The 143090-nt window shown below is 48.0% G+C and overlaps 1 protein-coding gene across 1 annotated transcript; it reads left to right on the top strand.

The window, feature by feature from the left end:
• The first annotated feature begins 26442 nt into the window (after nt 1–26442).
• CCDC6 (coiled-coil domain containing 6) lies at nt 26443–108070 on the top strand. Its single transcript, XM_043981652.1, has 9 exons — nt 26443–26817; nt 61825–61974; nt 74710–74838; nt 82571–82674; nt 84738–84898; nt 89975–90131; nt 92037–92137; nt 102494–102618; nt 103636–108070. The coding sequence occupies exons 1-9, from the start codon at nt 26458–26460 to the stop codon at nt 103825–103827; spliced, it is 1479 nt and encodes a 492-aa protein (XP_043837587.1). The 5' UTR covers nt 26443–26457; the 3' UTR covers nt 103828–108070.
• The last annotated feature ends 35020 nt before the right edge of the window (nt 108071–143090 follow it).

Here is a 143090-nt window from a genome sequence, read left to right as displayed (position 1 = left end):
TTAATCTATCCACAGCCAGAAATTGGTGGCTACAGTATAATTAGGCCCTCAACACAATAAAAATTCCATCCAGACTCCAGGCCCAAGGCAGGTAGCACAGGTTCTAAACAATTCATTTGGAAGCAGAGACTCATAATGTCCACTTGGGGCAGGGTTTTTAAGTGTCCTGGGCCCAAGACCAAAAGCACAGAAATTATAAGTAAATGGCTTTGTTGGGATTTTACTGCTCTGTTTTCTTGGGTTTTTAGTGTGTTTCCTGCCCCTCCCTCCCCTTCCTTCCTGCTCCAGAAATGTTAAGTGTCTCATGTCTAGTATTCCGGTGGGGTTGGAGAAGCCAAGCAGAAGGAGTCTGGGAAAAGTGAATTTGAATGGGGCTTCTCAGGTACTTTACTAGCCATGTGACCCTGCATAAGTCACTTGACCTCTGCCTGTCTCAGTTTCTCCTTATGTAAAATGGTGATCCTAATAACACCCACCATCCTGAGTCGTTGTGAGGATCAAATGAGATGAATTTATTATTTTTTTTTTTTGCGGGCAATTGGGGTTAAGTGACTTGCCCAGGGTCACACAGCCAGCAAGTGTCTGAGGCCGGATCTGAACTCAGGTACTCCTGAATCCAGGGCGGGTGCTCCATCCACTGCACCATCTAGCTGCCCCCGAGATGTATTTCTAAAGTGCTTTGCCAACGTAAAAGTATTATAGCAATGTCAATGAGGTCATTCTTCTGAGGAAATGACTTCCTGATATAACCTAAGGAAGGTGGGTTTTTCAAATGTATACTTGCTGCTAATGGAGAAATGACGACCTTTAACAGTATCCTTACAAGTTTGTGAGATTACAGAAACAAGGCCACCAGTGTTTCCATGCTGAGGGGTGACAACTTTTTCCCCCAGTTGTCATAGCTACGGGGAAGGCTTCCAACCTCAGGATCAGCAATGCCTGCTTCATATCTGGAAGAAGGTGTCACCGTCTGTGGGCAGGTGTTACAGGGAACCACGAAGCCAAGGAGATGTTTTCTGTGTGGGAAAGAAGTGTCCTTCCCCAGATGTCAGGGCAATGAGATATACTGACTAATGGGGACAGGAGGGGCAGAACTTTGGGGATGTGCAGATATCCTCCACTTTGTTTCAGTCAAAGGACCCTGTGGACACTTGCAGGGCATTTTCTGAGCATGATGACTCAGGGCTGGCTGCAGAGCCAGAAGACCTAATTGATGACTCAGGAGTTGCTGAGGTAAGCATAAGGGTGAATAGAAAAGATACAGCTAACATATCTCTCAGCCTATTTCCTTGAGAATTTCAAGGAAGAAAGACTACTTTGAGCCTCCAGGCAGTGAATTTATCCTACCTGGATGCCATGCGTCCATGAATACCCAATGCCTCCATTTCTTTTCTGACTCTCAGTGACTAAGTACTCCAAAATAGGACTTATCAGGCAGCCAGGTGAATGCCCTATGAGCAAAGGGAGATCCAGGGCCCATCAGAAATCCCTCCAGCAACTAGATTCCATAGTCCCACTGAAGCAAGTGGCCACAAGCATCAGAAGGTGACCGAGCAGCAAACTGGAGATGGATGTGCCCCTTGGGCACTGCAAGATTGGCAGAGATTGTAGGGAGGCATCCAAACAGCAGAGCAACTCACCTATCAACACCACCACATCCTGCATTAGGACTCCAGGAAGGGTGAAAAGGACTTCCTGGGCCAGGTCTCCAAAAATATTCCTTTGTCACAAGTGTCCTCTGTGCACATACCTCATTACCATCCTCCTTAGAATTGAACCCTACTCTCCACAGGGACTTTTTTGTGCAAAGGAAGAGTGTACCCCTTGAGTTGGGAAGGAATGTCTTGTGTCAACATTTTGTTGCAATGCCTTCTTAGTAAATCCCTTCTGTAAAAAGATAATAATGTGTTGGGGGCAGCTAGGTGGTGCAGTGGATAAAGTACCAGCCCTGGATTCAGGAGGACCTGAGTTCAAATCCAGCCTCAGACACTTGACACTTACTAGCTGTGTGACCCTGGGCAAGACACTTAACCCTCATTGCCCTGCAAAAAAAAAAGAAAATTAATGTCAACAGGTTGATTGTTAAAGGGACATTCTCCACTTGGGGACTCATGATTGATAGTTCTAGAAACTCTAGATCCTCATGGTTACTCCTAGAACTCTTCAGGAGTTCTCCAGCCCAGCAATATGTATAGGAGGTAGAGAATTAGCCCCAGAGGGGTGCTGTATCAGAACCTTTTTATCCCAAACTAGTAGCAGTTAAGGTTCCATGGTTTTCAGTAACTATAGAAAGATGTAGATAGTCACTGAATCAGCTTACAGCTAGAAGGGACCCTTGAAGTCATCTGGTTCAACCCTCTCATTAAATTTTAAATTAAAAAGAAATGAAACTCAACAAACTAAAAAACAAAAACAAAACCCTGAGCATTTCCATACACAAAATAGGACATAAAATAAATCTGCATATCAATTGTGAATCTTGATTATGTACAACTTAATTATTCTTTAAATATATAATAAATTCAACCTTCAATTTTCAAAGCTGTCTTTTGAAGTTAGTTGTCTGTACAATGTGACCATTGTATAAATTGTTTTCCTGGTTCTGCTTATTTCACTCTGTATCAGTTCATACAATTCTTCCTAGGTTTCCTTTTTAACTGTCCCTTTCACCATTTCTTTTTTTTTTTATTAATTTTTTGTGTGTGAGGCAATTGGGGTTAAGTGACTTGCCCAGGGTCACACAGCTAGTAAGTGTTAAGTGTCTGAGGCCGGATTTGAACTCAGGTACTCCTGAATTCAGGGCCAGTGCTCTATCCACTGCACCATCTAGCTGCCCCCTCACCATTTCTTATAGTGTAATATTCCCTCATATTCATACACCATAATTTGTTCAACCATTTTCCCCTTAGTTCCTAGTTCTTTACTATACAAAAAGAGCTGCTACAAGTATTTTTGTTCATATGGATTCTTTTCCTCTTTTTTTTTGGTCTCTTTGAAATATAGGACTAGTATTGATAGAGCTGCCAACTCCCCCATTTTCCTGATGAAGCCACTGAGGCCCAGGTAGAAGTGACTTACACAAGGTTATCCTGGTAGAATCATAGATTTTCTTTTTTTAATTTGGAAGAGAAGTCATCATGTAATCATAGGGTTATAGGTTTAGAAAGAGACCTTAGAAATCATCCAGTATCGGGGGGGGCGGCTAGGTGGCGCAGTGGATAAAGCACCGGCCCTGGATTCAGGAGTACCTGAGTTCAAATCCGGCCTCAGACACTTGACACTTAACTAGCTGTGTGACCCTGGGCAAGTCACTTAACCCCCATTGCCCCGCAAAAAAAAAAAAAAAAAAAAGAAATCATCCAGTATCCAGGTTCTTATCCTGGGCACTGTGATCTTGTTTTTAAAAAATATGCATTTTGATAAGTACATTTAAACATGAGAATTGGTTTCTTTGCAATCCTGTGTGTTTTGTGCATTTACTGCAGAGTTTGTAAGTTTCACTAGACTGCTACAGGGTATATGATACACACCAAAAAATATGTGAAGAAGCCCCACCTTTGTCCGATGCACCCCCTTTACAGATGTCTAGTGAGACTCATAAAAGTTGGTGACTTTATAGATCACAAAATCTGAGGATTGGAAGGTTCTTCTGTAGGCAGCTAGTCCAACCCATTAAAAGAAAAGAATCACCACTACAATATGCCTGGTGAGTGATTGTCTGCTCTTTCTCTCTCTCTCTCTCTCTCTCTTTTTTTTTTTGTTTGCCCAGGGTAATAGGGGTTAAGTGACTTGCCCAGGGTCACACAGCTAGTAAGTGTTAAGTGTCTGAGGTCAAATTTGAACTCAGGTCCTCCTGAATCCAGGGCTGATGCTTTATCCATTGGGCCACCTAGCTGCCCCCCTATCCTTATCTCTTTAAGTAACCCATTCCCATGTTGGCCATCTCTGATTGGAAGGAAAGGTTTAAATTGGCCTCTTGGTAACTTCTTAGGGCCAAACAGAATAAATCAGTCCCTCGTCTATGTGATGGCCCTTTCAATACTTGAAAATAGCTGTAATACTCCCAGTGAGTCCTTTCTATTTCAAGCTAAACAGGCTTAGTGCCTTCAATGCTTCTTCGTGTATCATAGATGCAGGCTTGTCTCCATTTTGGCTCCCTCCTCTGGATACTGCCCAGTTTATCAATGTCCTTCTTAAATCTTGGCACCAAGAACTGAATGCGGGCCTCAGGATGAGCTCTCACAAAGACGCCTCCTTTTTCCTGGAAGCCCTGCTCCTTTTAATGTTACCTCAAATCGTAATACCTTCTTCGGCTGCCTTACCCCCTGCCTGACTCATTGAGCTCACAGGCCGCTGGCTCTTTGTCAGATCGGCTCTTCCATCTTGTACTTGTGAAGTGGATTTTTTTGTACCTGGGTGTAAGACTTTACATTTCCCCCCAACTGAATTTCATTTCAGTAGTTGTGCATCCGGGCTTATCAAATGAGTTCTTAATCCATTTGGTTGTTTTGTTGTCTAGGCCACATCTCTTTATCTTCTCCACAAGAGTAGCATGAGATACTTTATCAAAAATTTTGAGGGGTAGCTAGGTGGCACAGTGGATAGAGTGCCAGCCCTGGAGTCAGGAGGACCTGAGTTCAAATCCAGCCTCAGATACTTGACATCTTACTAGCTGTGTGACCATGGGCAAGTCACTTAACCCCAATTGCCTCCCCCCCCAAATGTTTTTTTTTTTTTGCTGCAGTCTAGGTGAACTGGACCCACAGAATTTTATTCATTTGCTAGTTTAGTAATCCTGTCAAAAATGGGAATGGTTAAGTTAATGAGATCTGTTCTAGATAAAGCCATCTTGACTCTTTGTAATCACAGCTTCTTTCTTTTCTAGGGTGCTCATAACCATCTGTTTAATGATCTGCTCCAGAATTTCCCAGGGGTTGAAATCCATACCCACTGGCCTCTAGTCAGCAGATGCTGGTCTCTTCCCCTTTTTGACAATCGATGCCACGTTTGACCTTCTCCAGCATTGTGGCACCTCTCCCATTTCCCATGAACTTTTGTTTTGTTTTGTTTTTTTAGTGAGGCAATTGGGGTTAAGTGACTTGCCCAGGGTCACACAGCTAGTAAGTGTTAACTGTCAAGTGTCTGGGGCCGGATTTGAACTCAGGAACTCCTGAATCCAGGGCCAGTGCTTTATCCACTGCGCCACCTAGCTGCCCCCTCCCATGAACTTTTGAATATCCCTGAAAGTGGCTCATCATCACATCTGCCAGTTCTCTTAGCTTCAAGTTCATCTGGGCCAGGGTGCTTGATCTTATGAGAATCTTACTGTCTTCTGTCTTACCGTGGGCATCAACTCTGTTATTCTTTCCAGTTTTGTTCTCTCCAGTGTCAAGGTCATTCTTCTTTGCAGAGAAAACAGAAACTGAATGAAAATAAAACAGCTCTGCCTTCTTTTTCTTTTCTTTATGTTATCCCATGTATCCCCAAGAAAAGGTCCTATCCCTTCTTTGGTCTTGCTTTTTCTCCTCAAATAGCAAAAACCAAGCAAATAAACCAACCTTCTTTGTTATTTTTAGCTTTGCTCGCCAGCTCAGATTCAGCCTGCTCTTTAGCCGTTGTGACATGGTTTTTACAGTATGATGACACTCTTCTACTCATTCCCTGGCCTTGCTTTCATCTTTGGGGCATTTCTTTTTAAAAATCTAAGCTGGTTCTTGTGCTTCCTGTACATTCCCACCAGACTCGGTACACAATGTTTGTAGACCTGACCGAAGCCTTTGATACTGTCAATCGTAAGGGCTTATGGAAAATTATGTCAAAATGTGGTTGTCCAGAAAAGTTCATCAGTATTATACATCAATTTCATGAAGGCATGCTTACCTGGGTTCTGGATAATAGACAATGCTCTTGCACTTTCTCAGTCACCAATGGAGTGGAACAGGGCTATGTGCTTGCTCCCATGCTATCTATTTATTTGTTTATTCATTCATTCATTCATTTATTTATTTGACCGTCCATCCATTTATTAATTTGTTTGTTTCATTATTTAATTATTTGTTTTGTTTTGTTTTGGTTTTTTCCCAATTCCATGTAAAGATATTTTTTTGAGTTCCAAATTTTTCTCCTACCCTCCCTTCCCTCCAGCCTCCCAAGGCCAGCAAGCCATCTGATATAGGTTATACATTGCAATCATGTTAAACACATTTCCACATTAGTCATGTTGTAAGAGAAGGATCAGAACAAAAAGGAAAAAGTTAAAAAGAATAAACAAGAACAATAACAAAAAAGCAACAACAAAAGTGAAAATAGTATGCTTCAATCTGTATTCAGACTCCATAGTTCTTTTTCTGGATGTGGAGAGCACTTTCCACCATAAGTCTTTTAGCATTGTCTTGGATTACTGTATTGCTGAGAAGAGCCAAATCTATCACATTTGATCATCACACAAGGTTGTTGATACTGTGTACAATGTTTTTCTGTTTCTATTCATTTCACTCAGCAACAGTTCATGCAAGTCTTTCCACGTTTTTCTGAAATGTGCCTGCTTATCATTTCTTACAGCACAATAGTATTGCATTATATTCATATACTACAACTTGTTTAGTCATTCCCCAACTGATGGGCATTCCCTTGCTTTCCAATTCTTTGATGCCACAAAAAGTGCTGCTATAAATATTTTTGTGCATGTGGGTCCTTTTCCCTTTTTTATGATCTCTTTGGCATATAGATCTAGTAGGGGTATTGCTGGGTCAAAGGGTATTCCCATGCTATTTAGCATGATGTTTTCAGCCATGTTGTCAAATGCCTTCTTCAATGAGGACAAACACAGTATCAAGGTCAACTACCATGCTGGTGATAAATTCTTCAACTTGAAAAGGCTACAAGCTAAGACTAAAGTAGAGGGAGTGTTAGTGCATGATTTTTTATTTACATATGATTGTGCACTCAATGCAGCCTCTGAAGCTGAGATTTTACAAAATATGGATCAGTTCTATGTTGCTTGTGCTAATTTTGGCTTAATGATCTACACCAAGAAATCACAGGTGCTCCATTAGCCAGCACCACACCACCCATCCATGGAACCATTAGTTACAGCAAATGGAGAAGTTTTGAATACTGTGGATAAGTTTACTTACCTTGGCACTATTCTTTCCAGGGATGTACACATTGATAAGGAAGTTGATGCACACAATGCCAGAGCTAGCTCAGTGTTTGGGAGGCTCCAAAGGAAAGTGTGGGAGACAAGAAGTATTAGAATGACTACCAGAGGGGCAGCTAGGTGGCACAGTGGATAGAGCACTGGCCCTGGATTCAGGAGTACCTGAGTTCAAATCCAGCCTCAGACACTTGACACTTACTAGCTGTGTGACCCTGGGCAAGTCACTTAACCCCCATTGCCCTGAAAAACAAAAACAGAATGACTACCAGACTGAAGGTCTACAGAGCTGGGCTCTGAAGATCACCTGGCAGGATAAGATAACAGACACTGAGGTCCTCTCTCTAGCTAAACCATTCAAACTCTACGGCAGAGAGCACAACTCTGATGGGCTGGCCATGTTGTTTGAATGTCAAATGCACACTTGCCTAAAAGACTGTTCTATGGAGAACTCACAGAAGGCAAGTGTTCACTTGGTGGTCAGAAAAAGCTATATAAGGACACTCTCTAGGTCTCTCTTGAGGACACTCTCTAGGTCCCTCCCATGCATGACATGGGAGACACTGGCACGGGACTGTCCAGCATGGCGTGCCTTCATCAGAGAAGGCGCTGTGCTCTATGAGCAAAGTAGAACTGAAGTAGCTCAAAGGAAACATAAAATGCATAAATTTAGAGAATCCAACCCAAATGTTCACATGGGATTATTTGTGCCCGACCTGTGGTGGTAGAGCATTCTGAGCTCATATTGGTCTGGTCAGCCACAGTGGGACACACTGTAACTTGACTCTAACATAGTGATGTCATTTTGGTCTGCTTCAAGAACGAAGGACAACAGCCAATATCCCCACCAGACTCTTCAGACAAATACCCAGTTTTTCCCTCCCAGTGGAGTTGTTTCTTTTTGTATTTTCAGAATTTCACACATAAGCCTTTCCTATCCCTTCTGGGCTGACTTCCCCTGAAGCCTTTTAATCCTTGGGACCCTGCCTATCTTTCCTCTGAATAATTTGGAATCTGATTTCCTGAAATCTCAAGTGTATGACAGGCTACAGACACATTTCTTCTTCTCTGGCATAAGTTCCAGAAGAGGGTGGTCACTTCCCCCCAGGACTCCCATCATTTCTTTTTTTTTTTTTAATTAAATTAAATTAAATTTTTGGTGAGGCAATTGGGGTTAAGTGACTTGCCCAGGGTCACACAGCTAGTAAGTGTTAAATGTCTGAGGCCAGATTTGAATTCAGGTCCTCCTGACTCCAGGGTCAGTGCTCTATCCACTGTGCCACCTAGCTGCTCTGACTCCCATCATTTCTACCCCAGCAACCAGTTCTCCCTTATTAGTGACAATCAGATTCAGAATACAATTTGCTCTCCTTGGTGCCTCTATCCTCCTCCTCTTCCTCCGCTTTTGAAAGGTGAAATTATCACTAAGACAATTCCAGGAGTCGGTAATTGCTCTGCTTTTGATAGAACTACAGCAGGTGTTTGGATAAAATGCAGTTCCCCCCACCCCCTACCCTATCTATGCTAGGCTCATGATCTATTTCACAAACTCTCTTCCACTCTGGTGGCCTGGTATAATATTCCAATAGCCTTTCCTTTTTCTTTTCCCCTCCATTGACAATCAATGAAATACTCTCCATTGGGATTCCCTCCTCTGATTACTGGATTTCCTCCCATGACTCTATCTTAGTAGAGAGAGCTAATCCCATGCCTCCGTCCTCTCCCCTTTTTTTTTTTTTTTTTTAGTGAGGCAATTGGGGTTAAGTGACTTGCCCAGGGTCACACAGCTAGTAAGTGTTAAGTGTCTGAGGCCGGATTTGAACTCAGGTACTCCTGAATCTAGGGCCGGTGCTTTATCCACTGCGCCATCTAGCTGCCCCACCCTCTCCCCTTTTTAAAAAACAACCTGTCCTGTTTCTTGAAAATAAAATATACCCCTGCAACATTCTTGACCAATCAAGGGTTTGACCTCCTGAGGTCAAATCTGTCTTTTTATTAAGACACCTAGTTCTTCTTGTTTGTTGCCTAAACTTTGGGTATTTATAACCACGAGTTTTACTTCCATCTCATTTCTTGGATTTTTGTCTCCCATAAATTTCTGGGAACATCGGCTTCTTTCTTCTTTGCGGAAACTCTCTGTGGTATATAACTAGGAGGTTATAGTCAATCTTCCCCTTCCTCTGATCTTTTTCGTTTAAAGCTCTTTAGGTTCAATTGGCAAGGCATCAAGCAAATACATTCTTTTTAAACATTTATTTACTTCAATCCTTTATTTATTTTTGATAATAATAATAAACATTTTTATTTAAAGTTTTGAGTTCCAAATTCTATCCCTATTCCCCCTCTCCTTCCCCCCCCCCCCCGCCCCCTGCAAGGCAATAACCAATCAGATATAGGTTACATATGAAACAAATACATTCTTACTTAGCTAGTTTCTTAGTTGGATCAACTTCATCTATGGCCAGGAATTTGTCATCTCTATATTGTAAGACAGGGCCCAGGAACTCAGATCCCATTCTTTGTTGTTGTTGTTGTTGTTTTTGTGGGGGGCAATGAGGGTTAAGTGACTTGCCCAGGGCCACACAGCTAGTAAGTGTCAAGTGTCTGAGTTCAGATTTGAACTCGGGTCCTCCTGAATCCAGGCCCGGTGCTTTATCCACTGCACCACTTAGCTGCCCCTCAGATCCCATTCTTAGATGCCACAGTCCTAGTTGTTTACTTAAGATTGAATTTTCTCTTTTTCATCGTCTTCCTTCAATTAACAATAGTGAGGAAAACCCAACCTGCATCCCAATGGTCTTCAGTTTTTTGCCCAGGACTTCATAATGGTTGACAATTCTTTTTAAGCACCTTCTGGATGTGTCCTTAGTGCCCCCACATAAATCACCACAATGATTTCCCAAGGTTACATAAATGATAAATAACAGATGAGTGATTCCTATCCAGGGCCTGACTCCAAATTCAATTTTCTTTCTACCACACTCTGTTCTGTTTTCTGATTAAATAGATGAGGGTACTGAGGCCCCGAGGAATGAACTTGGATTTGGCCGGACCATTGGGTGGTCAGTGGTGGAGCCGGCACTCAAACTAAAGGTTTTGGCCTTCAATTCTAGTGGTCATTCCATTGTTGTCAGATGAATGAGAAAAGCATTTTTGAAATCCCAACAGTCTATGTAACCGAAACAAGAATCGAGGAGATGTCTAAGGTAAATCAAACCTCATAGTTGGTGGACTAGAGGGTAGGTCAGATGGAATCATTTAGACAAGGGTCTTTCCAATCACAAGGATCTCTTTTTAAAAAGTGTCTTGGGGCAGCTAGATGGCACAGTGGATAGAGCACCGGCCCTGGATTCAGGAGGACCTGAGTTCAAATCCGGCCTCAGACACTTAACACTTACTAGCTGTGTGACCCTGGGCAAGTCACTTAACCCCAATTGCCTCACCAAAAAAAATGTCTTGGAATCCCATATGATGTGTACCAATCAATCAACCAATTCATACATGTAGTGCCCTCTCCGGACTTGAATTCACACTCAGGAGCTGTGCATCCAGAGAGAACTGCTACCTCAAGGTTTGAGGAGGGGGAATGCTCCCCTATGGGCTTCCATGCATGCTCATGGCTTATGAACTCCTAGCAGTGTGTTTGCAGTAAACACAGTCACCTCTGAGCAAATGCATTTACTGAGATGGCAGAGTAAGCATATTAATTATAAAACATTGTCCCCATAAATCGGAGGCGTGCTTTCCCACAGATAGACAAAGCTCCATGGGTTCATTCACTGTTGCAAGGGCAACTGACAACACCTGATATCCACAGGTGTGAAGCCTCTTCTCTCTTCACAGAGTCCTCACACAGTTCCCCTTAGTTGTAGTCTCTCTGCTGGATAGATTGATACCCTAGGTTCCCGTAGTGGGATCTTCTCCATGGCTCAAATCTCTATTGCCAGGGCTGGCTCTCTCATAGGTCCATAGCTAGCTCTCTTCTGTGCCGTGGGGGATCCCATCCCTCCAAGCTGTTTCCTTCTGTAAGTGACTGCCTTTCTCATCTGCCCCGCTTTAGGAATCTGTCTCTGGTTCCTGGACTCTGGTTCCAACTCTCAATCACACCCTCAAACTGCTGGTAAAGGCATGTCCTTCTGGCTAAATTACTAAATGGTACAAGGTGGGGGGGGGATTGGGTGGAGGAGAGAAATCCCTCCTCTCTCCCCCACCCCCCAGGGGCCCCTTTCTCAAAACTCTCTGAGCCTGCACTCTCTCAAATCTGTTTTAAATGGGGGAGGGGGGAAGATGGCTAATTTGCTCATTCAATCCCATTGTTTCTTTCAGACTCAATCAGAGAGGTTTTTCTCTCTTTTCTTTCTCTCCTTTTCTCTTTCCTCCTGTTCCTTCTTTCTTTTTTAATGGATCGCAGGTGTGGCTGAAATTTTAGTTAGTTTAATACTTTGTTGTCACATTGAAACCTCATCATAAAATCACCAAACCTTGAGACTACATCAAGTGAGTCGCGAGGAATGAGAATCACATCTCCCTCTTTCTTTACAATATGTCAGGATAAAAGCCTCCCAAGGAATTCAATAATACCTGTAAATGAACACGCGTGAATACGAATCGTAATAGCTGGCATTCTATGTGCTTTGAAGCTTACAAAGCACTTTATAAATATTACCTTATTTAATCCTCAGAAAAACCCTGTGAGGTAGGTGTGATTAATACACATTTTATAGATGAGGAACCTGGGTCCCAGTGACTTGCCCAAGGACAAACAGCAGTAAGTGTCTGAAGGACTTCTGACTTCTAAGGCCAACACTTTATCCACCGTGTGATCTAGCTGCAAATACTAATTAGGGTTCACATAGTACTTTTTTTTTTTTTGGTGAGGCAATTGGGGTTAAGTGACTTGTCCAGGGTCACACAGCTAGCAAGTGTGTAAAGTGTCTGAGGGCACATTTGAACTCAGGTCCTCCTGAATCCAGGGGTGGTGCTCTATCCACTGTGCCACCTAGCTGCCCCCACATAGTACTTTAAGGCATATATACACATATGTTTATATGTGTGTGTGTATATATACATATGTTTATATGTGTATATATATATATATATGCATACTACTGTTTAGTAATTTCATTTGTGACTTTTTTTTTAGGCAATTGGGGTTAAGTGACTTGCCCAGGGTCACACAGCTAGTAAGTGTTAAGGGTCTGAGGCCGGATTTGAACTCAGGTCCTCCTGAATCCAGGACCCGTGCTCTATCCACTGTGCCACCTAGCTGCCCCCATGACTAACTCTTTTTGACCCATTTGGGATTTTCTTACCAGATATTAGAGTTGTCTACCATTTCCTTCTCCAGCTCATTTTACATGAAGATGAAGAAACTGAGCCAAACAGGGTTAAATGACTTGCCCAGGGTCACACTGCTAGTAAGTATCTGAGGCCAGATTTGATATCAGGAAGATGTCTTCCTGACCTCAGGCCTGGCACTCCATCTTCAGTGTGTATATATGTGTATATATGCATACATATATATGTGTACATATAAACATATATATGTGTATAGATCTCTCTCTCTCTCTATATATATATATAATAGAGATATAGTTAGAGATACAAACACATAAAAGTAAGTATTGGAAAGAGTGCTAAATTTAGAATTACAGAATTTGGATTCGAATCCTACCTTGGACAAGTCACTTAACTTATTTTGGCCTCAGTGTCTCCCTCCTTGGTTCCTCCCAGCTCTAATCACCACAGATCTATAGATGGATTATGGGTAGCCCCAAGGCATTATTTCTCCAGTCTAGAGAAGGCATGTTTACTTAATTACAAAGTCTCACCTCTGCCTTTAAGAATCCCTGGTTCCCTTCAAGGATTATCTTGAGTATCTCCTCCCAGGTGTAAAAAAAAATTAATTTAACTTAATCTGTAAATTTTATAACTGTGGGCTATATGAAAAATTATAAGTTTTAGAAAAATTATAATTGGGCCATAAGTCCCTTCGAGGTCGCCTTTCAAATGTAAGAATATTATTTTTACTAACTGGGCCTAATCTGTTGACTTTTGACTGGCTGGCTATCTGACTGCTATTAATTTCCTAAGCCAGTCTGCTAGGGCCTGTTCCTTCCCCCACTGCCTCTCAAACTGATAAGAAAAAAAGGAATAAAATGCCTCTTTTAATTAATTAAAGCAAATATGGGGTTTATTTAGGTGAATAAATTTAGAGTTCAATGTCGAAACAAGGATAACAAAAGTAAAATACGACCTGTCAGCTTTTTAAACTTTCTGCCACCTCTCGCCTATGGGTGTGCTGGCGGCTGCGCTGTGGACTGCAGCCGCCCCACGCCCGGACAGGTTTGCCTTCAGTCCTCTCCAACTTTCTCAGTCTTCTTGCACTTTCTCTTTCAGTCACTACCTTCCTTCCCTCTCAGTCTTCTAACTCTTTTCCTCCTTCACTCCAGCTCCCCTGAGCTCCTTTCACTGCTTTGCTCACCCTTCACTTTGTCGAGCCCCCTGAAAAACCTCTTAGCGTCCTCGCTCCTCTGGCGTCTCTCTGGCTTCTAGCTAGCTCTCTCTCCATCTCCTCTCTGTACCGTAGCAGCGAACCCTGAAAACCCCCAACTCTGTCTTGTAGCGAACTCCCAGCGTCTCTTTTTATTAACCTTCTCAGGTGAAACTGCCCTTCCCCCCCCCCCTGCCCCAGGGCCTGCCTTGTGCTGCCTGCGCTGAGAGCTGGGGCCCGGCATCCCTCCAGTTTTTTCGTGAGCCTCTTTGATGTGCACATGCCACGCCCAGGGCCTGGGGCTTTTCATTTAGCCTGGCTCAGAGGTCCCCCTGCCCCCCACCCCAGCAGCTCTGCTCAGGGAGCCTGAGGCTAATTTTGTTTTTTTTGTGGGGGGAGGGTTGGTGAGGCAATTGGGGTTAAGTGACTTGCCCAGGGTCACACAGCTAGTAAGTATCAAGTGTCTGAGTCGGGATTTGAACTCAGGTCCTCCTGAATCCAGGGCCAGTACTTTATCCACTGAGCCACCTAGCTGCCCCGCCTGAGGCTAAGGGGAAGCCTCTTGTGTTCTCCACTCTTTCCAAACTTGAAAACCCCTACCTCTACTGTTCTGTTTACCTGTTGTATCCCGTCTATCTGCTCCTTGAGGGCGCGGGCTATTTTTCCTCTTTTGCCCGTATATTCCTAGCTGTAGGAAAGTCTTTTGCGCATAGTAGGATCACAGATTAAGAGCTAGGAGGTTCCTCTGAAGTTCCACTCTTGCTCCTCTCTGAATTTTATTGTTTTTTGTTTGTTTTGCAGGGCAATGAGGGTTTGACTTGCCCAGGGTCACACAGCTAGTCAGGGTCAAGTGTCTGAGGGCAGATTTGAACTCGGGTCCTCCAGAATCCAGGGCCAGTGCTTTATTCACACCACCCAGCTGCCCCCCCCCATTTCTTCCCAAAATCCGATTCAGAGTCAGAAGGGATTTTAGAGGTCATTGTGTCAGGGCCTACAGGTTCCATCCTGTCTTACTCCCTTCTTTTCCCTCCGGCAGTTGAGGAAACTGAGGCCCAGAGAGGTTCTCTGAACCCAGATCCAATACTCTCCGCTGAGCAACACAGCCTCCCTTCATCATGACTTACTGGATGAGACTGGGTGGGATCGGATTGGACCCCTGTATAACCATGGGGGTCATAGGCTGGGTACCGCTGATCCCCAGAATTCTTAGTTCTCCCCTCGGGCTGTGTAAGCATGGCGGCACAATGAGGGGGTCAGGCTAGATCCTTAATAGAATGCTGCCCTCAGGAGCCCAGAGAGGACATCGATTGAACCCAAGCGCTTCTGACCAGGGCTTCAGGGCTTCAGGCCAGGGCTTCTCTCTAGGCTTCCTCATTTACTTCCAAATTGGGGGTTAGGGGAGGGAAAGAAACCCTTCACTCCAGAGGAAAACTTCAAAGAAATGTCTCCCAATCTTCTTGTGCGAATGACCGGGTGTAGAGGGGCAGACACAATCAGCACCAAACAGAAAAGAGCTTCGTTTCATTAACCAGATTTAAGGAGGTGGGAAGGTAGGCCCCGACACAATGCTGGAACGGAGAACAAGAGGTACGGCCACAGTTCCCCCTTTCACAAAAATGCTATCAAAGGGCCTAATGATGAAGGGGAAGCCTACACATGACACTCCAATTAGTCAATAAAGTGCTCATCTGAAAAGACGCCACGGAGGGGAAGGGGAGGGGGGGGGGACACGGAGCTGGGAGAGAAATGCTTGCTGAAAATTCAATTCTCCATTTGAGCCTAGAGTTTCTTAGAGGGGACAAAATCCCCGGTGATTGTCCTGATGTGATCCTTCCAGACAAGAGCAGTGACTCAAACTCTGGCCCTGTGGGAATAAGGAAATGGGCTGATCTCTGGATGAAAGTCACTCAGGGGTCCAGCCCCTACAGGGTGGGATAAATAGACTCTTAATAGGGATTTTGAGTCTCAGGGGCTGCCTTTATTCAGGGAACAGAAAGAGCTGTTAATCTCGATTTCTGAACATCATCTTTGCCATCCCTTGGCACTGGGAAAGCAAAATCAGTGCTCTTAGCTCCCTCCTCCTCCTTCTCCCCTTAAGCATTTAAGAATCAAGAAATACCCACCTGTTAGAAAGGTGGTCTCCTTTCTGAAATCAGACCACAGATTTAGAGTTAGAAGAGATTGTAAAGGTTACAAAGCCTAAAGGCCTCATTTTACAGATGAGGAAACAGAGAAGCTTTGCACCTAGGTTCACTCTGTCTCCAAACCCAGCCCTTTCGGAGGCAGGATGAGTGGATTACTCAAATACCAGAGGCTGCGTAGAGTAGAACCCAAATGCTTATTGGCCACAGCCTCTTAAATTCTGCCTGGAATATCTCTGCCCCAGCAGACAAAGTCATGCCCTTTACTTTGGGTGAAATGAGCTTCCAAAAAATCTCGAAATTTAAAAAACAACCACCACCCAAAAAAAAAAAAGATTTTCCAAATGGTCATAAATCTGTTTCACTGCTGCTGGGGTCATGGCGACATTGGCTAGAATTTGTTTTTCAGTGTTAGCCCCTATTTTCAGACCAAGTCATGCTTTAGTCAGCTTCTCCTCAACATATCTTGTGCCCAGCCTGATTTCCTTAAATCTGTGGTTTGTGGGCAAAGCTTGGACTTAAAGGTCTAGTCCTGAGGGCCCTTCAAAATCTGAGGGGAAAAGAAAGTTTATCAAGATTAGGGGAGGGGGGCAGCGAGGTGGCGCAGTGGATAGAGCACCGGCCCTGGAGTCAGGAGTACCTGAGTTCAAATCTGGCCTCAGACATTTAACACTTCCTAGCTGTGTGACCCTGGGCAAGTCACTTAACCCCAATTGCCTCACTAAAAAAAAAAAAAAAGATTAGAGGAGAAAAGATGACCCACCTTGACCATGTGATTAATTTTGCAGTTGTGATGTCTTGGCCCTATGGGGAAGAGGGAGAGAAGTGGGGGGAGAAGAGAGAAAAGGGAGAACAAAATGAGGAAAGAAAAACCGGAATTCACAGGCCTTTCCTGATCCCCCAGGTGCCATTGTCTCCCCCACCCCCCCATAACTTTTATTTACTTTATGCCTCTAGGGTTACATGTGATTTCATCTGAAAGAACTTTCTTGAGGACAGTCACTTAACAGCCATTTATTGAGCACCTACATTCCAGGCCCTGTGCTCCAAATGCTAGATTCTACATTCAACAGGAGGTTCTTTTTTTTTTTTTAGTGAGGCAATTGGGGTTAAGTGACTTGCCCAGGGTCACACAGCTAGGAAGTGTTAAGTGTCTGAGGCCAGATTTGAACTCAGGTCCTCCTGACTCCAGGGCTCTATCCACTGTGCCACCTAGCTGCCCCCAGTCAACAGGAGGTTCTTGAGAGATTATTTCTGTTTTTCGTCCTTGTATCCTAAACACCAAATCTAACGGTTGGCATAGAGTAGGTGATAGCTACAAGCCTATTGGTTGACTGAAAAAGGGAAAATTCAATTTAACTCAACAAGCATTCATCAAGTGACTACAATGTGTCAGGCCCAAGGGCAAAAAATGAAGAGTCCAGTTCTCAAGGACATCCCCCCCCCCCAGCAAGAAAAGAAGAAAGAGGAGAGGATAAGGAAGGAAGGGTGAAAAGCAATGGAGAAGGAAAGAAAGGAAGGAGAAAAGGAAAGGGAAAAGGGAAGAGTAGTAGGGAAAGGGGAGAAAGGATGGGATGAAATGTCTCCATTAATCATAGGAAAAAGCCAGAACAACTTGGTGTCTCCAGAGTTTTGGGGATGGGATTGTCTTTTGGTGTCTACTTAGGTGAAGGTAATTCTGAGGTGGTGAGATTGATGGGCGACTACTCTCCCATGGCTTAGCAGGGAAAGATTCCAAACTAGAAAAGTTTCCCCGGCCCCTGCCCATGCTAATTGGCATGAGTAAGCTTGCGGATTCAAAGAGGTCTCATTCAAGACGTGAGTGCCTAGAGAGAGGCCCTTTGAAAGAGCCCACCCTGCCTAAGGCTGCTGGAATTAGTTCCCTGGATCTGGTCTTTAGAGTGAGCTTAGAAATGGAAAGTGTGCTAAAGAGACAAATACCACAAACTATTGTGATAATATCACAATAACAAGGACCTGTAATGGCTCACATTTATGGGGTGATTAAGGGTTTGTAGCTGGGGTAATTTTAACAAAAGCCAGTTCTACTTGGTTTATTCCAATTTCCTTCTAAATAGCCTTGGTAGGCCCTGGGATTGCCCACTGTTTTAATGAAGCCACCCCAGAATGACTCGGATGTTAGCAATAGGTAGGCTTTATATAGTGGTTTATTTATAGCCATTAAAAAATTTTAGCCACAAAACTTCCCTGTTATTTACAATCTTTATTCTCCTTTTACTGATGAGACAGCCAAGGCCCCAGGGTCATGAAGTAAATGAGTAGCAGACCTGGCATTAGAAAGAAAAAGAGGTTTCGTGCCCCCTGACCGGGCCACAGCCATTCTTTCCCTGGGGCTCATAATATTCTTACAGTTGGAAATTGGGGCACAGCTGGATTGTCAGAGATTCTCCAATGGAATGAGGCTTCCTAAGGGTCACAGGGGCTGGGGGCTGCTTCTTATTCATTTCCCCAGCAAAGCCTAGAAGGGGGCTTTCTAATGAGATCGTTCCTTTTACGGCCTCTGTTTCCATTGTGCTTCTGTTACACCCCCAGTGTTGGGAGTCCGGGTCTGGGTTATAAGGGGGATTGCTTTTGTAGGGAACAGAAAACCCAGCAAGTCTTCCTTCTGCTATGCAACAATGATAGAAACCCCAGTGGGGGAAAGTATCCTAGGAGTCTATTCCCCTCAGTATCAGCAGAGAAACAAGAGACAGGCAGGAGGTTGTCTCCTCCCTCGGCTTCCTGCCCCCTCCAATTTCTCAGGAACTGTGATTACTCCAGGCTGGGAAAGCCAAACCAAGACATTGGGTTCTGAGCTAGGATTTCTTCTCTGAAACCTTTCCTGATGTGGTCCCTTTAAGAGAGCCAGGCCACAGAATCTCCTCCCCTCGGCTGACTCTCTTGCAGTCCAGCGCTTTGCTAGCGAGGGCTGCCAGGTCATCCAGCTGTAAGAGAGCTAGTTTGGTCCATGCTCTGTCAGGGGAGAGGGGAGACAGAAAAAAGAGATGGGGAGAGAGAGGGAGAGAGAGGAGGAGAGGGAGAAGGGGAGAGAGGGATGGGGGAGAAAGAGGACTAGGAAGGAAGAAAGGAAGGAAGGAAAGAAGCAAGGAAGGATCTCAGCATGTGGGAGCCCCCAGATGCCAGGGCTACGCTTGGAAACAACGAGGCTGGGCTGCTATGACCTGCTGGAATCTGGACCACTGGGGAGGAACAGGATGTCTGGGCTCCCCCAGGTGCCTTGCCCGAGGCCCTGATCTCTCCGCTCCTCGGCCAGGCCACGCTTCTCTCTGGCCTGATCAGCCAGCTGGGGTTTCTGAAGCCCGTCCCAAGTTAAAAAGCTGAGCTACCAGGTCCCAGAGAGGAATGCAATGAGGCTGGACAGGGGATCGATCTGTGTGTGTTTCCAAGGCACAGGGGACAGGGGCAAGCAAAGGGGGTGGGGGGGGGAGGAGGAGGGGGAGGAGGAGGCAGGCAGGCAGATCCGCCCACAGCACAGGTGCCGAGGAGCAGGCTGGCTGGGGCCCCTGAGAGCAGGACCCACCACGACCACGTGGGATCTCGTAAATTCACCAGCCCTGCACAGTAACCGGCTCTAGAGAAGGGCGGGGGCAGAGAGGGGGTGGGTGGGAGGAAGGCTTTAATTGCCATTGGCATTTGGAAGCTGTCTGCTGCAAGCAGCCATCTTGGTTAGAGGTGATGTCATTTACAACATTCTTCGGGCTTTCCAGCCCACTGTTAGTGATGGCTTGGTTTAATAGAGGAAATTTAGGGGAGATGAAAGCCACGTCTTTCCCCTGGTTAACATTGTGCACACCCTTTAAACATCTAAGTGGGGCTGGGAGACACACGCAGAGAGAGAGAGAGAGAGAGAGAGAGAGAGAGAGAGAGAGAGAGAGAGAGAGAGAGAGAGAGAGAGAGAGAGAGAGAGACCGAGACCGAGAAGACAGAGAGAGCCGGAGGGCAGGGGCTCCCCCGATTTCATCCGGCTTTCTGATAGAATGTTTGTTTTTTCAGTTGACTAAGCTCCGATAATGAAACAAGTCTGCTCAGTTTCACAGCCGGGTTTTGAAGCTAGAGGAAAATGTGGCTTTGTTTGCAGTTGACATGCCTATCACCTAGTGGCACGGATCCCTTGGCCCACTAGTCCTGGCTTCCTGCATTTTATAAAACTTTTGGGTTACCTGGGAATCTGTGACATCCAGGTCCTTAAAGATCGTCACCTCAATACTTCTTTAGTACCCGAAGGGATCACAGATACTGAGCTCCAAGAGACCTTCAATGTCATTTAGTCCGACACTCATTTTACAGATGAGAAAAGAAGCAGGATTGGAATCCAGGTCTTTTGAAGCCAAATCCAGGACTCTTCCCATCTGTGATCTGATTGAAAAAAATGTTAAGTGATTTTGCTCTTAAGCTCTTAAAAATTTGTGTTTAATTTCATGAGGAAAAATGAAGGGTCACGTCCCTTACTAGCAGGATCTCTTGTCCTTCCTGGGCCTCAGTTTCCTCAGCTGTAAGATAGGGAAATGCTTGCATTACCCAAATAGGATGAATAGATTGATAAGCCTACTGTGTAGGAGGGGCAGCTAGGTGGATAGAATTAGGAAGACCCTACTTCACATTAGATACTTACTAGCTGCATGACCCTGGGCAAGTCACTTAACTGTTTGCCTCATTTTCCTCACCTTTAAAATGAGCTGGAGAAAGAAATGGCAAACCGAGGTATCTACCAAGAAAACCCCAAATGTGGTCACCGAGTCAGACACTACTGAAATGACTGAACAACAACAACTGTGTTAGGCATCCGATTAGAGATTTAGACCCTGTAGGTAGTTAGTATGTCCTCTGTCCTACTCTGCCCTGGAAGAATATATGTTCCTTGAAGACAGGGACAGTCTTTTTTCTTTTTTAATCCTAATGTCTAGCATAATACCCTTCACATATATCCTAGAATCATAAATCTAGAGCTAGAAGGGACCTTAGAGACCAGAGTCCAACTCCCTCATTTTACAGATGAAGAAACTGAGACAGAGTGAGGTTAAGTGACTCGCTCAGGGTCACAAAACCAGAAAACATCAGTGGGGGAATTTGAACCCAAGTCCTCCTGACTCCAAGTGCAGCTTCCTCCACTATACTTCACGTTTACAGGCCAGGGACACAGTAGCAACTTGTTTGCTGAATTAGATATCAGTTACAAGTGCAATTTGGATTTCCATCTAAGCCTGAGGTACTCGGTGTGCTTCAGACTGGCAGAGAGAATGCTGAGTGTGCCAGGACTCATCGGGGGAAGAGTTACTAAAAGAGTTTTAAAGAAGAGAGACAGTTAGTTTGTTGTTGTTGTTGTTTTTCCTTAATAGTATTTAATATTTTTCCAGTTACATGTAAGGATAGTTTTCAACATTTGTTTTATAAGATTTTGAGTTCCAAATTTTTTTTCCCTCCCTCTCTTTCCTCCCCCCTCCCCAAGACAGCAAACAATCTGGATGTAGGGTACATATGTACTATCACATTAAACATATTTCCACATTAGTCATGTTGTGCAAGAAAAATTAGAACAAAAGAGAAAAACCTCAAGAAAGAAAAACAAAAGAAAGAGTAAAATTAGTATGGTTCAATCTGTATTTTGATTCTACAATTCTTTTTCTGGATGTGTCTTGGAAATGTCTTGGATCATTGTATTGCTGAGAAAAGCAATACAAAGCAAAGTCTATCACAGCTGATCATTACATAATGTTGCTGTTACTGTATATAATGTTCTCCTAGTTCTGCTCACTTCACTCAGCATCAGTCCACTTAAGTCTTTCTAGGTTTTTCTGAAATCTGCCTGCTCATCATTTCTTACAGCACAATAGTATTCCATTACATTCATATTACCACAACTTATTCAGCCATTCCCTGGTTTCCCCCCATAATTCCCAATTCTTTGCCACTACAAAAAGAGATGCTGTAAAAATTTTGTACATGTGGGTTCTTTTCCCTTTTTTATGATCTCGGGGATACAGACCTAGTAGTGGTATTGCTGGGTCAATGGGTATGCACAGCCCCATAGCCCTTTGGGCATAGTTCCAAATTACTCTCCAGAATGGTTGGATCAGTTCACAACTCCACCAACAATGCATTAGTGTTCCAATTTTTCCACAGCTTCTCCAACATTTATTATTTTCCTTTTTTTGTCATATTAGCCAATCTGATAGGTGTGAGGTGGTACCTCAGGGTTATTTTAATTTGTACTTCTCTAATCAATAGTGATTTAGAACATTTTTTCATATGGCAAGAGATAGCTTTGATTTCTTCATCAGAAAACTGCTTGTTCATATCCTTTGACCATTTCTTAATTGGGGAATGACTTGTATTCTTATAAATGTGATGCAGTTCTCTATATATTTTAGAAATGAGGCCTTTATCAGAAACATTGGCTAATTGTTTCCCAGATTTCTGCTTTCCTTCTAATCTTGGCTGCAATACCTCTGTTTATACAAAACCTTTTTAATTTAATGTAATCAAAATGATCCATTTTGCATTTAATAATATTCTGTCTCTTGTTTGGTCATAAATTCTCCTCTCCATAGATCTGGGAGGTAAACTATTCCTTCCTTTCCTAATTTGCCTATCGTATCACCCTTTATGTCTAAATCATGTACCCATTTTGACTCTATTTTGGTATATGGTGTAAATGTTGGTCTATGCCTAGTTTCTGCCATACTATCTTTTAGCATTCCCAACAGTTTTGTCAAATAGTGAGTTCTTATCCCAGAAGCTGGAGTCTTTGGGTTTATTAAACAGTAGATTACTATAATAATTTACTACTGTGGAGAGACATTGTCCTTCCTTCTTGAAAAGAACCATGACTTTGAGGTGATGTCATGACTTGCAGTGAATTAGATTTAAGGGAGGGAGGGCTGTGCGAGGTCACCAATGTCACTTTTTTCTCTGGAGTCATCTGGGTCCAGTGGCAGGATGACTGGATATGGCCCTGGATGTTTAAGGCAATTGGAGTTAAGTGACTTGCCCAGGGTCACACAGCTAGTAAGTGTCATATATCAGAGGCTGGATTTGAACTTAGGCCCTCCCAACTTCAGAGCCAGTGCTCTATCCACTTCGCCGCTCAGCTGCCCTGGAGCTGGCCGAGGAGGCAGCTAGGTGGTGCAGTGGATAAAGTACTGGCCCTGGATTCAGGAGGACCTGAGTTCAAATCCAGCCTCAGACACATGACACTTACTAGCTGTGTGACCCTGGGCAAGTCACTTAACCTTCATTTCCCTACCCCCCCCCCCAAAAAAAAAAGAAAAAGATATGGCCTTGATTTCCATCCTGAATGCTGGGGTCTCTATTGAGATCTCATCTCCTCTATCTGAAGAGCCCATTCACTGTGTATATGTATTGAGCCCATTCACTGTGTATATGTATTCTAATCTGTATTATTTCTCTAATTTCTGTTTGCAGTTTCGTTGAGATGAAAGGGTTTATTCATTCTCTGTAAAGACCTTTTGTGTAACCTGCACTTGGTGGGAAAGGGTATAAGGTAAGTGCATGTAATCTTGGGATAACATTCCCCCTTACGAATGACTGAGGGTGCTTTTTTGTTTGGAACCAGAGTGATACCCCTAAACCAGCAATATTGGTGGGGGTTTGGGAAGTGAGGAGGGTGGTGGGTTAGATATAATTCCAGTTTACTGCCTGTTTCAGAGACTAGAAAACGGACTATTCAGGCTTGTGGTCACCTTCCTTAAGGGCAGGAATTGCAATGTCTCTTGTAGAGAGGTGGGCAAGATTCCAGAAATAACTGCCCCCAGAGAGCCTCAGTTAGACAATCCATCCATGTAGACGAGCATTTCTGATATGGTAGCACACACCTTACATAGGTATAAATACATCCTATAATAGAATATGATCCCTCTCCAGGGAAGAAGTTTGGGTTTTATATCCCTAGTGTTTAACACAATGTCTAGTCCAAAGGTGCTTAAGAAATTTTTTTAAAATTAAATATGTAATATTTAGTTAGCATATTATAGTATAGTAATTAGTATTATATTAATTACTATATAGGCTACATATACACATATAGTATCATGTGATATCTAATATATACTATACATGTATATAGTATGTATTATACTGTGAGATTTAAAATTGGATATTAGTTCATAAATCTCCCCTACTTAACCTTTCCCTTAATTTATCTCCCAAACTAGTAAATGGAAGAAGCTTTTGGTTTTCTAGATAGACCTTTTATTTATTGTTATGGTAGTCACAAGGTGATGTTGATTAGAAGGATAGAAAAGTAGAAACACAATACAAATCGTCTTAAGTCTAAGCTTAGTCTATATTCCTTATAAAAAACTCACCAAACCGAAAAGGCCACCTTTGGAGAGAGAGAGTCTGTGCCGCACCGTCAGGAGTCCCGCCAAGCAGGCCAAAAAGGCCTCCTCTCGTTCTCTCCACCCCGGAAGTCGAGTCCCCGAAGGCAGTCTGACGTGTGCAGCGGGCGGACTGTTTGTCTCCTCCCCAAAAGGGTGGTCCTTCAAAAACTGGCGTCTTTCAGTTATCCTAACCAACTGGTAAAAACTATTTTATACACACACATACTATATATAGATAGATTATAATATAGGCTTTTTAATTAAATAAATATCCCCAGCACATAGCACATAATCCTACAAAAAGTAGTTACAATCTAGTAACAGATATATTTATTTATTTATTCGTTTTATTTATTGATTGATTCATTTTATTTATTTACTATTTAGTAACAAATATATTTATTTATATATTTTATTGATTGATTCATTTTATTTATTGATTTACTATTGAGTAACAAGTATATTTATATTTGTTCAATTAAATATATATACACATACATATATTTATATATGTTACATTGCACTCGAGTACTCTAGTACTTATTGCACGCCTTGTAAGTTTCCTGAGGACAGCATGAAGCCCAGGAATCAATCAACAAGCATTTTATTAAGTCCCTGCTGTGTGTCAGGTGCTACACGCTTCTCGCATCAAATGCATGTGCGGGTTTGTTATGTAATATATAGTCAGAGAAAAGTTCTTTGAGGTCATGGCTTGTTTCATATCTGTCTTTGTATTTTCAATGCTTAGCACATGCACAGTAGGCATGCGATACATAGAGTGCATTGCTATAAAAGGAAGTGTTGCCTAATGGAGAAAGAACTGGCTTCAGAATCTGGAAGACCTGGGTTTAAGTCCTACCCAGGCCACTTATTAGGTATAATAAAGGTCACTGAATGTTTTGGCATCCTTCCCCCCCCCTCCCCCCCGTAACTTTCTAAGCCTCAAAGGGCCAGAAAATACCATGAATCTACACTAGTGAGAAAGTTTCTTACCAATACTTCTGCACCCTGCTGAAGTTACCCGTCAAAAAACCCCAAATTAAACAATGACTGATGGTATGAGGAAAGCTCCTCAAGTTTGAGATCTTTCATGTGTGTCACCAGCACCCAGTAGGGAGCCCAGCACATAGTAGGTGCTTAGTCAATGATTAAGTAAATACAAAACATACCCATATGTGACTATATTATATATGTTAGAGTGCAGGCTTCTTGAAGACAGCAACTATTTCATTTCTTTGTCTCCATCACCTGTCATAGTGCCACCTAGCACATTATAATTGCTTAATAAGATGTGGGCTTGGGTACACATGTGCCTCTATAGATCCACACCCACATGTACAATAGGTATCCGCACAAATGTGTGTACATATACAGTAAGTATATATAATGCATACACACATATATGTATATTCATAGAAATATACACACTTCAATATGTATCTATCGCATATATGTGCCACGTATACAGATGACATGTATACACATAAGTGTACTATATGTCCATGCATACAACACGTACATATAAACATGTACAGCACACACACAGTGTCCCAAAAGTCTTAGTGCAGTTTAAAGGTATTAGTAGTTAAAAATCGCACTGTCTTCCTGCCCCCGCGATGGGCCCAACTCCTAGCACATGATAAGTACTTAATGAGCGCTCCTTGACTTCATTTTATTTGTATCTGTACACACGCAGACATATCTCTGTGTATGTCCATATGAATGCATGGATACCGAATTATGCTGATCACTGGGCAATACACAGGAGACTGGGAGGCGCTCTTGGCCTGGGTCCGCTCTCCTCCTCCTCCTCCTCCTCCTCCTCCTTTTCCTCCTTTCTCCTCCCCTCCTCCGATCCTCCGCTCCCCCTCCCCCTCCCCCTCCGCTCCCCCTCCCCCTCCCCCTCCGCTCCCCCCTCCTCTCTCCTCCTCCTCCCTCCCCCCCCTCCCCGCTGGCGCGCGAGCACGCTCGGCCCCGCCCCTCGGGCCCCGCTGCCGCGGGGGCGGGCCGGGCCCGGGAGGGGCGTGCCCGGGGGCGTGCCCCGCCCCTGGGGGCGTGCCCGCGGCCGCTGTAATTCTCCGCGAGCCCGGGCGAGGTCTCTGTTCGCAGGCCCCGCCGTCCCGGGCTCGCGCGCTCCGCTCCGCTCTTTCTCCTCGGCCGCCGCCGCCGCGCCGAGCGTGCGCCCGGCTCCGGCCCCGGCCCCAGCCCCGGCCCCGGCTCCCGCCGCGCTTCCTCGTCCCCGCCGCCCGGCCCGCCCGCCCGCCCGAGCCCGCGGTCCCCGGCCCCGCCGCGCCTCCGCCGCGGGCCATGGCCGACAGCGCCAGCGAGAGCGACACGGACGGCGCGGGCGGCCCGGGGGGCGGCGGCGGGCCCGGCGGGCCCGGGGGCGGCGGGGGCGCGGCCGCCATGCCGCCGTCGTGCTCCCCGGGCGGCCCGGGCGGCGGCGGCGGCGGCGGCGGCGCGGGCGGCGGCGGCCCCGGGCCCGGCGGCGGCGGGAAGCCGGGCGGCATTGTCATCTCGCCGTTCCGCCTGGAGGAGCTCACCAACCGGCTGGCGTCGCTGCAGCAGGAGAACAAGGTGCTCAAGATCGAGCTGGAGACGTACAAGCTCAAGTGCAAGGCGCTGCAGGAGGAGAACCGCGACCTGCGCAAGGCCAGCGTCACCATCGTGAGTGCCCGCGCCGCGGGGGGCCGCGCCGCGGGGGCCGCCCCTCCCCCGCCCCTTGTGCCCCGGGGGCCGCGGGGAGGGGGCGGGGGCGCTCCCGGCCTTTCCGGGAACTGGGATGGGCAGCGCCCGACCCCGGCGTCCTGGCCGGGACCCCCTCACCCCGCCGGGGAGCCTGCTTCGGGGCTTTCCCGGGCTGGGGGGCCGGCGGGGAGGGGGGCCGGGACCGCGTGCTCTCCTCCCCGGGGGCCAGGCTCCCTTTGGGGGCCGGGAGGCGGCGGGGTCCGGCCCGGCCAGGTCTGCGCCTCCGAGGGGGGCGGGCTTGGGGCGCCTTCTCCCCGCGTCCGCCGCCCCATAGTCCCGAGCTCTGCGTGGGGGGTGTGGACGGCTGACTTCCCGGGGAAGGGGCCGGGATTACCCCGGAGTGGGGGGCAGAGTGGCCGCTGACGGTGGGGTGCATTTTGCCCCTGGCGTGCGGGAAGGCTTCGCTCGGGAAGACTGGGGGGACCCCTTGGTCTGGCACAGCCTGGCAGCGCCGGGCGTGCGTGAGAGCGAGGAGAGGCTCGGGCTCCCCCGCCGCGGGGGCAGGAGGGCTGGGCGCTCGCTGGCAGGGACGAGGGAGCTGGCAGGCTTGCCCAGCCTGGGAGGCGGGGAGAGGAGCGGTGACTTTGGGAAGGCGGCTGCCTCCCGGGGGGAAGGGGGAGCCAGGCCCCAGATCGCCCTCCTCGGCCCGTCCCGGCTGACTCAGGCCCCGGGGAGGGGAGGGGAGGCGGGTGCGGTGCGTTGGCCTGTGTGGTCCAGGACTGGGCCAGCCCACTTTCTGCCGCCTCGCCAGCTCGCTGGGGATGGTGGATGGTGGGATGAGTGAGGGTGGGGAGGGGGCTGGGCACTGTGGACCATCTGTCCTCCCGCCACCCGGTTGTGGGAGCTCTCGGCAGGGGGATGTGCAGCTGGAAAAGTCACCGGATTCATGAGGAGGAGGCGGCACACGAGTGGGAAGGTGCTGTGTGTGCAGATCCCCGGGGCATTAGCACGCCAGCCAGCCCCCTGCACTTCCACGCGGCTTCTCAGCGTGTATGGGCCGTCTGGGGCTGCCACACTCTCCGGAGCAGCCGAATCCAGGGCACGAGTGGGCTATGATCGGTGAACCCAGGCTGGGAATAGTAACTGGAAAAACTGTCGGGGAGGACCCGCCCGTGCCAGGAAAAAACGAGTCGGAAAGGTTTCTTTGGTCCTATTTGATTTTGGGGTGTGTGTGTGTGTGTGTGTGTGTGTGTGTGTGTGTGTGTGTGTGTGTGTGTGTGTGAGAGAGAGAGAGAGAGAGAGAGAGAGAGAGAGACACAAGCGCATGAGCAAAGCAGACGGCCTTCCCAAGCTGTTGGAATCAGACTTTCTACCAAAATGTCATTGTGTATGGTGGCCGAATTAGAAACGGAGAGGAAGGAAGTGCTTTGCATGCTCGGAAGTATCTTCCCGGGAGGATCACGAACACTCTGGCACCTTCTGCCCAGCCCACTGCCCACCTGCATGGAACCTGGGAGGGTGTGCAGAGGCGGCCCCGCCCTCGGCCTTGGGCAGGGATTTAATCTGACCGGAGTTTATAATCTTATGTATGTGGTGCCAGGGACACAAGTGTGGAACACAACTGGGTCTGTCTCCTCAAGGAGTCGGGTGGGTGTGTGTGTGGGGGGGTGGGTGTGTGTGTGTATAAAATGTGCACCTCCTGGTGGGAAAAGTCCCCCCCCAGTGACTGCTGAGCAGCCGGGTCCCTGCAGCTGCCAAGCTTTGAGACTTGCATGGGGTCAGTGGGAGGTTAATTGGTTTGCCCATTGGTCACTACTGGTCAGCCAGAGGTAGCCGGGGTCTCCCCCACTCAGAGGCTGCCCTTCTTTGGAGCTGGAAGCCTGGCCTTGAGGGCTGCCTGACTAAAGGGGGGGGGGAAGCTGCCCTGCCCACCCCAGCCAAAGCCTTCCTGCCTCATAAGACCTCAGAGGTACAGCCTCTTCATTTCAAATGTGGTGAAACTTAAGCCCTTGGAGGCTGAATGTTACTCACCCAGGTTGGTTACAGAGCCAGGAACTCGCTGTCTTGAGCTGGGTTCCTGGGCACTTTGGTTGTGCTACCCAGTCTTCTGGTTCTTGGGAATTCCAGAACTGGAGAAAATAGAGAAAGCAGCTGGGAATTAGAGGGTTGGTTTTTGGACTAAAAACCTGAAGGGTTTTTTTTTGAACTTTCCCCACTTAGGAAAGTGTCAGAATCCAGAGAACTGTAGTATGTTGTGTAAGGCACAGTGACGCAGCCCCTCCAGCTGAGCAAGGTGGCACTGGGCACTGATTTGGAGGGGTTATCGTTTGCCACTCTGGGCTTGTTTGAAGTCAGCCTCCAGAGTGCGGGCAGGGAAGTGTTAGCTATGCCTGGGCAGCCGAAGAGGTGAGGTGTCCAGCAGGCATTGTGAAGACTTTGCTGTAGGAGCCCGAGGAGACTGATGGGGTGGAGAGCTCTGGGCTCTGTGCAGGGCCAGCGGCAGAGTGAAATCCAGTGGCGTCTGGCTGTATTGTGGCCTTAGGAAGCAGGGTCCCCAAAGAACTTCTTCAGCAGAAGTATCACAAGTCCTGTGAGGAGGGAAGCCGGGGGACTTAGATGTTCTTTTAGGGCTTTAGGGATGTTGGGGATCATGGGGGATGGGAAGCGAAAGCATCTGGTAACTCCGAGCCAGCTTTCTTTGGGGTTCTATAGACAGGACTTTGCGTGTCCAGCAGTGGAGGTTTTAGATACTTGAGTATGATTTGGTCTCAATTGTGCTCTGTGCTGGTGGAAGGGACCTTGGCAGATATCTGGTCTACCTCCTCATTTTATAGATGAGAACTCTGAGCCTGAGAGAAGGAAAGTGACTTGTCCAAGGCCTCACAGGTATGAAGCAGCAGCAGCAGCATCCAGCATCATTTGAACTCTAGTGCTCAGACCTTTAGTCCGTGGCTATATCCAGTAAGTGAAAAGGACTGTAAAGAAGTGTTTGAAACTTTTGGTCCCTTTATTGGAAGAGCTGGGGCCTGTGTGGAAGTGGTTTTTAGGTCTGGGAGGGCCCTTCAAGGTCTTTGAGGGTGGTTTTTTAATTTTACAGATGAAGAAACTGAGCCCCCCAGACAGGGGAAGTGACATCTGCCCCGGCCCATTGCTAGCAAGGGACATGTTGTCTCGCTCCAAATCCCCTTCTTTTCCCCCAGGGCTCATTAAATAGATGTCTCTGTAGTTTCTCGCCTTGCCTCACTTCTTGCCTGCTCCCTCCTCCCTCCCCCTCCCCACCCAAAAAGAGGAGGAGCAGTCAAAGTAATAGGATCAGAGGGGCCCTGGAAGATGTCTGGTTCAGCTCCCTCATTTTCCAGATTAGGCTCCCCAGCAGGGAGACTAAATCCTGCCCAAGGACACATTTCAGGCAATCCCTGGCAGATGTCCCACTGGAAACCACGCTGGATGTGAAGAGTTGTTGGACTTTCGTGGACTTTTTCATTAATTTGAAGGAAAGATGTTCTTTTCATTGTGTATTTGGGTCATGAATATTTTTGAAGGGAGCATCATAGAATCATAATATTTACGATGAACCAGGACCTCACACCTACATCATCTAGCCCCGCCCTGTCATGTAACAGATGAAAACCTGGGGCCCATCCAGGTTCCCTGGCCTGTTTTGGCCAAGGTCACCCAGGGATTAAGTACCAGAGGAAGCTCCAGATCTAGGTCCTCTGGCTCTTCCCATTGTACCACCCTGGCTTCCTCCTCCCTGAGCCCTTCAGGAAAGCCCACCATCAAGGAGTCCGCTTCCATTTGGCTGCTTAATTAAGCAAGTCAAGAGATGGCATCCCCATGTTTTCTAGGATGGTTCTGACGAGGTGACTGAAAACATGTGGTTGGTTAAAGAAGTCCGTGTTCTCGGAGTGCCCATAGGAGGGAGGCATGTACCCTCCTCAAACCAGAATCAAACTTTGTTTTGCCCATGATAGCTTGCTAGGGCTACGGTGGCCCCTGAGAGTTCAGGATGATACCAGCCAGTGGGCAGTCTGCTGCTGAGGCTGTGCTGCCTGACCCGGGAAGGTCACCTGGGCCACATGCAGCCAGCTACGGGGCCTCCCAGAGTGGGGAGCTTATTATTATTTTTGGCTGGGGGGAGTTGGGGAGGTGTCCACTTGCCAAGCTGTTCATCCAGGAAGACAAACATGGAACTGAGAGTGGATAGTAAAGGTCACGCCTTTTATTTTCTTGGGGGGGAAAAAAAATCCTCTGTGTTCTCAGCCCCTCCTTTGGGTCCAAGAAGGGGAATCACATCATGGGCAACTGGTAGAGAGTAGGTCAGAGTTTCCTCCTGTTAGAGGCTTGGTGCAAACTTGCCCTGTAGTATCAGTTCCTTAATTTAACAGACATTTATTAAGTCCTTGCTTGGTTCCCAGTTGGAATGTTAGAATGCCTGGGGGTGGGGGGGGGCAGGAGCTCAGTGTTCCCAAAGTCTAGGCTTCCTAGCCCAGGATCAGGGTCCCTGGGTACATTTCAGGAAGTCTCTGAACTTGAAGGGGGAAAAAATGACCTCTGATTTTCATTAACCTCCAAATGAAATTGAGCATTTCCTTCAATTATGAATTTAAAACCAACCAACCAACCAGATAACTGTTATTCTGAGAAGGGGCCCAAGGACTGCCTAAGGAATCCATGACCCAAAAGTGGAGACCCTTTGTCCTACAGTCTCAAATAAGCACTGGCTTCGTAAATGATTTATTTGTTTATTTGTTTTGTTTTTGTTTTTGTTTTGCTGGGCAATGAGGGTTAAGTGACTTGCCCAGGGTCACACAGCTAGTAAGTGTCAAGTGTCAGAGACCGGATTTGAACTTGGGTCCTCCTGAATACAGGGCCAGTGCTTATTCCACTGCAGCCACCTAGCTGCCCTATTTATTTTTTGTTGTTGTTTTTTATTTTTTATTTTTTTTTTTTTAGTGAGGCAATTGGGGTTAAGTGACTTGCCCAGGGTCACACAGCTGGTGAGTGTTAAGTGTCTGAGGTCGGATTTGAACTCAGGTACTCTTGACTCCAGGGCTGGTGCTCTATCCACTGCGCCACCTAGCTCTCCCCTATTTGTTTATTTTTTTAAATTGAAAGTCACTGGGTGACTGAGAGACAACAATAACCAAAAGATCTGGTCCCTTCAGAGATGATGAGGGGGAGGGGCAGGGGAAAGGGGGAAGGAGCTCCTGGTGAGTTCCAGGAAGAGGGGAGGAGGAGGGAGCAGGAAGGAAAGGATGCTTTCAGCAAGGGAAGGAGGGGTGCTCAGAAAGCCTGCTGGGGGTTGGGGGGCGTCCCTGGAGCAGAGCTCCAGGTGGAGATGAGGAAGAAGAAGGGTGTTTCAGGCCCAAGCCTGTGCAGGCAGAACCCGGAGATGACCTGCTGGGTTGGGCAGCCAGCTGCCCACTTTGGGTAGAATACAGGCTGTAAAGGGAAGTCTGTGAAATAAGCTGGGATTCTTGATGTGTAGGTGGTTCGTCAGCATTCTCTAAAGATCAGGGATCTGAGCTCCCTAGGGGCGAATCAGCTGACATAAGGACACTCAGGTTGTTGCTTCTCATTCCAGGACTGGGGCCCAAACTGGTGACCCCTTTGGTTTTCAGCCTTGCTTGCGTTAGAATTGGCCTTTCTTGGTAAGCATCGATGGGAGCCCCATTTCTCTTGTCTGGGATTGCAGGCCAGGTTCAGACACCTTTGTGGACTCCAGGCCATTCCCCCCAGACCAGTTCCTTGTTCAAGCCTTCTTCCTGTTCATCTCAGGAATTAAACACTGAATTTACAACCTCGGAGGTGCAGTTTGGGGCAGCTCTTCTCTCTCTGCCTGGCTGAACCAGTCTGTAGCCTAGCAGCTGGTCAGCCTGTGCTTACCCTGAGCTGCCGCCATAGCTGGTCCAGTGGCGTCCCTTTGAGGTTAGCCAGACTGGTCCTCTGGGCCTCCTTGGAGCCTCTCCAGCTCTGCTGACCTGGCGGGCAGGAATGGGGGGGGGTCTCCTCTTGTTTGCCCTCTCCATAGGAACCCTAGACCCTTCTAAATGGCCTTGTCCCTTTGGTCTGGGCTGCCTGCAGGTACTGGAGGGATCTGTCAGAATTTTCCACGGTGTGGGCAGCCCTTTCCTGTTCGCCTGTATGTGTGCCCAGGGAGGGTGGGTCTTTCCCAGATTCACTGCAGTCTGATTAAGGGAGAGCTGGGTATAGAGCTCGTCTGGGTGTGGATTTGAATGCTGTCGCTGCCTGTGTGACAAGCCAGTTGCTAAACTTGACTGTGCCTCAGTTTCCCCTTCTGTAGAATGAAGTCAGTAAGGTTCTTTCTAGCCCTTGCTTCAGGGGCTCTTTACCTGCTTTTGTGTTTTGGGGCAAGCCCTTGGACGCTCAGAATAACGTCTTTAAATGCACAAAATGAAACTGAGGAGTACAAGGGAAACGGAAGGTTAGTGAAAACGAATCCCTTGAGATCTCCTCCTGGACCCCAGGGTAGGAAACCTTCTTGAAGTATCTCCTGTGAAAGAGCTGCCCTGCCCTGCCCTTTTCAAATCTTTTATTTGACTCGGCATCAGATCCGTGGTTACATCTGTGTAGAGCACTCCCAGGGTAGAAAAGGCCCTTCACCAGTGCAGATCAACACCTGTTCAACAATTTAGTCTTCAGGAGTTACTCGGGACACTGAGAGGTTAAACAACTTGTTCATGGTCACCATGGGACTGGAACACAGGGCTTTGTGACTGTCCCCTAAGCCGCACCACATCACTGTTTTTCCCCCCCTGCCCTGCCATTTTTGTTTCCAGTTAGTTCCCAGAATTACAAGTTGTATCTGGAGAAATGGAGAAATTTAATAAAGGTGCCGTCCCCAAAGCGGACCCGTGAGCCGTCTTTGCACTTAATGGAGACTTGGTTCTGTGTTGGCTTCGTTAATGGCAGAAATGTCCATGTTGAGGCAGTTGGTTCCTCAGGAGTGCGCACGGATCTTGAATTTGAGGGCTGGCAGGGAGTTTATAGATGCTCTAAAAGCTGGAGTTTTGATCCCTTTCTCAGCCCCACTGGTGTTGAGGTAGCTACAGAGGGAAGGGGGCTGCCTGGCACAGAGGGCCACCAGCCCAGCATAGAGGGATGAGCCCTCCATGCCCACCTAGCCTGGCCAGTTCTCCAGAAGCAGATGGGGCTGTGGTTCCTCTGGCTGCCTGGTGTAGCCAGTGAGAGCCCTTAAGAGGACTTCACATCAAGGAGCACGTGCTGTGGGACAAAGGGAGAAGTGCCTTCTGGAATCTGGCCTCCAGGAGCTGGGCAGGGCAGAAGGGCACGTGTGATAGTTGTTCTGTGTTATGGAGCTCTTAAGGAGTGGCTGAAGCCCCAGCCGCAGCGTGTGTGGGGAGGGGGGTGCAAAGAAAGGCAAGAAGTGGACCCTGCCCTAAGCAGAGCAAGGACTAGTCAAGCCAACAGGCATTTATGAAGCGCTTACTGTATGTAATAACAAGTATACAAAGAGTAAAAAAGGGGATGCTGAGAGAAAGGGGAATATGCTCCATGTGCAGGGAGCCTCCACAGTGTGGCCAGAAGGAGCTTGGGAGAGAAGACCCCTGAGCGGTGAGGGACTCGCGAGGGGCTTAGACACCAGATCCAGGCTTCTCTCCTTGCCTGCGGAGGCTGTCCTGATGATCTTCCCACTTGGCTTAGGGGCCAGAGCTCGTGGGCTGCAGCACTGGGGAGCCTGTTTTCTGTTTCCAAGCAAGGGGGGCTTCGGGAGGTGCTGGGCTTCCTGAGACCAGAGGCTTTGGAAGGAGGCTAGGTGGCACCCGGTCGGGTAATGACTGCACTCCTTAGCCTCTGAGCCCCTTCCAGCCCTGCAGACTCCGTGGGTCCACATGGGGCGTGCTTCCCCTTGTTGGGAGCTAGCTGCCCTTGCCTTGCACTGAGAGGAGACTGTTCTGGTACAACTCTGTTGTTGGGGTTCATTTGTTTCAGTCGTGTCTGATGCTCTGTGACCCCACATGGGGTTTTCTTGGCAAAGATCCTGGAGTGGCTTGCCATTTCCTTTTCCTGTTCATTTTGCAGATGGGGAAACTGAGGCGAACAGGGTGAAGTGACTTACCCAGGGTCACCCAGCTAGGAAGTGTCTGAGACAGGATTTGTGGCTTCCCATGCTGGGTGGGTCCCGGCGGCATGGTTGGGATACACTGTATCCTTTTAGGAAGCCATGCCTCACCCATCGTTCGTCTTGGAGACTTATCTGCGGCACCTTCTAACCACAGAGAATACGCTGGTTACCTTGTAGCTGCGCCCGACATCCCGATACATTCCAGGAGGCCCTGGGACAATGGCCGCAGCTCCGTCTTGCTCTGGGACAAGTCCTGATCGGGCTCTTTTCTATATGTGACTGTTTGGGAGATTTTCACAGGCAGAAAAAGATGATTTTTGGGGTAACGGAATAGAAGCGTTGGGAGATAAGTCCTGCCCTCATCTGCCCTCCCCATGGCAGTTCTCTGAAACCCGGATTACTGTAGCTTTTGTTCCCGCTTTGGGTGGATGCAGATTTCATGGGCAAATGACACTTTTTTGACTGTTGTTTAACAACTTCTTTGACAAAAGCATCCTGATAGGTCACATGGGTGCCCATGCTCATGGCGAGGGGGAGCAGCCAGGAAGCGCCTCTCTGTTCACCACCTCCCCCCCCCCCCCATAGCCTCTTCCATAAGTGAGGATGCCAGCAGAGTCAGGGACCCCACACAACAAAATGAGCTCTCTGGTTCCATGGGTACTTAGCTATGTGGGTGCGGACACCCCTTGATAGGAATGTTTCCTTGTTGTCTCATGTAGTAGTGAGGGCTTCATAAAGGCTGTTGATTGATTGCAGCTGTTCCCAGAGGTGCTGTAGTGTAAGAGACAGTGCCGGACCTGGGTTCAAATCCTGTCTCAGGCCTGGTCAAGTCACTGAAACCTGTGTTTTATAGCTTTCTCATCTGTAAAACAAGAGGCTGGGCCCCCGAGGTCCTGGAGGCCCGTTCCAGCCCTGAGTTTGACCCTAACCCTAACCCTAATTTCTCGATCTCTCATTTGTGGCTCTCCAGATGTCAGATGGGAGATGTCAGCGCCTGTTGTTGTCAGGAACCTGTTGGCTCGTGGGAGGTGTTTTGGGCCGTGTTCTGCGAGAACATTTCTCTCAGGGCCACAGGGAGGTGGGCGGGCTCTGGCTGAGGCCTTTCCTGAATTGTCTGTAAGGGAGAGCGTGTGCGTGTGTGCTGGGGGGCGTCGAGCACATGCTTCTGTCCTCACAGCGTAGCGGTGACCTTTCCCCAGCAGAAAAGGGGATGTTCTGGAAAGCGGTTCTTAACGGGAGAGCTCTCTTGGACGCTGCCTCTGTTCCTCCTCCTGCTGGTGAGGCCTTTGTGCTCCCCCTGGCCAAGCCCCCGGGGGCACTTTCTGTCTGAGACGGTGGGAGTGCAGGCCCTAGAGAGCCTTAGTCCTTGTGGTTTTATAAGATTGCAGATTTATAGCTGGGGGGGATTTATAGACCCCTCAGCCTCTCCTTCCTGCCTCTCACCAAGAAACACTGTGAGCATTTCCAGCTCCTCTTGGCTGGCCCCCGCCGGGTTTTCCTTCTTGCAGTTCTACCAAGCTGACCTTTGGGCTCTTCTTCACATGACCCATCCATCTCCCACCTCTAGGCTTTTGCTCAGGCCGTATCCCCTGCCTCTCCCCTCCTCTGCTCTCTCCAGAGCTCAGCTCCTTGCTGCCCCCTCCCCTCTTCCCCACAGCTGTCACTGCCCTGCCCTGTCATTTTCTCATATTTAAATCCATATTTTTGGATATACTTTGTGCATTTCTTCTTCTTGAAGCCAGGCACTGTTGAAGTGCGTGCACATGCCTATGGTTGGGCTGCGCATCTCTGGAGCCCAGCACAGGGCAGGATGCATAGTAGGCGTTCTCAGTTAAATGCTTCATGATGGAGGCCTGTCTTCCCCGTTACACCCCACCTGAACCCCCAGACTGAAGCTTCCTCAGAACACAGAAAGCAGAAGAACCACAGAGGCATTTGAAGCAGAGCCCTTGCTGGGTGGTATAGACCAAGTTCTGTCCTAGTGCTTTCTGTTCACTTCTCTGCCAGGCCAGGCCTCAGACCCCAGTTCTCTGACTCCCAGGGGGCCTCTTTGCACTGTCCCAGATCTCTTGGAATCCCTGGTCTTGGTCCAGCCTCAGCTTCTGTGCCTGGCTCTGCCTGTGATCCTTTGCCGGTCTCCCCACTTTTAGAGCCTCCTCTTCGGGGCTCCTTTGTCCCTGGGCCCTTCTGGCTCCCTGTGTGCAGCCCTGGTGGCTCGTTGGAGTGTAAGGTGTACGTTCCCTGGGGACACAGAGGGTTTTATCTTCTCTGGGTCCCTGTGGCCTGGCCCAGCGTCAGGGCCACAGGAGGGACTTGAGAAATACTCAGTTGAGATGAGATGTCCTTTGCACCAGGCGCTCTCAGACCCAGGGCCTTTCCAGCCACTAGACTCCTGCTGTTGTTGATGAGGAGAATCCAGCATTTGTGTCACTGGACAGGAGAACAGCCTGTGTCCTCAGAAAAGACAGGGAGTGCCCCAAGGGACAGCTGTGGGAGCCGAGAACTCTGTGGGGATGTAGTCAATGACTTTGATTGTTGCTTCTCCCCTAAATCAGAGGCTTGTGGGGGCTGTCCCAGCTCATGATGTTGGCTTGGTGCAGGTGACGATGGGAGCCCCCAGTTTATTTTGCTGGTGATGTCTTAATTTCTTCACTAAAAAATGCAGAAGGTTGGTGCTTGCCCACATGGGGGTTTGCCATTCAGGCCTCTCTGGCTCCCTGCAGCTCCCTGTTTGTCCAGAGGTTTGGGGGATGGGTCAGATCTACTAAATATTAATCAGCTCCTGTGGGAAAGGCAGATGCTCTCCTCTGTTTCAAAGTGAATTAGAAATGGCCTCCCAGAGGGATTTTTTCCCCTTCCCTCAGTCTCATTCCTCTTCTAAAAGGAGAGGAGGTGATGATAGATGTCATGTTTCCATGCTGATCTATGGAGTCACAAATGCAGCCTCCTCCCAAGCCCCTGTCTGGGATGGCAGAAGTAATCCGGTTAATCACCATGAGGGCGTTTGAGGACACCCAAGATCACACACAGCGGTAGCGACACACACTCAGTGCCGGGCTCCTCAGCCAGGCGTTGGCCAGAATTGCTGACTTTCTATAGAAGCAAAGGTCAGGAAGAGAAGAGGATGCCAAGGGGTCAGCCCTGGTGGGTGGGTAGGCACCGAGGGAGGAGATGGGATTTTGTTCCTCACTTTGAGCCTTTTAGACATGGGAGGGGGCATTGGTTCCCTCACTTAAGGTTATAGGGGGTCAGGACTTGGGTCTTTCTAATTTATTCCTACAGAGAAGACTTGTTATAGTTGGAATTAGGGCAAGAATGCTGCCAACTTCCTAACAGAATCGTATACAAGTAGTTAAGTTATGATTTAAGAAAAAAAAATATTGCCACAATATCCCCAACCAAATTATAACTTTTATGCCATTGAGACTTTTTTTTTTGTCACACAGAAGACAGGCCTTAATTCCTACCCACAAAAGTGTTTGCTGAGAGTCACAACAAATTGTGTGTTTGCTTCACTCAGTCGCTTTTTATTTTTATTTTTTGTCTGGACTTATGATTCCATTCTGTTTAGGGGAGCTCCCCGGGTGGATGCGGATCAGCCACTCATCCATGGTTTAGAGTCCTAGAAAACTGCCCCGGCTGTGACCAGGTTCTGTCCCTTGACTTAGTGGGATACGGCGTCAGAGACCTGACTTGGCACCTGGAAGACCTCGGCCTGAGGCAGTCTCTGCTAGGCCATCTCTCTTAGGAACCCCAGGTTGCCTACAAACCCAAGTGGGACTTGGGAGATCTGCTGAGACAGTGCCTGGCCTGGTGTTTTTGACCAAGTCAGCCAGCCTGGGGGGCTGGAAGGCTTGGGGTCAGGCCCTGCCTCCAGCCCATGCTGGCTGCGTGAGCCTGTCCAAGGCAGCCTTTTGCCTTTCGTCAATGAAGGGCCTCTCTCAGCCGCTTCTTGGTGTCTCCGGTGCTTGGCACACAGCAAGTGTTAATAAATACGTGTTGATGGGCGTGCTAATCAATTAATATTTCTTGGTTGATTAAATTCTCCCACGGGTCTGGCCATGCTCCTTTTTTCTCTCCCCTTTCAAAGGAAAACCAAAAATGCTCCTTTGGAGCCATGCTTGACTGGGTACTCCCAGTGTGGATTGTTCTGCTCTCAGTCCGCATCTCAGTGCTGGGTTCTTGTCTCTTTGTTGTTTATATCTCTTGGCTCAGGCGGCTCCTGTGGGTCAGTCACTGCCAGGCGATAAGCTCTGGGGTACGCGAATCTCTCTTAGTTCTTTTGGGTCTCCTTGGTGCCCCCAAATTAATACACAGGGCTCCCCCCTGGAAGCGAGGACCTCAGGAACTAGAAAAGGAGAGGCGGGGGAAGCAGCTGGCCTTGGAGAAGAGCTGACCTTTCCAGAGCAGCAGTGGGGACCTGTTGACCAGACGCCGGTGCCATGATGTTAGAGCGTGTGGACATGCTTACTGAGAAGTGGCTCAACTTTAATTTCATTGCGCCTCTGGTCTACCTGATATCAGTGGCTCCTATCAGGTTGTTGGCGCCCCAGATGGGGCAGTGCTGAGTCAGCGGCGAACCATGATCGAGGGCGTGAGGAAAGAGAGAAAGGAACCTGTGCCCTTGTTCCTTGGGTGTTTACTTTCTTTGCCTGGGCTGGGTCATCTTCAGGTAGCTGCAGGTGGACGCCCCTTGAAATTCACTCTTTCCCCTCCCAAAGACTTGGATAATTGATGAACAAAGTGCCTGATCTGGATAAAAAGAGATAATTAAAAAAACCTTCCAATTTGTCTATTTAAATAATAAACATTTTTGTTTAAAGTTTTGAGTTCCAGTTTTTATCCCTCCTTCTCTCCCTTCCCTCTCCTCCCTCCTCCTTGAGGTGATAAACAATCAGCTGTGGGTTATACATGTGCAATTCTGTAAAACTTTACCATATTAGTCATTTTATATAAGAAAACTTGAATAAAAGGAAAAAAATGAGAAAAAGTGGAAAACAGCATGCTCCAGTCTGTATCGATATCAGTTCTTTCTTTGGAGGTGGATAGGGTGCTTCATCATTCATCCTTTGGGATTGTCTTGGATCACTGTATCATTGAGAACAGTTAAGTCATTCACAGTTCTTCATCAAACAATATTTTTGTCTCTGTGCACAGCGTTCTCCTGGTTCTGCTCACTTCACTATACATCAGTTCATACAAGTCTTTCCAGGCCTTTTGGAAATCATCCTGCTTGTCATTTCTTGTTTGTTTTGTTTTTACAGGGGAATGAGAGTTAAGTGACTTGCCCAGGGTCACACAGCTGGTACATGTCATGTGTCTGAGGTCGGATTTGAACTCAGGTCCTCCTGAATCCAGGGCCGGTGTTCTATCTGCTGTGCCACCTAGCTGCTCCTGCTGGTCATTTCTTAATAGCATCACCATCATATACCACAGCTTTTTTAGCCATTCCCCAGTTGATGGGCATTCCTTTGATTTCCAATTCTTAGCCACCACAAAAAGAGCTGCTAGAAATATTTTTGTACAAGTAGGTCTTTTTCTCTTTTGGGGGATATCAGCCTAGCAGTGCTATTTATTGCTGGATCAAAGGGTGTGCACATTTCTTTTTTTTGTTTGTTTGTTTGTTTGTTTGTTTGTGGGGGCAATGGGGGTTAAGTGACTTGCCTAGGGTCACACAGCTAGTAAGTGTCAAGTGTCTGAGGCCGGATTTGAACTCAGGTACTCCTGAATCCAGGGCCGGTGCTTTATCCACTGTGCCACCTAGCTGCCCCGGTGTGCACATTTCTATAGCCCTTAGGGCATCATTCCAAATTGTTCTCCAGAATGGTTGGATCAAAACAAGATCATTTTATAAACTGCTTCGTGCACCTCATGAGCAGTGCTGGAGAAATGCTAGCTCTTGATAGAGACAACGATGATGATCTCATGTAGGCCTCCCTTCCTTGGTACGATGGATCCTGGGCTACTTTGTTGTCCTCTCTCAATTCCTAAAGAGTACCTCCTTGGCACGCTTAGCCAGTCAGCAAGCATTTATTAAGTGCCTGTTCTGGATGAGTCACTCGACCAGCCACTGAGGATGCAGAGAAAGGCAGCAAGAGTCCCTGCGCCACAGGAGCTCACGGTCTAATGGGGCAGACAGCTGTGTGTGTACAAGGGGCATCCACACAGAGGAGATGGAAGACTCGCTGCCCCTGCCCCCTGCCCCTGCCCCTGCCTCCTGCCCCAGTTCTGGCTTGCAGGGCTCTAGGGAAGCCTGGTGATAGAGATGGTTTTCTTGTTAGGGGCATCTCTTGACACTGGGGACCAGTGGAGTGCTGGGATATGTATCCCTTAGCCCTCCCTCTGCCCATGTGAACAGCCCACCTTCCTCACCAGTCTTTTCTCTCTGATAACCTCCCATGCGGCCTCTTCCTGCCCACCATGCTTCTTTCTCTCTCTCTCCACCCTGCAGGGGACCATTGGCTTTAGTTCTTAGGAGAGCCTGGTGTTCTATGATTCTGAGCTGCACAGAATCAAGGGAAGGATATCAGTGTTAAAATGAGCCGGACCCTTGTTGTCAGGAGAGGGGACTGTGCCTTTGCCCGAAGTCAGTCCAGCCGCTCGGCGTTCTTTGTGGCTCGGGGCCTCTGTTACGTGGCTGTCCAAGGGAGCTGTCTTGTTGGGTTGGCTCTCTGGTCATCTGGACAAGGGCACCTCAGAAAGTCAGGATTTTCCACAGAATTAACGATGGCCAGCAAAGAAAGCCCTGGGGAAGAGCAGTGTGGAGGCTGCTACCTGTGCAGGGTCTTTGAGAAGCAGGAGGAAGTGCCAGGGCCTTCGTGTGGCGTCCTGCCCATTTCTTTGGACTTTGTGAGGGATGAGTGTGGAGGGGGGACCTTGGCTCAAATGCCGTTCCTCATGTTGCTGCTCGAGTGCCTCGGGGATGTCACTTTACTGTCTGGCTTTGGTTCACTCCCATGCAGAACGAGGGGGTCAGCTCCCTGGCAGTCCCCAGTCTCCGGCTGATCCCAGAAGGCGGACACGTTTCCTCTGAAGACTTAGCCCCTTTCGCTGTCGTCAGGTGCGAGGCTTCTAGTTTACTTTCTGGAAAAGCAGCCAAGCTGAGGCCTGTGGACTTTGAGCAGCTGGATTTGTGTGTTATGAAATGTTAGGAGCCCGACTTTTCGACATCTTACCCTTGGGCCTTTTTCATGGGGTCAGATCATTGTCATTATAGCAATAGCAGTTGTGAACACCTGGAGCAGGAGAACTCCTGGGGGGAGGGCTGTTTTGGGTTCAGGTCTTGGGCCCAGCTCAGTGTCTGTTCCCCACGGGCCCTCCTTTGGGCTTGTTGGACTGGCCAGAGAGAAGCGCTGGGTGTGCATTTGTGGAGGAAGGGGCAGAGCAGGGGCCCCTTTGCGACTCACCCAACGTTGCCCCTTGGCCTGCTGCCTCTTCTCAGATGACCGACAGACCAGTAAACCAGGCCTGGGAGGCAGGGCTCTTCTGGGGCATCAGATGTTAGAGCTGCCTCATTTTACACACAAGGAAACTGAGGTCGCAGAGTGAGACAGCGTGTCTGACCTGAGGTCACTGCCTGGGATTCAGACCCAGGGCCTGACTCTCCACGACATTTGAAAACAGGCCAAAATAACATCTTAACTTTTTTTTGTTCCTGTTTAATTATGCATTAATGATCCCCAGCAAGACACAAATAACATCTTAAAATGTTTTTCAAGTGATGCTTATTTTCCTCTCCTGACGTCCTTTTCTGGTCTGGCTTTGAGATGGGGCAGGAGGGAGAAGGAATCTATCAATGTGAACCAACGAAACCAGGATTGGCCCATTGGCAACTGATCTTTGGGCCCTCGTCCTCTGATGCCTCAGGGAAGTGGGCAGCTGGTGAGGAGAGCTAGTCTTGTCCTTCCTAAATCACTCCCTTTGGCTTGGAAGATCTGCTCCGGCCTAATGGCGACCGCACCAGTGCATCTCATTCCGTGCCCTGGAGATGCTGCTCACTTTACGCTCATTTTTTGTCTTTTTTGTTCCTTCCAATTAGAAAAAAAGACATTGGAATGCTACTGCTTTACTGTGACAATCTTCTTTCCCTCTGTGAACTTCATTTGGGTATTTCAATTTCCAGAGTGTTGGGTTGACATTCAGGGCCAGTTCTCCTAGCTGCGATGCTACCTGGCTGGGTGTCATCACACAAGTCACATTGTCCTCATCTGTCCATTGGGGATGGGGCTGCTCTCCACTGCCCCATCCCCATTTTGTGGTTTCTCTTCTTGTGTTTCTCTAATAATCCTTCCCCAGAGTCCTGTGGGCTGAGGCTCCAGCCTCCTACATTTGTACTCTATTTGTATTCCACATTGCTGCTTTGGTATGCTGTACACCATCTTCCTGTGGACTTAATTAGTACCTCCTAGGCTGCCTTTGAACTCCCTGTATTCCATTTGTCTCGGGCCCTCTGCTGGTCTTGCCTCTTCCTCCCCCTTCCAGTATTTGTCTTTTCCCAATAAGTCAACATCCCCCTGAGCATACACAGACACACACACACCCCCCACCCTGATTTTTCTCCTGATTTGTTCATGTTTCTGCTGCCCGGAAGGGGTGTGGAGAAGGCCCCCTCCACTGGGCATCAGGGTCCCATAGTCAGACGCACGCACAGAGGAGGTATCTCAGGCCTTTTCTTTAGGGCTATGTGGGGTTGGGCACTCCTGTTCTTACCCTTGTTATGGTGTTGCTGGGGGTGAGGGTCCTGTAACTCTTCTTTGTCTTCCTCACACTCCTCATCTCCCTTACTCCATTCAGGAGTCACACTCCCTTGCTTTTCACAACAGCCAGTTATGGGGATTTGTGTCCTAACCCTGTGATGCCTTCCCTCTGTCCTGTGCCCGGTGGGTCTTCTCACACTCACTGGTGGCTCACCTTTACAAAGCAGCCTGGTTAATCTTCCTTGGCTGCAGACATAACGACGACCCACCTTCATTCTGCACTCTTTGGTTGCCCCCTATTATTGCTACCATCTACTGAATGAGATCCAAGCTCTTTTCATGGTGTTCTAGGCCTTCCCCACTTTGGCGCCACCGGAACTTCCTCTCCCCACCATGTACCCAGCCAGGCTGGACCGTCAGCATCTCACACTTTCTAGCCTGAGTGCCTTTGCTCCCTCTCCTTACTCTGCCTGGGGACGTTTCTTTGAAAGCCCAGCTTCAGTGCTCCCCACTCTGTGAAGCTTTTTTCCCTCTCAGGAGCACCCCATCTTGGTACTTGTCCTAGAACCCACTGGATTATAAACTTCATGGAGGCTGAATAGACACTGTTCTGGCTTCACCAAGATCTGGGCACATCACTCCACTTGTGAGCCTTGGGAAGCCCACTTCCCGGCGTCCTGTGGTTGTGGTCAGCCCTCGTGGGGGCACTCAGGCGCCCTTCACCACAGCGTGGTCGATGTCCGCTTGCTCCCCTGGTTCTGCTTGCGCCAGTCTTGGGCTGTTCCTGAGAACCTCGCTCAGTCTCTGAGCCCACTCCATCCCTTCTCATGGCTCAGTGACGGCACATTCATACGCCAGACTTTTAGCCATTCTCCAGTGGACCGGCTCCCGCTTGTTTAGTTCTCTGCTGCTTTCACTAGCGAGCGACTCCCCTCCCTCCCCTGTGCTCCTGCCTCTGACCGAGAGCCCCCTTCAGCCCTGGCCCGTCTGCTGTCCTGCTCTTCCCAGCAGCGGCTCCAGACCTCATCTGTCCGCCATCCTTTCAGACCGAGGCCGCCTGCTGGGAGCTCCCTCCTTTCCCCCCTTTCCCCTCCCACATCCCTCTGACATCCCTGATGCTTCCTCCTCCGCTAACCAAGGACAACCTTGGTGCCTTCCCTCTCTCTCTCCATCGTCACCCACCTGTTGCACTCACCATTATCCCTGTCTCTCCCTGTTGCCGGCCATCACGGCCGCCTTCCAACAGGTCTCTGTCTTGGGGGCTCCAAATCCCCTCGTGTCCTCAACCTTTCCCTAGCTCCTCTTCTAAACTGCCCTTTTCTTTTACGAACAAGGCAATTTATTAGTGAATCTGGGGTGGTCTGTCCTAATGCTGCTTGTTGGCAGCGGCCCCGTGTCCGGGCGATTCTGTCCAGGTCCTCTCTGTCCCTGAGGTGTCAGCTTCCGGCCCCCATCCTGGTCCTTTTCCACCATCTTGAGGCCTTCCAGGGCCTGCAGGACCCTCCGGGCCACGCTCTTGGAGCCTTTGCTGAGGTGACTGGGCATGACCCTATTGCGCTGGTGCCCGCTGTAGATCTTGGTCATGGATCCCACCCCTGCCCCACCTCGGAGGCAGCCCGGGTGTAGAACCAGTTCTTGTCTCAGGGCGCCAGCTCTTGTGTTCGACCAGCTTGACCGTGTCCACCCATTCGGGGACTTTCAGCTTCCCCGACTTTTTCAGGAAGGCAGCCAGGGCCCGGACAAACTCCTGCTCGTTCACGTCCTTCCCCGTGACTCCGGGCATCGTGCGGGCTCCACGTGGCCAGTCAGGGGAAAGTGCCCCTGGCCTTTTCTCTTGAACTCCTCAGGGACAGTCTCTCTCATTCTCTTCTGTGCCCCCTGTAGTCTGGCTTCTGACCTCATCGTGCAACTGGCGTTGCTTCTACAGTGACCAGGCCCAGGGCCTCTTAGTCTGCATCCTTCGTGCCCTCTCTGCGGCTGCTGACGCTGCACATGCCTCTCTCCTGCTGGTCACACCCTCCTCTTTGGGTTTTCAGAACTCCCGTCTTTGCTGGTTGGCTCTTCCCCTCACTTCTGTTCTAGGCTCCCTTTTCATTTTCTCCATGCTGTGGGCCCCCCCCCCCAGTGGATCCTGTCGGCTCCCCTGGGGTTAGTTACTTGGTCTTTCCCTTCTACGTATAGAGCGTGTGTCTCTCCTTTGATCTCCAGGCCTGCATCTCAGATGTAAGGTCTCATTATCCTTTCTCCCTCAAACCCTCCACCATTCTGAACTTCCCCATCACTGCCAAGGGGACCCTTCCTCCCACTTTCCCAGATTCACAAACTCAGTGCTGTTCTCAACAAGAAAGAAGAAAGAGAAGAGTCAGTGCGTGTTCCCGTACCACTCAGTCCACTTGCCCAGGGCCTGTTTCAGGCCAAGCCCTCTTCTGGTTGGTCTCCCTGCCTTAGGCCTTGCTCCATCTTCCACTGGGGGATTGGACCAGAGCCTGGGTCTGACCTTCTCATGATCCTGCTCGGCAAACCGATGGCTCGGTTGCCTCCTGGATGAGCTAGTGAGGCCTCGGGCACATGAGGCTCTTCCCAGCCCCCCCTGCTGCCTCTCCAGTCTTCTCACACCTCCTTCTCTGTGTGGGACTCTCCAACTCCTGTGTGTGTGCCTCTGCCTTCCCTGGCTGTCCTGTGCTTGGAATTCTCTGCCCTCCTTCCACACCTCTGCTCAGGGAATCCCCAGCCTTCTGCAGGACTCAGCTCAGATGCTTTGGCACGAGGTCTTTCCCAAGCCCCCCAGATGCCCTTTACCATCTCACTACTCAGCATGCCATGTGCCTATTTAGTTATGTTGTGTGCCCCCTCCCCTTGCCTCGGCCCCTGCCTTTAGGGCTAGAGCTTGATTGCATCACCCGAGGCGCAGAGAGAAGTTCCTGAGGCTTCGCAGCCAGGACAGAACAGGGCTCGATGGAGGTCACTCCATTGGTTGGTTATCCCATGAGCATCCAGTGATTGCTTTGGCTTGGTTGGATTCCCCTCTGTGATGTTAGCTTCTCTGCACATGTTGTGTTTGTTCATAAATTCATTCATTCACCCCATAGTTGTTAAAGGCTTACTGTGTGCCAGGATGCCAGGCTTTGAGGATCAAAGAACAAGACCCCAACCCTGTCTCTGCCCTCAGGGGTTTCCAATTTATCTGCAACAGCAGGTACAAAGATCAGTCGTGTAACCTGCATACCCAGTAACTGCTCGTGGTGGGAACTAGTGACCGGGCCCTCTTCAGTGGGTGGCCTTGCTTCTCTCCCTTTCATGCTGGGTTTATGCAGTGGCTTGTGTTGCCGTGCAGTATTTTCCATTTCAAAGCCTTTGAAGTTTGCCCTCTTGCCACCCAGTCACTCAGCCCCCTCTGCTTGTTTTGCTTCGTTTTGGTGTCTGGTTGCTATTGGCTGCGCCATATTGGGAACAGGCTTTGCCGCCTGGGCAGGTGGCACTCGAGGTGAGCTGCATCTGAGCACGCAGCGTCCCTGAGAGGGGATCTAAGAGCCAGAAGACCCCTACCCCCTCCGCACGTGACAGGAAAGGTTTGCAAGGAGAAATCGGGCACCTGCGTTATGTCTGGTTGGAAGTTCTAGGTCAGCCTTCCAGACTTTGCTGAGATTCTTCTGTACGCAAAGCGCTGGCATGGCAGAGAAACAGCATTAAGGTCGAGCCCCGGGCCAAGACCCAGCCGTAGATCTTTGTGGAAGATCAGCGCCTGGGAGGGGGTGGTGGGCAGGGCCATACCAGCAGTAGGGGTGAGGTAGGGAGAGCTGGGAGTGCCGGCCTGGCATGGCACCCCCGTACTCGGGAAGCTCCGGGGCCGCCCAGTCCTCGTGCCTTCATAACCCAGCCCCTCCCACGTCTTACTCCCCATTGCCTCCGTCTCTGGCCGCGCCTCCTCACACCTGGAGTGCTGCTCCCTCCTTTGCTCGCACCTGCGACCTCCCCTGCTCCCTTCTACAGGAAGCCCCCCAATCCCTCTCCTGGTGCCTTTGGTCTCAGTCATTGCCCATTTAGTCCGTGTAGAGCTTGTTGTCTCCCCCATTGGACCGTGAGCTTCCTGAGGGCAGGCTACGTCTTTTCAGTCTCATCTGAGTCTCTGTGACCCCGTTGGGGGTTTGCTTGGCAAAGATGCTGGACTCATCTGTCATTTCCTTCTCCAGCTCATTTACAGAGGAGGACACCGAGGCAAACAGGGTGAAATGACTCACTCAGGGTCACACAGGTAGTAGGTGTCTGAGACCCATGCTCCCTAGCTCGGCACTCGATGTCCTCCACAATCTGTCACCACCCGGCCACACGGGCCGGCCTTCCCTCTTCATGACTCCCCCACGTGGGCTCTCCCTTCAGGGAGGGAAGTGACAATCCGGTCACTAGGAAATGGCAGCAGTGGAGTCCGAGGCCAGGCACCCGGACTCTTTCCATATCACGGCCGGGGACTTACCAGGCCCCAAATAGATCTCGTGATTTCCTACCTCTTGGGTCAGATTATTCTCACCGTTTGGGACAGCCTTGCATCCCTCCCCATCTCGACAGAGCCTTCTCACCTTGCTTGGGACAGTCCTACCTGTCCTTTGTTCAAATATCACCTCCTGTGTGAAAAGATGGCTGGTGACGCTGAGGTGACGGAGCTCTGGCTGTGGCTGCAGGAAGACCCAAAGCTGAATCTCACTGGAGACATTGACCAGCTGTGTGACCTTGGGTCAGTCATTTAACCTCTGAATGCCAGTTTCCTCAGTGGTAAAATGGGGATCATATTAGCACCTCCCTTGGAAGGTGGTTGTGAAAAGCAAATGAGAAAGTATTTGTAAAGTGCTGGCATACAGTAGGTGCTGTGTAAATGCCATCATCATCGTCGCTGTTTGTGTTGTTACCGGGATGCCTTTTCTCTGTCCCATGGCCAGAAGCGGATTCTCAGTCAAGGGAGGGTTGTGCTGTGCAGCCTCTGAGCATGAGCTTCAGTGGACCCCAAGGCATTTGGGGTTTGGGAGAAAAGAATCCGGATGGGAATACTTCAGCTCAGCTTGGGACATATTACCCAGAATAGCTTAGAGATTGTTGTTCTTGTTCAGTTGTTTCAACAGTGTCTGACTCTTCGAGACCCCATCTGGGGTTTTCTTCAAAAAATATGGGAGCGGCTTGTCATCTTCTCCAGCTCATTTTACAGATGAGGAAACTGAGACAGAGTCGAGTGACTTGCCCAGGGTCACACAGCCAGTAATTCTCTGAAGCCAGATTTGAATTCAGAGAGATGAGTCTTCCTGACTCTAGGCCTGGCGCTTAGAAATCAAGGACTGTTAAATACCTGGTGAAGCCCCTTGGCCACCCACACGTGCATGTATCTGGGCGCTGATAGCAGTTAAAGCTGCCCCTTCCCTTTTTCCTCTTTGGGAAGGTTTCCTGGGAACGTTTACTGATGCCCTCGGATGCTAGTTGTGGTCCTATGCTTGGGCCTGGGGGGGAGGGTCTTATGGCTGGAATCAGCACTGACTTATGGCTGGTTAAAGATGGGTTTCTTGGGCTTGTCATCATTCTGCCTACAAGCATTAGCCTATCGGCTTAGGTGGGCCTGTTGGAAGGAACATGCGGTGAGCTCCAAGCTGCCGATTCCTCTTCCTGCCTGGGTTGTACATGCAGGGTGATGGAGTTAGTGTCAGGGCCACGGGCTGGGGAGACAGCCCCTGTTATCAGGAATTGCATTGCTGCTCAGTTCACTTATCAGCTGAGAGGCTGCCTGGGGTCAGCAGTACTCCGGCTTGGGGCGCTGACATTTCCCAGCTTTTCTCGCTTCTTTGGGAGCTCCTGCCTCTGGCCTTCCCCAGGGCTCCCCAAAACATCTCCAGTGTGGCCTTGATGCCCATGTTTCTCATCCCTTGAACCTGCTCAGAGAGCAGTGGCAGGAGAGGGTGAATTCAGCACCTGCTGGTGCCAGGAAAGTCCTGGGCCGGGGCTGAAGGGGCCCAAGGGTATCCGAGGCCCCATGTTTCACGGGGAGGGATCCGTGGTAACAACACTCACTTAGAGCTGTGGGGGACTGAGGAAGCCGTAGCCCCCATGTCCTTTCAGGAGAAGAGGGGTGTTTGGTGACTTTGGATGAGTTCCTTTGTTATCCTGCGCCTTTATTGGTGGGTCTGAAAGCCTCGTTTGAGAGGACTCCCAGAGGAGCTGGGGGCCCAGACACGGTGGTTCTGGCCTTGAGGCTCACTCTGGTGACAATTGTCAGCCCTGGAGTAAAGGCGGCAGCCTCGGAAAGCTGGCCTGACCTCAGGGAGCTCACACTCCCCAAAGACAGGGCTTGGCCCGTTTTCCAGCTTTAATGGACTGCCCCCCCAGCCCCCCAGGAGGGCTGGCAGGGCCTGGCCCTGGAATTGCTGCTTGGTACAGATGGGCAGCGTTTTGTTTTCAAAGCCTCCTCGCCAGGCGGCCCCACCTCTCTCCCTACTCAGTGAGGGGAGGGCAGTTGGCTTCGTGCCCTAAGTTCTGCTCACATTTCTGCATTGCCGCTGAAGACCCCAGGCTTGGCTTCCTTAGAGTGGGCTTTGTGTTAAGGTTCCTGGGAGCGAGGGCAAGCCAAGCGTCCCCGGGCTATTCAGCTCAGTTCCTTCCATGGGTGTTAAGCAGCATCATGTGCAGACAACAGCAGAGGTCTTGCCCTCCCGGAGCAGCAGGGATCTAGGACAGATTCTGGGAGCAGAGGCCTGCACCAGGCTGTTTCACCTTGGGGGAGGAGGATCCTCCCTAGCTGGAGAGGCCCTGTGCCCTTCTCCACTCCCAGATTTCCCCCGGGCTGGCAACTTTCTCTTCTGGGTTCCAGATAACAGCGAAATCCTAGGCCCTTTAGTCACTTCATAAACATCTCCAGTCTCTGACCAGCCCCTGCCCCAGAACCTGGACTGACAGACACGTTCATCACATAGGGAACCACGCCCTGGAAGGCCCGGTGGGCTCCCCCTGCACTTTCCTCTTCTCATTGAGGAGAGGGACCTTGGGTACCCAGACTCCTCCTTTTTGAGGTGAGGAGGTGGAGGTGAGGCCTGTGTCCAGGGCCGCACTTGGGCGTTGGTGGCAGAGCCGGGATTCTTGGTTGAGCCCTTTCTCTGCCCAGGTCCTGTTTGCCAAGGGGTCAGCCTCCCCTTCTCATGGTTTCCCAGCCAGACTGTAAGCTGGACATCAGCTCGTCACTGTGGGGATAGTGGGTGGCCAGAAATACTTGTTGGGCAGAGCAGGGAGGGAGGGGCCCCACCTCGAAGGGAGCCTCTTCTGACCTCATTCGCCCCAAGGAGTGTGTCTGGGTTTTCCCTTCTGGAGTTTTCTTAGTCAATTCACAAACATTTAGGACAGGGTGTGGCAGAAGAACCAAAGGAAACAGCCTGGGCTTCAGGGGCTTCCATACTAACACTGTATATACCTAATGTTTGTGACCGAAGGTGCCCCAGGGGAAGGGAAGCTCTGGGTGTGTCTCATCCCGCCTGGGCTGGGGGTGGGCTGGGGGTCGGCAGCTCTAGAAAAAGGAAATGTTTTTGGCCCTGGAATTTCCATCCTCCTCTGATGGAGCCAAAGATTATTGAAAAAACTTGTCCTGTCCTTCTTTCCATCCATCCACCATCCTTCCATTCATCACTCCCTCTGTCCCACCTCCCCCCTCCCTCCCCTCCTTCTCTCCTTCCTTCTTTCTTTGTTCGTTCATTCATTCACACATCTCTTGTCATTTTTCTCCATGGAGGTGGCTGGGTTGGATGATGGCCAAGGTCCCTTAAAGTCCGATACAGCCGGGGCGCCCAGGGTAAGGCCGTGATTGATTCATCATTGAAGTGTGTGTTCATTTCAGGGGCGTCTGGCCTTCTGTGCTGCTGAGGTGAGAGTTCACCAGGCTTTCAGAAACTCATGTCTTTAAAAATGTTCGCTGGCTTCGTTATTTTGGAGTGCTAGGGTATGACAGCCACAGGGGAGAGGAGTTTTGACTCCCTGTTTGTCAAAAGGCAGGTATGTCTTTCGGATTTGGGGGGATGGCCTATTGATGTTCACGTTTCCAATAGGCTGGCCTGGTGCAGGACACCGCTGTGTAACATCTTAAGTTTCAGCCTTCACGGGCAACCTTCCCTGCCCCCTGCCCCGCCTTGCCCTGGTCCCCCGCCCCAGATGTTTCCTCCACCCCGAGGACCACAGGAAGGCCTAGGATGAAGCCCCCATTTACCCACAGAGCTTCTCCATTCCAGAGGCTGGCGGTGCAGTACGGTGGCAATGAAGTGATTGTGATGAGATATTTGTGTGACTATTGGTCCATTCAGTTGAAGGAGCCCCTCCCTCGGGGACCTTGCATGGGGGGGAGGGAGGGGAATTGAGGCGGAACTTCTCTACCAGCATGGAAACAAGCGGGCAGGAACTACAGAGTAGAGGCCCTGGCCTTTTGGGCATCAGGCAGGGTGTCAAGTTGAATCCTGGTCCCTTCTCTCTAGGCACTGGGGGGGGAGGGTCTGGTGTTCTTTCCACTCCAGGGGGTGGGGGAAGCTCCTTGGGAGCAGGAATGGGGCGTCGCCAGCAGGCAGCACAGTGCCCGACATGTAGTAGAGGGTGAGCCATCAATGCTGGCCTAAAATGGTCATGTTTCTTTACTCCTAAAGTGATCCCAGTTGGACTATAATTCCTCAGTCAGTCGGTGGTCAGCCCATCTCTCTGGGTCTCAGTTTCCTTATTTGTCAAATGAGGTAGATTGGAGTACATGACCACAAGGCCCCTTCCAGGCCCAGCTCTGTTGGCCTGTGAGGCTGCTCCAATCCAGATGCAAACAGGAGTCTGCTGTCCAGCATAGGGCCCAGCTGCGTCCAGCCTCCTCAGTGACAGGGAGGGGAGCCCCCAATGGGCACCCAAGATGCCTCTCCCTGAGATCTCCCTAGCTCTGGGCTGCACGGCCGGCCCCAGCAGTGGCCTTTCGCTGGCCTGTGTTATTTTTTTTTTTAATTATAAAGTATTTTATTTTTTTCCCCGTTACATGTAAAGATAGTTCTCAACTTTTGTTTATACAGGTTTTCCAATTTCAGATTTTTCTCTCTCCCTCCCCTCCCTCCCCCCTCCCCTAGACAGCAGGTAATCTGATATAGGTTATTTTTATATATATATAAATATAAAATAACATTAATAATATTTCTGCATTAGTCATGTTATAAGAGAAAAATCAGAGCACTGATGCAAAATCCTCAAATAGAAAAAAACAACAGCACCCAAAACAAAAGAAATAGTATGGTTTCAATCAGCATCTGTACTCCGCAGTTCCTTTTTTTTCTTGGATTTGGAGATCCTCTTCCATCACGAGTTCCCTGGAACTCTTCTGTACCATTGCATTGGTGAGAAGAATATAGTCCATCACAGTAGGTCAACACTCAGTGTTGATGAGACTGTGTACAATGTTCTTCTGGTTCTGCTCATCTCACTCATCATCAGCTCATGTAAGACCCTCCAGGTTTCTCTGAACTCCTCCTGCTCATCATTTCTTACAGCACAATAGTATTCCATTGTATTCATGTACCACAACTTGTCCAGCCATTCCCCAATTGATGGGCATCCCCTCAACTTCCTATTCCTTGCCACCACATAAAGAGCAGCTATAAATATTTTTGTACATGTGGGTCCCTTTCCCCTTTCCATGATTTATTTTGGGAAAAAGACCTAAAAGTGGAATTGCTGGGTCAAAGGGGTAAGCACAGCTTTATCGCCCTTGGGCATAATTCCAGATTGTTCTCCAGAATGGTTGGATCAGTTCTCAGTGTTATTTTTTAAAGGGGTTTACCGGCGCCCAGGGGCAAACCCAGAGGTGTGCAGCAGCAGGCGGTGTCCTCCCCTCACTCACTGCCCCTTGTCCCGGGATCACGTCAGACTCCTTTGGCTCCAGAGTCGTCATGTTGGCTGCTTACCAGCTGTTTGACCTGGGCTAAATCACTTAACCTGTCTGGGCCTCAGTTTGCTTATTGATGAAACAAGGGCTAAGGGTCACCAGGGGCCTAATGGGGCTAATCCAGATGAGAAATTGGGCAATGTGTGGATTTTCACATGAACACATTTTGCAAGGCCTGGAAGAGATCATCCTGAGAGTTTGAGCTGCTATTTCTATTTTATGGGAGCCCAGTGTTCTGAAGGGGTGAGCTGGTACTTTGGGGCTGTGTGTGAGGGTGGGGAGGGGGTGCTTATGACTTGGAAATAGGAAGTTAACAGGAAAATCCTGGGGGAGAAGGTAAAATCGCCAGAGTCCCCAAAGAAAGCCAAGGCAGGAATGTCCTGGCCATAGGCCAGGGCTGGAATGCCAATAGAGGCTCTGTCTGTGTCAAGACCCACAGAACCATGGCCTCCCCTTTCCGGGATACTTAAGGGCAGCTCCTTCTAGTCTGGCCAGACTTTGAGCCTGTCTGTGTCCACTGGCCCGCCCTCCCCATTCCCAGAATGATCTGTACCCCCCTGCCCCCTCCGCGGCTTCATGGGGTGGGGAGAAGAGTACGGGGTTTGGCATAAGGTGCCTCAGGTTCCTGTCCTGGCTTTGACACTGCGGCCCTGGGTTGGACTAGCTGCCTCTTCTAGCACCTCTTCAGGGTAGAGCTTGGGCCTCATGAGAAACTCTCCCCCCCCCCCCCCCCCCCCCCCATTCCTCCTTGTTTTCTTCCTTTCTCTTTGGTATTTATTTATTTATTATTGGTTTTTGTTTTTTACGAGGCGGTAAGTGCCAAGTGTATGAGGTTGGACTTGAACTCAGGTCCTAATGAATCCAGGGCCAGTGCTTTATCCACTGCACCACCTAGCTGCCCCTGGTCTCTTTTGTATTGACGATTTTGTGGGTAGGCTGTTTGCTCTCTTGAGGGCAGGGCTGTTCTTTTTCCTTTTTTGGGGGGGGGCATGGAGGGTTAAGTGGCTTGCCCAGGGTCATACAGCTAGTATGTGTCAAGTGTCTGAGGCTGGATTTGAACTCAGGTCTTCCTGAATCCAGGGCTGGTGCTCTATCCTCTGCTCTACCTAGCTGCCCCCGATGAAGTGGGTGATTGAAGAGCCTTGAGCTTTTGAGTCAGGAGCCGGGGTCACAGGCTCAGCATCCCAGAATCTCACATTTGGGCAGGACTGCTGCGTCATCTGTCCAGCCTCTGTTGGCTAGAATCTGCCTCCAAGGAAGAACACACACTTCGGATTAGCCTCTTGCTTCTTAATGGGGGCTCTCTGTGGATGAATTAGAAGGGGAAAGCTATAACCAAGCCACATCACACCCCGAATCTGTTCTCTTTGGATTCCAAAGTTTTTTCAAAATATAATTTAAAACATTTTCCACTTGCTTCCTAAAACAAGCCTTTCACACCAAATAGAAGATGGTCCTATATGAAATTCCACCAGGATCCCAGTCTGCCATCCCTTTCCTTTCTCTGACAAAACCTGGAACTTTAGGAAAACCCCTAAAAGACTTACTTTGAGAGCCGGGTGGTGGGGAGGGGCACTAAAGTTCCTAATTCTGGCTGTAACACTTCCGAGCTGCCCTGGGAATTCATGGGCAAGTTACTGAATGCCTCAGTTACCCCATCCACAAATTGGGATGATAGCAGTTGTACAACCTCCAAAGACTGGTCCTGCCTCAGGTAGCGTTTGGAAAGCCTAGAATTGAATTCAGTGAGTGCTCTGTAAGGGATGCTCATGGGCAAGTACCCCCCACTCCCAAGTACCCCAATTGGCTGTGTTCTGGCTGCTGTCTGTTCTGTCCTTCCCTTGTGATGAATTTAAATGATGGACTTGAGAGAGAGAGGAGCCAGGCCCAAGTCCCTGGGGTGGGGTTTGGGGGTCCCCCTTTGGGTTTTGCGTTTGGCTTTGTCTCCTGACCCCAGAGACACTGCCTGTGTCTGTGGGCCCAGAGCCAGTGCAGAGGCAGGAACCGTCCACAATGACTGCATCGAAGTTTGATCCTAGGCCCACTCAGATTGCTCACTTTCTTTTGGAGACCAAAGACTCCTTGCCCTTGGCCTTGTCTTGATTCATCTGTAAAACGAAGCTATCAGACCACGGCTCTTCTGGATTAGGGTCCCTGCACCTTCAGGAATTTTGGGGTGACCGTATTACCCCTGAAGAGCAGAATTTTGTGTTTCCTCTCCGTCAGCATCCATGAGCCTGAGCTGTAGAGGCAGGCCTTCCGATGAGCTGTTACTAAGCCCTGAGAACACAAACATGAGAAGCTGCTTCCAAGTGGCTACTGTGATCTTGGGAAAGACAGCATGGACACATGACTGTACCCTAATAGATGCTAGATTATGGGGGGGGGCGGCCACTGGCAGAATTCTTTTCAGTGTGGCACAGGGTGGCATGTTTCAGGGGAAGCCTTCTGCCCATGAGTGTCTGGGAAGATGGGGAAAGTGATATAGGCAGGGAGAAAGAGGCTATTTAAAAAAAGTTCTCCAAATGCTACCCCCCTACTCACAGGTGGGTCTTTCATTTTCTTCTGCCTTCTTCCTCTTCTCCACCATAGTCCCATTCCTGTTCCTTGGGTCCAGCTAGTATTCTTCTTCCTTCCTTCCTTTTTAAAATATATTTTATCCCCCCCCACCTCCAATTATATGTTAAAACAATTTTTACCCTTTTATTTTAAAGTTTTGAGTTCCATATTCTATTTCTCCCTCTCTGTCTTCCCTCTCCCTCCCTGAGATGGTAAGCAATCGGATGTAGGTCATACATGTGCAATCATGTAAAACATTTCCATGTTAGTCATTTTGTATAAGAAGACTCAAATACAATTAAAATAATGAGAGAAAGAAAGTGAAAAATAGCATGCTCCAGTCAGATAATATCAGTGTTTTTTGGAGGTGGATGGGATGCTTCATCATTTGTTCTTTGGGATTGTCTTGGATCATTGTATTGTTGAGAATAGCTAAGTCATTCACAGTTCTTCATCACACAATATTGCGTCACTGTGCACAATGTTCTCCTGGTTCTGCTCACTTCACTATACATCAGTTCATTGGGGCAGCTAGGTGGTGCAGTGGATAAAGCACCAGCCCTGGATTCAGGAGGACCTGAGTTCAAATCTGGCCTCAGACACCTGACACTTACTAGCTGTGTGACCCTGGGCAAGTCACTTAACCCTCATTGCCCCACAAAAAACCCCCAAAACAAACAAACAAACAAACAAAACCAAAACAAAACTATACTTCAGTTCATACAAGTCTTTCCAGGCCTTTCTGAAATCATCCTGCTTGTCATTTCTTAGAGCACAATAATATTCCATCGCCAACATATACCACAGCTTGTTTAGCCATTCCCCAATGGATGGGCATCCCTCTGATTTCCAGTTCTTAGCCACCAGAAAAAGAACTGCTAGAAATATTTTTGTACAGATAAGGCTTTTTGCCCTTTTTTGTAATCCAGCATTTCTTAACCGGGATGCTGTGCTTGAGCAGGCATGTGTATGTGTGTCTGTGTATCTTTTTGTGTGAGTGCATGTGTGCCTGAGTGTCAATTTGTGTATGTGAAATGAGTGTGTTAAGTGTATATGTGTATGCACATATGTGTCTATTTGCATGTCTGTGCATGTGCACATGGGTGAGTATGTGTGTGTAACTTAAGAGTCAGCAGAAAATGATGTGAATTTTCTTCTTTGTAAGTCCACTTTTTCTCATGGCCCCACATAGGTTGACGCTGCGTCATAGAGTGTCCCCCATCTCCTGGCTGGCAATTCCTTTGTCTCTTGGATTTTGGTGTGGTCACCGCTTTCTGGTGTCAGAGGACCTGACGTTCCAGCCCTGCCTCTTATAACCTGTGGGACCTCGGTCACGTCTGCTAACCTCTTTGGGCCTCAGTTTCTCCCTCTGTAAAATGATGGGGTTGGCCTGTCTGGCCTCCGAGGTCCCTAATCCTGACTTTCCTGCTCCCACACATAGGAAGTAGCTGAGCTGAGGACTGGACCCTAAACGTACCTGACTTTGGCCGTGTCACGTCCTGTACCAGACTTCTCTCCCGAGGTTCTTCACAACAGCCCAGTGAGGGAGGTCCTGGTAGGCCATTTCACAGATGAGGCAACTAAGGCCAAGAGAGATTAGGTAACTAGCCCAGAGCCACAGGGCTAAGGAGTGTCTAAGGTGGAATTTGAACTCGGGTCTTCCTGAGTCAAAGCTCCAGCCTGGTGCAGCGTCTGGTCACAGGGGGGGCTGCAAAATGTCGGCATTAGGTCAGTTTTGAGATTGGAAGATCCAAGGCAAAGGATGATTCCAGGGACTGCTTTGTTTTTGCCTTAAAAACGATGGAGGCCAAAAGAGGGCTTTGTTTTTCCCTCCCAAATATTCCTTTTCGAGGCTTCTCTTTTCTCTGTGACATTAATAAATGTTTGTTATTAGTGAGGCATGATGCTTGAGTAAACCCAAAGTGTGTTCTTCCCCACATGAGCTCTCCAGAGAGCCTGGGGGGGGGGGGGCGGAAAGGCCCACTGACCTCCCTCTGAAGCTTGCTGCTCTCCACTGTCCCCACCCGCCTCCAACTGACTGCTACCTGCCCATCAGCCCCGCCCTGAGGGAGGGATGGGGGCTGCGGCTCGCTGAGTTCTTCTGTTATCCAGCCTTAGAGAACTTCTGTCTTCTTTGGAGGCTCAGCTGGTCCCTCTTTTTACTTGGGTTTCTCACCTATCAGAGGGGGGCGGGCTTGAGCCTCATGGCCTCTGAGGCCCCCAGTCCAATTGTAAAGCTGGGATTGGGATAAGCCCGGCTTTAGGAGTTTGGGAAACATTGCCCTGTCTGTGCACTCTCTGGCTCCCTACTAATTATCACGTTATTGAAAAGTCACCCTGATTACAGGCTGGGTTCAGGCTTCTTACCACCTAGAGACAGCAGGGCATCGTAACCAGAGCCTTGGATGGGGAGGTGGAGGACCTGTGCTCAAACCCTCTTCCCATTCCTCCCGAGAAAGCGTTGGGGGGTCCGGGATGGAGGCTGGACGAAGCGGCCTCTGTGGTCCAAGGTCTGTCCCTGTGGCATGTCACTCACCCTCGGTTTGCTCAGCTCTAAAATGGGCACAATAACAGAAACCCTCTTGCAGAGTCCCTGGCGCCTAGTAGGCCCTTTAGAAATGCTTCCCCTCCCCTTTCCTTCGAGGCCCCAGGCCATGAGCAGGTCAGGCCCCATGGTGTCCAGTGTTCTTCTGCCTGTGATCCTGTGGGCGGGTGACCAACGAGGGTAAAGCTGTGGCGTCTCCTGTGACTCACCACCCCTCCCTGCCTCCCTTGGGGAGCAGGTCAGGGAGAGTCCTTCTGAAGCTCTCTCTCCTACGATCCCCATGGCCACGAGGTGAGGTGAGCGCTGCTCTGTGCCCATTCTGCTTCAGAAAGGCCGAGGTCGGAGTGAAGGGAGCCGAGCAGCGGGCTGGGGGCTCAGTCTGTTGGAGGAGGCAGCTCTGACCAGACAGGGTCTAGGCAGGAACCAGCTGGAGATGGTCTGAGGGCAGGACTTGGTGTGAAGCGGGGCAGGGGACAGCTTCTTGGGGACCCGGAGCCAGCTACAAGGAGGGAGAGGATCCCTGGCGGCCTGCTCGCTGAGGGGAGGGAGGCCCGTGTGACCGCACAGGAAGGTGAGTGAAGTGGGGTCAGAAGGTAGGGGCCGGGCCAAGGCAAACAGGATTCTGTGATTCTGAAGGCAGCCATCGGAAGCCACCAGAGGCCGGGAGGCTTCGGCAAGGTCACTCTGGCCACCTGGGATGATGGCTAGGAGTGAGCAGAGGCTGGAGGCGGCTGCCGAGGTGCCGGTCACTTGGCTACGGTGTTTGACCCTAGGCTCGTCTTAACTCTGTATAACCGTTCTCTGGGATAAGGCCATGCCGTACTCATTCTGCACCAGCTCTGGGCTTTGGTGGAGTGGAGAGCTGACGATCCAGAGATCAGAACCCAGGGCCTCAGACCTTCTTGCTAGCTTAGAACCCAGAGGACCTGGTGACTTTGGCCCCTGAGTGCTGGGTCATACTAGGGGCAACTAGCTGAGGCAGTGCATAGAGCACTGGCCCTGGAGTGCAAAGGACATGAGTTCAAATCTCACCTCAGACACTTACTAGCTGTGTGACCCTGGGCAGGTCACTTAGCCACAATTGCCTTAAACATCCAGGGCTATCTCCGGTCATCTTGATGACCAGATATGTTGCCACTGGAGGAGAGAGTGACCTTGACACAGCCCTCCCTCACTTAAATCCAAGCTGTGATATCACCTCCATGTCAGGGTCCTCTTTAAGAAGGAAGGACAAACCACAGCTGTGTCATGCTGATAGCCCAGTCACGGAGCTGACTCTGAAGAAGCCCGTGAAATGATTGTTAATCCTGTGGGTGCTCGCTCCTAGAGGACAGACCCAGGCCAGTGTCCCAGGAGGAGAGAAGCCTGGGGTGGGCCGAGGATAGAAACATTTATCAGGCACCTACTATGCGCCTGGGAAGGAGGGACGAACCTGGCTTGGGCTGCCCCGGGGAGCAGAGCCAGCAGCAGTGGGCGATGGACATTGTGTGAGGGCAGATGTAGCCCAGAGGTCGGGAAAAAGCTGTGCCCAGTTACAGCTGCTCAGGCAGAAGGGGCTGGGAGCCTGGGGATCTGGGGGTGGGTAAAGGGGACACCTGCTTACCTCTAAGGGAGCAAGGCCTTTCTTCCTTCTGCCTCCTTGAGAACAGCCTTGTTGGTGATGGGGACTGATGTGAAGAGGGTGGGAAGAGGGCTGTGACATGGAGGAGGGTTTTTATACTCCTTCTGTTTGGCTCCCGAGCAGGACCAGCAGCAGGGGGGCAGCTGTAGAGAGACCAGTTGAGGCTCAACGTCAGGAAGAACTTGCCCACAATTAGCCGTGTCCCTGAGCGCCGAGGGGTGGTCTCCAGATGGAGCGCCTTGCCTTATTCAGGCTGGGGCTGGTGTGTTGTAGGGAAGATTCCTCTCTGGTTCAGGTGGTGGGACTAGCTGGTTCCTGGGGCCCTTTGCACCCCAGATTCTTGGTTCTGATTCTCTGTAAACAGCCCACCATCTGTATTTTATCCACGGAGTCGTGGGTCACCTCCCCCACCCCGCCATATCCTCTATGTGGCCACTTTATTGTTCCTAAGTAATTATGTGAAGGTTTGGAAAAGCTGGGGGTGTGAGCCATCCGGTCTGGGAGGCCGAGTGCTTAACTCTGTGTGTGTGGACGGGAGGGGGAGCCCAACAGGCGCCGTCGGCCACATACACGAGCAGCGTCCACAGACATACTTTCCTGGGATTCCTGATGGCAGAAGCTGTGAGCTTGGCATTAACACTGCGTGTGGCAGAAGAAGGATGAATATTTCATCAGGGCTTAATGCATCAAAATACGCCATTATAGGGTTGGGCTGGTTGTCTTAAAGCCAGAGCTGTTCCAATCAAATCAGATGCTTCTGGAAGCTTCTTCAGTTTGCTTAAATGCTGCTATTTGGAGGGAGTGATTACAGAATTAAGTGGGGGAGGGGGTGTTTTAGGTAGAAGATGAACTCCAAATGAATAGTGAGGAAATCAAGGTCTTGCTCATTTATAATTCTTTTTTTTTCCTTTCCTGCGGGGCAGTGGGGGTTAAGTGACTTGCCCAGGGTCACACAGCCAGTCAGTGTCAAGTGTCTGAGGCCGGATTTGAACTCAGGTGCTCCTGACTCCAGGGCCAGTGCTCTATCCACTGCGCCACCTAGCTGCCCCTATGTATAGTTTTAAGAATACAATACATTTATACTTAACATGAATTTATTTTTAGAGAGGAAGGGGCTAACCCGAATCGGTAGAAGTTTTCTCATCTGGGAGTTTCTTACTCCCAATAAAATTGTAAACCCAAGCCATATCCTTGCATTCAGTTTAAGGGATAGTAACAATGCAGTGCGTTTTCCACGTGAATTTGCTTATAAATATTGGACTTGTAATGAGATGAAGAGAGGGCCTAAATTCCCGCTGAGGAGCACTTGCAGTGTTCTTAACTCTGCTTTATATATATACCAGTGAAATTATTTAGGGAATGACTCCCCTCTTTAAAAAAAAATCTTTAAGCCCAGGGATACGGGATAAGCTCACAGCCTTTTACAGTTTCCCAGCTTGGGATGTGACTTGCAGCAAATGAAACTGACATCTGTATGACATTGAGTGTGTGTCCCCCCCTCCCCTTTCCCTTTTGCGAATGTCTGTTTTTGTTTTCCAGCAAGCCCGGGCCGAGCAAGAGGAGGAGTTCATCAGTAACACCTTGTTCAAGAAGATTCAGGCCTTGCAGAAGGAGAAAGAGACACTGGCTGTGAATTACGAGAAGGAAGAAGAGTTCCTCACTAATGAGCTCTCCAGAAAACTGATGCAGGTAAATTATCCTTGAGCGCCCCCCTCCTTCCTCGCCAGGGCAGTCGAGCTGGCTCATCCAGTCCTTGGCTTGGAATGTTTGCTGAGGAGGAGAAGGAGGAGGGGGGGGTGCTCCTAAGAGGTCGGGGCTGACTCAGACGAAACTGACAGAAACCTATGGTGCTCCTGGTGTATTTCAGGGGCTTCTGTTGCCTGGGATCAGCCTTTGCTTTTGACAAACGTTTTCCTTAAAATTCCACGTTAGAATTGTGGAAGTGTGCAGACGAGTCAGTGAGTGCTTCCTATCTTTGGCCCGGCTACCCGAGGGATGCTGATGTCAGAGGGAAAGGTTGTTTGACAGAGAGTCACAAGTACCAGAGACAAATGGATGCCTGTGGATCTAGGGGATGGTTGTTACAGGAATCAGTGAGCTAGTAGAGGATCATAATGAAGGGGGATGATTCAGGACATTCCAGTGATTTTTTTTTTTAATTTTAGAACGATGACCATTTTTAGATAGGGCAGCCGGTGCAAGGAGGGGATAGATATGGTGTGAAGGACGTCAGAGAAGTATCAGAAGACTCATTAGGAGCTGATGCGGAGCAAAGCAAACAACCAGGAGAAGCCTATACACAGTGACTTAAATAACAGTGAGCAATGGTCCCCAAAAGGATTGAACTCCCATGACCTGTATTTTCCTCAGCAACTCTGTGTTTAGTTAGCACTGGGGACACTGAGACAAAAACAAAACCACCTCTGCCAAGATGAATCATCTTGGGGCCGGACACCTGGCCTGGAGACAGCCCTCTATGGTGTCAGTAGAAGTTGCTGGGTTGGGTGGCTTGGCATCAATATTTAGCAGATACAGGGTTTGCTCTCTGTATTTTGGGGTGAGGATAAGGGGAGATGGCTAGAAAGAAAGGCAGCACCCTTACTGCCCCAAGAGCAGGAGGGAACATTTCTTGTCTCTGAATTCTTTGATAAATGAAACTTCAAAAAAAAAAATTAAATCAGCTTTCCCTTGGTAGTAGGGGCAGCGCTTCTCTCTGGGAGTCTGTAAGGATGAGGGATTGTAGCAATATGGGGTTAACTCCAAATGTTAATAAAATTTTTCCTTTGTGCAAATGAAGACATTGCAAATCCTTTTGGCACTGAGTAAGCTGAATGTCAGAGCTAAAATGGGGGCAAAGAGAAGGAAATGTCGGGTTTTTTCCTTAAAAAGGAAAATCACAGCCCTGTCAGTTAAATGCCATGAAATGGATGATGCTGTGCAGATGACTGATTAATGCCCCACTCTCACCGTGTGACACCTACAAAAATTGAAGGGCTTTTTAGGTTACGCTTAGCACTCGTTCAGTCTTAGACATGGCCTCTCCTGATCGCATACCCCTGCTTTTCTGTCCGCCTCCCCTAGCCATGCTCAGGGAGTGTTCGCTTATCAGTGTGCACATTGTTTCCTGAACTAGAGTGGAATCTCCCAGAAAGCAGGCTGCTTTTGTTTGTCTTGTGTCTCCACAACCAGGCACAGTCCCTCTTGGCCTAGGATAGGTTCTTTCTTTCTTTCTTTCTTTCTTTTTTTTTTTTTTTTTTGGTGGAGCAATGAGGGTTAAGTGACTTGCTCAAGGTCACACAGCTAGTAAGTGTCAAGTGTCTGAGGCCGGATTTGAACTCAGATCCTCCGGAATCCAGGGTTGGTGCTTTATCCGCTGCGACATCTAGCTGCCCCAGGATAGGTTCTTAAATGCTTTGGAATGCTTGGTGGTGCCAGGGGCTTAGCCTAAATAAACAAAAGAAGAAGAGCCAAAAGTCTTGGAAGTAGAGGTGGATAGCACCTGCCTACCCTTCTTGTCCAGAATCCTTTTATAGACAAGGATCTGTAGCCTCAGACGGTGAAGTGATTCACCCCAGGCTGCAGGATTTGAACCCATGCCCTCAGCCCCTGTGCCATACCCACCATGCTTTTTACATGATTTCCTGAGAGTTTAAGGACATGATTAGCTTTTGCTGCTTTTGTTTTTAAAAATTTTTTTTGGTGAGGCAATTGGGATTAAGTGACTTGCCCAGGGCCACACAGCTAGTCAGTGTTAAGGGTCTGAGGCCAGATTTGAACTCAGGTCCTCCTGACTCCAGGGCTGGTGCTCTATCCACTGCGCCACCTAGCTGCCCCAGCTTTTGCTTCTTAAAATTTACCTGTTAAGTATAGGCTAGAAATATTATTGAAATATAGAGCTCTATAAATAATTTCACAATATTGGCATCAAGACTTGATACCCAAGTCAGCCATAATATTATTCAGTCAGTTGCCTCATCACCACATTGTGTCTTTGGAACCAGCTACCCCTGCTAACATTGTGTAAGCCAGCATCCTGTTTTTGTGAACCAGTGACATTCATTGGGTTAGCCCAGTGGTTCTCACACTTTATGTCCTGAAATCTTTTTACACCCTTAAAAATTATCAAGGACTTCACATTTTTAAAAAATTCTCTGCTTATGTGGGTTATTATGTCTATGGATATTTGCTGTATGAGGAATTAAAATATCATCATTATTAGGTATGAGATTTAAAATTGGATATTAGATCATAAATCTATCCTACTTAACCTTTCCCTAAATTTATCTCCCAGACTAGTAAATGGAAGAAGCTTCTGGTTTTCTAGTTAAAGCTTTTATTGTATGGTAGTCACAAGGTGATGTTGATTAGAAGGATAGGAAAGTAGAAATACAAAACAAATAGTCTTAAGTCTAAGCTTAGTCTATATTCCATATAAAACTCACCAAAAGCCCAAGGCCACCTTTGGGGAGAGAGAGAGAGAGACCGAGTCAAGCGCGTGCTGCTGCTAACTGCAAGCTGGGCCGAGTGGAACTCTAGTCAGCATCTGTCTGTGCAGCGCAGCCAGGGGACCATCAGAGCAGGAAAGAGATCCCACTTCCGTTCTCTCCTTACCTTTTAAGCTTGCACCCCGGAAGTCGAGTGCGTAGCAGGCGGACTGGCGTGCGTAGCTCATGCCGTTGGTCTCCTCCCCAAAAGGGTGGTCCTTAAAAAAAAACTGGCGTCTCTCCATTATCGCTAACCGACTGTTAAAACTTTTTACCACATAGGAAAATACTTTTACCTTCATGAACCCTCTGAAAGGGTCTTGGGGACCCTCAGGGACCCCCCCTGACCACTCTTTGAAAATTGCTGGAGGGGCAGCTAGGTGGCACAGTGGATAGAGCACTGGCCCTGGATTCAGGAGGACCTGAGTTCAAATCCGGCCTCAGACACTTAATACTTACTAGCTGTGTGACCCTGGGCAAGTCACTTAACCTCAATTGCCTCACCCCAAAAAAAAAAAAAAAGAGAGAAAACTGCTGGAGCAGGCTTTCATTTTACAAACTGCTTGAAACATCCCAAGGAGATGTCATGGCACTTAACTTGGATTGTCCAGAGGCTTGTGAGAGGTAGAAATGCCTCGTTGCTTTACATAATCCATAGGTGGACCTGGGCTTGAGTTCTTCCAGCCCACTGGATAGGACCTCCTCTCCACCCTGGGTGAGATTCCAGGAGGCAGGACATGGAGTGAGGGCAGTTGGGGTCTGCCTGTTGATTGAATCAGGTGTTTGTCAGCAGACTCTTCAGTGCTCTTTTTGGGGGACATACAAACCTAGAATAAAATTCCCTTCTAATGGGGGGATGTTCAGAGAACATCTCTGAAGTATATGCAACAGAGAGGGAAAAAACAGTGTCTGTATCACGGAGTTAGGAGAGGGCACACTCCCCAGAAGCGAGGGGTGTCAGGATGGGCTTCATGCAGAAGATCATAGTTGGTTTTTTTTGTTTGTTTGTTTTGCGGGGCAGTGAAGGTTAAATGACTTGCCCAAGGTCACACAGCTAGTAAGTGTCAAGTGTCTGAGGCTGGATTTGAACTCAGGTCCTCCTGAATCCAGGGCTGGTGCTTTATCCACTGCGCCACCTAGCTGCCCCGCTGATAGTTTCTAAGAAGACAGGGATGGAGTAGGACCATCAGTAGATATTGTTGTGGGGGGTATGTGTGTGTTTTTTGTGTGTGTGAGTGTGCGCACATGCTTGCTTTGTAGTGACCAAATTTGACATAGGACATTTTGGGAGGTGACGAGGCTCACCTTGAATTCTCCCTTAAGAACATGTGCGTGTGCTCTCAAACACAAACATACTATAAAGGGGGTGGAAAGCTTTGTAGGAGGTTAGCAGTGACACCTCCCTCTGTAGTGACTGATGTGGAGTGGTGCAGTGAGGAGAGCAGTGCGTGTGGAGGTGCGGGATCTCGATTTGAATCCTGGCCCTAGTATTGATTGCCTGTGTTCCTACTGTGTGTAAACCCCTCCTTGTCTGGGCCCAGCTTTCCCCATCTGTAAAATGAAGGGGTTGGACCCAGGGATGTCTGAGGTCCCTCTCACCTCTAAATCCCCACTTGTTTTCCCATTCTCGTGTGGTTTTCAGGGGACAGATTAGAGGTGTGTCCACACTCTTGAACAGAGTAAGCTGATTTTGTGTTAGGGACACGTTACCTGGTCATTCATGGGAGCTCTGAACAATGCCCGCTTTCTGCTAGAGCTTCTCAGTCCCTTTCACTACTGTTTTGTGTCACTCGACCTTCTGGATCTAGACCGATTGCCCCAGGATGCTTCTGTCTGCGCAGAGATTTCATTGTGGTGTTTTTAAGGTGGGACAGACAGTGACGGTAAATAACAAACACAAGCCAAGGTGAACATTTTAACTTTATAAAGAAGATAAAGTGTTTGAGGTCTGTATACTCAGCACTTTATGGCCTTCACCAAACTGGATTGTGATTCAGTTCATTGTTGTTGGAATCAGGTGGCAAAAGTTTGCTCTGTTTGCTGGAAGCATTGAGAGCCGGGGAGATGTTTCAGGACTGGGAAGGACCCTCAGAAGACATCGAGGTTCACCCCTGCATTGTGCAAATGGGGAAACTCCTTAAAATGCCTCATGGGAAGGGCCGCCCAACCCAGTGCAGGATGCAGGATTAGCTGGAGGCGGGACGATGAAGGAATTGGGGAAGGACTGCAGAGTGAAGAAGAGGGAGTTAACGGTCGGTGACAAGGACACAGCCACCTCAGCCCTCAGGCTCTCCCCAGGGCTTTGCTCCCCTGGGCTCAGGCCGCTGGGAGGGATCACAGACACGAGAGTGGAGGCAAAGGAGGTTTTTGGTTTTCTCAGTGGGGACCTCAAACACAGCATGGCTCCCACCTTCTCGCCTTCCTCTGCCAGACCTCTCCCTTCTCTCTCTTTCATTTGTCCTCCCAGTCCGTCGGACACAAAGCCCCCAAGTCTTCTTGGACTCCTCTCTCTGTCCCCCCTTGCCCCTCACATATGGCTGGTGACCAAATCCTGAAGTCTGACCCCACAGCCTCTGCCAAATCTGCCTCTTCTCTCAAGTCACATGCCCGCCAGCCTGCTTTTCTGGGCTCCTCTATCCTTTACATGCCTCTGCTTTGTGAATGGTATCTCCTCCTCACCCCAATTATAATAACAGCTGGCATTTATATTGCGCTTACTGTCTGCCAGCCACCAAGCTCACCGCTCTACAGGTATCATTTCATTGGATCCTCACAGCAACCCAGTGGAGGGAGGTGCTGTCATTGCCTCCATTTTGTGGTGAGGAACCTGAAGGCAGAGGCCCAATGACTTACCCAAGGTCACACAGTCAGTGTCTGAGGCTGGTGGTAGACTCCCTGAGGGCAGGAATTGTGGGTGGGTGGTTTTCTCTTCTGTCTGTGTCCCTAGTGGGAGTGTGTGTAGAAGCTTAGTGAAAGTCTAGCATCGAATACCTGCTTGAGGTCAGATTGTTTATGGAGAGCTGAGGGGGGAGATAGGAAGGAAGTTGTGGGCAGAAGCGCTGCTCCTGCCCCGGCCCCTGAGGTTGAGGCTGCTGTGGGGGGCCGCCCAGATGTCTCGCTGGAAACCAGGCCTGCTGTGTCCTCCCCCCGCCCTTCCAGGCATCTCTTCTTGGCCGGCAGGATGCCGGCTGTGGGGCCGTTTGGTCTTCTCATACGGCTCCACTTTAGACCCAAGAAGTGTGGTCTGGGCGGCTTCCGCTATTTTGCCAGTTGGGGAAACTGAGGCAGAGAGGAGCATTCAGCATTTATCAAACGTCTGCTCTGTGCCAGGCTCTGTGCCAAGTGCTGGGGATACAGAGAGGCAGAAAGCGGTCCCTGCCCTCAGGGAGCTCCCAGTCTAATGAGCTTAAGTGCCAGGCAGCTCTGGAACATTGATTTGGACTGAGGGCAGGGCCTGGAGACAGGAAGACACAGGCTTTCGGCCGATCCCTCAGCCGCAGAACCTCCCTGTGCCTCCCGCTCCTCATCAGTGGCCTCTGCAGTCCCTCCCGCCCCCAAGTCTGTGAACCCGTGGACGTGTCTTTAGTAAGCACCAATGGTATGCCGGACATCATGCAAACAAAGGAGGAAATGAAACAACTGCTGTTCCGTCCCGTCACCTCCCGCCCGTGTCCGTTCTCCTGTGGGTTGGTGTTCCGTTGTATCCGCAGAGAAAACATATAAGAAGTGGGGAGGCCCTTAAGCTGAGCTTTGAAGGAAGTGAGGCATGCTGGGAAGCAGAGCTGACCAGAGAGTGTTTTCCAGGGCCGTGGGATGCGCGCAGCCTCCGCCAGAGCCCAGAGTGTGAGATGAGACAGCGTGTGGTCAGCAGCCAGTAGCCCGTGTTGGCTCAGCACAGAGGGCAGGAAAGGCTGATCTCAGCCCAGCGGGAAGAGCCTTGAATGCCAAGCACAGGGGTGGTGTTTGACGCTAGAAACTGCAGGGAGCCTTTTGGGGTCCTTGAGCCAGGGAATATCAGGGTCAGGCCTGAGGGGCTTTTGGCCCCTGCGTGGAACCACTATGGGAAAAGAGGAAGGACTCGAAGGGGAGAGTGCTGAGGACCACCCGGGCACAGTGACCAGGCCAGAGCTTGGACCCAGGTTCTTGGCCCTTCCTTCCTGAGGGCCCACACTGCCCACCCCGTTCTCTCTTCTCAGGCAGTGGGCATTTATTAAGCCACTCAGACATCTGAGCCACGCCCACCTGACAAGACATGGAAGATGCCCCTTAGTCCCTGGAAAGAAGTGAAAGAAGCAGCCCTGATGTCCGGGCTCTTCTGCTGAGAGCTGACACCCATCGGGCCCCACCCACCCGCCTGTGGGGAGGGGGGGGGGTCGGTGTGTTCTTTGGGGCAGTCGTCCTTGCAAAATGCTCCTGGAGGCTTCACTTCATCATGTTGCCCGGATCCCTGGTCACCCCATAACGGCGTCACCATTTCAGTCACCATCTTCTCAACTTTTTCTGGGGTGCCCTTCTCCAAAGGTGGCACCCCTACATTCATCCAGTAAACAGTAGCAAGTGCCTACTGTGTGCACACGTTGTGCTAAGCACTGGGGCCAGTGCCGACCCAGAACTCTGCCCAACCCTCCGAGGTGTTTGGAGCAGGAGGAGGAGAACATGTCTTGGATCTCACTGTGTGTGAGGGCAGAGGCGCCCATGGCTCAGGTGGGATAACAATTTGGCATGGAAGGAGAGGCCTGGGAATTTCGGCTGCGCTGGGGCGGTTGGACCTTTCACCCAGCTGGCTTCTCTTCTTCAAGGCCACCATTACTCTAGGGAGGTAGAATTACTCTCACCTCTGAGTGCCACCACATAGACACAGGCAGAGTGGATCATCTTGTTTCCATGTTGTTTGGGCCTCGCATTGTGGCCTTCCCCACTCAGTTCACTAGACATCTGGAAGATGCTGCGGGATGTTTCTGATTCACTGGAAAAGCCCTTGCTTCAGGAGTTCCGCAAGAACCTCCCAGCTCATCGTCACCTGGGTGACCGTCCATCGGCCGACAGCTTTCCCATTTTCAGAAATTGTTGGGCTTTTGTTGGTGATGCTCTGCTCCAGTGAGCTGCAGCGCAGGCTCCCACATCCTCAGCCTCTCACGCCCTCTTGAAATGGTTCCCTGATCATTTCTGGATTTTAATGCCTTGGGCTGACTTCTTTGATGTCTCTCAATTTAGTCAGTGACGTTAAGGCATTACTTCCCCCGGGTGCTGGCCATGCCATTCTAATTGTTGTGTTAGATACTGTATATTCATTATATCTTTAAATTTTAACTGATTGGTCTTAGACTTAGGGTGAGCAAGCTTGCTTTGAGTTAGATAAACCACGGATTTAGAGGTCATTGAGTTCAAATCTGCTTCCTGTACAGGGGAGAAAACAGAGGCTTGTCCAAATCTACAAATGTGCTGTGGCTCTTACTCTTCTTTTGTTTGGTTGGGTTTTTGGGGCGGGGCAGTGAGGGTTAAGTGACTTGCCCAGGGTCACACAGCTAGTAAATGTTAAGTGTCTGAGGCTGGATTTGAACTCGGGCCCTCCTGAATCCAGGGCCGGGGCTTTATCCACTGCGCCACCTAGCTGCCCCTGTGGTTGCTACTCTTACAGATACCAACCGCCCCCATCTTTGAAACATCAGGGAATTCTGGAATTGTTCTGTGGAACTGGGTTCTAGACGTGATGTCAAGAATTTTAATGTCAGATCCTCCCCATCCACAAAATACAGGGTTTGGGCTGGGAGTTCTCTGAGCCCCCGTGTTCTCTAAGTACGTACTTCATTCACCCTTTATAGGTGTCACAATAAGGAAGTGCTGTCAGGACTCTCCAGTTCAGAAAGGAGCAGGTGCCTGTTAAGTTTAGAAGCCCCCCACCCACCCCTACCCCATACTCTGTAAAGTTGCTATCTAGCTATACTGTCCGAAATATCTAACGAGTGGTCGCCAGTAAATTAGAAGCTTTAGCGAGAGTTTTAGACTTTTAAGCATTTATTAAGGAGCATAAGAATCTAACGATCAGAGAGAAAGGTAAAAATCTAACTATTTCTAAGAGACCCCATCATCCGACCTGCCATGGCGAGGTCAGGAACAAAAAGGACCCAATGCTTCCTTCTTCCTCCCAGAAGCCTCCTCGAAAACCGAAACAAACCTCCCCCCCCCCCCAAGCTGATTGGATGGTAGCTTTGATAGACAGTACCCACAAGCAAACGTCAGGCGGCTTGCCTTCAGAGGCCTTCTCCTCATGGCGGAGCTTTCCTACAGTATCTCTCCAGCAGGGGGCGTCCCTCCACTTGTTACAACATCTTGCTAGTGTGGGATGCTCCGCACCCATGCTGAGCACACCTTGGCGGGAGCGTTCACCAGCTGTTGGGTGCCAGGCGTTGGGCGCAGAAAGGCAGGCCCTGCCCCGAGGAGCAAAGCCTTCTGGAAGCTGCGGCACACTCGCCTGAACCAAGAGTCATCCGGCGCGGTAAAGCAGGACCCTCGAAGGCTCGGTGCGGTCCCAGGCTGTCTCACGGCCTTGGAGCAGCTACTGGCAGCCTGCGCTTCCTGGCCGCCGCGTCCAGGCTCTCGACCTCTTCCGATCCCCTCCATTGATTGATGAGGAAATGGGGCCCCAGACGTGCTGACACCCTTACCAAGGTCACACGGCAAGTTGGCGTCAGGGCCCGCTCTCCTGGCTGGGTGGAGGTTGAACTCCCATCTCTGACTTGTGGATTAAGTCCTTAAGAAACCTCAGTTTTATCAGGTCTTCTTACAGAGCGAACGTTCTTGGGAGTGGTCTGTGTGGATACAGATTTTTCACAACTCGGGAGGAAGAGGCTGTGTTTCAGGGGACAGCTTCCAACACAAAACGGGGACCAGAATCCTCCCCTGGCCTCCCATTGCCTTGTATAGATTTGGGTTTATTTATTTCCCTTACTCTAGTTTTTGTGTGTTTGCTGTGTCCCACATTAGCTCATGACCTTTTTGCAAGGAGGGATTTTTTTCTTTCTTTGGCCTTGTGTGCCCAGCACCCAGTGAGGCCTGGCTCGTGGTAGGTGCTTCGTAAGCCTTTCTTGACCAATCCCAGAGGGATGTAGGCTGAAGTGGGCCCTCAGAAGCGTCCAGTCTGTGCAACATCTGTTAGCCTTGCCATTTGGCCCAGTCCTGCTGCCCATCACGTGGCTGGTCTCGGGCAGCCGTGACACGTGGGTTGTAATCCACCCCCGCTGGATGTTCTCTGAGCCTGGGAGGTTCTGTAGAATTGGGAACGGAACCCAAGAACAGTCGCAGTGACAGAACCCCGGGCTCTTGACTCACTCCTAAGACTCCTCTCTCCAGCCTGGGCTCCTGCCTCCTGCCTTTGGACATAACGTCCGGAAACACTTGGCTTTTCTTTGAGCTTGATCTCCGCCTGGTTCCCCTCCCATCCTCACCTCCCATTTTATTTTTGCCCCTTTGGTTTTCACATTTTGCCGGCTGCTACTTTCATACTGTGGTGGGTTTTTTAAATTCCAAGACAGCACTTTACGTTTTGTTTCCTGTTTTCTCGTTAAAAACCAAGACCACAGTTGTTACCGGCTCCCTAACTCTCCCGAGGCACAACAGAAGAGCTGGGCAGCAGGGCTGCTTGTTTCACTTCTTTCTGGGGGCCAAGGTGCATCCTCCATGTCTTGTCAGGTGGGCGTGGCTCTTCTGTGCCCAGGCCGGATCTGATCTTCCAGATGTTTGAGTGGCTTGGAGGTCACCTGACTGCAGATCTGACAGTGGTAGGTTTTGGATGGGAGGGGTAGTTTTTGAGGGGAACATTTCTCTTTGAAGTTTACATCTCATCCAAACATTATACAATCCCCGTGTCTGTGGTTTAAGAAACAAAACAACACAACACCAAACCTAATTAGATGTTGGCTGTGATAAAAAACATCTGCTTAAAGGCAAATGCCCTGGAAACAAATTGAAGCTGATTTCATTGGGGTCACAGTGCCTATGTGGATCCACAGCTGGTTGGTAGTGTGGCCTCTCAGAGAGCTGCGCAGGACTTGGCCGTGATCCCATAACCTGTGTGACTGGGGGCTTCATGCTCAAGTCCTCCTGACTGACTCTCACACCTTGGCTGCCTCTCAGAGGTACTTATCACTCCAAGAAATAAAGATATGGAAGAAAAAGCTACCCGCTTTTGTGATTTGATCATTTTAATGCAAGGAATCCTATTGTTTTTCCCATGTGTGTATCTTGTGTTAAATGAAGCTGATTTTATTTTTAGGAAATGATTTCGTGAGAGTCAGTTTGGCTTACCCAGGAAGGGATTCTTCACCCCTGAGCAGGGAAGCCTGAGGACCCCTTCTCAGAACGATGCTTTCGTGTACATAAAATCCCATACATGGGGTTATAAAGGAATCCAGTTATATTAACGTAAAATTATAAAAAACTCTAAAAACACATCTGTGCACATCAGGTTCAGAGCCACTGGAGAGGCATGGTGATGGGGTAGATAGAGTACAGGTCTTGAAGGTAGGAAGACCTGGGTGCAAGCCTTCCCTGTGACCCACAGTGGCTTCTAGGCTCTGGGCAAGTCGTTCCACTTGTCCACATTCTGGCCTTGCATTGGGAGGGCGACCCACCATGCCCACCAGTTCTCTCTTGAGTGCTGCCCGTGGTCCTTTCTCGTCAGATTTCCCTTCTTCATCCCGCTCTGCTGTATGCCACCACCAGGCATCCCTCCTCGTCCTTGGGATGAGCTGCTACCAGAATCCTGTCATCTGGGGGCTTCACTGGACAAATAATGGATGTTGAGGCAAGAGCAGCCCCCGTGGGCTCGATTCATGCTTATTTACTGAAATCATCGTTCTGGGCCTCCTCAGGTCCTGTGGTGCGCAGTTCTGATCCTCGTAGCGCTGTAGAAATGTGGTTTCTATTATTACGGTGAGAATTAACCAGAATGATTGGATTGGCTTTTTAGAAGGGATTTTGAGTTTAGCAATAATTTGTGTTGTGTTGAGGATTTACTTGCCTTAAGGTATGGATCTAAAGTGATTGATAGGTTGGTAAAATATATAGAGTACGTGGGGCAGCTAGGTGGCACAGTAGATAGAGCACTGGCCCTGTAGTCAGGAGGACCTGAGTTCAAATACGGCCTCAGATACTTAACACTTACTAGCTGTGTGACCCTGGGCAAAGTCACTTAACCCCAATTGCCTCACTAAAAAAAAAAAACAAACCAAGAATGACTTTGAAGGGTAGCTGGGTGGCGCAGTGGATAAAGCACCGGCCCTGGATTCAGGAAGACCCGAGTTCAAATCCGGCCTCAGACACTTGACACTAGCTGTGTGATCCTGGGCAAGTCACTTAACCCTCATTGCCCTACAAAAACCCCAAAAAAACAAAAAACAAAGAATGACTTTGAATGACTAAGTCATTTTGACTATTATAAATATCTGAATTAACTATAAAGGACATATGAAAAGAGACACTATCTGCATACGGAGAAAGAAATGATAAATAGATGTTTGTATAGAATAATTCTACATATATGTGTATGTATGTGTACACATTATATACACACAGACACACACCTGTTTGTGTCTAATGGTAGCCAGCTCTAGGGAGGCAGGGGGTGGGGAGGGAAAGAAAAAACAATAAATTTACATGATAACTTTATACATAAATATATTTGCAGTTTCAAGGGCCATCATTTTTATATGATGTTATAGAAATGGTGGTTTTATTCCATAAATTAAAAAATAAATAAAGTAGGAACTTTAAAAAGGGGGGGATAGGTTGGGGGCTGAGTTTGGAGACTGGCTGTGCAGCGCAGGAGTGGAGGCGAGTGGTTGCATTTGTGGAGGGGGTGGGGTGAGGGTGGGGGGTTGTTCTCAGGCTCCTGGGCCCCTTGGATTTCACACCTGCATCTGTTTGCTTCTCCCTTGTCCAGCTGCAGCACGAGAAGGCAGAACTGGAGCAGCACCTAGAACAGGAGCAGGAATTTCAAGTCAATAAACTGATGAAGAAGATCAAGAAACTGGAGAACGACACCATCTCAAAGCAGCTGACGCTGGAGCAGGTATGCCGTCCCCCGCTGGTGTCGCTGTCTGCTCTCGGGCCTCCCCCTGGCTCTGCAGGGCCCCCAGTCTCTGAGCAGTGACAGCGTGTCGGGGCCGTTGGACGATAGCACAGCTGTGGGAAGGAGGCTGGCATCACTCATGCCCACTTAGGCTGAGGAAGGCCAAAGCGGGTCCCATTTGAAACAGTAAGTGGAGGACCAGTTTTTGGTAGAGTAGCAAGTTTTATGTTCCCCACAAAATATCACCCCCTTAGAATGAGAACCTGCTCTTCACCAAGTGATGTAAAGCACTCGGGGCCAGCTCGTTACACTGTTTTATGTGAATTTAAAATTTGGAGCACGTCGTGGGCATCTGATGTGTATTGAGGGGTTTTTTTAGGTTTTGTGTGTGTGTGTGTGTGTGTGTGTGTGTGTGTGTGTGTGTGTGTGTGTTGAGTTTTAAAAACTCTGCTATGAATGGTCACTTTAGTTGTTATAATTAATCTTTTTTTGGTTTGTTTTTTGTTTTGCAGGGCAATGAGGGTTAAGTGACTTGCCCAGGGTCACCCAGCTAGGAAGTGTCAAGTGTCTGTGGCCGGAGTTATAATAAATCTTAATAGTGACTAATACCAATAAAAAAGAGTCTGTTTAGTGCAGGGATAGAGAGCAGGGTCAGGAAGATCCAGGATTCAAGTTCTACCTCTGACCTGGACTGGCTGTGTGACCCCTGAGCAAGTTGCTTGGCTTTCCTCTGCCTCAGTTTCCTCCTCAGTAAAATGGGCATAATGATAGCCCCTTCTTCCCAGAGTTGTTCAGGGGTCAAGTGAAGCCGCCTGTGTGAAGCTCAGAGCCCAGAGTCCCTGTGTCACACAGGCTCCTCATGGAGAGGAAGCTCCTGGGGGTCTGGACCACTGCGCTTGGGTTCCTCCCATGGCCACCAGGTGGGGATGGTGCCTCAGCTTTCCCCCAAGGCCAGACCACAGGTCTGCCAGACCACTGATCTGCCTGCCTATCTCCTAGCACACAGTTGGTGCTTAGGGCGCCCGAGGCCGCCCTGGCCAGGATTTGAACCCAGGTCTCTGGAGCCTTGGGCACCGTGCCCCACTGCCTTGTTGGGACCGTGTTGGGGCAGCATTACAGGTGTGCGTCTAGAGTAACAAGGGCTGAGCTTCTTCCAGTGGAGGCCTGCTCCTCTGGATCCTGATTGCAGATATGCTCGACCCCTTCAGTCCTTAGTTACAGCAGCTGGGAATCCACGGATTCTGCTGGGGACAAAACAGCAAAGTTGAGGATTTACTAACCAGCCTCTCCCAATTTGGGGCGGGGGGGGGGGGGGGGGGAGGTTGTTGCTGTCCTGGACCCTCCCAGGCTGTCCAGCTCCCGGTGTGTTCCGTACGCTCTGCCTCGTTTTTATGCAATGACTTGAGAATTCAGGGTTGAGGCAGCGTGGTCGGTGGTGTTGGGCAAAGGGAACTGGACCAAGAATTCAGAGGGGAATCCTCTCCTTTCACACTCTAAGAGGGGATGTGCCGGTGAGTGTCCACAACAGACCGCATCAAGTGGAGATAACTGGCGGGGGTTAAATGACTTGTCCAAGGTCACAGAGTCAGAGTGTGAGGCAGGCCCATGGTGCTCCTTCAGATCTGTATTGTCCTGAAAGCAGAGGGCTGAATGCCTTCCTTTTCTGCAAAGGAAGATAATGAAATGTTTCCGTTGCCTTGGTTTGTCTAGGGCCTACATGGGTGCTTATTGTGACCATTAAAAATAGTAGAGACATGACTGTGGGGTGATTTAATCATTTTATTAATATGGCCAACGGGTTATTAACAAAATGGGGCCTATGGCCATCTCCCTCAGACCAAAGACCCTTCCTCGTGGTCAGATCTGGCTCATATACCTTTCCTGCCGTGGAAGGTCTATCAAACAGCGGTCAAATCTAACTGGTTGGCATGATGAGGAGGTGGGTTATGTTCAAATGAAGTTGGGAGAATGTGTGACTCATGTAAAGATGCTATGGGGAGAAGTGTAGGGACCCACACCCAGGCTAATGGCAGCACGGTGGTTACCCCTAGAACTGGTTCTTGCAGGCCAAGTCTCCTTATCTTATCTAGACCAAGAATCTGTCTCCTTTGTTAGCTGGGGGTTGGGTTGGGCTTGACCCAGCCGAGATGAAACTTTGAGTGGAGGGAAGAGAGGACTAAGAAGGAAGGAGGGTTCTCTGGGTCCCCCAAGATACTGATGATTCATAACAACTTCTCACAGTACAGTGCGATGCCCATTCACGCACACGCATGCAGAGACACGTGGGTGAGTAGTTGTTTGCACGTCATCTCCCCGTGGGCCTCTGAGCTCCTTGAGCGGGGACTGTTTCTTGCTTTTCTTTGTATCCCCTGCGCATAGTAGGGGCTTAGAAAATGATGTTGGATTGGTTGAAGAAGATCCAAGCTTAATTCCATTCAAGGAGGTTTTGTCCCTTGGCATCTTTCCCAAATGATCACGGGCGCAGAGCAGATTGGCCATGGACTCTTAGCTTCTTGGGGGTCCTGAGAAGTTCAGTGACTTACCCAGGGTCTCGTCTAGGCAGGACTCAAATCTTCCTGCTTCCTGCTTCCGAGGCTGGCTCTCTGCTGACTCCACTGCAGATCAACTACATTTGTTGGATGCTATTTCTGGCAGTGCCTGCGATCTCTCTTTTACGTGAGGAACTGATGTCACAGCTCAGGGACAGTTTAGAGATGGAAAGTGTCTGTCGTGGGCATGACTTCCTTTTAGATTGCATCCTTGGCATTTTCAGTGGGGACGTCAGTGGATGCCTGAGTATTTGGGTCCATCATCCATGGAGCTGTGTCCACACTTGTTGTCACAGGGCGTGGCTGCCAGTCTGCCCAGCTCTGAACCCCAGGAGCACACCCTGGGGTGTGGGGGGGTGAGGGACAACAGCCTCTGTTCCCCCATGTCTTGTCTTAACAGACCTAGAGCATAATTGGAGTTTGATTTTTTTTTTTTCCCCCTTAAGCTCCCAGAGTCAGGGGTCAGATCCCTGCCCACGTAGGAGGAGAAATGCCCTGGGTCAGCTGAATTCCGCAGATTACCTGAACAGATGCCAGCAGAGGCTTGGAGCTGGCCCTGGTCAGGCAGCTGCCAGGGACCCAGGAGGATGCAGCTTCCTGCCGGCCCTTGCCACACCAGGAATAATAAGAGCCACGTGTGTGTCCACGGCACTTTATGAGATATCCTCTGATCCATGTAGAGAGGGGGGCTTCAGCAGGCCTTTCCTAAGGAGCCTCCATTGCTGGTACCTTCCCTCGGGGATTGTAGCTGTGGGTGAGAGGTCACCCACACTGGGGGTGACGGGCACATCCAGAGTAAGCACTTCATAAATGCTTGTTGACTGCTTGTGGTGGGCGTCTGAATACAGCAAAGAAAGGTACTTTTTCAGGTACTTGGAGGAGAAAAACTCCTTCCATCAAGGCAGATTGCAGTCAGCTGTCACATGAGCTGGGGGCACTGGAAAGAGCCCAGCTTAGGAGAAAGAGCACAGGGTTTGGGCCTGGGCGCTGACGCTGCTCCCTGTGTGGCCTTGGGCGGTCACTTCAGCTCCCTGGGTCTGACTCTGTCCCTTCCCCAAATAAGAGAATTGGACCAGAGATCACAAGATGTCTCCCGGGGCTTGCCAGGGGCTGCCCAGCTAGTCAGTGGCAACGGCAGGATTGGAGCTGGCATCCCCTAATGCCACATGGGCCCTGCTTCCTAGCAAGCCCGGGCAGCGAGTCTCCAGACCTTCATCTCAGAAATGAGATGATTTAGAGACAGAGAAGTTACATAATGTGCCTCAGGCTACCCTGCTGAGAATGAGAGGCACAAACATAAAGGGATAAAGAGAGAGAGTGTGAGTGTGTGTGACAGAGACAGAGACAGAGAGAGAAGGGGGAGAGTGAGTGAAAGGGGGAAGAAAGAGGACGGACTGTGTTGGATGCAGCTGTTTTCTCTCGTGTTTGTACTGTTCATTCAGTCACCTGACCTCCTTTGGTCCCCATCTCAAAAATCCGATCTGAATGGCCTGTGGGGAGGTCAGGGTGAGCCATGTGGGGGGTGTTATGGCTAATGGACTGCCCATTAACTAGAGACTACGAACTCTTTCATCCCGTGTGATTCTGTTTCTTTCTGAAACTTCTCAGACCCCCTTTTTGCTTTCAGAGTACAATATGGGACATTGCGCTGAAGAGAGCTGCCGTTTTCTTTGGGTTTCGTGGCTCCACAGGGTCAGCATGGTGATCACATGGCTCTCTGGTGTCCTCTGGCCTGGCCTCGGTGTTTCTCATGGGTGACCTGGAGTGCCTGGAGGAGGTGTTCAGGCAGAATAAGCTCCAGGGGTACCACCAGGACAGGCCCTGCCTGGCTACCCTCAGAGAGAATCATCAGTGGGTGGCCCAGGGAGGTGTATGCTTTTGTCTCCCCAGCATCTCACTACGGCAGGGTGTGAACGGCTGCTGTCTGCTCGGAGTAGGCACAGAAGACCAAGAGAGTCTTCACCTATTAGAAGAATCACTTAGAACAGGTGTTGAAAAGGGAAAGAGTCTTGGAAACCTTGAGGGGGCCCTGGAAGGGTCCTTGGTGTTCAGTCTTTGAGGTCTGCTCTTGGGAGGCCGAGTGACTTGTCTAGGCCTAGAGTCAGGAAGACTCAGACACTCACTAGCTCTGAGACCCTGGCCAAGTCACTTCACCGTGTTTACCTCGATTTCCTCATCTAGAAAATGAGCTGGAGAAGCCAAAGTCCTGCAGTGTTTCTTCCAAGAAAGCCCCCAATGGTGGGGTCAGACACGACTGAAATGACTGAACAACAGTGACCTGTCTAGGGTATTAAGCACCTACTATGTGCTAGGTATTATACTGGATTCTAGAGATGCACAGATGAAAGCAAAATAGCGAACTTAGGTTCTGATGGGATAGATGTAGATATATACACATGCACACACCCACAGCTTAGAGATACATGCGTAGAGATAGCACATACACACATTTATACATATCCTATATCCACACACACACACACACACACACATCACGGTGCACACATGCACATACATATACTCATAAATGTGGTTCTGTGTACATATGCATGCATACACACAAACCTATATATCCCATGTACTTATGTGTCATGTAACACCAAAACACAAACACATGTATGTACACACATGCAGCACACACGTATTCCTGCATCAAAGCAAACACGTGCATGTACATACACACGTGTTTACACAGTATACATGCAGAGGCATATGTGTAGACATCAGTATTTGCATTATAAACACATGCATGTCCATGTACACACTACATGCATCCATATGCATGCACTTACATACACACATGCTGATACATCATACATAAGTCTTTATATAACATACACAGTAAACAGAAGTCGTTTATTGGGGACACTAGAAGCTGAGGGGATCAGGGTGGACTTCACATAGAAGCATGTACCACACTTGGTTTTGTCTTTGTGTGCCCTTCATCTAGCGCTGTGCCTGACAGAGCAAGGGCTTTTGTAGCATTGAGATGGGCACTTGAACCCAGGTCCTGTGTCTGTTAATCCAGTATTCTTTCTGCTATACCTCTCTCCTCCTCAGCTCTCCCCTACCCCACCCCCAGACTGGTCCTGAGAAGGCCCAAGGTTCATCACCTGGGCACACTCACCCTGGAATTCCTCCCAACTGGCCCTAACTGACCCCGTAGTTAAGGCTTGTAGGGTGGGAGGGTGACCTTTCCCTTCTTGGCGGCTCTCCATGGCTACCTCACCTTTCTCTGGCTTCTTTCGTCCTTGATGCTGCCCTTGATGCCTTTTTTTTTTGATGAGGCAAGTGGGGTTAAGTGACTGAGGTCGGATTTGAACTCAGGTCCTCCTGACTCCAGGGCTGGTGCTCTATCCACTGCACCACCTAGCTGCCCCGATGCCTACTGTTTTAATGGGAATGATTCTAATTGCCCACAACCCCGTAAACCTTCATGGTTCAGTGATCTGTGATAGCAGTGGGGACACGGCCTCCTTCCTGGAGTCATAGCTGGAAGTGACCTTCACGGTCATGGCATCCTAGCTTCTTGTTTTGTAAATTAACAAACTGAGGCCTGGAGAAGGTCAGAGGCTGACCAGGGATTGGAGCTCAGCTCCCATGTCTCACAGTCATGCTGAGTCCCTTAGTCCAGCCTATCCATCCCAGGGACCCAGCATCCGGAGGTCTTCTAGTGCTTCCCATTTAATGAAGACCAGTCCAGTGTTCGGTCAGCCATCTGTTCACCTGCCTTGTTCAGTTGGTGTCTCCTATTATACCCTTGCTTGCATGCCAGTCATAGTGCACTGGTCCAGTGGGAGCCCAGCCCGGGTGCAGCCACCGAGCGTCTCCATGCTGTTCTTTGGGCATCCTGGGTTTTAGTTCTTCAGCTGGGGTTCTGTGGGCAGACTCCCCCTCCCCCAAAGACTGTGCATGGACCTAGTCGAAGGACACAACCTCAGGAATGGTGTGTGTGTGTGTGTGTGTGTGTGTGTGTGTGTGTGCGTGCGCGCGCGTGTGTGTGCGTGCATGCGTGCGTGCGTGTGTTGGGCTTACTCTTAATATGCTGCTTCTGCCCTTACCACTGCTGGGTTATGGAAGCCACGTTGGCGTGGTGTGGCTGGGCTGGGAGGGAGCTGGGAGAAGAGAAGTGTGAAGGAGCGAGATCGCCCCTCACCTGGCCTTGTCACCTTCAGCTGGAACCCGACTGTCGAGAACACTCGTCCATCTGCAGGGAGGTCTTCCTTGGCAACCACTGATAGCAGCTCAGAGGATGGGTCAGCTGGCCATGGAGAGCCTAAGGTGGAGGCACAAAGCCCTGAGTTCCAATCCTGCCCCTGATCCTCAGTAGCTGCGTGATGCTAGACGAGTCCTAGCCCCCTCTTGGCCTACAGTCCCCTCATCTGTAAAATGTAGAGAGCGGCCCCTGCTTCCTTTTGCAGACCTCAGGCCCTCTCACGGTGCCCGCTGGCATCATTGTGGTTATCAGCCTGAAATAGGCATCGCCTCGCTCTTCAGTGTCTCTCCCCCGTCTGTGTTTGTGATTTTCTCCTCGTAGGGGGCAGCTCCCAGGGCGGACATGCCCTCTGCAGGAGCATGTGCGCCACTCGCATGTCACTGACTGTGTCGCCGTTGCCTGGGGCCCCCAGCCGGCCTGTGTCAGAGCCAATGCTGCTGTTGACACTTTACAGATGAGGAAACTGATGCAGAGAGCTGGGAAGCCGAAGGATCCTTCATGGTCTTGTGGCGTGTCTGTGTCAGAGGCAGGCCTTGAACCCCCAGGTCTTTCTGCCCCTGGGCCCAGCCCTCCGTCCACTCACTGCGCCAGCCATAGCCCCAGCGAGGCTCTGACCGATGGGCCGGAGCAGGCCGAGTTCCGGCCTTTTTGGTGGGACACATGGTGAGAGTGAGAGGTGAGAGAGCCTAGACCTTGGCAGTGACCGCAGCCCAGCCAGCGGAACGCCAGTGTCCCTGAGTCCCTAAGGTGAGACCGGAACGGATGAGGGTGATTCCTATTTCGGGTGGTCAGTAGGTACCCGTCAGGAGTAAGTGAAGAGTAAGGAGCTCATCTGGTCAGAAAGCGGGCGGCCGGCCCTTTCCGGCCGCCTCCTCGCAGGCAAGGCAGCTGGGTGTGTTGGAGCCCGAGCCCAGTTAATACCCCCGGGTTCCACAGTCCTCATTCCTGCGTCTCCCTCTTCCTTCAGCTACGACGTGAGAAGATCGACCTTGAAAACACGTTGGAGCAAGAGCAGGAGGCACTGGTCAATCGTCTCTGGAAGAGGATGGACAAACTGGAGGCTGAAAAACGGTGGGTTTGGTCTTTCAGGGGATGCGGGTGGGCCGGCAGGTGGGCTCTGGGCAGACTAGGCTCTCCTGGCTGGAATGATCACGTCTATGGCAATCAGTCTCGTGTGGGCATGACCTTGGAGTCAGAGTGGCCTGGATTCAAGTCCTCCCACACTCCCAAATCTCTGCCTCTCCTTCCTGTCTCTTCTGGGCCCCATTTCTGTACCATCACTCTGCCTTTCCAGAAGAGCGCCCCTCTTCCATGCAGGGCTGGTCTTTTGAGGTGCTGGCATCTCTTGGGTTTCCCGGGTTCCCCGCCTCCACCCCCTTCAGCTCCTCCCTCTCCCATCAGCCCCTGAACTCGCCCCATACCAGCCATGGCCGGGTCTTGCCAGTGTGTCAGGGCAGCGCCTCCCTGCGGTCATACCTCATAGCCCACGGCCCCCCCTTGGCCTCTCTGCTTGAGGTGTCTCCCCCTAAAACCGTCTTCCACATAGTGAGTGAAGGATCTTTCTGAAGGATTTGCCTGGACTGTATCATTCCCCTGCCCAAGATTTTCAGTGCCTCCCAGGCAGAAATGTGCCCGCCCATACGGGCACAGGGAGCCAAGCCTCACCTTTGGTATAGTCTCCATTTCTCCTACTGTTTAGCTACCGGGAGGACAGGACTTACTGTACCCATTTTAAAGGTGAGACGACTGAGACTGGAACGACTCAGCCAAGCCCCCTAATGTGGGCAACGCTGGGACTGGGGTCACTGCCTCCCAGCCCTGAGCTGTCTTCTGCCACACACTGTTGTCCTCATGCCACCTGAGTGAAAGAGGTGGCATCAGGCGGATCTTGACTCTGACTCCAAGGTCATCCATGGTGGGCGCTGAGAGAAGGCAGGAGCAGTCAGTGAACACTGTGGAAGCACCTTCTGCACTAGGCCTTGGCAGGACAGAGGCGAGAACAGAATGACTCTGGCTCCCCCAGAACTTGGGTCTGTCGTGAGGAAATGGGCCAGTGCGAGGAGATGCAGAGAACATCCGGGGAGAAGACAGAGCCATGGGTGGGAATCGGGATGCCCCCTCCTCAGTCCGCCAGGCCACCAGCATGTATTCACAGTTGCTGTGTGCGAGGGGGCAGAGAGGCCTGCAGGGGGCCTGGGGCTGGGGTGAGATGGGAGGTGAGAAATGGCAAGTGGGCCACGTTGGCTGGACCCTGGAGTGTGGGGAGGAGGAAGAACGGACCCAGAGGAAGAGTCTGCAGGGCCAGGGCAGGGTTGGCGCCTGACGGCAGAGGTAGAAAGGCCGCGGGAGGGCCCTGGCTGGAGCTGCCCCAGCACAGCTTTGGCAGCAGGGGGAACAATGGATAGGGGTGAGAGGAGCCCTTAGAACTGAGCTGTGGAGAGGAGGCCAAGCACGTGCGCACAAGACAGATATGCACACACACAGACACACTCACACACAGACACAGACGCACGGACACACACAGAGATACAGATACACACACATACTCACGGTCTCACAAACAGATACACTAAGACACACACTCACACATGCACATACTGGGGTGCAAACCCAGGGACTGAGGATCATGGCACCGTTTGAGGGGGAGCGGGGTTTTGGTGAAGATGACAGGTTCCTTTGGGGTGTTTGGAGTTTGATGTGCTCATGTACCATCCACTGTAAAACGTCTGGTGGGGGTGGAGATGCCAGTTTGGAGCTCCGAGCTGGGCTGGTACTGGACACAGATCTGGGAGCCCACAGAGGGTTCACTGGGCTTGTGAGCTTGGATAAGTTTGCCACATGACCGAGTAGAGAAAGGAAGAGGAGGAAGCCCAGAGCAGAGTCGTAGGGGCCCCTGGCATTAGTGAGGGTTGAATCCAGCTCCTTGGTAAGGAAGGCCCCTTTCCAGGCCTGGAGGAGCTGACCGAGGGGTGCTCAGTCCTTTGTCTTGCTATAAGGTGGGACCTGGGGTGGCTGGGAGATGACCTAGGACGAGCTCTTTCCGCTCCCTGGACGAGCGGCTGCTGCAGGATTGCGGTGGTGCCCTCTCCTGGTGGCGTCTGCGCCTTCACACGTGGCTTTTCTTTCCCGTGAAGCATCTTGCAGGAGAAGCTGGACCAGCCCGTCTCTGCTCCACCGTCCCCTCGGGACATCTCCATGGAGATCGACTCTCCAGAAAACATGATGCGGCACATCCGGTTTTTAAAGAACGAAGTGGAGAGACTCAAGAAGCAGCTGCGAGCAGCACAGCTACAGCGTAAGCACCTTGACTCCCGCCTTTATGCGACCCCTCGGACCCATGACGGGCCCCTCCCATAGGGCAGCTCACCCCCCTCCCCCTCTGTGATTCCAGAGGTGTGGCCAGTCCCCGGCTGTGGGGAGGAGGGGTGGAGGGAAAGGCTGGACAGACCAAAGAGCGAGGGGAAGGCTGCTTGTTACAATTCTCTGTCAGTGCTGTGAATGCCGCCAACAGGCAGCCAGCATTTATTATGTGCTTCCTGTCTACCCCACACAGTCCTAAGGTGGGGGCGAAAACACGAGCCCTTGAGGAGCTGATGCTCCGGCGGGGGGGGTGGGGGGGCGGGGGGGCGGAGGACAACACGGAAGGGGGCATCGTCAGGTGATGAAGCCGGGAGGTCGGGGCAGAAGCAAGAGGGAGATAAAGGAGGATGGCTGGTGTGGGCCTGCTGCCCAGCAGATATTCCCTGGGGAGTGGGGGGGGGGGCATGCATCCTCTGCCCGCAAATAGGAGGAGAATCTGGTGAGGCCAAGGCAGGAGTTGCTTCCGTGGCTCTGGTGAAGAGCCAGGGCCTCAGGTAGGGGTTTGGGGGCTCCAGCTTCCTCCCCTCCTCCTGTGTGTGTGCTTTCTCCCCTTCTCCCTGTACTTGGGGCCTTTGGGACCCTGGGATTGTCACCTAGGTCCTCTTGGGGCAAATGTCCCATCCCTGAGGTCGCCCAGGCTCCTTCTGTCAGGTCAGAAGAAGGTGGCCCCACTTGCCTCTCATCTACGCAAAGAACCAGATGCCTCAGGTCCCCAGCCCTCCCCAACCAGGACCCCTATTGTGAAAATTCTTTTGTTTTTTTCTGAAAGCTTGTGACTTTCTGCTCCCCTTTACTCTGAGCAGGCCTCCCCCTTCCCCTTTTCCTTTGCCAGTGCTTCCTTTGTCACTCTGGGCCATTGCCCACCCCACCACACACACATTCTCACTCTTCCCCAAACATATTTCTTTTTAATGAGAGCTGTGTCTGGCCTGCTTACGTTCCTCTCAGCTTTCAAAAACAATGGCCACTTGCCAGCAGTTTCCTATAAACAGAGCCTGCCTTGTCCTTCCTGGGACAGATGCGGGAGCGATAAAGTCCCGGGAGCAGCCAGCTGTTTGCCCCACTCCCCTCCAGGCCCCTGAGTCTCCCGCCTGGGCTGTGGCAGGCGCCTCCTAGCAGGTCTCACCACCTCTTCTCATCCCTTGCTCCCACCAGCCCTTCATATTTTTTCCAGGATAACCATCCTCATGTAGAGAGCCGGTTGTATCGTGTGCCTCTTCTTCTCCAAAGTCTTTGGAGTCTCCCTGTTATCACCCCCTCCCCATGCTAGTATTGCCCTTCCTCCTCATCCTCAGGTAGGTCTGTGTTGTGTCCCTGTCCAGGGCTCATAGTAAGGAGTATTGTGCAAACTCACGGTGGTGCTGTGCTCTTGTTTGACCGTAAGCCCCTTGAGGGTAGGGACCTCACAGCCTGAAAGATGTTTTTGTATCCTGCCAGCGCCAAATAATACTCTGTCCACAGCAAGAGCTTCTTAAATGTTTGTGTTAGAGCACGGAATTGTGACTCCCTGGGTGGCTCTTCTGCCTCATTTTGGTCTCCCTAGGGAGAAGGGCTTTGAGTCCCTGCCAGCCCCCTGTACTTGACACTTGAAAGGTACCCCTACCCAGTAAATCACCACTCCAGTGACTCATGGCAGCCTTGTGAGGTTAGATACTTAGTGTAGGAATCATTACTCCCATTTTACAGGTGAAGAAACTATGGCTTAGGGAGAGGTTGGGCCACCTGCCCCCCACAGCCTCAGACCGTGCAAGGGCATGATTTTTCTGGGATATACATCACTGGTGCTATCAGATTTAGTTATTTACTTTTAATCTATCAATGTATTAACTAATTGCCCCCTTTATAGAAAATAGATAAGAAATACTCCACCAACTAAACTAATTTCTTTGCCTCTTGAGATTGTATCAGCAGATCTCCGCCTGAGTCTTTGTTTAAGTGTTTCATATATCAATTGACAAAACAACTTTGTTGAGTTTTTCGAAAACTGCACTTGCTGACTTCCTTTTAAGAAGACATGGGTGGTGGGGCAGCTAGGTGGCGCAGTGGATAGAGCACCAGCCCTGGAGTCAGGAGGACCTGAGTTCAAATCCAGCCTCAGACACTTAACACTTACTAGCTGTGTGACCCTGGGCAAGTCACTTAACCCCCATTGCCCTGCCAAAAAAGAAGAAGAAAACATGGTGCCAAAGGGTGGGGGGAACGAAAGCTTTTTCACAAGGAATATGATAAGTTTCTAGTAATGAGGTTTGGGGAAATGTTAATTTATCAGTACAGTAAGAGAGCGATTACATGAGCTTTTCTTTGTTTTCCAGTTTTCTTTTGCTTTCCGTTTTATTGATGGCTTTTTAAAACATTATTTATAATTACATATTACTCCCAGTTCATGAGAAGTGTCTTGGAACACCGTCAGGCAATTAAACCAGCACTGTGCTAACCCCATTTAAGTTCAGATAACATTTCCTATCTGCTTCACCCTTCCACCTATCTCCTTTTGAAAAATGACCAGAAATCCATTTTCTTTTTCTCCTAGCCCCACCCACTGAAAAAGCAGAAAAGAAAAAGAACATTTCTTATAAGAATGTGTCTCTAGACATTCATTAAGCACTTACTGTGTGCCACACATTGTGCTAAGCCCCGGCAGTCCAAAGAAAGATGAACACACACCCCTGCCCTCGAGGAGATCCCGGTTATGGGGTGCTGGAAGGGCCCAAGCCCCTTGTTTTACAGAGGATGAACAGGCTCAGGGAGGACAGGGGAGTTCCCCAAGGCTGCACAGGGGATAAGCACCCAGGCCACAGGGCTCCTGCCTGATTACCCCCCTCCCCCCGGCCCTTAGCGCCACAGCCGTGGCATTGGGACAGACTTTGAGAAGGCCCCTTCGGGACTCTGAGCCCTGTTTTGGCCCTGTCTTTCCCCTGCCCGTGAGTCTGGCCAGTGGTGGGGGGAACCAGGCTTGATTTCTTCCCCTTCTATAACAAGAAGCAGTCCATGGCGCTGTGGGCAGCCTCTCTTGGAGAGCCCCTTGGCTCCCTTAGAAGGGAGCATGCCTGAGTGCGGCCCCCGCCCTTCCCGGGCAGGAAAGTTAGCTGGAAAGTTCTGGATCTTCTCAGCAGAGGCCCACACTGTTGGCCCCCACTTCACAGATGAGGAAACTGAGACAAACAGGTTAAGTCGTTGGATCATCGAGTTAGACCTGGAAGAGACCTCGAAGGCCAGCTAATTATCTCCCCCCCCCCCCTTTCTAGAGGGCTCCAGAGGTTCATAGGAAGGGGACAGAGAGAGAGCTGGAAGGGCCTGTAAGGCCAGGAAGCTGCTTTCTCTCCCCCCCCCCCCCTTGGTAGATTGCAAATGGGCCCAGGGAGGTTCAGTTGTATGCAGGCTTCCCCAGGCCACCAGACCCTGCTCTGCGCTAATGGACCACAGTTGGAAGGATCAGATGAGATGAGACGTGACAGGCAGTGATGTACCAGGCACTGTCTTAAGCTAGGGGAGGCGGGATACAAAAAGGGACAAGCTCCTGCCCTCCTGGAGCTTACAGTCTCATGGGGGAGACAAGTAAACAAATAAGCCCCCTACAGGATAAGTAGGGCACCTCAGGGAGGCATTAGGAGGGGTTGGGGAAGGCTTCCTGTAGGGACTAAAGCCGGGGGAGGTCAGTCAGTAGCTGGAGTGGGGGAGGGAGAGCATGCCCATGGGGGTGTGGGGGGGAAGGGCAGCCAGGGAGAATGCCTGGAGCTGAGTGATGGAGGGTCTTGTGTGAGGAACAGCTGGGGCGGTGCCTCTGGATCAGTGTGCTGGGGAGTCAGGTGGGAGGAGGGGTGCCAAGCAGAGCATTCTGCATTTTCTCTTGGGGTTATAGGGAGACACTGCAGCTTTCTGAGGAGGAGTGTGACGTGACCAGACTCGAGCTTTTGGAAAATCACTAGTCACAGAATGGGGTGGGGAGAGCCTAGAGGGAGGCAGGCCCACCAGCAGGCTATTGCAATAGTCCAGGGGCAGGTGAGGGGACCCAGGAGGGGTGTCAGAGGAGAGAGGAGGGGGTGTGGCTAGAGATGCTGCAGAGGGGAAATCGACAAGAGATGCTGCACAGGTGAAATTGATGCAGAGGTGGTACCAAGGTGAAATCAACAAGAGATGCTCCACAGGTGAAATTGACAGGCCTTGGCAGCAGCTTAGAGCAGGTGGGGGTAGGAGCCCAGGATGACTCCAGGGTTGTGGGAGCCTCAGGGACTGGGGGCAGGGAGGTGCCCTCCACTGTGGTAGACCCATTTCGTGGGCTCTTTTTGGTGTAGGTTTGCAGCTCCCAGAGGGCGGCCGTGACAGAGATGCCCCCTTTTCTGGTCTCTAGTGAACGTTACTGTAAAGGCACCAAGGCAGGTGCCCCAGAGAGTGGCGGCTATTTCTGCCTGAGGCTGAAGGCCTGGCCTCTGCTCTGCCATTGGCTTCTTCTCATCACTTGGATTTTATGGGGGTATTGTATGGGGATGCTGCAGCATGCCCAGGGCACCTGGCTCAGTGAGGCAGCCAGCTGGGCCTGGGCATGCTGCTCTCGGAGCCCCTGGCCTCCCAGCATCTGGAGACACTGTGGTCACTTCAAGTGACTTTGTGATTCTCATTAGTCACCCCAAACATTTTGCCTCCTGACTTTTCTAAGTGCATATTTTCTGTTTTTCCTTTGCCTTTATTTCCTAATCTATCTTCCTCCTCTTCCCCCTCCCCCAGAGGGTTCTCCCTTCAAACCGGGCTCTTAACCTGGGGCTTGTAAACTTAAAAAGCAAGTCGATGACCACGTTCCAGCATAACTGGTTTCCTTTGCAACCCTGTGTGTAATACATTTAAAGCATCCGGCAGACAAAAGGTTAAGAAAACCTTGCCTTAAAACTAAGACAAGGAAAAGAAATCATTTAGCCCCCGTCCCCCTCCCCCAGTTATCACATCAAGTCTCACAGTGTATGTAGTGTTCCCTACCCACAGTCCCGCGCGGGCTTGATGGCAAACTCTGACATTCCAGACTCAGAGAAGATGGCCCAGTATTTGGAGGAGGAGCGTCACATGCGCGAAGAAAACCTGAGGCTTCAGAGAAAACTCCAGCGAGAAATGGAGCGGAGAGAGGCCCTTTGTCGGCAGCTCTCGGAGAGCGAGTCCAGCTTGGAAATGGACGACGAAAGGTAGGAGGTTTGTGTAGGAGCCCCAAGCTTCCCCTCCGCTCTGGGTGCCTTGGGGAGCTAGGGCAGACCAGAGCAGGGACTGGACTGGGGGCTGGGGGGCTCCCCTCCCCTCCCCTCCAGAGAAGAGCAGGTGAGGGAGGGTGCCAGAAATGGCTCTGTCTCCTTTGGGCCCTTCTCACCCCCCCCATCCCACCCCTGCCCCTGACACCCCCACAGCTGGATAAAAGCACCTTCCTCCAGGAGGCAACCCAGGGGACACTGTGTGTGTGTGTGTGTGTGTGTGTGTGTGTGTGTGTGTAGAAATGCAGGAGGTAAAGAGCAGGGTGAGGGTGCAGGGCCCTCTCCTGGCTCAGGGGTTCCTCCCAAGCCTGTCCATCCATGCCCGGTCTCCTCCGTGGATACTTTCATCTAGTAGCATCTGTGGCCAGATTTGAACCCAGGAGTCCTCCTGCTGCCAGTCCTGGTGCTCCAGGCACTGTGGCGCCACCTAGCTGCTGCGGAGGTGTGAGCTATTGTTAACTCCAAGTGGCCTTAAGTGGCCAGTGCTGGCCTGAGAGCTCAGACCCCAAGGGCACAGGGGCCGCAGGGGACCGTGTCTGATGCCTCCAGCAAAGGGCAGGCAGGCAGGCAGGACGTGTTCACCGAGTGCTGGTGCTGGGCACGGCAGACCCAGGCACAGCCTCCTCACAAGAACCTTTGTCCAATGGGGGACGGCCCCACTGTCTCTGAGGCGATGGAGGGAAAGCAGACTCATCAGATACAGGAGGGGATCAGGAAAAACAAACACGCCCCCTCCCCTGCCCCACCAGCACGGGGTGGCCGGTGCGGGCGAGACTCTCCAGTGAGACTTGGGCCACAGGCCGTCTGGAAACAGGAGACCAGAAGGACTGTTGGCCGGCCTCTGCCCTCCTTGTGGCATTGAAGCCAAGTGAGCAGGTTGCTGCTGACGCTGTCTTGAGACACACATGGCTTCCATGGGCCCATTGATCTGGCTTCTGCAAACAAGCTTTGCTGGCGGCTTAGACAAACCAGAGGGACTGCCTGATGCACCAGGGCCTTCCGAATCAGTGGCCTGGGCCTCCCTGAGCTGTGTTACCTGAAGGAGTCTAAAGCTGCCTTCAGTCTTGACGTGAACTTAGTGCTGGACTGAGCACAAGCATTTGCTATTCAGTGCCTGCTGTTTGCCAGACTCTGCCCCAGGCATTGGGGAGGACCGTCCCTTTCCTCAAGAAGTTTACATGGATCAGTGGTATGGAAATAGGCCAGGACCTGGCATCCCCAAGTGGCCCGAGCACCCCTGGCTTCCCCGAGTGAAGGTGAATCACCTTCCCCCAGATCCGGTGGTCTCAGATCCCATTGCCCCACAGCACCGAACAGCCCTGGCACAAACTCCCCAGTGTGCCCGAGGGCCACTTCAGGCGTCATCATACTGTTTCTCCTCTGTGTTCCTCATTCACTGATTTCCTCTCGCATAGATTTGATGCCGTAAATTTCCAGTGTTTTGTTGTTTTGTTTTGTTTTTTAATGATAACATGGTTGACATTGGGGCCACTGAAATCAGGTTCTCCTCTGCTGTCAGAGGGAAGGCAGGAAGTATACTAAGGTGTCATGGCAATTTAAAAATAAATTTTCCTATTGTCTGGTCTGAATTTTATAAGGCACCTTGGCTGGTGAGAACATCCTTTGGTTCTCCTGGAGCAAGCTCTGCTAGAAGAGTTGGGCAGGTGTGTGGCTGAGTGATCAGCGATGGGGATGTCCAGGTGTCTCTTATCCATGTGATCCGGTTCTCCAACAGTGGGATCTCATCTCCACATCTCTGGTTTCCTTGTGGGACTTCTTTTAAGGGATTGTGAGATACCAGGTAGGAGATGGCCCCTCTGACCACCTTCTTTGGTTTTCTTTCAGGTATTTTAACGAGATGTCTGCCCAAGGATTAAGACCTCGCACTGTGTCCAGCCCAATCCCTTACACGCCTTCTCCCAGTTCAAGCAGGCCCATCTCACCGGGTAAATGTCTCCCTTCTGCCACCACACCGTCTCACATCTGATAAGCCTGGTAGCCACCGCTGTTTTGGATCTCTTCTAAGAAAAAACAGGAGGTAGATAGACAGGAATAACCTGTCGAGGCAGCCCCTTGTGCTGCATTGTGAGCTAAGGAGGTTATGGGGGGAGGAGGAATAGAGAGAGTGGCAGGCTGGGACTTGGGACACCCTCGGTTTCAATTCCATGCCTGCTGCATTCGGGGACAGTTAGGGCACCTCTGTGAACCTTGGCTCCTCAGTTGTTAAGTGGGGATGGTAACAGCATCCACCTCACAGCATCATTTGGATTCCCCAGTGAACAATAGTCTCTACAGAGCTTGGAAAACCCTGCTGTTCTCAGTACCGTCAGCCTCCTTAGTACTAGGTGAGGATCTGCAGTGGTGGTGGTGCCTGGCACTGTGGACCAGGGTGTCCTCACCAGCCTCCCAAGTCTGAGTTTTCCCTTAGGGCACCCTGACTCACACTTCTCTTACGTGCTGACGTTTGCCAGTCGGGTCACATTTATTTTCTCCATTGAGCCTTCCAAGCGCTGTGTGACATCTGCAGGGATTGCCCTCCCCACTTTACAGATGATGAAACTGAGGTCCGAGATAGCGGGTGACTTGGCCAAGGTCACATGGCCAGTTGAGTGGCAGAGCTGGAATGCATACTTGAGGTCCTGACTCCAAGGCCAGGGACCTTCCCACCACAGTGTGCAGTGGCTCAGAATCCACCCATGGGGCTCTGGTCACTTGGAGTCCAGTCTTTGGGTTTTCCAGCTCTGCTGCAGGGAAGGATTGAAGTGGGGAAGTTCTGAGCTCACCGGCAGTAGAACAGCTAGGCACGGTCTGCTAATGCCGAGATGGCGGCCCCTGGTAAGAAAGCAGAGGGTGTGTCTGCTTCTCACCTGGAAAAATGGATCACAGCTGGACGGGGGCTGCCTGTCCTTGCTCTCAGTAAACTGGCCGGGGGACAGAAAGCCAACCTACCCGGACTCTTCAGGCCAAACCAGAAGGCTTCGAAGGTTGTGTCCGGTCCTAAAGATTTTGTGAATTGGTTTCTCTGAACATCTTCCAGAGTTCCCGGGTCTCCTAAGAAATCTTCTCCCTCCCCCACCCTCCTACAAACGAGTCCCCAAGGCTTTGGAAGGCAACGGAAAAGGTGGCTGTGAATCGAGAGCAGAGCTTTGTGTGGTCAAGCAGTCGGTCGGCGCTTTCTAAGCATTTACTCACTAGCTGCCAGGCAACTCTGAGATGGTGTCATTCAATAAAAACTATGTTCAAGTAGTTCCTCCTTTACGCTGTTTATCCAACCTTCTGGAGAGTGTGTGAAGCGGCCGATGCCACAGCAGCCGTGTGCCCACCTGTCCCCTGTGCCAGAGGAGGTGGGGTGGGCCCTTCAGACTGAGGCAGAGCCCACTGCCGGAGCAGAGTCTGCAGGGAGGCTGGCACGCAGGCTGCCCGCAATGTGTGGCTGCTTCCCTGGAAGCCTGGGGGACAGATAGCGGGCTGCTGCAGTGCGCTGGACTGCCACTCGTGGCCTTGCATGGGGGACTTCCCTTTACAGAGGGAGCCCTTCCAGCCGCTCCTGAATTGGGCTCCCCCTCATCCAGGCCCTCCCTGAAATGCCTCATGCCCATCCCCTCTGCTGCTTACAGAGACCGGCTTCTCCAAGGCCCAGCTCCTCTGCCAGGGCCTGGCCTTTTGACCTTGGGGGCTGTGACCTTGGTGGTGCTGTGTTCAGTGTTTGGATAACTGTACTTCATTATGATCGGTGTCCTTTGTCATCCTGTGTATTTTCTTTCATGCATTTAGAAATCCCCTTCTGAGAAGGGGTCCGTGACATCATCAAGGCTGAGCCCTGGCCTGGGGGGGCCTTTCCTGATGTGTCATGTTGTTATACCCATGGATCAGAAGCTCTTTGAGGGCAGAGACCTCTTGGGGCCGTGCATGGATGGTGCCTGGCACAGAGTCCGGCTTTGTTCGGGGCTTGTGGGGTCAGTTCGGCCCTGGCCACCTGCAGATTGCCTGCAGACTTCCTCGGGCGGATGGAGTGCCTGTGGGGGGGAGCGGGCACCGAGTTCCAAGGCTGCTGTCCTCCCAAGGTTCCCGCTGTTGCCTGACTTGGGCCCCTCCCTTTGGTCCCCTGAGGCCTGGCGTTTTCATCTCTTCTGTGAGTGGTGAAAGGCTTTTCTGAAGTCCTGCTTCACAGCCTGAAGGATGAGATTCCTGAGATTGGAGGCAGCCCGTTGGCGCTGTTATTTCCTTTTCATTCCTGAGCACTGCCTCAGGTGCCCTTCCTGTTACCATTCCTCTCTGTGGCTTGCTTAGGGGAGATTAGCATTCCCCATGGAGGACCGTTCATCCACATGGATCCAAACATAAAGAACTTGGGTGGTCTGGTCGGTTTGATCATTCCCTCCATCAGCACAGGGCCCATCCCTTCTAAGCGTCAGGAGAGCTAGCCGATGTGCCTGAAGAATTCACTCCTCTGTGACCAGGTCAGCAGTGAGCCCCCCTGCACATAGGCTCATCCTCGGGTCATCCATGTGTGACCGACATACGGTCCCTCCCTTGTCCTACATTCAAGGTCTTTCCAGCTTGGCTGGACTCGCCAGGTTTGCCCTTTTCCGGGGCAGCCTCTGAGAGTGCAGGGTCACCCCCCACCCCCACCCCCCCATGCCTGGATAAAGCATTGGAGCTGGGTGTTAACCAGGGAAAGTTAAAATACAAAGAAGTTATTTAATTAGTGAATCAGTAACTTAGTCACTAGGAATCTCTTGACCTTTGGTGACAGTGAAAGGAATTTGGGAGGTGATGTGAGACACTGGGAAAATGGCTGGGTTTTGAGACAGAAGGACCTGGGTTCGGATCCTGCCTCTGAATCCACTTAAATGTGTGCCTTGGGCAAGCCACGTGAGCTCAAGGGGTTTCTATGTAAAATCAGGGCGTTGGACCAGATGACATCCGAGGTCTGGCTTGTCCGGCTCTGGATCTGTAACATTTCACACGTTACCTAAAACAGCTTTTCACGTGAGTCATGATTTCTATTTCTTGGGGCAAAAGTTCCTTGATTTATTAACTCAGCAAACATTCATCATGCACGTGTGTGTATGTGCGTGCGTGTGTGTGTGTGTGTGTGTGTGTGTGTGCACCTGTGTGAGAGAGAGAACTGTCGGACCATTGTGGGATAGGGTTTGGATAAGGGTGGGATCTCTGTCCCCTATCCAGCAGGAGTATGAGGTTTAGAGATAATCCGTAAATGCAGTGGGATAATGTAAGGTCATTGCTGCCTGAGCTCTGAGGAGTTGTGTGATGTCCGAGGTATTAGCCAAGCCTAGGCTCTGCACGGTCGCCGCCACAGTCCTGAGACTGGCCGAGAGCCCTCTCTGCAGAACTCTTAACAATTGCTTTGTCTGGTAAGAGTTGAGCTAATTTCCACGTCTTCATAAAACTAATTTTGTTATGGATAGACTAGAAATCAGAGATGAGTGTGTTATGTGTGTCCTGTGTGCAGAGCACTGCTCAGCCCTGCAGGGAGCTGCAAAGAGAAGAAAGAGAAGACCATCCCTGCTCTCCAAGAGCTCCTATTCTAGCAGAGGGAGACCCTGCCTAGGGAAGAGTTCAGCTACAAGTCTGATGCAAAGGTCCCTGGGTCCTGTGGGTGCTACAGCCAAGCAGATGGAAATGCCCCTTCTTGGATGTCAAGTCCACTAATAAAATCATGTCCATTTCTGAGGCAGAGCCATTGGACAGGGCTGGGAGGATGGCTGAGGACACGGGGCTGGAAGCCTGGTAATTCCCAAGGCTCTTGGTTCAGGCTCCTGGGCTCTCCCCATCAGGGTCTATGGGGAGGTCTTGGTCAAGGTGGAGGTGGTGATGGTTGGAGCTGCCTCCTGTCTCTCTCCCTTGTGCCCTGGTAGTGGCAGTTGGTGGAGATAATTGTCCCTATCACCAGTCACCGAAGGAGCTTCCTCCCCAGATGAGGGCTGTCAGGGCTGGGCTGGACGCAGGTCTGTTGGGCTGGTAGGCCACTTCCACTAGGTTCTGAGGGAAGATGGGCGTCACTGCGGATAGTCTGACTTGCCCAGCCTGTGCTGCCACCTGTTTTTCTCTCTGGCTGCCTTGGTGTCTCCGCTAACTTATGGCTGTTTTTTTGTTTGTTTTTTGTTTGTTTTTTGTTTTTTTGCTGGACAATTGGGGTTAAGTGATTTGCCCAGGGTCACACAGCTAGTAAGTGTCAAGTGTCTGAGGCTGGTACTCCTGAATCCAGGGCTGGTGCTTTATCCACTGCGCCACCTAGCTGCCCCTGGCTGTTATAGTCATCTCAAGCATACAAATTATGCTTTGTTCTATTCCAGGGAGATTTTTATCTGAGTAATTATTAGGCAGATCCCGGGATGTCCTAGAAGATCTTTCTCAGAACATTAAAAATCTGAGGGAGTTAAAGACGTGGTTCTTTGAATTATTAGTTCACCTCTTGGTTGATCCTGAATCAGAGCTGAATCAGAGGGTTTCATATCCCAGTCCTGTTACCTGTGAGACCGTGGTCCATTCATTTCAGCTTCCAGGACCTCAACTTCCTCATCCGTTAATTAGGAAGTTCAACTGACTTAGATGACCTCCGAGATCCTGTTCCACTGTCAATCAAAGATCCTTCATTTATCTGTGTCTTTAATATGTGGCATAATGAGATTCGGCTCAAAAGTTCTATGTCGCTTTAAAAAAAAGTATTACTATCAACTTAAAAAACAATCCCACCAGTCACACTTGCTCTGCAATAAAAGGGTCATTTCCCCCAGATGCCTTCCTATTCCTTAGCGTACTTGTCATCTGAAATTGTGTTGTGCTATTCCTTTGCACAAACGTACTGCAATTTATTGAACCGTTCCCCTCTCCCCTTGGGTATTCAGTTAAGGCACAAGTCATTTGGCTTTGAAAATCTTTGAACTGGGGCAGCTAGATGGCGCAGTGGATAGAACACCCGCCCTGCATTCAGGAGGACCTGAGTTTAAATCCGGCCTCAGACACTTAACACTTACTAGCTGTGTGACCCTGGGCAAGTCACTTAACCCCCATTGCCTCACCAAAAAAAAAAAAAAGAAAAGAAAAGAAAAGAAAATCTTTGAACTGCCAGCTCTTGATTTGATAGCGTTCTCAGGAAACCTATTTGGCCACAAATTCAACAGTATCTAAATTTTTCTTCTCAACCTCATGTGTGAAGTGCTTCTTCCAAGTTGTTTCAGTTTGCTTATCTTTGGTTAATCATGAGCTTAAGCATCTTTTCAAATGATTATTATTTTATACTTCCTCTTGAAAACATTATCTGTTCATCGCCTTTAACTATCTTGGACTAAAAGTTGTCTTTCTTTGAATGGTATGGAAGCTTGTCAAGGCAGGAGTGACTTCATTTTTGTCTTTGGATCTCCGGGGCCTGGCACAGTGCTTGGCACATAGTGCTTAATCAATGTGCATTGATTGATTAGAAAAGAATATGAAAAGGCACAAAGATGGCCTAACACCACCAGACTTGAAAATATTCACAAAACTCTGAGCTAGGGCAAAGCAATAGAGAGAGTTATAATAGAGACGTGGCTAAGTAGAATAAAATAAGCATAATAGAAATCCAGACAAAGATGATAATAATGAGGATGAAGGTAGCACTTATAGTGGGTTGTTTTTTTTTTTTTTTAAGTGAGGCAGTTGGAATTAAGTGACTTGCCCAGGGTCACACAGCTAGTAAGTGTTAAGTGTCTGAGGTTGGATTTGAACTCAGGTCCTCCTGACTCCAGGGCTCTATCCACTGAGCCATCTAGCTGCCCCTTACATAGTGTTTTAAGGTTTGCAAAGCACTTTACAAATCTGTACAAAACATGGGTGTTTAGTAAATCTGGAGGAAAACAGACCTGGGAAAAGATTGACTTAACGAAAGTACTTGGAAAACTTAGCAATCTGATAAGAAATGGACTTAGTATTCCAACTAGAGGATAGACTCAAACCATGAAGAATCGTGGGAATAAAAATGAGAAAATATAGCTATTTCAGTAGCAGAGAGGACTGCTTCTATTCCCCAAATAGAAGGAATTGTTGAAGAATATGATAGACATTTGGTTTACATGAAGAAATAATTTCTCTACAAGAAGCGAATCCATTTGAAAGAAAAATAACACTGGTCAAAATACATATGGCAAATACTAGATTTTAAAAGTAAAAACTTGATATCCAAACCCAAGTATTATCTCACCAAGTTTGATAATATGGAGAAAGAAAAGAAGAGGGCCCCAGATGGAGCCTGAGGGGAATACTGATAATTAGTGCTCCTTCAGAAAAGTCTCCTGAACTGTAGCTAGACCGGAGGAGACCTGAGAGATGGCAATGTCACCAAACAAACAAACAAAGCCCCAGAGAATAGGAGAGGATTCAGGAAGAAATCATATCTTCACAGCAGCCCTGTGAGGTAGGGGCTGACCGTTGCAGGTCAGGGAATTAAATCTCAGGAAGGTCAGGTGACTTGCCCAAAGTCATGCAGCTAGTGTCTAAGACTGGATTAGAACCCAGGACTTTCTTAGTGCTCCAAGGCCAGTGCCCTATGCTCTGCGCCATCTTATTGGCTGGTGTGGACCAAAGGACTTCTCGGGGGTAGCCTTTGAAAAGCTAAATGAACTCCCCATCACAGACATCAGAGTAGGACTTCGTATTATTATGACTAATAATAATATGAGAGCCTTCTGGCTCTATGTCATTGTTCCATGCTAGGTCAACCAAGGCAGTGTGCAGTCCCAGTCCACAAGGGGCTTACCTTCTATCTGCAGAGTAACAGAAAATATATAGTAATATTTTTTTGGCGGGGGGCGGGGGGACTTGCTGCTGGTGGTGCTGTCAGGAGCTTTGGTGGAGTAGTCTAAGGATCCTCTAGATGTGGAGGTGAGGAGCACTGGGTTCTAGGCATTGGGTGTAAAGGTAGGAGATGGAATCTTGGTCACATGGGACAGTAAGTTCAGCTGGAGTATGAAGTGAAGGGATGACCATAGTAAGCCTGGAAAGGCAGACTCACCCAACCGTGGAGGGCTTAGAACGCTGATCAGTGGGGTTTGTGTGGGATCTAGAAGGACTGGGGAGCCAGCAGAACTTTTTGAGTGGGGCCTGTGCTTAGGAATTCCCCTTGGGTCATCTCTGTTTGAGGATGGGTTGGAATCTCGGGAGACTTGAAGCAGAGCATCCAGTAATGAGCCATTGCAGTGGGCCGGGCAAGAGGTGATGAGGCCCCAGACTCAGCTTGTCTGTGGCGGTTTGTGTAGAGAGACGGGGATGGGTGCTATGGGGATCAATTAGTAGGACCTGATATCTGAGGTAAGAGCAAAAAGTCAAGTCTGACTCAGAGCCTTGAAATCTGTGCCCTAAGAAGGCTGGGGGAGCCCTCGGCAGAAATAGAGAAATTGGGAGAAAAGATTAGTTCTGTTATGGTTTGAGGTGACCGTTGGCACATCCATTTGGGAAGTGTCCGGGAAGCTGTGCATGTGCGACTGGAGTTCTGTGGAAAATGGGGCTCAGCAGAGATCTGGGAGTTAGCAGCAAAGAGATGACACTGGTGCTGTGGGACCTGACCAGATGGCCAAGGGGGGCGGAAAGAGGCAAGAGGATGGAGGAGAGATAGAGATCCCAGGACAGAGTCTTGGGGAGCACCCAGGTCAGGTGGGAGGCAGGGACTGCTTGAGGATTGTCAAGTCCTGTCCAGTGATGGGATTCTTAAGTGCTACTTCATTTTCAGCTACGTGCTTATAGAGCACCCCGTTTTTGTTTTTTGTTTTTTAAATAACTTGGGTCCTTGCTGAAGTTTTAGTTATTGTACCATCGTGTGGCTATAACTCTATAGAGTCTCCCTCCGTCATGGCATGGAGGTGATGCTCTGGGTTTTCATGGTCCAAACCAACAGATGCCAGACTCGGGTGAATCCTGCCCGATTCAGAAGGGCCCAGGATAATGGACCGTGTGCCTGTTATTGTGAACCGAGGTCACCGAGTTGTCACTAGGATATTGACCACCAGGGGGTGGATTTTTCCTGAGGATGGCCTCCCCAGGAAACCAAAGTTTACATTCTGCTTTTCTCCAGAGGTTGTCTGCACCCAGAGCAAGTATAAATAATAGCCCCGTGTTCCAGATCGTGAGTGATTAGCCTGTCTTGTCTTAGAGACCTCTAGTGAGGAGAGATCCATTTCCCCGGCAATTCATTCCATTTGGTGATCAATCTAATTGTAAGGAAGTGGAAATCTGCTAGAATTTGCTGTTGAACTCTCTGCTTATTCCGTGCAGGTCACGATCACATAAGCACATAAGTCACTGCTACACCTTGCAGTGACAAGACAGATCAGTCTGATCCCTTGTTCATCTGTTCAGATAGTTGGAGAATGCTACCATGTCTCCCTTCAGAATTCTTCAGACCAAAGATCCTAGTTCCTTTTTCTGAACCTCGTGGCCTGATTCTGAAGCCCTTCACCATCCTGGCAGCTGTCTTCTGAACATTCTTTAACTTATTATTCTTATCTTTTCTAAACTGTGGTACATAAACTTGAACACAGTACTCGAGATAGGTTCTGACAAAGTCAGAACACATCAGGATTATCACCACCTTGCTCCTTTTCTCAGTGTCACCTAAAACCATTTTAGATTTTTTTTGGCTCCTACGTTGCTTTGCTGCCTCATTGAACTTTTTGTCCACTGAGACTACCAGATCTTCTATCTGGACATACAAATGCTCTTGTATTTGAGCACTGTCTTTTTTTTTTTTTTAATCTGAGTGTAACGTTTTACATTTCCTTATTAAATTTTACTTTACTCAGCTTGACCCAGTGTTCTAGGTGGCTATAATCTTTCTGGATCCCTGGCATTCGGGTTTATAATTGGCTAAGTACTCTCATTTCCAAAGGAGAACATTGTTTGGAGGCCAACAATGAGACTGAGGAACTTGAGAATCCAAAGTCATTGATGGATCCCAAGAAGAAGAAACCCTGCCATGTATTCACACCAGCTTTGATATTCATCAGCGTCATCATGACTCCGTGGTGCCCCTCTGGAGTTTGGTGTTCTCCCGTGGCAAGTGGAGCAGAGGACACGAAAGAAGGCGGCCCAATCTCTCCTGGCTCTTGTCCCGCACAGAACAGGGACTGCAGAAGCATCTACAAGGTCTTGATGTAGTATCCTCATCAAACAGCTCCACACATTCCAGAGATGCTTTGGTGACTTCAGTTCAGAGTCATGACCTGCCCTCCCAGCTCATCCGCTCTCTACCTGGAAGACTGTGCTTATGATAGATCAGATCAGTTCTCGGTCCTGGGTAGGATATCTTTTGTTCATATTCCTATCAGCCAATAAACACCAGGAAGGAAGATGCTTGCACAGATCTAGAGGGCCGTGGCCTGTGTGTGAATGACTGCCTTCACTACCATCATCCATGAAGGAGCTGACCAAACTGTCTTCAAAGATCAAGGGAGTTTGGGGTTTTAGGATCTGAACCTGGTCCTTAAGGAAAAAACAGAAAACTCTTCAGGAGATCGACCGACCATGTTTGAGCCTCAGTACTGCCCTGTGGTCAGTGGCTCCGTCTGGTCACCACAGGTTACGCCTCAGCCAGAGCCACGCGTCAGCCCGTGGACGCCTTTGGCTCGTGGTAAAATGGGTTTCCTTGCCTAGGAGCTCCCCAGGGTTCCACCACTCCAGCCCTGTCCCTCATGATGGCTCCTCTATGAGGTTTAAACTCTTATCCCAACAACTCTGTGACGTAGGTTCAAGTGCTGTCTTCCCTATTTTATCAATGAGGAGGCCGAGGGTCGTGGTGGCAGCTGTCCGGTGGTTTGGGTCTGTTTTGTTTTCTTTTGTGATCCCTTTCACCTCCTCCGTGATTCCTTTTAGAACTGGGGGGGTATGTTGGGTTCCTCCACTGGCCGCCGCCCAGCCCTAATTTTTGGTTCTCGAATCATTGTTTCCTTCCTGTTCCTTGCCAGTTGCCTCCTTCCCCATCCCTTTCCTGGGGACAGGTACTGGCTCTGTCTCCGTTGCTAACTTCTCCCTCCATCTTCTCTTCATTTTCCTTATCGCTTATCCTAACCTCAGCTTTGGGACCCATGGGGCTCGGCTCTCCCACAGTCTGTGACCTTTTCTCCTCTGCCATCTTCCCATCTTCCGTTTCCTCGGCTGTTATCGTTGAAGTTCGTGCTCTGAGGTTCCTTTTGTCCTTACAGCTCTTACTGGTGTCTGGGGGGGCTGCGGCTTGAGTGGTGGCCAAGTGGGGAGGACTGTCCTTGGAGTCAGGAACGATCCTCATGTCCTTTTTCTGTATTTCACCTCAGGTCTGTCATACACAAGTCACACGGTTGGCTTCACACCACCAACATCACTGACGCGAGCCGGAATGTCTTACTACAACTCCCCTGGACTCCACGTGCAGCACATGGGGGCTTCCCACGGTATTACAGTGAGTATCTGCCTGGAGAGTTGTCATTCAGCCCAGCCGCTCGTCCCTGGGCCGTACCATGGTTGGGCCATACCATGGTCTGGCCGAGAGCTTCTTCCCCTCCCTTGATGACCCATCGCAGATCATTTATTAATGAATTCATCTGAACTCACTTTAACCCTGTTGTCTTCAACATCAACTTGACACCAAGTTCGGAAATGCTAAAATTAGTTTTTTTCCTCAAAAAGTTATTCCGAGGGGCAGCTAGGTGGTGCAGTGGATAAAGCACCAGCCCTGGATTCAGGAGTTCCCAAGTTCAAATCTGGCCTCAGACACTTGACACTTACTAGCTGCGTGACCCTGGGCAAGTCACTTAACCCCTATTGCCCCGCCCCCCCCCCCAAAAAAAAGTTAATCCGAGGAAACGTTTTAGTAATCAGGGAAAAAGAGACTGTGCTTCCTTAACCATGTAGCCAGCCTCCTTAGAGGTGAAGGCACAGATGGGTAAGCAAAGGGTGTGTTCCCATTGGGCTCCCTTTACTTTTTGCTCCTGGGATTTTGAGCTCTGGCTTCCTCAGTTTAAGGACTGGGTGCTGGTTCCCCATGATTTCTTTTTTCTTTCTTTTTTTTCTTTTCTTTTTTTCTTTTTCTTCTTTTTTTTTTTTTTTTGGTGAGGCAGTGGGGGTTAGGTGACTTGCCCAGGGTCACACAGCTAGGCTGGATTTGAACTCAGGTCCTCCTGACTTCAGGGCCAGCGCTCTATCCTCTGTGCCACCTAGCTGCCCCTATTTACATTTGTTTTAAAAACAAGGTGCGGCCTTGCTTTATATTGTCCTGCGCAAGTTCAAGTTCTCTTGCATCCCCAGCCCCAGGTTCCTCATGAGTCCATCCCTAAGCGTTTACCAAGCGCCTGCTGTGAGCTGGGTGCTGTGCTGGACCCTCCTCTGCCAAAAGAAGGGGTTGGACCTAATGACCTCTGACCCTCACCCCCCACCCCGACCTCCCAGCTAACCCAGGTTTTTGCTCTCCATTCTGCAGAGGCCTTCACCGCGGAGAAGCAACAGTCCGGACAAATTTAAACGCCCCACACCTCCGCCATCTCCGAACACACAGACTCCCGTCCAGCCTGCACCGCCTCCGCCCCCACCACCCGTGCAGTCGCCCCTCCCGTCCGCCGCCTCGCCATCTGCCTCTTCGCCACATCCGGTGCACCCCCCCTCACAGCCCTAGTGCATGCGCTGCAGCAGGTGGGCTGTCTGGAAGGCGGGGACTCAGGAGACGGAGCCGTTTATGAAAAGCCGGAGGCTTCCCGGGCACTGGGGATCTGATTTACTGGCACTGTGGGTTTCTAGACTTCACTGTTAATGGTGTTGTAATTGTTGGTCCAGACGCAGCCAGCCTTGTGGGTCCACAACACTAACTCCTAGAACCACCACCTTTTGACATCAGTGTTTACTTGAATTTACGTGTAGGTCTATTTTCTGGCTGGAACATTTGCTCCTCGATATTTGGTAACTTGGCAGTGCACCATTTGCTCGGCTCTAGAGCGCTTTTTTTTTTTTCTCCTGGCTTTTAGGTTGGTAAAATAAAAGGGAGACCTATTTGTCTTCCCTCTCCCCCTGCCCCATGGCCATTAGCATAAAGATGGTGGGTTCTGTGGCCCACGTCTTAGTAATTTGTAAGAAATGGTGTCTCCTGAGCATCTGAAAGGACAAAATTGAATGTTGGCTTCATCAGTGCCCAGTACACACCCATTGATAGGCCTTTTTTCAAGTTCACTGTTTGATATCCATGCCTGCCCACCACGCTTACCTGTTGACGTTTGTCATAAGCCAGTGGGCACAATATGTTGTTGGGCGATTGTCACTTGTCCGGGTACACAGAATGTAAGGTCCCTGGAGATCAAGGTGGGGCTGTTTCATTGTCCACCTCCCTGTAGGCTGTAAGCTGACCAGGCTATTACTTCCAGCACAATTCTGTACAAGTCGTGTCTCCCAAATACCCCACCCCCATCCCCCGCTGCGTCTTGGGAGATCAAGTCAACGATGCTGCCAAGTATGCTTCCATGGGTGGCCGTGTTGTGAGACTGTGGAGAGGCACTAGATTTCCCTTGCTGTCCCCCACACCGTGTGCCCCCTTCCCCTGCCCGGCCACCGTCACCACCAGGTGATTTCTTAAAACACAGTTTCAAGAAGCAGATTCCTCTTAGAGACCATGATTGAGAACAGACATTATGGGAATATCGGCCTCGTCACCAAAAGATAGCGTGATGCTTGGTAGCAAGAGAAGAAGCAAGTGGGCAGCACCTGGAGAGCCTGAGGGAGGCTCACTGGACAAGCACAGGTGTGGGGTGTGTAAAGAAGGGATCCTGAGGACCGTCCTCTCAGACCACCTTTTAGCAGCACAAGTAAGTGATTCGGCTTCATGACTCCCTGACGCAGAAAGCGAGGCGCCCTTCCTTCGTCCTAACAAAACGCCCCTTTGGGTTCGGCAACAGTTTCTGTTTTTGTACTTTGATAGTGAAGTGATCTTCCCCACCTGTGTTTGCATATTTCGATATGCCGTGGACAAAAACCTTACTTACTAGAGAATGTATATTTTATGATGAGAATGTGTATCTATTCTGTTGGATAGAATCAGAGAACTGAAAAATAATTTATCAGTCATTTTTTTTAAGAATTCATGTTTTGTGACCGAACCATCTCGAATGCCCCCCTTTTATTGAACACATACCTAAAAAAAAGGAACATTGTAGATATTAAATATTGTGCAGTCATGTAAACTTTCATTTTTGCCTTTTAATACCTATTTAAAAGTTGACAGAAACTTACTGGAGTAGAGTCCTCAATGAGTAAACTCTAGACAGGTAAAAACCACCATAGGATTTTTCTCCCCATCCTGTTTCCATACCAAAACAAGGAAACATGGCTCTGGCTTCTAAGCATTTCAGAAAAAAGTGAGTGTGTGTGTGTGTGTGTGCGTGTGCGCGCACGCACTATATACATTTTGTATTTAATAATGTGGGTGTATTATACATTGTCATTGTGTTTTCTTAAAAACAACAATGCCCAGAAATGGATCAAGCAATCAAGTTTCCGTAAAAGTTCACGACAGTTCCAGGGCCGACAACTCCGCCTGTTGTTGTGACGTCGTCTCAAACTGCGTAACTTCCTTAACGGTTATGCCCCTCCCCCACCCCGTCCTCCCCCCTCCAGCTAATTGAGTCAGCAGGTGAAATCACTTCTGTACATGCACTAGGGATTCTCAGAGATGGCCTTAGGAAAACAGGCACTAGCGTTCAAAATCTCTCCTCCAGGAACATCACAAATGACAGCGTTGCTAGGGAGCATAGCTTGCTTTTAGGAAACCCTCATTGCCCTATTCTCCCCAGTGACAGCACAAAAGCCAAAGCTTTGCGAGAGAATGGATGGGATGAACAAATGGTGATTCTCTTGGGGGGTACAAAGAGACATTGCATAGACGTATGGGAGTTACAGGCAAAATTCTTCAAAAATTCCAATTTCTGCTCAAGCAAGCTGCCGCTTTGTTCCAAAACTGAAAACTAGAATGACCCCCCCCCCCCAAATGTAGCTGGCTCCCCCCCTCCCCTTCCCTACCCTGTGTGTACAGTATCTGTGGGACAAACACTGCTAATTGATGTGTGATATAATGGTCTCGAGAAGCACTCTCTGGCCCCCTTGTGTCATGTTATGGTATCAGCACTGTAGCTGCTTGGGGCTGACCATCCCAGGTGGCCTTCCTTCAGGCCCCTCCCCCCAATTCATAGGATCAGGCATGCTGAGCCAGAGAGGAGAAGAGAACTTGCCCGTGGGAAGCCTCTTGTCTTTCCTGCTCTTCGCCTCATTGCCTGCCTCCCTGGCATTTCTTTTGACAAAGGGTCTCAGCTGCTGCTGTTACTCGGGCGCTCCTGCGCTCATCACTTCTCAGCTAATGCTGTGACTTAACTGCTGTACCTATTGAAAGTCAGCAGTGGTACCGGTAGAGCTAGTTTTCCCGCAGGCAACCTTTGGCAAAGGCGAGCAGATCCTTGGTACTCGCCACACTGAGAGCGGAACCGTTGCCATTAGATCAATGTAGTCATCGCATTTTTACAGACAGCAGAGAAGGGCCTAGCAGGTGTCAGCGTTCTGCATTGCCTCCCTTTGCCGAATTCCAGTGGCTTGGCAGAAGGCAGACAGTCTTCTAAGTTCTCATGCCCCATGCCATCCTGTCGAGTTGGCGTTTAAAGTGTTGAGCCCAGAACATAATGACCAGCAACCATGGAATGTATGTGTGACTGGAATGTGACATTGACCCCAAGTGCTAGCCCTCCAAAAATAGTTGTGTCAATTATCGCTAAATGTTGGTACACGACTGTAAGAGATTAGAGGTTCTGTGTTGCACCTCCCCCCACCCCCCATAGATAGGAGATTTTTCCCACTGGAAGCCTTGCTAGGAAAAGAAGCCTCAGGCACCAGAAGAGAAGACTAATTTGTGCTTTGGGACATCTCACTGTTTTTGCTTAGCAGTACAGAAATCTCTGTGTGGCTTGATCTTCTGGCCAGTAGTTGTCTTGTAGGTAACCAACATTGAAAACGTCATACCGAGGACTACCAAAGAAGTACATAGCAAAATGATAGTTTATTTCCAAATGGTTAGTGAACCAGTCATTAAAGCTGCTATGTGAGTTCCATGCTCAAGAGCCATTATAAAACAAATTAAGGGAGTTATGGGTTTTTTGTTTTTTTGTTTTTGTTTTTTTACAACAAAACATGAAACACCACACACAGCTGTCAGCCTAAAGTCATGGGGAACATTTTCCCAGGTGCTTGGTGACTTTTGTAGTGAACTGCCAAGTCCAGACTGCCTCTCATTAGGGATGGAGAGAATCTGATGTTCCTAAGGGTGTGGGAGCTGTGTGTGCATGTGTGTGTGCATGCGTGGTGTCTGTGTGTGTCTGCGTGTTCATTCATGCCTTAACTCTGGTTACTGCTCAAATTTAGTTCTCAGCTTAGTCTGCCTTGTCAGTTAGCTAGTATTGTACTTCTCAATCTGAACTTCATCCTGGCCAAATCCCCACCTCCCACTTCCCCCCAAAACAAAGTTTCAGGAACAGTAACTAAAGAACTGATTTCTGAGAAAACTGTTTAATCAGGTCAACCCCAAGTCTCCTTTGGATTTTTAAGAAGTCATATAAAAGTGAGTTGGAGAATTGGAAGGAATTCACCGAGGAAAAGAGCATGTCTTCTCACCTTCGACGTATCAGTGCCCAGTGTCAGGGACTCCCCGTGGTTTGGCCCTACAGCTTGAGTAGGTTTGGAGGTGCAGTGGCAATCTTGATATTCTTGCTTGGTCAGAGTTTAGAGAGATGTAAGACCTCCAATTAATGTCTTCTTTGCTTCTTTGTGTTGATTAGTCTTTGATACATGTGCTGAATCAGAAACCTGAATAAAGATAATTTTTTTAAAATGGATCACTGAAGCCTTCAACCATACCATTTTCTTGCTGATCTTGAGGTTTGTAAGTTCATCTTGTTTCTTTCTTTCTTTCTTTTTTTTTTTTGTGGGGTAATGGGGGTTAAGTGACTTGCCCAGGGTCACACAGCTACTGTCAAGTGTCTGAGGCCGAATTTGAACTCGGGTCCTCCTGAATCCAGGGCCAGTGCTTATCCACTGCACCACCTAGCCGCCCCCTTGTTTCTTTTTTGAAATGAAAAGTTCTCAAAAAAGAAGGTGAAAAATTAAAGGTAAGCTACATTCACACCTCATAATAGGTTTCTCAAAGTGTTGAAATAATTTGGATTTCCCCCCCCCTCCCATTCTGTTGAATTAAGGAATTTGCTTTTATTTAATAAGAAAGAAAAATGTCCATCCATTTCAACAAGTTTTAATAGTTTACTGTCCTTTACATAGTCCCTACCTTTAAAGACTTTACAATGTATTGGGGAAACATAGACACAGACATGGAAGTAGAGGGCAGATAGATGCGAGAAGGAAAAAGCCCTAACTGGGGAAGGTCAGGGGAGGCTTTTCCGAGGAGGTAGCAATGTCAGACTCTAATGAGCAAAGGTGCTAAAGGTTCCCAAGAGTCAGGAGGAAGAGAAGGTGAAAATGAAAGGTAGGTCAAATTTACACCTTGCACTGAGCTTTTCAGAGTATATTCCAGTGAAGTTTTTTTTTTCCTGTCACAAGAAGGTTTCCTTTTGTTTAACCAAAGAATAGTTTTGAAGTTATTTCCATTATTTAAAATATATTGATTTTTTTTTGAATGAAATGTATAAATAAGTTTCCCTGAGAAAGTGGTTTGTTGACTGTCTCATAGAGGCTTTTTAACCTGGGGTCCATTAACTTTATTTTTTTTTATTTTTTTTATTTTTTAGTGAGGCAATTGGGGTTAAGTGACTTGCCCAGGGTCACACAGCTAGTAAGTGTTAAGTGTCTGAGGCCGGATTTGAACTCAGGTACTCCTGACTCCAGGGCCGGTGCTCTATCCACTGTGCCACCTAGCTGCCCCCATTAACTTTAACATATACATATATACACATACATACACACACATACACACAGACAGTGACTTTGAATATAATTGTTTTTGGAAATACTATGTGTTTTATACATTTAAAAGCATTCTGAAAAAGGGTCCCAAAACTTCACCTGACTGCCCTAAAAACAGGGAGGAAAGGCCCATGACAAAAAAAGTTAAAGAGCCCCTGATCTAGACAACGACCCTCTGGTCATTTGTATCACACCCAGCATATTCAGGTCACTTGGCCCATACTGAGTAGTGCCACCTGATAAATCGTCCATATGTTTACTCTTCTCCAGAGTTTTAATTGTTAAGATACTTCTTAAAACAAACCTAAATTTTGTGCTTTACAACTTCCACCCACTGGTCCTGGTTCTGGCCTCTGGGGTCTAGCAGAACAAGGCTAGTTCCTCTCCATGATGGGTTTTAAATATTTGAGGACTCCTTTCATGTTCCCTTGAAGTCATCTTCTCCAGACTAATTATCTGTAGTTCCTTTCATCTGCTTTGAGGTTTTCCACCATCCCGGTTGCTCTCTGGATATCTTCCAGGTATCAATGATTTTCCTACAACATTTTGCCCACTGAACCTAATATATGCTCTACATATATGTGTGGTCTACCTTAGGTGGTGGGCTGCATAACCATCTAACCATCACTTTATTTCTGGAAACTGACTCATCCTGTAGCCCATATGGTTTCCGTATCACATAGTTGACTAATGTAGCTTTCAAAGCCCACAAAACCTTTCAGCCAAATTCTTGTTGAGCCATGCCTCCGGCTCAAGTTTTCTAAAAACTGACAAGTTCGAGATGGCTGACTTTATACTTGCTAAACTTCAATGTGGCACAATGTTCCACCAAGCCAAGATCTCTTCTTATTCTGACAATCTTCCACCATGGTGACAGATGCCCATTCTACCTTTGTGTCACCTGCAGATTGGACAAATACAATGGATTCCTTCATCTCAGTCACCTACAGAAATATCAAATAGCCTAAGGCCACACCCATCCTCAGAGCCATTACATTGGAAAATCCTCCCAAATCATTCAGGACTTCTCCAGGACGGCCTCTTCAGGTCAAGATCCACTTACTTGTATTCCTACCTACGCCACCTCTCCCCACCTTGGCTACAAGAGCAGCTTGAGGTTTTCATCAGATTCTTCGCAGAATCCCATAGCATTTTCCCTAGTCTGCCAGTTTAATAATAACCCTATAAAAAGTCATAGAATCCCGGATAACCATAATAACTAGCGTTTACAGAGCCCTTTTAGTACTTTACAAATATCCTTACGGAAATCCAGGGTGAGGAGATAGGTGCTATTATCATCCAGATTCTACAGATGAAGAAATGGAGGCAGACAGGTTAAGCAGATTGCCCTGGGTCAGTGAAAACAGATAGGAATTTAGATTTTCCCGCCTCCAGTTATAAGGGACCCTACAAGTCCATCCTCTTCACTACAGATGAAGGTACTAACGTGGGGAAAGGAAGTGACTTGCCTAGGCCCCCACAGTCAGGTCCTCTGCCTACAAGTTGATTCCACTTTCCATGCCCTTAAGACCCATCCTAATGCTTTGGTGTTGGACCCAATTCAGCATCTTGCCTGCACACCCTGTCTGCTGAGTTTGATTATGAATATTGGGGACCAAGATTCCCCAAAAATGCCTGTCCAAGGCACCCAGCAGGGACTCATTCAAAGAATTGAGTTGAATGTTGGGATAGAAGAGGAAAAAGGAAGGAAAATGAGGCCAAAATAAAAGGGAGAGAGGTTAGGATGGAGCAGAAGCTTTATTGCTCGGACGTTACCTAGAGAAAACAGCTAAAATTACATCTGCTCCCAGCTTACCTCAGCCCTCCACTAATTCACTTCAATAGACATTTAAAGATCTTCGGTTCCTGGCCCTGTTCTCTCTCTAGTCTCCTTATACCCGAGTCATCTTTATACAATTTACAACTGCTTGTTTTATCCCACACTGTTCCATGGTTCCTGCCTCTCTGGACTTTACCACCACACACACAGTTAAGCTAGTTTCTCACTCGTCCTTGCAGCCCCTTTTTCCCCACTGGTGAATACCCCACATGCCGTTCCATCATCTCTTCTTTTTTTACATTCTTATTTTTTTTTTTTTGCGGGGCAATGAGGGTTAAGTGACTTGCCCAGGGTCACACAGCTAGTAAGTGTCAAGTGGCGGAGGCCGGATTTGAACTCAGGTCCTCCTGAATCCAGCTTAAAACTTAGTCAAGACAAAGAAAATGAGAATTGGCTCATAGGTGACTTCAGAATCTAAAAACATCACAGTTTTTGGAGATGGCATACTCCAAATGGCTTAAGATAGCAACAAGTGTTTGTATTTTAGGGTCTGGTAATGCAAGTGACTTTCTTCTTAGAGGAAATATAAACTCTGATGCCCTACCCTCAGGGTCTCCATCCTTATAGAAATGTTCCATACAATCTGTACACACAGTGAACTTCCAGACACATCTCCCAAGAATACTGAACTCATGTGAGATTGACCCAGAATCGGCACTTGTCACCTAATCAAGCTTCTGTTAGGTGTTACCTACCGACTTCAAGAAACTCCCTTCCTCAATGAGTCCAGTACCTCAGTCTTTCTCTCCACCTCAGCCCCCACATACTAGAATGCTTCAACATACATACTGATAGACTCTCAAATGCCCTAATTTCCCAGTTCTCCAATCTACTCAATTCCCATGACCTCAGCTACAGAGGTCATACTCTTGATCTTGCTATCACTGACAAATGTGAAATTCTTATCTGATCATAATCTTATATCATCACATTTTTCCCTATGCATTTCTACCCCTACTCCTTTTCTTTATCCTCGCCATGATTTAAAATCCTTCCACCCCTCAGCTTTTTCCTGGGTCATCATCTCTGCCCTTGTAACACACTCTTCACTATCTCACTATGTTGGGGAATCCAAAACAAGACCACCCTTTATACACTAATCCCTTGCCCCTTTGTCCTATCTCAGATCATGCCTTGCCAAATCCAAATGTTGGATTGCTCCCACCATCTACGGCCTCTACACTCAACATGCAACTGAATGGAGCTAGATAAAAAGCACAGACCTGTGCTGACAGGGTTTACTAAAAAACTTACTTAATGATCCCAACTTGGCCCTCATTGTGTCAAGGCATTCTTTTTATACCTCTCTAGTTGGCTTACTATTCTACTCACTAAAATGGCTTTTCATCCATATATCTTGAAATCATGATGCATCATGAAATGAGAAAAAAACCCAAAAGAACAATGGATACGTTTACAATTTTAGAAAGAAAAACATCAAAAGACTGATCGATGCAATGACCAATCACAATTCTAGAAGACTGATGAAGCATGCATGGTATCCACTTCTTGACAAGGAGGTGATGGATTCAAGATGCAGAATAAGATACATTATCAGATGTAGCCAATGTGGGAGTTTGTTTTACTTAATTATGCATGTTTTACAAGCGATTTTTTTTTTCTTTTTCAATGGAGAGAGGTGGGAAGGAGGGGGATAGGCATAGGGAAGGAAAGGAGGGAGGAAGATCATTGAAGCATCTTTTTTAATGCATAGAAGGAAGAGCCAAGAGAATAATAGACAATCAGGACAGCCTTGAAAGCTACAGGTTGAATTTGTTATATATTTAGAAAAGAAAAGAAAGCTGTTCATGTCAAGTCAACAAACATTTATGCTGGGGTTACAAAGAAAAGCAAAAATTGTCTCTGTTCTTGAGGAGCTCATGTGTGAATGGAGGAGACAGTGTGCAAACAGCCATGTATGAAGAGGATACACAGAAGACAAATTGGAGGTAATCTTAGAGAGAAGGAAGGCATGAACATTAAGGAGGACCAGGAAAGCTTTCTTGCTGAGTAATAATACATAGTGAAGAACTGCAGGTTTTTGGATGATCCTTGTGTTCTGTTTTGTGGATATGAAAACGCCCACTTTTTTGTGATTCAGAATAAAAATGATTGAATTTTTTTAAAAAAAGGATTGACTACACACATGTAATAATAATAGCTAACATTTATAGAGCATTTAAAGCTTTGCAAAACACTTTACACATATATTACTTGATCCTCACCTCAACTCTCTGAGACAGGGGCTATTAATACCATTTTATAGATGAGGAAACTTGCAGAAAGAAGTGAAGTGGCTTTTCCCAGGATCACACAGCTAGTGAATACCTGAGGCAAGATTTGACGTCGAGTGTTCTTGACTCCAAGTCTAGGACTCCATCCACCGTGCCCCTTCGCTCCTGTTTGAGTGTGTTGCATACATTCACTTTTGGGCAGTAGAAGGTAAGCATCATTTTCTTGTCTTTATGTACCAGCATAGCACTAGAATAGAGCATGACCTATAAAGGCTTATTCAATTGAATACATGGGGCACTCGTGTGTGTGTGTGTGTGTGTGTGTGTGTGTGTGTGTGTGCGCGCGTGCGCACATGTGCACCTGTGCTCCTTCAGAACAGGGACTGTTTTGGTTTTGCCTTCATGTAGCGTGAGTCTCGCATAGTATTTTTTCCAATTACATGTGAAGATAGTTTTCAACATTCATTCTTGTAAGATTTTGAGTTCCACATTTTTCTTCCTCCCTTCCCTCTCCCTTCCCCAAGATAGAAAGCAATCTGATAGGTTATACATCACAGTCATGGTAAACACATTTCCACATTAGTCATGTTGTGAGAGAAGAATCGGGACAAAAGGGAAAAAACACAAGAAAGGAGAAACAAGAGAAACCAACAAAAAAATGTGAAACTAATATGCTTTGATCTGCATTTCACAGTCCATAGTTATTTTGTTCTGGATGTGGAGAACATTTGTCATCATGAGTCCTTTGGAATTGTCTTGGATCATTGTATTGCTGAGAAGAGCCAAGTCCATCACAGCTGATCATCACACAATGTTGTTAGTACCGTGTACAATGTTCTCCTGGTTCTGCTTATCTCACTCATCATCAGTTCATGCAAGTCCTTCCAGGTTTCTCTGAAATCCGCCTGCTCATCGTTTCTTATAGCACAATAATATTACATTCATATACCACAATTTGTTCAGCCATTCCCCAATTGATGGACATCCCCTCTATTTTTAATTCTTTGTCGCCCCAAAAAGAGCAGCTTTAAATACTTTTGTACATATGGAGCCTTTTCCCTTTCCCCCCCTTTTTTTTTTAAAGTGAGGCAATTGGGGTTAAGTGACTTGCCCAGGGTCACACAGCTAGTAAGTGTTAAGTGTCTGAGGCCGGATTTGAACTCAGGTACTCCTGACTCCAGGGCTGGTGCTCTATCCACTGCGCCATCTAGCTGCCCCAAATGTTGATATAATTTGAGAGACACACACACAGAGGATCCTATGTGTATATGTGTATTATTTGTATTTGTTGATATTTATGGTAGAAATAAACACCTTGAGGGAGTAGGTACTTAATACATGCAGATTGAACTAAATGATCAGAGCTCTAGCAGCTGTGGGGAGGAACTCAGTGTCCCAAATCTGGAAGCACCAGGGCAGTGCATAATTCCACCTTATCTCAAGTAAAAGCCAAACTTCCCAAAAAATCTCTAATTCACGATTTAGTTTCCATTCCATTAAATGGGCAAGTGCCACAGCTGAGGTTGACAAAGCAGACACAAAGCCTTTGACTCATAGGACATTTGTATTAGTTAAAAGCTGCCTGTGGAGCTGGAAATAGAGTTAAGTTAATAAGAGGAAAATTGATTTCCCTTTCCATTCCTTCAGCTATAAATGATGGAACTACTTGAGCCAAAGTTGGCCTTCTACTAGACTATCTACAGTGTTTAATGCCAAGTCCTAGGACCCAGTATTCTTTGGGCTTCACTATGGCCACAGAACAAAATTCATCACTAAGTTGCCAACCTGCTGGTGATGGGTTCCACTGTACTTAATCCGGCTGATCCTCAGAGAAAAGGGGTACTCCAACTCTGGGAGGATGCTCCAAACTTCTCTATGTGCTGGGGTGTTCTAGGGTTTACATTTATTCCAGAGTCAAAGCCTTTGAGAACCTGGAATCGCTTCTGTGTTGTAATAAGTCATCAGAAAAAAGATGATCATAGGCTACTCACTGACTCAAACAGCCATCTCTGCCCCCACCCCACCCCCACCTCAGCATACTCCTGGCGACTCTGTTTAACAGCCAATCCTACACTTCCATCCTCTCCAGAGATTCACAGGTACCAAATGTACCTATCTCACCTGAGTAGGGCTATGATGAGATAAGAATCTGCAAAATGTTTTACATTTCAGAGCTATATAAATTTTTCCTTCCTCCACCTCCTTGGTTCTCATAGAGTAGATGGAAAATGCCTAAATATGGGCGCGTTCCCAATTACCCCATGCTTTAAACTCTGCATGAGGCCTAGGTAGTCATTTTCAACAGGCCTGTGCTTTTGCCCTATATCTGAGAACAATTTTAGGCAAGATCAGCTGCCGTTGAGCCCGGGAAGCTGCTGCTCTCAATCTGCGGTTGCCAGGTAAATAGCAAAAGGGAGGCCAGAATCAGGGAGAGCCAAGGTTGGGGATTAGGCCAGAGTTGGCTTAGGAGTGGCAAAGACGGCCCCTTGGCCGGGGCCGCTTGGCAGCTCTACCAGACAAGGGCATAAAGGGGTTTTGTCCTCTCCACAAAGAACTTGATGGCATCTGGAGAGAAGTTCAAGGTCTCTAACAACTAGGAGGGAATAAGCATCTTGGGGGGAGGGGAGGGCTTTGTAATTCCTTCATCTCTGTGCCAGGACAGCAGCCTGACTCTCCCAGATTCATTCTCTGTTTGTTGTACCTCCACTAGCTTTAAGCCCTGTGTGCTAGATAATGGGCAGAACTTTTCTCTTTAAGTGATTTTGGTGGGAGAAGGGGATATCTATGTGTGATTGTGTGTGTAGCAACCTCATTCATTCATTCATCCATCCATCCATCCATCCATCCATCCATCCATCCATCCATCCATCCATCCATCCATCCATCCATCCATCCATCCATCCATTCATTCATTCATTCATCCATCCATCCATTCATTCATTCATCCAGCAAACATTTGTTAAATGTCTACTGTGGTCCAGGTGAAAAGCAATGTGTCATAGTGGGTAGAGAGCAGATCTCTGAATCAGGAAGATCTGGGCTCAAGTCTCTGAACACATCCTAGTATGTAGTAGACTCTTGCACATACTGACTCTGTGACCCTGGGCAAGTCATTTAAGTGCCCTAGGCAATTAAGACTAGATCCGTGTTGGTGGAAGGAATTTGAACACCAATAGTTTTGCCTCTTGATAAAATAACCGGTCTAGACTAAAAAGAATTTAAACCAATTCCTGTGGAAAGTTTGAAAATGAAATCCATAGTAGCCCCAGGGAAATTAGCTAAAGGGAGGGGGCATATTCAAAAAATACCAGTCTAGTCCAACAAGCATTTGCCAGGCACTGGCCATGCAAGATACTATCCTAGGTTCTAGGAAATCAAATATAATCATCCTTAGAAGCTCCAAGCAGTTGACATTTCGCAGAGGGTGTTTACTCACTATAGCCTCAATTGTCTTCATCTATAAAACGAGGTTGGAGGATTGCAACAATTTGAAGATCCTTTCTCATTCTAAACCTTCAGATCTTGGGGAAACTGAGGGAAAGCTATCTGTATGGAAAGCAGAATTATAAAAGGATGTTGACAACCTAGAGGAACAAATGGAAAGCCCTTTAACCTCTCGTTGCCCCCAAGCAACTCCTTAAGACCTAGTAGTGGTATTGCTGGGTCAAAGGGTATAGGCAGTTTTAGAACTCTTTGGGCACAATTCCAAATTGCTCTCCAAAATGGTTGGATCAGCTCACAGTTGCACCAACAATGAATTAGCAGAGGAGGTGTAAATCTGCATGGATAGTGGGTTTCCTCACTAAAAGTCTCCCACGTTCAATGAAATCTCAGGTCTAGTTTTTATTTTATTTATTTTATTTATTTATTTTTTAAATTTTGTAAATTTTATTTTTTTTAATTAAATTAAATTAAATTAAATTTATTTTATTTTATTTTTTGGTGAGGCAATCAGGGTTAAGTGACTTGCCCACAGTTACACAGCTAGTGAGTTGTCAAGTGTCTGAGGCCAGGTTTGAACTCAGGTTCTCCTGACTCCAGGGCCGGTGCTCTATCCACTGTACCACCTAGCTGCCCCTCAGATCTAGGTTTTGTTTTGTTTTTTTAAATATGCTGAGTACTGTGCTAGGTGCTAGGGAGACAGAGGCAAAAACAAAACAGTCCTTTCCCTCCAGAAGCTTATATTCTCCTAGAATATCAGGAATCCAATGAGACCCTTTGAATCCATGGGTAGATGCAGGGGATCCATGATGTGAATTATAGGGAAAGTACTTTGGGGACCCAAATAGAATCACTTTTCCGATTCTCAGCTTTTTCATCTGTAGCAATAGGAGGTTAGATCTCTTAAGGTCCCTTTCAACTATAAGCCAAGGGCTTCTTAAACTTTTTCTCTTCTCAACCCCTTTTTGCCCGAGAATTTTTTGTGTGATCCCCGGATATGTGGATATATAAAATAAGTATACATAACCTTTTACTGTTGCCAGATTTTTCATGGACCCCACATTCAGTTACTTGACCCCATATGGGGGTGAGACCACAGTTTAAGAAGCTTTGCTCTAAGCTATGACCCATGCCATACTTGTACACACATATCTACCATATCTCAAACAGGACTTCGGCAAAAGAGATAACTTGCCTTAAAAACTTTATCAGTCAATCAGTAGATGAATGTTTCTTTAATCCTGTAAGACCTCCCTGAGGCAACGGCTGAGAGGAAATTCGCCATTGATTTCCTTCTTGATAACTATGGAACTCAGGGCTTTGCCAGCCTCTTTTTATTTATTTATTTTTAATTCTGAACTTAAACACCAAATTCTCATTTACATTCACAATTATGATAAATGTGTATTTTCTAGTTTTTTGATATTTTGTCTTTTTTTTTTTGTTCCCTGCCCCTCTCTTTACATAGAAGAAAATATATACTATTTCCCCCTTTCTTTTCTGTCTTCATTTGAGATAACCAAAACAACTAAACCAACTTGTTCATTTTGGGGGGGGGGGTGAGGCAATTGGGGTTGTGATTTGCCCAGGGTCACACAGCTAGTAAGTGTCAAGTGTCTGAGGCTAGATTTCAACTCAGATCCTCCTGAATCCAGGGCTCTATCCACTGTGCCACCTAGCTGCCCCTCATTCATTTTATAGATGAGGAAACAGTCCCAGAGAGAGGAAGTAGCTTGCCCAAGTCACAGGTCATGAATGATCTCCCTAACAACCTTGTTCCCAGGTAGTTCCCCTCTTCATGTTTTGTTTTCCTCTATTAGAAAGTCAGTTTCGGGGCAGGTAGGTGGCGCAGTGGATAGAGCACTGGTCCTGGAATCAGGAGGACCTGAGTTCAAATCCAGCCTCAGACACTTAACACTTACTAGCTGTGTGACCCTGGGCAAGTCACTTAACCCCCATTGCCTCACTAAAAAAAAAAAAAGTTTCACCAGAATGGGGGGAGGGGGGTCATCTATTTTCTTGTGTTTGTATGTCCAATGCTTGACATAGGAAGCACTTTGAAAATGTTCTATCTGTATCTATCCATCATCTCTCTCTATCCATACATCTATCATCTCTCCCTTCCTTCCTCCCTTCCTTTTCCTTCCTCCCTCCCTCCCTTCCTCCCTCCTTCCTTCCTTCCTTCCCTCCCTCCTCCCTCCTTCCTTCCTTCCCTCCCTCCTCCCTCCTTCCTTCCCTCCTTCCTTCCTTCCTTCCTTCCTTCCTTCCTTCCTTCCTTCCTTCCTTCCTTCCTTCCTTCCTTCCTTCCTTCCTTCCTTCCTTCCTTCCTTCCTTCCTTCCTTCCTTCCTTCCTTCCTTCCTTCCTTCCTTCCTTCCTTCCTTCCTTCCCAGGTTCTTTGACTCCAAATCTAGTACCCTTTCCACTGTATCATGATGATCCCCTAACATGGACAGTTTCATTCCTGTTGTTCACTGTTGTGAGACTGCCTTTCAGGGGAAAACAAGTGTTAGAAGTTCCACGGGGAATGTTTCGGAACATCATGAAGTAGTATCGGGTCTGACACACACTGACTGGTTGTTTGGGAGGTCCGGCTTGAAGCTGCAAATGTGATAGCCCAGAATGAGAACCAGTTATTGAAATAGGAGTGTGTACAGGGAGATTGTACAAGGTTAGAAAGGGAGAGTCCATGACAGGATGGATGACACAGCTGAGTACTCGGCTCAAGAGCCGGAGTAAGGGCCTTAGAATGATGCCGACGCAGCTGAGAGTCTGGCCAGCTGTGATGTGTTTCGGGAGTGCCCTGAGAGGAAGCGGGGAGTGAGACCAGAGCAGGAGCAAGGGAGGAGGGAGGAAGCCTTGCCGCTCTACACTATCACGTGGCTGTACTCCGATAAACAGCCACACGCAGAGAATCTGGATTCCCTGTTATTGCCCCCACCTTCACTAGGCTATAAGCTTCCTGACATAAGAGACCGGGCCTGGCACAGAGATGGGTCTTAGCAAATGCTTGTTGAGTGGAATTGGGGTTTTAGAAAAGCATCTGGCTAGGATTGAGTGAGGGAAGGCATTGGACGACATGGTGTGTTCCCATGGAGTGAATATAGCTTTGGTTAGGGGGGAGGGGAACCACTCGAAGCCACATCTCGGGTTTATTTGGCCAAAGGCTATTGGTCAGGTGCCCTCTGGAAAATGTGAAAATGACTCCACTCTCCTGATTCCTGTTTTTGGTCAGGCCCCACCTGCTTTCAGTCTCCTTGTGGCTCCACCCTGGAAGCCTCAGCCAAGTAGAATCCTTTAATGTCTTGTAGCCTTTTCCAAAGGGCTTTTTCTGGCTCCTCTTTACTCTCAGCCTCTTCTCTTTCCCCTCACTTCACCTCCATCTTTTTTTTTTTTTAACTAAGATGTTTTTAAAACCAAAAAAATATTGAGGCAAAGTCTCCTTCAGTCTCATTTTAGCAAGTATCCTGCCAATATTTTTATTTATAGACTTTTTTTTTTTAATGCAAGAGCATCTTGGAGAGATAGTGTACTAAGCCACCTATTAGTTTAACCCTGGGTCAAGTAATGAAGAACAGGACCGTAAAGCAGGACACTCTTCTCCTTTTCTGATGCTTCTCATTGGTTTGTTCCTCTCAGAACCTCCATTTAATGAAAGTGCCCAGGCCAGTCATGCCCCCTCTTTTTTTCTCCTGGATCCATTTTGGATTCTCTGAACTTCCTTTCCCACCATCCTGCTGAGCTGGTACCGTCTCCCCACGCTCCCTTGTGGTTTCTTTTGCATGTTGTCTTCATCTATGAGAATGAAAACTCCTTGGGGCAGGGATTGTTTCTATTTTTGCTTGGATTGGTATTGGTAGCACCTGGCACACAGTAGGCACTTAATAAATGTTTGTTGACTGACTGAAGGAAGGAAGGAAGAAAGGAGATGTAGCACAGGCATGTTTAGAGTATAGAGAATGTATCATGGGCTAGAGAAAGATTAATTTTAGAGTATGGGGAACTGGCTGCCAGGGTGAGGCAGACTGGAATGGAATATAACAGAGATCTTTTCTAATTTTTGAAGACTGAGGGAAAGAGTATGAGAGGAGGAGAATAAAGTGCCACTGAATGATGATTTCCTTCCTTTCTCTCTTTCTTTCAGTGAGGCAATTAGGGTTAAGTGACTTGCCCAGGGTCACACAGCTAGTAAGTGTTAAGTGTCTGAGGCTGGATTTGAACTCAGGTCCTCTTGACTCCAGGGCCCATGCTCTAGCTGCCTCAAGAATCATCAAATCAACTCTGCCTCACTGTTCCTGTACTTTGGAAACCAAAATACTTCAACCCTGGCCACTAGTCCCCCATTGGTGTTGTCTCCCCTTTAGGATATACTCCTTGAAGGTAGCTATTGTCTGCTTTTCCTTCACACAATGCATTGCACATATAAAAGGTCTTATAAATGTCTTCTTCCCCCATTTGAATGGAAGGATGATGACAAGATTATAGAGTTACATGGTGCAAGAAACCTTTTACATCCCCCTAATGCCAGTGCTTTGTCTCTACTGACAATCTCTAATTTACCCTACGTTTATCTTGTTTGAACATAGTTGGTTGCCATTATCCCTCCTGATTGATTGTAAGTTCCTTGAGGGCAGGGCCTCTTTTTGCCTTTCTGTGTATCCCCAGTGCTTTAGCCCAATGCCTGCTACACAGAAGGTACTTAATAAATGCTACTTAACAGACTGACTGCAGTGGAAAGAGGTCATCATACAAGGCTTTGGATCTGGGCTCCAGTGCTTATGAGCTGCGTGACCCTGGGCAAGTCTTTTCCTACTCTTGGTATCAATGTCCTCAGCATAAGAGAGGGCTGGAGTAGGCAATGCCAAAGGTTCCTTCCAACTCCAACTTTTATGAGGCTGTGATTTTTTTTTGCCTCTTCTGAGGAATCACAACTTGTCATTAATTGAGTCAGTCATATATGGATAAGAAACAGTACCCCTTGATCCAATTTCACAGGCTCTTGGCGTTCAAGACATTCAGCAAATGCTTTTGATGTCTATGTCTTGTCAGTCACACACTCGCACACACACAGAGTCACCAATCTCTTAATGACCCAAGGAGTGCTCAGATCACTGGGGACAGGAAGACAAGTTTACTGAGAAGCACCATTCCTAAACGGAAGGTCTTAATTGGCTCCACGATGTTGCCATGGTTACCTTCTGCTTGGATGAGCCTCAGCAAGAAGCCAATCTCTCCTCAAATTAAGTTCTGCCCATAAACACATCCTCTGCAATTCCCGTCAGCCCCATGTTAGCTGTGATTCCCAATCAATAGCTGTGATGAAGTGGAAAGAACCTTGGACTGAAATCTCTGCCAGTAGAAGACTTGGGGAAGTTGGTTCAATTGAAACTAAGCATGGCCCATGACTAGCCGGGAACCCATCTCAGCCAAAGGATGTTTGTGTGGGGAGGATTCTGGTGCTTACTCTTGGGTGGCCTGGACAAGTCACTTAACCTCCCTGAGTCTCCATTTCCTAATACTAGGGGAAAGGGAAAGAGAAGGGAATAAGCATTTATATAGCACATACTGTGTATTAGGCACCATGCTAAGCACTTAACAAATCCTGACTCATTTAATTCCATGACAACCCTATGAGGCAGGGGCTTTTATTGACCCCATTTTAGAAAGTGAGGCATACAAGATTAAATGACTTTCCCAGTAAGTGTATGAGGCTGAATTTGAACTTGGGGCTCCCTGAGCAAGCCCTGTGAAAACCAGAGCTTGATTATTGTTTTGTTGGTTTCTAGACTTAAGAAAGTGATGGAGAAAATGTGAATACTGCAGGCGACGCCTTAAAGTTCATTTTTAGGAAATCCAACTGTTAAAGATTTACCAGGGGGCAGCTAGGTGGCGCAGTGGATAGAGCACTGGCCCTGGATTCAGGAGTACCTGAGTTCAAATCCAGCCTCAGACACTTAACACTTACTAGCTGTGTGACCCTGGGCAAGTCACCTAACCCCAACTGCCTCACTAAAAAAAAAAAAAACAAACAAACAAAAAAAAAGATTTACCAGCACACTACTTTTAGGCATACATCCTCTTTGACATGATAGCACTGACACCCATCTCCTCTGAATTTAATATGTACAATGAAGAAAAACAAGTTTGCCTTGTGTCCATTGTGCCTAAAAGCATACCTGTCATTCCTTACCTGCAGTCCTTCCACAATCCAGTAAGAGGTGCCTCGTCACCAAGTCTTCTGCAGTCATGATGGAGTAGTACTTGGATGAACTTTGTCTGCCACAATTATTGTCGTAACAAATGATGGTACCTGAATATATTTCTCTCAGCTGTCTGACTGCTCCATCGCTGTCTCCTATACTGGATATTTATCTATGTCACACCCACTAGCCTTCGGGTTCCCTCAAAGCTCTCTTAGACCCTACTCTCTTCTCCCTCAATGTTACTTCACTGGGTGATCACACCAGTCCTATAGTTTCAATTATTATCTCTATGAAGATGACTCTCAGATGTACTTGTACAAGCCTCAGTCTCACTGCCCCCCCATCTTTGACTAGATGGCCCAAAGATCATCTTGGCCAAAAGTGAACTTCCCCCCCCCCAATCCTTCCCTTCTTCCTAATTTTCCTATTATTGTTTTTTTTTTTTAAGTGAGGCAATGGGGGTTAAGTGACTTGCCCAGGGTCACACAGCTAGTAAGTGTTAAGTGTCTGAGGCCGGATTTGAACTCAGGTACTCCTGACTCCAGGGCCGGTGCTCTATCCACTGCGCCATCTAGCTGCCCCCCTATTATTGTTGAGGGTGCCAACATCCCCCAACTCACCCAGGTTTGCAACTTTGGTGTCATCCTCAATTCCTCAGTGGTGTCATCCTCAATTCCTTTTTCAACTGGTGGTCAAGTCCCATCATTTCTCCCTTCTATCCTTTCCCTTTTCTCCTCTAACACAATAGCTGCTGGTGGGTCTCCCTGCCTCAAATCTCTTCCATTTCAGTCCATTCTCCATTTAGCTAAGTGACCTTCTTAAAGTGCAGGTCTGGTGATGTCCCCTCCAGGCCACCAACTATCAGTAAGTTTCAATGGTTCCCTACTGCCCCCAGGATCAAACAGAAAATCCTTTATTTGGCTTTCCAAAGCCTAGTAACATTGTCCTTTCTTCATATATTTTATTCCACTCTGGGATCCAGTGACATTGGATCATGCGAAGGGACCACTGGGTACCAGCATCTTTCTGGGCACTGGCCTCCCTGCTGTTTCTTGTACATGATACGATCCCTGTGGGCATTTTCTCTGGCTGTCCTTCATCCCTCGAACCCTCTTCCTCCTCTCTCTGCCTCCTAGCTTTCTTCAGGGCTCAACTAAACTCTCATCTTTGGTAAGAAAGCTTCCACAGCCCCCTCTCCCCCCTTAATCTTTGTGCCTCCCAACCTGAGAATGTCCCCAGTTTATCCTGTATACACCTTGAGCCCCTGGAGAAGAGGGTCTGGTTGTTTCTTGGTTTTGTTTTTGTCTCTATCCCGTTGCTTAGCACAGTCCCTGGCACACAGTTGGTACTTAATATATGCTGAATGACTGACTACTAGGTCATAAGAAATCATGAAAGAGAAAGTTTAAGAGAAACCTGGAAAGATATGTATTGAGACAAAGTGAAAGGAGAACAGTTTATGCAGATTGCAAAGACAACATTGTGAAGACAAGCAACTTTGGTAGATCTCGGAACTCTGATCAAGTCTGCAAGCATTTCTAAAGCACTTACTAAGTGCCAGGCACCTTGCTGAGCTGCTCGTGGCTGAAAGGACCACCCATGATCCCAGAAGAATGATGATGCTGAAGCATGCCCCCCCCCTTCCCCCGAAAGAGCTGATGGACTGGGAGGGGGGAGGCCAACTGAGACACATGGTTTTGGACACGGCCAATGTGGGAGCTTGTTTTGTTTGCCAACGCACATGTGTCATAATGCTGTTTTTTCCTTTTTTTCTTTTTCAACGGGAGGAGGTAGATGGGAGAGAATTCATAAGATTTCTGTTAATTTTAGGAAATTAAATTTTAAAGTGGAAAAAAGCCCAAAGTTGTTTTCTTTGACATTGCTGTTATCAAGGTATGGATTGTTTTCCTGGTCCTGCTACCTTGGCTTTGAATTCACTCCTACAGGAACCCGTGTCTGTCCTTCAAAGTCAGTGGCCTCCACCGTGCCAGGCTCCTTCCCTCTTTGCTGTCTTCCTCTTGTACCTCTTTATGGTAACCATGAGTCAGCACAGGCCAATCTTTAGCAGGACCATGCAGGAAAGGCTCAGCATGTGGGCTCAGGAAGGGGGAGAGGGTGTGGTATGAAGATAAAGTCTCTTCCAACTCTGCGGTTTAAAGGTACAGTGATTTAAGACAACTTTCTCATTTGGCAGAGGAAGAAGCTGAAACCCAGCTAGGTTGAATGACTAGGCGGGCAGTAAGTTAGCAGAGCCGGGACAGAACTGAGGGCTGGACTCAGGAGGACCTGAGTTCAAATCTGGCCTCAGACACTTGACACTTACTAGCTTTGTGACCCTGGGCAAGTCACTTAACCCCCATTGCCCCACAAAAACAAAAGAAAAAAGAAAGAAAAAAGAAGAGAGCTTTAGTAAAGAATATAGAATATTTTCCAGATTTTGATGGATATGATAAAATGTTGGGTCATTTGAAGGGACCTCCTTGTGGGCAACAATGTAGTATAGTAGTGTTGGGGCCAAATTTAATATGGGGAGAGTTAATTGGGTAGCTCGCTGAAATATTGGGGTCCTGAAAATAGTGAGGGACCTCTGGATTCCATTATTTTACCACAGTAGAGCCCCTGGCTTGGAGGGACCTCTCCCGGGGACTCAGTTTCCTCATCTATAAAATGGGCCTAATAAGAGTCCCTACCTCAAGATGTTTGTAAAAATCAAATCAGATAAAATATGTAAAGAGCTTTGCAAATGCTGCCTGTGATTATTATTCTGTTATTCACTGCAGTGCCCGAGAAGGGTGGGGAGAGCAGGTATTGCCCAAGAGAGGTAAGAGATGCTCCAGCCAAATTTGGGCTACTTCAGAGTATTGCCTTTTCCCAACAATCGGCCTCATGGTTTATTGCTGCCGCAGTGAAAACATAATTCCTCCCCATTCTCATAAAGGCTGAGTCAGTCAGTCCCCTCCCTGGCCTCCCTTGTCCAGGCCTGATTTCCCTGCCTGATTCTTCCCTCCTTCTGTCAGCTTTCTGCTGGCCTCAGGCCCCTGGAATCTGGAGAAATTCTGCTACCCAAGAGTACTTTGTTTTTTTCCAATTACACGAAAAGATAGTTTTCAACATTCATTTTGTAAGATTTTGATTTCCACATTTCTCTTCCTCCCTCCCATCACTCCCCAAGACAGCAAGCAATCTGACGTGGTTACACAGCACAATCAGAAATTCTGGTTCTAACCCATCCTGGTCTCTTCTGTGAGCATTGCTCAGATTCAGACCCCAGCCTTGCCCCTAGGAGGTCCTTCTCCTGCCTGCCTAATCACCCATCAGCCCTTGTCAGGAAAGGATCAAACTATGCCAAATATTTCTCTTCTACAGCAGGTGTTTACAGAGGGTGACATTTTTGCTATTCATTTTTAGAATTTTCTCTCCCTTTTCTCTCTTCTCTCTCTCTCTCTCTCTCTCTCTCTCTCTCTCTCTCTCTCTCTCTCTCTCTCTCTCTCTCTCCCTCTCTCTCTCTCCCCCCCCACCCGTGTGTGTCTCTATGTCTCTCTCTTTCTCTCTGTCTCTGTCTCTCTAGATATATAATCTGTGTCTCTATCCCTGTCTCTCTGTGTCTGTCTGTCTGTCTCTCTCTATATAATCTGTGTCTCTTTCTCTGTCACTATCTCTGTCTCTGTCTCTCTGCTCTGTCTCTTTCTCTGTCTCTCTCTGTGTCTCTGTCTCAACAACCCTGTGAGTAGATGCTATTATTGTCCTCATTTGACAGGTGAGGAAACTGAGGCTGACAGAGGTTAAGGACTTATTTGGGGTCACCCAGCCCTCTAGACACTTGACCACCTGGCTCTGCCAGTGTTTAATATTATTTGCTGATGACTTTTACACCTTAGACAAGAATGTTGGTGAAAGTGGGTGAATTTGGGTCCTGTCCCATGCTGGTTGGCACCCCCCTTTCTTTTCTTTCCCTGTCCTGTCACAGCCCATCTTGATTCAAGTGAGACAATGCTGCACAAAGTCCAAAGTCATTCAGCCTCACTCTCCTCCTCCAGAGCCCTGATGTCACTGGGCTTCTTCCATGAATAAAGGATGAACAACAACAACCCTCCAAAAGGGGTTGCTCTGAGGAAATATGGGGGACGTGATGGGCAGGAGGAAAGAATTCTGCAAATACTCTGTCCCACACGTCTCCAGAGAATTTGATGGCTTTTGATGACCTATGGTAATTGACCTGATTGGAATATGTCCACTGTTCACAAGAGTATGACAGGGGGCTTATGCCAAACTAAAGTAGGAAGGAAGAAGGGTATAGACTGGTCCAATCTCACTCAGAGGGTAAACCAAAAGAGTAAATGAAGCTTACTGAGTAATGATATGATTGCCTAAGTTTGGCTTGAAGTTTCCTCGTAAGTAAGCATGAGGCGAGGCTGAGGGTGAGGATTTTGTGACCTTATCCTGAGCTTTCTCCTGGGGCAGCTTGGAGGAGAGGGCAGGCTCAAAGTCAGGTAGACCTGGGTTCCACTTTTACCCCTGACACTTACCGTGTCAGTGACCGTGGGCAGGTCAGTCACATACCATCTCTGCATCTGCTTCCCCATTGAGAAAAAGGGATTCTTTCTACCTGTAGCATCAATTTTATAGGACTATTGTGAAACTTAAATGAGTTAATGAATACAAAGTGTCTGGCAAACCTTACTGTGCCATGTGGATATCAGTAATAATAACAGAAATAGGGGCTGGACCTATGATTTTATCGACATAGGGAACTCCCTCTGCTAACGCAGGCATGTAAGCACCTCAGTAACTTGGAGTCATAAAAACTGACAAAGGCACTGAGGTGAAGCGATTTGCCCGGGGTCACACAGTCTGTATGTGTCATAGGCAGGATTTGAATCCAAGGTCGTCTCTGTATGCATTGCTTCATGCTGCTTCTCTGTGATAACAATGCCCACAGAATAGACCTTGAGAATTTGGCAAATAAGCTCTACAGGAACAGGCGCAGCACACAGACGGAATCGTTGCCCACAATTGCTTGGAAATGACATGAATCCGTAGAAATCTGCAAACAACGTTTTTAACAGATAGTGCCATAGCAGATACCCACAATCCCCAGGGGCTCCACAATCAAATCTAAAATCTTCTGTTTGGCTTCAGAGCCCTTTATCACGTAGCCCCCTTCCCAACTTTGCGGCTTCTTACACTTGACACACTCCCCATACTATCTCTGCAGCCTCATTGCTGTTCCTAGCAATAAACATTCCACAGCCTAACTCCAGGCATTTTCATTGGCCGATCCCCAACTCTGGAATTTACTGCCTCTTCATCTCCACCTCCTGCCTTTCCCTAAATTCCTTGTAGTCTCAGCTAAAATCCCCCTTTCTACAAGATTTTCCTAGGTAGATGGGAATTGCTGTGAGTCCTGGCATTGGGAAGACCCGAGTTCAAATCTGGCTTCAGACATTTACTAAGCTATGTGACCCTAACAAATCACTTCACCCCTCTCTCAGTTTCCCTGACTGTCAAATGGAAATAACAGCACCTACCCCCCAAGGTTGTTGTGAATCTCAAATGAGACATTTGTAAAAGTGCTTGTGTGCCTGGTATATGGTAGGCGCATAATGCACGTGTGTTTCCTTTTTTATCCCCCTAATTCTAATGCCTTCCTTCTGTTAATTGTTTCCAATTTGTCTTGTATATATCTTGTTTGCGTGTTGTCTACCCCTTAGAATGTGAGTTCCTTGAAGCTGGGGAATTTTTTTTTTTTGCCTTATACTGGCATATAGCAGGTGTTTAAGGGCTGACTGGCAGAACCTAGAATACAGTAAGGACTTAATAAATGTTTACCGATTGACTGCCTGCCTCCATCACATCCCACTTGGTGGTTTGCTCACCTGTAGATCCATTTTTCCTAATTGCCCCCTCAGCCTATAAGCTTCTTGAGGACAGAGACCCTTTATCTTCGTATACACAGAATCAGGCAGAGTGTCTTGCACATGGTAGGGCTTAATAAGGACTTAATGAATTGAGTTCCATTGACCATTGAGATCAGACCTGAAGAACATTTCTTCCGTGCTGTGCTGCCATTGACATTTTTTGTTTTGCTCAATCTTGGCTCCTTTTAGCCTGGGGAAACTCCGAGGTGCCCTTGGCAGGGTCCTTGAACAGGATGGAGGAGGGAGGCAATGCCGGGCATTTCGAAATCATTTGCTCCCTTCGGTTCTGCTTCCAGGGTTGCACCGACTGTGGCCTGGGAGTCACTTTTCTCCTCACGCTTCAGAGGCTAGTGATGCCTTTTAGGTGACTCTGTTAGGGGTGGAGTGGATGGATAAACAGCCTCTGCCCAAGTCAATTGCCTGTCCCTTGGACTTGAGAACTTGCAGGAGTCAGGCTTTGGAAGCGGAGCTAGAATTAAATCCACCTGTGACAGCCACTTCTGAGCAGCCACCTTCCTCCCAGGGTCTTTGGCTACAAGTCCAGGCCAGTTAATGTTCATGACTCAGTCCCTTTCCCGATGCAGCCAAGGGCTCATTGTCACTTTCCTGACCAAGAGTGTGTGTGTGTGTGTGTGTGTGTGTAGGGGCGGGGTCTTTCATGTGTATGACCTTGATTCTGACTTATGAAAATGCAGAAAGTGGGGGAGGGTTACTGTTTGGATATAAATATAAAAGTTTTAAGCTGGGGTGAGTTGTATGATCCAGGAAAGTCCCTTCACCCTGTTTGCCTCAGTTTTCTCATCTGTGAAATGAGCTGGAGACCACTCCAGGGTCTCTGCCCAGAAAACCCCAGATGGGGTCATGAAGAGTAGGACATGACTTGAGATGCCCTGTGGCTCAGCTGGTTAACGCCCCTCCCCCACCTCATAAGAACGAAGTTCTGGGTCTGTCTTAGCGGAACTAGGGCCAGTTTGTGCACTGTGGGAAGAGCAATGAAATCTGAACTCAGAGGGGCTGAGTTAAATCCTGCTCCGTTGCTTACTATGAGAAACAGTGTAGGGCAGTAGAAATTGGGGTAAGATTGGAATCAGAGCACCGGATGCAAATCCCAGCTCTGTCACTAGCTAATTGTCTAATTGGTCTAAGTTTGGGTAAGTGGCTTCTCTTCTCAGAACAACCTCCATGGTTCTCCATCCATTGAGGAATGGCTGAACAAGTTGTGGTATATGAATGTAATGGATACTATTGTGCTATAAGAAATGATGAGCATAGCAGATTTCAGAACAATCTGGAAAGACTTAAGTGGACTGATGCTGAGTGAGATGAGTAGAACCAGGACATTGTACATAGTAACAGCAACATTGTGTGATGATCAACTGCGATGAACTTGGCTCTTCTCAGCAGTGCAATGATCTAAGACAAACTACCAAAGAACTCATGATGGAAAAATGTTCTCCACACCCAGAAAGAAGAACTGTGGATTCTGAATGCAGATAGAACCATACGGTTTCTACTTTTTTGTTGTTTTTTTCCCTCTTTTTAAAGGGTTTTCCCTTTTATCTCTGATTCTTCCTTCACAACTTGACTAATGCAGAAATGTGTTTAATGTGATTGCACATATATAGCCTATTTCAGATTGCTTTCTGTCTTAGGGAGGAGGAGGGAAGGGAGGATGGGAGGAAAATTTGAAACTAAAAATCTTATGAAAACAAATGTTGAAACTATTCTTACATGTAACTGGAAAATAATTAAAATGCTTTTATGAAAAAATAAAAATAAAGAAATAAAAAACCCCAATACAATGATCCAAGACAATCCCAAAGGACTATTGATGAAACATACTATCCCACCTCTAAAGAAAGAACTGATGTTGATGGAATAGACTGAAGCATGCTATTTTTTACCTTTCATTTTTCTTTTAATCAAGTTTTCTAGTACAAAATGACAAATATGATAATACTTGCATAATCATACATATATAACCCATATCTGATTGCTTGCTGCCACACAGGAGGAGGGAGGGGAAAGGAGGAAGGAGAGATAAAAATTGGAACCCAAAAATTATAAATAAAAATATTTATTATGTTAAAAAAAATAAATAGAATGGAAGGAAAAAGATACACACTTAAGATTAAAACTTATTCCTTCTTCTCAAAAACAACAACTAAAAAACAAGTAAGGGAGCCAGGATTCCCGTCCCCCCCCCCCCTCTTTCTCTCTCGTACATTCACACTCACACACTCACCACTCATAGCACGGGACCAGGCAATAAACTTGTGATTTCTTTAGTACAGGGTGCTCCCAAGTTAAGACAACTATTCAACGTAGGTCAGCGCATTTTCTGCAAAGTTTAGTTTTAGAGGTCTCCCTAAAGTGTATCTGTCACTCAGAGATTACAAAATGTTTATCATTCATATTCATTTATGATCATAGCTCTTCAAATGCCCCTTCATAACCCATTAAGGCTCAGCAGCCCTCATTTTCCTTATCTGTACAATGAGGGGTTTAGACCAGGGATGGCTCCAGAGGTCTTTCCTAGGTCTATTTTGTGTAATCCAATGACCCTGTTAGGATTCCCTGTGAAACCCTTCCAAAAAGCTGACCTGAAGCAGTGACTGGAGCTGTTTATCTGTCCTTGAGTGGGTTCCCTAGCTCTGATGAATGGAGAGAGTTGGGAAAGTCAGTTGGCAAAAGGTTGATAACAATCCTTTGGTTCCAGGAAGTTTCTTCCCTCTCTCAATGCCAAGTGTTCCTCATTGAGCTATGGGCGTCCTTGAAGGGCATGACCAGGCTTCCTGTTTACAGTGGGATCTTCCAGCTTTACCCAATTTCGACTTTGAAAAACAGTGGGAAATTGCCTTGTATCCCAGCTAAGGCTGCAGTTTTTATTATGAGTAAATATTTTTCCCTTTGTTTTTTTCTTTTTAAATTCTTGGGGCCAGAACGTTAATTTTTTCAGACTAGCATGTTCATGAACCACTATTGATCTTTGTCCATCTGGGTAGTCCCAAATGTGGGCTGGATTTGATCAGAAGGAATGGGATGTGAGTGGTGATGGAGAGACAGTTGAATTATAGTGGGAAACTGCCCTGACCTGTAGTAGTTAGAGAGACTTTCAATCCAACAGGAATAGAGAAGCAGAGGACATGGAATGAGAGGACCTGGGTTTGGATCCTGACTGCCCTGTACTGCCTATGGGGCCTTGGGCAATCCTATTAACTTCTATGGGCCACAGTTTCCTCATCTATAACATCAAGGTCTATTTTATTTTATTTTATTTTATTTTTTAGTGAGGCAATTGGGGTTAAGTGACTTGCCCAGGGTCACACAGCTCCTAAGTGTTTAAGTGTCTGAGGCTGGATTTTAACTCAGGTCCTCCTGAATCCAGGGACGGTGCTCTATCCACTGCACCACCTAGCTGCCCCAAGGTCTATTTTAGATGCTATCTTAGATGTCCTTTTCAATTGTTGCTTATGGTTCTATGAGTCTATTCATCTAAGTCCTTGGGAATACAAAGACTAAAAAGGTCCTTAAGGGCTTTGCATTTGACTGGGGAGATATTATACTACAGTAGGAGATACTGTAAGTAAACACAAGATGACTCTTTCCAACATATCAGGCAAATGGAATGTTGGGATAGGAGCTAACCTGGGAGTCAAGAAGACCCTGCCCTGAGGCTGCCTGCACAGTACCCAGCCAACCATTCATGGCTCAGTCCTCTAGGGAATTCCCTGTTTCTATAAACTGCAGAAACTGGTGGAGACCTGCTCTGGTAAAGGGAGTGGTCCCAAGCCAGAAGTCCCTACATCAAAGAAGTAATCAGTCTAGTTTCATTCCATACATTTCAGTAGGAAGTAAACTGATGGAGGGGGGCGGGGAGAGACTTTCTCATTTAATCTTTACATCTTCACATTTAGCACAGCTTGACAACATAGTAGGTACTTATTAAATGCATGCAGTTCAGTCGAGCTGAAATAAATGCAAAGCAATGCCAGGAAGAGAGCGCTCTGGTTTGGAAGCTACCTCTGGTTTATTCTAGTTGAGTGACTCACCTCGTCCCTTCTTCTATCTGAGCCTCGGTTTTTTTCATCTGCAGAGTGGGGACAATAATACTATTGCTTTCTTCGTAGAAAACTATGCGAATGTGACCTCTTATTATCTTAGGGGATCATAGAAGGGGGGGGGGTGCAGCTAGTGCTGCAGTGGACAAAACACCGGCCCTGGATTCAGGAAGACCTGTGTTCAAATTCGGCCTCAGACACTTGACACTTACTAGCTGTGTGACCCTGGGCAAGTCACCTAACCCTCATTGCCCCGCAGGGAAAAAAAAAGTAAAAGGTCATGAAGGGAGTAAGGAGAGAAGAGACTCAAGCCCCGGGATCTCTGACTCCTCATCAAGTGGCCCTTGGCGTCTCCTCTGCACAAAGAAGGCAGGTGCCCAGGATGCCAGGGAGCCTGGAAATGGACAAGTTGGCAGGGACCTCCTGGCGACCCAGCGCGGAGCACTTCTTGTCAGGGGCGTTGATCCCGCGCCAAGGGCTTCCTCCTGATCTGCTCCTGGCCATCTGCCTGGGGGAGCGTTTGTTTACAGGTCCTCTGCTGGGGCTCGGTCCCGCCCCAGCTGCTCGGATCACTCGCATGTTTTCCTATCTTCAGTGAGGGACGTAAATGTGTGTTCACATTCGGGATTCGACACTTCGGGACGCTCTCTCAGACCACCTAGTCCGTGGCTCCCTTCCACCTTCGTCCCAGTTTGGGGCCAACGTCTATTTTCATTATGGTTGGACTTCAACCAGGGGAGTTGTAGCGCACAGGACTTCCTCTTATGACTGACTGTTCCAGGAACCTTCCTCCCCAGACACTGCTCCGACACTTGATATAAAGCATCTGAGAAGTGGAGGAGAGGAGTATTTAGAACTAGACTGGATTGTAGATGTCACCTAGTTTCACCTCTTCCTTGCCCCCTTCATTTTGCATTAAAGGCAGTAGGTGGTACCGTGGTAGGGAGCTTGAACCTAAAGTCAGGAAGATTTGAGTACAAATATGACTTTAAACAATATCTGTGAGACCCTGGACAAGCCACTTAAGCTCTGTCTGCCTCAGTTTCTTCATCTGTAAAATGGGGATAATAATAGCACCCACCTTCCAGGGTTGTTGTAAGAACCAAATTGAGATCTGTAAAGTGCTTTGCAAACCTTAAGTGCTTTATAACTGCTAGTTATAATCAACCACCACCACCACCATCATCATCATTTACAGATGAAGAAATTGGGACCTGTAGAGGTCAAGGGATTTGCTTGAGATCACAGTAGGAAAAGCAGCATTAACATATAGAATTATAGATTTACAGCTATGAGGGTCCTCCAAGGTTATCCATTCCAACCCACCTCATTTAAAAAATGAGGAAAACTGAGTCCTAGGAGGATAAGGGACTTGTGACCAATGTTACATGGTTCGTTATCAAGAGGCAATATTCAAACCCAGGTCCTCTGACTCGACCACAGTCCTTTCTCTACTCCAAGTTGCTAAATATGAAAAAATTCTGTCTAGTGACTAAATCCATTGAAGCTAGTATGAAAGCGGTAGCTGTAATATAATCAAACCAATTCTTGAGGAACTGTGAAAAGAGTCTCAGGCAAGTCTTGGAGCCTAGAGCCATAGGTTAGTTTCAAGCTCTTCTCGTGTGGGTGACTTGACCCACCTAGACATATTACTTAATGAGGGTTAAGTGACTTTGCCTAGGGTCACACAGCTAATAAGTTGTCAAGTATCTGAGGCTGAATTTGAACTCAGTGCTCCTGAATCTAGGGCCAGTGCTTTATCCACTGCATCACCTAACTGCCCCCCCTATGCTATATTCTTATAAAAAAAACCAAAAAAACCTCCTCCTGTGTATACCTGTCTGATCTTCTACTAACTTATAAATCCCATGAGGCAGGAACCTTGTATTAGCCAACTTTGGGCAACTCACTTATCTCAGTTTCCTTATATATAAATAATAAAAATAAAAACAGCTGACCACTTACTATGTGCCAACTATGCCCTCTCCAAATAGGATCTTCATAACAACCCTGGGAGGTGGGTAATTTTATTATCCCCATTTTACAGTTGAAGAAACTGAGGCAGACAGAAGTTAAGTGACTTGCTCAGGGTACACACAGTCAGTAAATATCTGAGGCTGGATTTGAGCTTAGCCTCTTCCTGATCTTCCAGGTCCATCATTCTCTTCAGAGTACCACCTTCTGCCTCAGAATTATTATAGAGTGAGAGGATCGGCTCAGATGACCTCTTCCAGTCCCCCTTCTACCTCCAAGCCTATGCATCTGATGACCTAGCACCCCTTTTCCCAGTGGCTAGAAGGAAGCCCTGGTTTTGTGCAAAACTGCTCAAGCACAGCTTCCTTCTACATGAGGTACTTTCCTGATTCCTCTTCTGACAGTGTCCACCCACAAAAATACAGAGTATTATTTAGGATGGGATCCTGCCATCTTCCTGTTGTTTCTGTAGATGCAATGTAACCTCTCTGAGGCAGGAATAGCTTCCTTTGTGTCTTTATATCTGTCTCGCCAAGTACAGTGGCCTGGCCATGGGGGTCAACTAGTACTTGTGGATCTACTAGACTAGAGAGAGTTCAGTGAAGGCAACCACAGGATGGTGAAAGGTCCCAATGGTAGTCGTGCCATATGAAGGGGGGTTGTAAGAACTGAGCATGTCTGGCCCAGAGGAGAGAAGGCATAGGTGCACCATGATAACAGGCACTTGAAGAGCGAGCAGATTTGTTCTTGCTCCAGATAGATTGAGAATGTATTAAGTACTTGCTATGTGCCAGGCTTGGGGCAGCTAGTGGACTAGGTGGTGCAGTGATAGAGCACCAGGTCCGGAGTCAGGAAGACTCATCTTGAGTTCAAATCCAGTCTCAGACACTTCCTAGCTGTGTGACCCTGGGCTAGTCACTTAACCCAGTTTGTCTCAGTTGCAAATGAGCTGCAGAAGGAAATGGCAAATGACGCCAGTGTCCTTTGCCAAGAAAACTCCAAATGGGGGTCATGACTGAAACAACTGAAAAAACAGCAACAGCATGGTGCCAGGCACAAGAGCAATGGGTAGAAAATTGTAAAGAGGGGGAAAAAAACCTTTGCAAAAGGAGGTCAGGAAAAAATTTCTAACAGTTGCAAAGTCACAGAAATTTATTCCAATTTTATTTATTCTAATTCATATTGTCCAAAAGCAGAATGAGCTGCCTCAGGAGGGAGGGTGCTCCCCATTTGGAAAATTTCAAGCAGAGGTTGAATGCTCGTTTGTTTCCCATGTTGCAGCAAAGAATTCTTTTTAGATGACTAACTCCAAGATTCTGCAATCATGTGATTCTCTGAAGTAAACATATTTACTGTATTCTTATGTAGACAAGTATATATGTAACATATGTGTGTGCATTTACATATATATCCCCATTTTTTTGCTTTTAACAAATAACCTCTAGCTAGATAAAATTTAATACTTTGATGAATTTCTGTGGTCCTCCCTCCATTCCACCCATGTGGACACTCCCTCCCATGATACTGATTGCAGCCCATCCATGCCTTCTTCTCCTGGGGGACTCATCTGTGCTCTCCCACAGCCATCCAAAGACGATCTGCCCACTCTTATTTTTACATGAGATTTCCTCACCCACAAGACCTGCTTCCAATAGAAAGGTTAAGTGACTACATGAAAGAAGTGTGATAATTACAAGTATCCCTGACAGCCAAAGGCAAGCCCACGGCTTGGTTCTCCCTTCCATAGTCAGTTTTGTCCGGGAAGGAACATGGTGGAATGTTTTATTTAATCCATTCCAATTCACTGAGCATTTATTAAGCACCTACTATGTCAGGCACTCTTGCTGGGGATGAAAAGACAAAATGAAAACGCATCCCTGTTCTCCAGGACCTTAGGGTTTACTGGGTTATACAAATTCACATGGATAAGAGAATACAATCATAAGTTAACCTTCGAATGGAAGCTAAGGATGTTAGAAGCCAGAAAGGAGGAAGGAATATAATACCAGGTATGTAGGACAACTTGTACGCAATCATGGAGGCAAGAGATGGAATCAGTGAGGTGTGTATGAGCAAGATGCAGCCTCTCAGGTCCTTTTCATGAATGAGATTCTCCAGTTCTGGGAAAACTCCATGCAAAGTCAGGTTCCCTAGTTCAACAATGCAGGAAAGTAGATTGATTTCTGTGGTTTCTTTGTCAGTTTTGGGACATTTGCAACAATTCATTTGGACAAACAAAGACATAGAACTTTTATTCTCAACTCTCTCTAGACATTTCTTCCTTGGTTTGGGGTGACAAAAAGAATTCCCTTTCCTACCTACCCTTTGAGGGGTTATCCATGTCAAACAATGTACCACTTGAATCAATGGATGCATTCCAGAAGGAAGTAGGACAAGATGACCTCTGAGCAGAGTTCGTAATTAGCTTAGGGTGAGTAGGGTTTTGTCCTTGCCACTGGCAGGGGTATGGAAAGAATGATCTCCATGATTCAGGGGCCTCCAGACCTGTTCCTTAGCCTGGGCCACTCTCCCCTCCCCCTGTCATGGACATGCTCCGCTATCCCTGGCCTCCTTTCTCCAGAACACCTGCAGCTGAGCCCCTACATACCATTTACTGTTCCCTCCTACAACTAGGATTTTGCCCTAGGTGAAAATATTCCTGGTTAAAGCTCTGCTTCTGAGTCCCTTCGCATTCTCAATTCTGCAGCCTAGTATTTGGCATGGCAATAGTAATAACTCTCATTCATTTGGCACTTATAGGCATCATTTCCATTTGATACAACTATGAAGGAGAAAATGGAAGTATTATTGTCATTTTACAAATGAAGAAACTGGAGAGCAGGGGGAGTAGAATGAATACAAAGGATATTTAATAATTAATAACTTGATAATAGAGATATTTAATAATTGGATATTAATATCTAGTGAACAGCTAAGCCAGGTCTTCTGATTTCATATCCAATGTTTTTTGGCTTTTTAAACCTCAGACCATGTTGTGTGAGAATGCCTAGTGATATACTACTTGTTTTCCATCTGCAGAGTTTATAAAAGCATGGGGAGGGGACACTGTCTTCTTTCTGATTATTAGATAATAGCTTATGCTAGTAGTCAACTAACAGGATTTAGAGGTAGAAGGAACTTTTGAAATGATCTAGCCCAAACTACTTATTTTACAGATGAAGAAAAGGAGGTCCTTGGTGGGCAGAGTGACAGATGGGATTCAAACATAGGCTATCTGACTTCAAATCCAAAGGTCTCTGCTTTAGATGACTCTGTTAAATTTGTTTTAAAGTGTATTGTATATTTGTGGTGGTTATTTGTAAATGCTTCTGAAGGGAGCATTTTATAATTAAACAGAGTCACATTTAAAGTTCCCCAGAGCCCTCCTCTGATAGTTGGAGGTGACCCTGGAAACATGCAACGGAAGTCATTGTTGGTCAAGGTCTTTCCAGGCTGACAAAACTTTAAACCATTCTGCAAAAATGATAACCTACCTTTTCAGAGATTGTTACTGGAAATTGAAAACTAAAAGAGTAAAGGGGATAGAACAGGAGGGAGGTGTATGTTATTGAAGCTTTAACTTCAAATATATTTTACAGTAGAATTCAAAACAATCTTACGTCTTTCATAAATTCCAAATGGAAGGTCATGTACCTAGTTCTGAAAATTATTGAATTCCAGATGTGGTCAGATATTGAGAGAGACATAGCCTTTGCTTACTGACACACTCTTAAATTTTGCTTTTTTAAAGTTTAATCTCCACTATTTTTTTAATCATAAAAGTCTTTTATTGTTTTCTATTTATATGTAAAGATAGTTTTCAACATTATCTCACAAGATTTTTAGTTCCAATTTTTTCTCTCCCTCCTCCCTTCCCTCTCCCCTCCCCAGACGGATAAGTAATCTGATATAGGTTATATGCGTACAATCACATTAAACATATTTCTGCATTAGTCATGTTGTGAAAGAAGACTCAGAATCCAAGGGAAAAACCTCAAAAAGGAAAAAAAAAAACAGCCCCAAAGTAAGAAAACAGTATGGGCTCATCTGCATTCAGAATCCGCAGTTCTTTTTCTGGGTGTGGAAAACATTTAGTCCGTCATGAGTTCTTTGAAATTGTCTTGGATCATTGCACTGCTGAGAAGAGCCAAGTTCATCACAGTTTGATCAACACACAATGTTGTTGAGTACTGTGGCACAATGTTCTCCTGGTTACTGCTCTTCTCACTCAGAATCAGTTCATGTAAGTCTTTCCATGTTTCTCTGAATCCTCCTGCTCATCAATAGGATTCCATTACATTCATATACCACAACTTGTTTAGTCATTCCCTTGATTTCCAATTCTTTGCCACCACAAAGAGAGTTGTTATAAATATTTTTGTACAAGTGGGTCCTTTTCCCTCTTCTATGATCTCTTTGGTATACAGACCTAGCAGTGGTATTACTGGGTCAAAGGGTATATACAGTCCTATAGCCCTTTGGGTATAATTTCAAATTGCTCTCCAGAATGGTTGGATTAGTTCATAGCTCCACCAACAATGCATTAGTGTTCCAATTTTTCCACAGATTCTTCAACATTTATTATTTTCCTTTTTTGTCATATTAGCCAATCTAATAGGTGTGAGGTGGTACTTCAGAGTTGTCTTAATTTGCATTTCTCTAGTCAATAGTGATTTAGAGCATTTTTTCCTATGGCAATAGATAGCTCTGATTTCTTCATCTGAAAAGTATCTGTTCATGTCCTTTGACCATTTCTCAATTGGGGAATGATTTAAATTCTTATCAATTTTATTTCATTCCCTATATATTTTAGAAACGAGGCCTTTATCAGAAATACTGGCTGTAAAAATTGTTTCCCAGCTTTCTGCCTCCCTTCTAATTTTGGCTGCATTGCTTCTGTTTGCACAAAAAATTTTAATTTAATATAATCAAAGTCATCCATCTTGCATTTCATAATATTCTCTATCTCTTGTTTGGACATATAGTTTTCTTCTCCATAGATCTGAGAGGTAAACTACCCCTTCCCCTCCTAATTTATCTATGGTATCACCCTTTATGTCTAAATCTTGTACCCATTTTGACCTTATTTTGATATATGGTGCAAGATGTTGGTCTATGCCTATTTTCTGTCATATTATCTCCAGTTTTCCCAGCAATTTTTGTCAGATACTGAGTTCCTATCCCAGAAGCTGGAGTCTTTGGGTTTATCAAACAGTAGATTACTATAGTCATTTACTACTGTGTCTCCTGTGCCTATTCTATTCCATTGATCCACTACTCTATTTCTTAGCCAGTACCAAATAGTTTTGATGACAGCTGCTTTATAGTATAGCTTCAGATTTGGTATGGCTAGCCCACCTTCCTGTGCATTTTTTTTCCATTAGTTCCATACACACACACACACACACACACACACACACACACACACACACACACATATATAAAGGGCAATGAGGGTTAAGTTACTTGCACAGGGTCACACAACTAGTTAAATGTCAAGTGTCTGAGGCCAGATTTGAAATCAGGTCTCCTGATCAGGACCAGTGCTTTATCTACCGCACCACCTAGCTGCCCCCCTCCCTTGATATTCTTGACCTTTGAATTTGTTATTATTTTTTCTAGCTCCATAAAAAAATTTTTAGGTAGCCCTGATTGGTATGGCCCTGGATAAGTAAATTAATTTAGGTAGAATTGTCATTTTTATCATATTAGCTTGCCCTATCCATGAGCAATTGATATTTTTTCCAATTATTTAGATCTGAATTTTTTGTGTGAAAAGTGTTTTGTAATTGTGTTCATAGAGTTCCTGGGTTTGTCTTGGTAGGTAGACTCCCAAGTATTTTATATTGTCTATAGTTACTTTAAATGGAATTTCTCTTTCTATGTCTTGCTGCTAAGCTTTGTTGGTCATGTATAGAAATGCTGATGATTTATGTGGGTTTATTTATATCCCTGCAACTTTGCTAAAGTTGTTCATTGTTTCAAGTAGTTTTTTAGTTGATTCTTTAGGATTCTCTAAGTGTACCATCATATCATCTGCAAAGAGTGATAGTCTTGTTTCCTCCTCGCCCATTCTAATTCCTTTAATTCCCTTTTCTTTTCTTATTGCTAAAGCTAACATTTCTAGTACAATATTAAATAATAGAGGTGATAATGGACATACCTGTTTGACCACTGATCTTATTGGGAATCCCTCTAACTTATCCCTGTTATATATAATTGCTGATGGTTTTAGGTAGATAATGCTTATTATTTTAAGGAAAGCTCCACCTATTCCTATGCCCTCAAGTGTGTTTTTTTCCCTCTAGTGTTTTTAATAGGAATAAGTGCTGTATTTTGTCAAACACTTTCTGTGCATCTATTGAGATAATCATATGATTTTGGTTAGTTTTATTATTATTTTTTTTTAAGTGAGGCAATGGGGGTTAAGTGACTTGCCCAGGGTCACACAGCTAGTAAGTGTTAAGTGTCTGAGGCCGGATTTGAACTCAGGTACTCCTGACTCCAGGGCTGGTGCTCTATCCACTGCGCCACCTAGCTGCCTCAAGTTTTGTTATTGATGTGGTCGATTATGTTGATAGTTTTCTTAATGTTGAACCAGCCTTTGCATTCTTGGTATAAATCCACTTGTTATCCTGGTGATGAATTTCTGTAATCTCCTTGCTAATATTTTATTTAAGATTTTTGCATCAATATTCATTAGGGAAATAAGTCTGTAATTTTATTTCCTTTTTCTGTTTTGGCTCTGCCTGGTTTAGAAATCAAACACCATATTTGTGGCTGACTCATTTTTTTGGGGGGGGGGGGGCGGGGCAATGAGGGTTAAGTGACTTACCCAGGGTCACACAACTAGTAAGGCTGACACACTCTTAAAACAGTCCTCTAGCTCATATGAAATTTCTTTGAACTCTTTTGTTGTATGGGGTTTTCTGACCCATCATCTAAGAAAGGAATTTTAAATCACCAGATTCCAAACAAACAGTCCAGTCCAGTTTGAAACCCAAATATCTTTTGATAAGGAACATATTCAGAGAACCTCAAGCCATGTTAAGAAGGAGAATATAAACTGAAGGCCAGGAGAAACCCAAGGACATTCTGACACATTGCAGATCTGTGTCTTGACTGAAGCATTTTATCTGAAGAGGTTTATCGCATATCAACCTGGAAACAACAAGAGAACAACCCGGAAAGAACGAGGCGGGTTCCTTTTGTGGAGCACATTTTGAATAAATGAAAAAAATATATTTTTTCTGTTTTTTTAGATTTAAAAAACCCTAAGCAACAGATACATTACTTAGAGCTGAATATTTTTAAAAGGAAGTTGTTACTTTGAATTGTGCAGGCTTTAAAAATGTCAAGCTGATCCAGAATTTTGGAGACAAATGGACACTAGCATAACAAGCTTGTTTTTGGCAAGACTCCTGGGCCTTCCTTGGACTATTCAGAAAAAGACAAATTAAGGCTTAATTTTTTTTTAAAGTTATGGAGGAATGGAAGTGGAGGTAGAATAAGTGATAGAAAAAAAAGCAATATATTTGTTCTGTCCTGAAAGAGATGCTGTTTTTGAAAATAACAGATTTTTTTCCCCCATTTTAAAAGTATTTTTGTTTTTTCCAGTTACATGTAAAGATAGTTTTCAACATTTTTTTTTTTTTTAGTGAGGGCAATTGGGGTTAAGCGACTTGCCCAGGGTCACACAGCTAATAAGTGTTAAGTGTCTGAGGCCGGATTTGAACTCAGGTACTCCTGACTCCAGGCCGGTGCTCTGTGCCACCTAGCTGCCCCCAACATTTGTTTTTATAAGATTTCAAGTTTCCAAATTTTTTTCTCCCTCCCTCCCTCCCGCTTCCCCAAGTCAGAAAGCAATCTGATATAGGTGATATATGTACAATCACATCAATATTTCTGCATTAGTCATATTGTGAAAGAAGACTCAGAACAAAAGGGAAAACAACGAGAAAGAAAAAAAACAAAAAAGTGAAAGTAGTTTGCTTTGATCTGCTTTCAGATTCCAGAGTTCTTTCTCTGGATGTGGAGAACATTTCCATCATAAGTCTTTTGGAATTGTCTTGGATCATTGTATTGTTGATAAGAGCTGAGTCTATAACAGTCGATCATCACAAAATGTAAGCATATTTCTTTTCTTCTTTCTCTTTTTGCGAGGCAATGAGGGTTAAGTGATTTGCCTAGTAAGTGTCAAGTATCTGAGGCCAGATTTGAACTCAGGTCCTCCTGAATCCAGGGCCAGTGCTTTATTCACTGCGCCACCT

The sequence above is a fragment of the Dromiciops gliroides genome, chromosome 2 (genome assembly GCF_019393635.1).
Source record: "Dromiciops gliroides isolate mDroGli1 chromosome 2, mDroGli1.pri, whole genome shotgun sequence".
In the NCBI taxonomy this organism is placed as follows: domain Eukaryota; kingdom Metazoa; phylum Chordata; class Mammalia; order Microbiotheria; family Microbiotheriidae; genus Dromiciops; species Dromiciops gliroides.
Note: the sequence above shows the minus strand (reverse complement) of the source record. Positions and strands in the feature narration are given on the sequence as shown.

Excerpts from the sequence above, each read along its gene's own strand:
- CCDC6 (XM_043981652.1), top strand. The coding sequence starts at position 26,458 with ATGGCCGACAGCGCCAGCGAGAGCGACACGGACGGCGCGGGCGGCCCG. Across the intron at positions 82,675-84,737 it reads AAACTGGAGGCTGAAAAACG|CATCTTGCAGGAGAAGCTGG; the intron begins GTGGGTTTGGTC and ends TTTCCCGTGAAG. Across the intron at positions 90,132-92,036 it reads TTGGAAATGGACGACGAAAG|GTATTTTAACGAGATGTCTG; the intron begins GTAGGAGGTTTG and ends GTTTTCTTTCAG.